The following is a 144,179-nucleotide window of genomic DNA, read 5'->3' on the forward strand; positions in this document are numbered from 1 at the left end:
GTTGATTAGCTGTAACATTGACCCTAATAAGTTGTTTGGTGATGTTCAGGTATACTTATGAACAAGCCTGCTTATGATGTCTGATGACCACCTTTTTTTCAATTCCAAGTCCATAATTTTATTTTTATCTATAGAGATGTCCATCACAATTCCTTAAAATGCTGTCATTTTTATGCAAATCACTTTCCCAATTTTCTTGCTAGAGGAAGTTTACAGATATTTCAGTTACAGATATTATATGCTGTAACTAGTAGTTATTTATTCTTGGATATATTGTCTTTGGATTGAAAAACCCCATAGGTTTTCTCCAAAGTCCAATAGCTAGAGAAAGCGTAGTGATGTGTTGTTAGAAAAACAACATATCATATAACCACTTTGTTTAAGTGTGTGCTGGGAATCTGGGAGCTGTAACGACAAATCAGGCAGAGGAGGTAAATAGACATTTTCTGGGTTAGTGTTCCAATAAATATTTTACATCTTGAGGCAGGCTATTCTTTATAAAAAAGGAGCTGCTATAAAGGCTTTCTGTTTGAATTGTCAGGATCAGACTCCAATTCACTGACTGTGTTTACACATAGTCCAAGGGAGACTATCAGGCCGATCCCTCCTGGGAGAGAAAAGCTCCCTCTCTGGCTGTCTAATTTGTTTAAATATGCCAGTTATTTTTTCAGCAATGTTAAAGCTGGGTAATTCTGCACATATACCAGAGAGGTATCTGGTGAACTTTAGAGCCAGAAATGCCCCCAGGCTTATTTTTATGGAATCAGAGATTCTGCAGGGTGAGATAGCAGCTGGATGGAAGATTCTGAGGTTATTTTGGATTTAGGGAGAAAGTTAAATCACTCTTATGCACTTTCAGTGCATTTTTTATTTGAGCTGGTTGGAATAAAGTTAGGTAAATAGCAACATAATCAGCTGTAAAATTCTTTTGTGCCCTTTAAAAGGAAGTAGAAAATAGCAGATAAATTTAATTTATAAGTAATTACAATGAATTCTTAATTGCCACAGTGCACATTTGCACTCCAGCTGATTTGCTGATGGGGTAATCAGAGACAATCTTCTGACATTTTCTAAGAGCTCTGGGAGATGTGTGGTTGAGCACCCAGCTGACCACCCTGCTGTATTGTGTGAACTGCAGGCTGCCTGCATGGCTTTTGATCCCACATCTCACTGCACCATTTAACTGCCTGCTCAGTTAGATTCGTTGCTGGTGAAGGTAGATGAAATGAAGCTGCTGAGCCATCAACTAGGGAAGCAAGGTAGAAATGTATGTTCCTGCTTCTTATCTCACTACAAGGATATTTCCTTAGTGAAGGGACAGAGAATATCATCATTTGTGAGTTGTTGAAGGATATACTGAGTCACATACATTTGTGCAGAATAAGAACAAGAATCAACTGGTGCACAATACAGAAAGGATGGTAAAAATGTTACCTTTGTCTCTGAAAGGTAAAGGGATATTAGTGCAAAAGGAAGGAATGGAGTCTTCCTGTTAGTGTAGTGGGTCTGAAACTGAAAGATTCAGAAGTGTGAACAGCTTTCCTGCTGTTTTCTAGACAGGGCTGTCAGAAGAAAGAGACTTAGGGAAGAGGATTATCTGACCTGCAGACTCCTGCAGACAAACAGTGAAAGGTGATGATCACACTGAGGTCAAAGGAAGTGAAGGATCATGGTGAGATTTGTTACAACACCTGGGTGCAGACTGTGATAGCTCAGTGACGAGTGGTGCCTTGTGTTATGCACTGTTCTATTGTACAATGGGCTGGAAGTGAGATAAGATGAAGAGTTGACTGATGTGATTGTCCTGAAATCTCAGTCTGTGTGGAAGGAAATACAGAAAATATTCATCTTATCAAGTATTTCTCTTTATTCAAAGTAGACGAGTATGTAATTTAAATTGAACATACAGTTTTTTCTACTTTGCCACTTTTATAGGATGAAAAGAATGGAAACCATAGAGCAGCAGTCAAATGGAAAGTACAGAATAGGACAAGGAGCTAATGGTTTTAAATGAAAAGGGGAGAGGTTGAGATTAGTTATTAGGAAGAAATTCTTTACTGTGAGGGCAGTGAGACACTGGCACATGTTGTCTAGAGAAGCTGTGGATGCCTCGGCCCTGGAAGTGTTCTGATCTAGTGGGTGGCATCCCTGCCTGTGGCAGGGGAGTTGGAACTGGATGATCTTTAAGGTTCTTGCAACCCAAATAATTCTATGATTTCATGAAATATTATGGTTCAGGCTGAAAAGAAGCTTATACAAAATTAAATGAGATGGAATGAGGAAAGAGGAAGAAGGGAAAAGAAAAGCATTGATTTTGAATACATTTTTGGTTGTTTTGTTTTAGGTATATTTGATAGCATCTATTGTCTTTTTAACTTCATTATCTGAAATGAATTTTTGAAAAGACTTGTCCATTTGATAAACAATTTCCAAAACCACTTTCAAATAGCCTTTTCAGAAAAACCTAATTCTGGTTTAATGAAACAAAGTGAAGTTCTGACTCTTGGTTTTCTCACATAAGAGAAAAAAATAAACTCGAGAATAAACATTATTCAAAGCCAGCTGAAAGGCTGTTATTTAGACATAGGTCTAGACCCCTAGCCTCTCTTGCTCTCAAATACTACATTCTAAACCAGAGAAAATGTCTGCTTTCACTGCTGTTATTATTTCAATGATAGACTTCCACAATAAGTTGTTGTAGAAATTTGATTTTTTTAATTACTCATATATCCATTTATCAGATAAGTGCCATTGTAATATAGCATATGTTTTATTTGAAATCCTAATTATGCCATATATTTATGGAAATTCAATTTTCTGTTTTATTAGTCTCTTTCTTCTACATGTACTTAACATATTTCAGAGCACAGCAGGGCTGCATAAAATAAAAGGGCTGGATACTGGTTAATATTGAAGACTATCATTAGTGAAAATGAAATTAATTGTATTATGCATTATGTGCTGTTGGTTTTTATGAAAACACCAGAACAAAACAGCAGGATTTCTTGGGAAGGGGGAAATCATGTAAACCAAACATCAAAAACCTCACCAGGAAGCATTAAACTTCTGAAAACTAGAAAGAAATTAACCATAATTTCTAGCTTGCTGGCAAGGTTGCAACCACAGTCTCTAAAATACTGTCTGCACTTTCAATTCATATCAGTGACTTTGCTTAGCCTTTTTAGTCTATTGCTGGTAAATTCAGGTGATTTTCAGACTAACTTGTTCCATAGAACAGAAATGTTCTTCAAAGCCTGGTCAACTGGCTAGGACTACAAATAATATTTAAACACAATGTCCACACTGTTTGTCATTTAGTTCATTCTGCTTGAGAAATTCTTGGAAATTTTAGAAAACAGTTTTACTCTTCAAATGATATAGAGAAAAAAATCTACCAAAAGTAGATTGCAAAAATCTAACAGAAGATTTCCCTTCCATCTAAATGAACTTTTAAAAATTTCCTTTTTTTTCTTTGTGTGTGTGTAATTTTGTATTGATTACACATATATTGAATCGATCCATGAACTTTTAGTCAGCTAGTTGCTGTCAGCTAATAATCTAGAATGTGCCTAAAATAAACAGAGGTTAGCCAAGCTTGCTGTTAATCCCCAGAACTATCCACAGCCTTTAAAACATGTCCCTGTTGGGTTTGTCAGTGTAAAGGCATTGATTTAGTGGGTTACATTTGTGCAGTGCCAAAAAGAAGTTAATAAAAGGCTTTTTAATGCATCACAAGGTCTTACAGCCTGTTCTAATCTGGAGTATGAAAGCTACATAGGCCATAAACCTTGTCTGAGTATTTACAAAATCAATTCTATTTAGAAAAGTCACCAGAGGAAAAGTTACACCCTCTGAGAATTTCCAAATAGAAGCCAGTCTGAAACTTTTTGTCAAATTTCTCAATTTATGTGAAACCTTCAATGCAAAATTGATACATAACAAACACTAAAATGTGAAAGTTTAAACACTCAGACTGTGTACTATGAGGTATTTAATTCAAATAGATACTAAGAAAATGAAAATACTACATTACTGTAGTAAGCTTTCAGTATTGTTTGCTTGCTTAGCTATTTTCCTCTTTCTTTACAGATGAGAATTCATGCAAACCATAAATGCAGGCTTTGGTTGTGGTTTTTTATATTTTTCCCTCACGTATTTAATTTGGTGATTTATTTTATTAGTTCTTCACCTGCAAATTGCACTGCAGATCAGTATGAAAATGCATATTGATTTGCTTTGTATTCTCTGTTTAAATTTTGCAAAATCTGCTGAAGCTTGTCTACATGGGGAGATTTCTCACTACCCTGGAAGGTAAGGGTCCAGGCTGATTCTTTCTAGCCTGGTTGACTTTTCTGTGGAAGGACAGAGTGTTGCCAGCCAGGACATAATCAGTAGTTCTGTTGTCTGTTTGTACTAATACATACCTAGTGGATGTGTAGCATAGGTACTCATGCAAACTGAGGCACTTCAATATAATTTCAAAGTATGAGTCCTGGAATATACAAAATGGATTTGGTGTACATCCAAAGAGAATTCTTTCCTCTTTACCATAAGGCCATATATCAAATATTTTTTATCCATAGTGTATAACTGGAAATGAAGTTTAATTATATTTATGGACAGTTTGATCCAAACTCTTTGATTTTATGGAGTATTTTGCAATAGTTATACTACAGTAAGTAAACAATATTAGGGTCTTATCCCTACTGGTTAAGTCAGTGTCATTATCTGTAGGAAGTCTAAGTGAAATGTTGATTTCAGCTTACAGCTGATTTGAATAGACAAAAGAAAAACATGTGATAGTACAGAAAAAGTTATACAGGTGATAATGTAGATAGTGGAAGTGAAGCTGAAGTACAGTAAGATAACTGGGAGAAGAGGGTAAAATTTTGAAAGACCTTGAAGCAGTAGTTTGGACCAGCTTGGAAAGCAAGGATTTTGTTGAGACATTTAGAGAAAAAAATTATACACTTTAATGGAATGTGAAGGTAACCAAAAGTTGGTCAAGTGGAATAAAAAGAAATGAGTCGGACCAGAAAAAGACAAAGATTCTGAAGATATCAGTGATGCAGATGGAAAACAGGAATCTGTAGATCAAATCCCTTGACTTGAACCTGTGGAGTGAGCTTGGAGTAAGAGATGCTACCCAGGGTGCATTTCCTAACTTCATGAAATTTAGGACAGCTAGATATACCTGGCACAAGGGCTTAATCTTCATGTGGGGACTCATATTTTAAAGAAATAAAAAAAGAAAAAAAAAAGAAAAAAGAAAAAAGAAAAAAGAAAAAAGAAAAAAGAAAAAAAAAAGAAAGAAAAAAGAAAAAAATGAAAGAAAAAGGGAAAAAAAAGAAAGAAAAAAGAAAAAAAATGAAAGAAAAAAGAGCCTTTTACAGAAACAGTCAAATCACTGACAAAATGTTGTTAGAAAGCTTTAAATCCCAGCTGGTTCAACACAACTATTTGATTTCTTTTTTTCTCAAGCAACTAAGCAGTCATGAGCAAAACAAAACTTCCAAAAGCAAAATGGAAAATATTTCTTTTCTGGAATTAGTGATCACTAAAAGTGTTACATAAAATACTTTTAAAAGTTTTTGAAGATAATTAGGTCTCCGGTGCTTGTGGGAGTGCTTTTCAAACTGTTGTGAGGCTGATCTATCAGTGACTAACACAGAACAGTGGAGGTGGGATGCTGTGCCACACGGTTTCCAGCGATACCACAGCCAAAAAAGGGGAAAAAAGATAAAACCAACAAATCTCATATCTGTGGTGGGGGTTTTGGGGGGCTTTTTATGGGTGTTGTTGTTGGTTTTTTGTTGTCTGTTTATTTTTGTTTGTTTGTTTTCTTTAGGAAAAAAAATATTCAAACTAAATGATGCAATTTCTGTAATATTTGTTTCCCTCTGTTTTCCTTAGATTGAGTTGTTAGGGTCAAGGGACTTTTTTTTTGTGTTTGAGTCACTGTTAGTAGAAACTTAAGAGCTGATTTGAGATGCATGTTTGTATCAGGCTTAAAAATGTGCATTTTTGCATTTGCTATTCTTTCCAATACTTTGCATCATATGGTAACAAACCTTTAAAGATGTGTTAGCAGTGCTATGCACAGCTTAAAAGGATTGGCCAAAACAACCATCCAAAGCATCAGACTTACCTGAAGATAAGTCAGAACTTCTGACTTTGTCTTTTGTAGGTGCTAAAGAAGGTTTAGTTAAGAGATATTTATTACATCCTGATATAACGATTCTTATTTTAAAATTAAAAGGAATACTGTAATGACTCAAGTCTATAAACATGTGCTTAAGTGGTGGCTTTGATTTTCTCATTGTCAGGGAACACATACAGCAGTTGTGCCTAAATGCTTTCTGTAAATTACCAGTCAACTTGCCTAAAGTTGGGATCTGAGTGAAGTAGCTGAGAGATAAATATCCCTTGTAGGTTTTGTAAGGTTCAGAATTAAAACTGTGGTCTGTGTTAAGGGGGCTGTTGGGGCATTTTCAACGTTGTCATGTGAGCAATAGGATAGTGTAACATTACTTCAGTAATGTTAATTCAGCCCATTCTTTGTGATAGACAGTAAGACACTGACTGTTGTGCACAGAAGCATGGACTCCTCAGACATCTTGGATATTTTTCTCTCCATTCCCTACTATTGTAATTTTAATACCTTTTCAGCACCTCCTATCCTATTTTGAATTTTGTTAAGCTTTCTGCTTCACTACTACTTGTAACAGTGAAGTCCAGCATGCAGGACATTTGCTTACTCTGTGAGAATTACTATTTCTGCTGCGAAATGTAGATTTGGTGCTTTCAGTTTCATGCACTGGCTAATGACTCTCACCTTGGCTTTTCAGACTCATCTAGCTTTCTTTGTGTGTGTTCAAAAACTGTGTATGTGGTATTATAACTATCCCACCTACAAAGTTTTCATTGTTTCAGTTGTGTTTCTACTCTGCCTTTGACAACTAACTTGATGTGCATCCTTAATTTGCTTCCTCTAGAGGAAGCCTTTGCAAGAAAGAGGCAAGATTCAGTCCTGAAACACTGCATGTGCTTAGGTGCATTGGATCTATGCTTAGATCAAATAATGCCACAACCATAAAAGGTTGTGGCATTGGCTTGGAAAATGCTGATGGACAAGGACCATTAAACAAGGCAATAGTCACACAAAGGTAATTGTCGCAATACTCCTCTGTTGCATTTCCATGGTTACATAAAGGTGATTTTATAAAAATTCCCATTACAGTGAAACATAATTTAATTTTGAAATTACATCTTCATTTTATTTCAATTCATGAAAATTCAAATGCAGTTTCATTCAGTTTCCTTTTTCTCTCTTTTGTAGATCTGAAAAGCTGACTCACCATTCCTTGTTTCTTGATGTTGACTCTCTTCTCGTGCTCACAGTGATATCATTACACTTGTTCACAGATTTAATAGTACTTTACCAGATGGATTAAAGCAGATGGGCTAGTTTTATCTCTTCTGCTTCCCCCCCCCCCATTCTCTAAATAAGGCTAAATAATGTTCTAGTCCAACCTCTGCAATAAGTGGGAACATCTTCAACTAGATCAGGTTGCTCAAAGCCCATCCAACCTGCCCTCGAATTCCATGCCTGACACCTCTAGTGTGCTATCTTTGGAAGAAGCACAGGGAGCAAGGATTGCACCTGGCAGGCATTTGTCAGAGCTCTTCTTTGAAGCAGCTGTCCCTTTGTGGGTATTGGAAGGTATTGAGAGGAGGCAAAAAGCATACATTCACTGTGATATGTAGTGTTCCACTCCAGGGAGGTTTCAGATCATCTGAAGCTATGATTGGAAAGTCAGTTCTGCTGAGAAGCTTTAACAACTGCACTAGAAAGGCTTGAAATGAAACTGAGCCTACTCAGTCCTTACTGAACAAGGTGTTTACTTTTTAATAAATCAAAAAAACCAAAACACACAAAACCCCACAACAAATCCTTCATTAATTTTTTGGTGTTCTTTTTCCTTTTGGAGAAACTCACAAGGCTTCAAATCTGTCTTAATTTTAAGACTCGGTAGGATGACATTATGAATGAGACTAAGTTATAAATGAAGCCTTATGAAAGTGTACCTATCCATCAAAAATGGAATCATGGCTTTTCTTCATCCTTCCAGTTGCCAATGGTGCATTTAAATTCCATTTTAAAAGTGTGGAATTTTTTTGGCATAAGCAACATGCATAGTCTGTGACTGTTCTTTGAGCTTTTCAAGTGTGGGATGGGTGTTGAATGATGTATCAACACTACCACGAATTCAACTTTCACTGAGCGTTGTAAAACATGCCTATGTGAAACCTGGCCAAATTACATAGCAGATCTCTTAGGAAGACGTGGTACCATCAATATGCATAGTCATAAGATTTTATAGTAATTAAGAGAGAAAAAATGTTATGTTTGTTCAATCATAGACGGAAAGCAGTATGAACAGCATGAAAGATTATCTCATAAAAGCACATGCTGTGACCTAAAATTGTCCATAGATCTAAGGAAAGAGAGAGAGACACTAAAAGCAGGGATTTAATTTTAAGGCAAAAAAATAAATTGAAACCTCATAGTCATTTCAGCCTTTAACAATAAGGACCTCTACAGGATAAGACAACACCTGGTTAAGCTGCAGAAGATGAAGAGTCTACTTCAGAAATAAATGGGATGATAGAGGTTCTGGTTAAGTGGAATTTTAATAACATTGGGAATTTTTATTGCAATTTTACTGCACTATTGCAACCCTGTGTTTTCAAAAAGGTCTCTAGGGATGAAATGAACCCTGATTTCTCTAACATACCAAGTCATTCTATGTCTACCAATATTAAAATACCTAAAACCATGCTATGGGGAAAGCTCTTGTAGTCAGAAGCATTTCAAGAAAAGTTTTCAAGGGTATCCAAAGGTAGAGTTGTGCCTTCACCTGTTTTCTCAAGTACATTTAAAAGCTACTATAACAGCCCTGTGTAAAGCTCCTGCTTCAGATATAGTTATGTGTTGGCAGCTGGATGGAACTTGTACTACAGTTGGACTCTAGTGTTTTTAAAATATTAAAAAATATCTTATCCTTGTCTTCCTGGGATTTTCTTGTATTTTCTTTGTAACTGTCAAATTTATTTGCATTTCATTTTTATCAATTTCTTGCCTTTATTTCCCATGTGCTATGCATTTGAGTTTTGTTTTCTAACAGTTTCCATTTCAGCTCAACAATTATGGAGTTTAAAGTAAAAGGGCTTTCCTTCTCTGGAAAATGTTAAAATATTTTAAAATAATTCCCCTTTATCAGTCACATTTATGTATTCTTATTTTTCCCCTCTGCAGTCTTGTATATGTACACTTCCATGTGTATGAATTTTTAAATTTTAAATTTTAAAAAAAATTTCATTCCCCTTGAGTTGTGTCCTATCCTTCTAAGTTTAAAATTAACCATCTTTTTACTTGTTACTGACCATATTACAAACTGGTTTTCAACTTCCAGATCCAGCAGCAGCTTGTCAACATTTGGACATTGGAGTAATTGTTTAAGAGTAAGTGCTTATTAATGTTGTCATGAACATACACAAAACATATTTACATGACAGCATAAGTAATTTATTAGAAATGCAAAATATATTTAAGAGGGAGAACTAAAGGATCAACTCACCTGTCTACAAATGTTAATAAAATTGCTAATCTGTTTCTTGCTCAGAAAAAGAAAAACAAGTCTGATTGATTTCAACATTTTCATCCCCATAATTTTCAGTGACATAAAACAATTACAGGGAAGCAAAGACTACAACAATCCAAACTTGGTTTAGTGAATATAATTTATCTGTCTACCCACACTAAATTAAACAGTATGGTATGTGGTTCATCTAATTTCTTGTTCCAACACAGACAGCCATCATTGAAGTTAATGGTTTTTATGTTATTTTACAGAGCTCAGTTAAATTAGCAGGAACATTTTAATCAATGCTTGCAGCGAATAGTCTCTTGCCAGTCTCAGGGGGATTACAGCTTGTTTCACACAGAGGGTGTGTCTGGTTATACACATCCATGCACTGATATATGTGGTCGACTGATCTCATAAACACAGACAGACTGGCTGAATTGTACTACATGATCATAGCTGTAATAAGCTTAAGTTAATGTCAACATTACCTTTCTTGCTTATGTGCAGTCTGCAGAATGAAATTACAACTGGAGGATTTAGAAAACCATGCATATTATTGACCTCTGGAAAAATATGGATTGAGCCCTGGTAAAGCTAAGCTTGAAATCACGGCAGCTTCTTTAGGATCTAGAAAAAAATTCTCATGAGGAATGGCTCAGGGAACTGGCGCTGTTTAGTGTGGAGAAGTGAAGGCTCAGGAGGGACCTCATTGCTCTCAGTAGTTGTAACAACCTGAAAAGAGATCATAGTGAGGTGAGGGTCGGTCTCTTCTGCCATGTCTCAAGTGAAAGGATGAGAGGAAATGGCCTCAATTTGTGCCAGGGGAGGTTCAGATTATATATTAGAATAAAAATATTCACAGAAAGAGTCATCAGGTATTGAAATAAGTTGCCCAGGGAGGTGGTTGAGTCACCACCTCTGGAAATGTTCAAGAGGAATCTGGATATGACACTTGGGGATGTGGTTTTGGGATGATTAGGGTGGTGCTAGGTTGACAGCTGGACTAGATGATCTTGAAGGTCTATTCCAACCTTGATGAATCTGTGATTCTGGGATTCTTGCCTTGCTGTACTTCCTCCAGCATGGAAGTGTAGTTCAGTTATCAATTGTACATCAGGAAGCATTTGATGTTTACTTTTTGGTAATTTTTAGGAGGGTTACCTCAACAAAACATCTAATTTTAATGTTCACTTGTTCAGGAGGGGTGTTCTTGTGAGACTTACTGTATTTTCCTATTTGTTTCTTGTCAAAGTTGAAGTAGAAAAGATATAACACCATCTATTACTGAAAATAAAACTGACTTAAGTAAGCTTAAGCACTATATATCTAACAGTATGTGACTCTTTTGGTCTTCTGGAAATAACAGAACTACTATTCGCTATGTATTCCTAGTCTTCTTCAAAAATTGCACAGCCAATCAGAAATGTGATTGCATTAACCATGTCTTAAGTCTATATTTTTACACTAACAACAAATAGAAAAACATTTTTTCATTTTCACATATAATACCCAAGATATCATACCAAGAAGACAGAGACAGGCTCTTCACAGTGGAGCAGTGGGAGCACGAGAGACCACAGGCACAACACGAAACAGGAAAGGTGCTGCTTGGATATACGGAAATACTTTTCCTCATGATGACACTGTTGGTCACTTATGTGGATCTGGTAAAGCATATCCTATTTAGCTCCACCACATGAAGTAAGAACCCATACTCTTAGCCTTACATATATTTACAGACATAAATTTTTTTTCCTCTGTTGTAAAAGGCTTCTAACAATTGAGATTTTCAGTAATTAAAATATGCTAATATTTTTTCCAGTAAAGTTAAACCCTCTATATTCTGTACTGTACCCTTGCATTAAAATGAATTGTGTTAGAGTTGAAGAATAATTCTCTAGATGAAATTGGAAACTAACACAAAAATGCCTTTATTTTGAACTGTTGTTGGGAAAAAAAAAATAGTTCATGCTGTTGATCACATTTTGTATTCACTGCTGTCTTTCTTCATTGTAAAAAGGATTGCTTGGTGTATTTGTATTTTCAGTAATATCTCCTTTGTACAAAAGCATTTCTGTTGGGTGAGATTAGGTGCTCTGAGCAAATAGGCAGAAAAAAGTATTCTGTCCAGGGACTATGAATAATGTCTTGCTCTTTCCTTAATGCATGTCTTGATTTCTGCAGAAACTGAAAGCATTGAGGGCCTAAAGCTATCTATTTGTTCTTCATGTGGGTCTGGATGCTCAGCAATAAAAACTGGTGCAGAGAAAAAAGAGGGTAGAGATCTGGGGTCGTTGCTCAGACAGTAGATGGGACTTTGTCTTCTTGAGAGGGTGACTATCTTTGTAATTTTTTTTTCTTTCTTTTTCCTTTTTGTATTAAGCTGTCTTTATCTCAACGCAGGAGTTTCTCCCCTTTTTTCCTTCCTACTCTGCTCCTTCTCCTGCTGGAGGAAAGGGGGATTAAGCAAGCAGTTGTGTGGGGGTCAACCTGCGACAATGTCTTTTTACATATTTTTTAAATGCTGTCAAGAGACATTGCCAGACTCCAGAAGAAATACCTTTAGCAGAGTTTTATTGAAAAAATGAGTTAAGTGTTAAAATGCTGAAGAAAAGTGCTACAAATTAAGGAATTTTGAAAGTATGACTTCTGATGTATCATTAACTAATCAGAAAAAACCAATGATTAATAACCATGGTAGGATTAGACTATAATCGGATTAATTTTTAAGAAACAGATTCTGAAAAAAATTACTTGGAGTTAGTTACCATCACAGATCAACCACCCACTTTTCTTTGACTTTGTCTTCTCTAATAATGGATAGTATCTAATAACGGATAGTATCACATGTTTTCTTTCTTTCTATAGCACAAAGAAACAAAAGTGTTTTGTCCTACAAAACAAAACACACATCACACCTGATACCTCCAATGACTGAGAAGAAAATAAAGCAATAATCAATAAATTACATACTCTAGACACAGTGTGATTTTAGGCTTAAGTACTGTGAGGTGTTTTCTATGAGATAGACATTTTTCTCTGCCTTTTGCCTTTGGTACTGCTACAGGACTTGCCTAAGGTCTGTAGTGCAAAAGGGTTATTGAAAACTGGATATTCTGTGGGCTGATGCATGGCAGGGGTGGAGTGAGGGTCAGGGAGGGTGAGTAGTACCTTTAGTTCTTGCCTTTACCTGTACTATTCTGTAAGAGAGACTGAACCTTGACTTGATACTTAACAGAAATATTAAAGAGGACTTTTGCAAAACAAAATATTTAGCATGGGTGTCTGCCATACAATATCACACAGTTTTTAGTAACATAGATAGCTATGAGACAAACTAATGTATGCTGATTAATTTTTCATTTTCTAATGTGTCCAGTTTTGGCACCTAAAGCAAGTATTAACAGCAGTTAGCCTGTCTGTGAGCACATTTGGCTTTGATGGGATTGTTGGATGCCAAAGTAGAGAATATATTTCACCCTCAGTGATATCTGGATCTTTGCTTTGCTCATTCCTCTTTTGTTGAATGATTTTTGGATGAGATGAAACATTATGTTTCTTTCTTCTAGAATTTTAAGAAAAGTAGTTCACAGTCAAAAACACCTTAGTAATTCTTTTTATAGTTAAGGCAGATGGAAGAGTCTATGTGTGAACATTTATTTATACTGTTTGAAAGGCATCAAAAAAGGCCCTAATGTATTGCTCTGTACTGATCTTCTAACAAGAATAGAATTTCACTTCTCTGCTGTAAGATCTCTGCTAATTTCTTCTCTTAATAATATCTCCTCTTCCTTAATAATGGTGATAAAGTTTCATTTGAGAAAAAATTAACGAGAGAAGAAGTATTTCAGTGGCATTTCTCTGAATAAATAACATGAATTTTGCATTGTAGTGGCTCAAAATATAGTCTGAATTCTATATTTTGTCAATATTAATATATTCGGGTCACTTGCTGTTGTATTTCATGAAAATTTTTGTTCATTCACACTTTCAGTCTCCCAAGAGATCAACCTATCTCAGCTTGCCAAGTATCTAACACAGCTCCTCAGTGTATTGTGACCTTTCCTACTCCCTCTACTTGAGCAAGGGGAGGATTTGACGAGGAATAAAAGTAAAAGTAATTAATTTCAGAATTTTCTGCAGAATGGGATTTCCTTCTTCTAGTCCCCTACAAACCCAGTCACCATCTCCTCTGTAATTCTCCTTGGTCATGTTCTGAGAGGGTAAATAATTTGATCAAGTTGCATTGCCAGATCTCAAGTGGTGAAAAATATTAGTGGAGAACATTAGCAACCTGAAAACATGTAACTAGGTTCCCAAGTAGAAGAATTGGAGTTGTGTTTCAAACAGGAATCCCCATCCCTGGTACATCCCAGATGGCAAATTGTGCCAAACCTCCAAGTACAGTTAGCATGATAGGTTATTTCTTACAATAAAAGAATAGCTGCTTCCAGCCCTGATCCCTGTTCCTGTTCCACTGTCTTATTAATATATTGTGATCAACTGGAAGGGGAAATTCATGGCTGAAAATTAAACCAGTAGTGAAAAAAGGCTATTTTTAACTGGTCTCTGTTCCTTGTCTATCACGCAGCTCCACAAACAGTTGTAGTGGTGCAACTAAAGCAATGAACTGGAACAATACGTGACGGGGCTGTTCAAAGAAATGTAAGTATAAGCTCATGATTTTTCTTTATTGTGATGAGCTGAGTACAAGTGCTTGTGAGTCTTCTTTCCCTTTCTGAAATTATCCTTTGAGAGCTGTGAACTGTGAATTAATTTTAATGAAACACCAACTCTGAAATTTAAAGATGTTAAAGTTCATACTGCACATTGCTTCATCACTTATCATCCTAGCAGAGGCAGCCAGCTAATAAGATACTCTCATGTTTCTGCATTTCCCTTTCAAATATTTGGAAACCAAATGCACATAAAATGTTCAACAAAATTACCAAAAAATTCTCAGGTTTCTGTTCTCTCACTCCATTGCTTTCCAGACTTCATGGATATATCTGTTACAGAACAATTGAAACTATGACTTTCCTAAATAAATATATATGGTGAAATGGATATTAATGTTGGTTCATGCTGTCTTCACTCCTGACCATATTTTTATGCAAATATTATGGTTTAGTAGATTTTCAGAACTATGTACTTATGACTAACTCTTAATAACATTATCTTCTCTTGGTTAAAGATGTAGTTTTTCATTGATTTAGTCTCCTCAGCTTTTCTGCAACTTTCAGTTTTCCCGCTGTTTGATATGATTATTGAATTATCTTGAGGACTGCATATCTAAAAATAGCAGTGTCAAGGTTTGACATAGCCCCAAAATCCAATTCCCTAGTTCCATCCCCCCTCCCACATCTCAACCCAGTGTGAGATGGGCTTTTCCAGACCAAACACACCAGACTCAAAGTGGGGGAAAGGGAATATATTACAATGACTGTACAAATAAATACCATATCACATTATACACACGATTGCAACTATCTCTACCATGACATATAGTATTTACAGTGGATCAGGTCTCCTCTTCCCTCCAAATAAAAGTCCAGGAGGGAAAGAAGGATAGATCCCTTCCAATCCTTAAGCAGCAGCATCTTCTGAGGCAGCAGTCTGTCTGTCTTCTCCACATGCAGCAGCTGATAGCTGGCTTTCTGCCAGCACTCAACGAGGGAGGTATCAAACTCCCCCAGCCCCATCGCCTCAACCGAGGGGTCTTCCGTGGACTTCGTAACCCCAGACAAGGTCGTATCACCACGTCATATCACGAAGACACAGGGGAGTCTTCGTGACTGTCTGGTATCTCTTGCAGGAGACTCAGCTCCTTCTTGCAGGGCTTCTGTGCCACTGCCTCTCAGGCTGCCACCGCGGCAGCAGTGCAAGGGGGGGAGGAACCAAGGTCAACTCCCCCTGCATTCCATCTGGCCGTCCCGGTCCAGCTCCCGGGACGCTCTGAGCTTCTCAGCTCTCTCTCTCTCCGGTGCTGCATGTCTAAAACTCTTCTCCTAAATAGGAGTCCATGTCCCTCTTCTCCAAGAGGGTCTCCAAGGGAGTTTTGGGGAATCTGGTACAGTCTCTTACCCCAAACTCTGTCTCTCTGCTGCTCTCTTCTTCTCTTCCCTTTCCAGGAGTCTTCTCTCCGGTGCTGCATGTTGTTTCTGCTGCTCCTTCAGTTCAGGTCCTTATCTCTGGCTCTCTGCCACCGTTTCTCTGGTCAGTCCCGGCTGCTGCTCTGCGCCCATGGAGAAGAACATCTCCCGGCATAACTACAGGCACCTAGCCCAGCTTTATGCTGTTCCAGGTCCCTGCAGCCCCCCAGCCAGGGGCTGGGAGGGGGCCAGAGGGCCCGAGGGGCTTAGAGCCCCTTCCTTGTGGCTCACAACATGGCCACCTCTCCTCAACAACCAAAATTACAACTCTTCTCTTCCGGTCTGGTTGTGAGATGTTGACATTTCTGCAGGAGCGCCCATTGGGCAGAACTTCAAAACTTCTAAGGGTTTCCACCCCTTGGGGTCTACCACTTCTCTCAGCCTCTGGGGGAAAACAAGGTCCAAACCACGACAACACTCCACCCCTCGCTCCTGCGAAATTGTCAACATATCACAACAACTTAAAAAAACTCTAATCAACATGCAATCTTCAACAAACTAAAATATAACCAAAATCTCTCTACTACACATCAATATAGCATTATCACAAACTTAACTCTACTCTTAATACTTAACTTACATTACTATAGCCGTACACTTACTCTACAATGGTACAGTCTGTGTTTTGTCTGGAAACCTCTTTCTGTTACAACAAGCATCATGGCTCTTATCTCTTTCCCCTTGATGGTTCGCAACCATCCTCTGCTACCATTTATGTCAAGGTTTGACATAGCCCCAAAATCCAATTCCCTAGTTCCATCCCCCCTCCCACATCTCAACCCAGTGTGAGATGGGCTTTTCCAGACCAAACACACCAGACTCAAAGTGGGGGAAAGGGAATATATTACAATGACTGTACAAATAAATACCATATCACATTATACACAATCTCCTGGCACCAAGCAAAAGATGAATAAATGGTTTCTTTCTGCTCACACTAGCTTGCAGTTCTAAGGTCCTCTCAAGCTCATTTGAAACACTCAGTGGACCTGTTCACCAGACACCAAGAAAGTATGTGAATGCCTCATTAAAATCATGTAGAGTATCTTTTTGTTCTGAAGACGTATTTCTTATTAAATAGTGTAAGAAACCCTCAAATACTTCCACTGTGAAAATTGACTCTACTTGTAAATTGATAAGATAAAGTCTTCTTCTCGGTAGTCTTTTGTAACTTAAAAGAGTCATTCAACTGACTTTCTGCTGTAAAATTTAAATTTAGGTAAATGGCCAGGTTTTTTACTGGACCACAGATTTTGAATTGGGTTTTACTGAGCAATTAGTTTTGAGGGAAAGAGGTCTGATTTGCTCACAAAAAATGTATGTAACCATAAATCTGTGATGATTTGCAAAAGTCCTACATGTTCAGTTTATATCGCAGCCATAGTTGAACAGAGGAACTCTCCTCTGCTTCTTCTGCATTTGTCTCTGCTGTCTGTGCTCCTTTCTGCAAACCATATGTTACTACAGTATATTTCCCTTACTTCTCAAACATATTCTCCAATTTTAAGTGGGGTTTTTTGTTTTGTTTTTAAAGAAGGAGTTTGAAAATGCTGTTTCAGAGCATTTCTTTAATGCTGGAATTTGAAGGAGTATAATTACAGTTTTCAGTTTTGTTTATCTTTAATATTTTTAAATAAATATCTCCAAGTATATAATTTATTAAATCTCTCAAGGAGGTTGGAACAAGAATCTATGCAAATAATTTTAACTAATAATTAAACTAATAAAAGATTTTTTTTAAATTAATTTTCCCTTTTTGTTAATCTTTCTTTGTCTCTATTCAATCTGTTTCCCATATCTATATACATAGGAAGGTAAAATTTTTTTGGTCAACTATTTCTCAGATATTCCCTGTTTTGACATCTCTAAATCAACTTAACTATGACTTCCCATACTAAGAAATTATTTTCCACTGAGTTGAGCTTTATTCACTTTTACTAGTGGCAGGGTGAATTTCTGGAGGGGAGGGAAAACACACTTTTAAATAGATTTTGTACTTAGGTATGACAAAATGAAAATAACTAGTTGTCAAAGTTACAGGACAATTTTTTAATTCCCCTGGTGTGGCTTCTTTTGATATTGAAGGCTAGTTTTAGGTGCTTCCAAACAGGCAGCAATTTGAAAACAGTTAGCTAGGGGCTTTAGGGACTCTATTGGACTGATACCATTAGGAGGGGTTTGATATTCTAGTTGCTCTAGCACCAAAACTATTGCTGTCCCTTCCCAAAAATTTGAGGTGTTTCAGTAACTCAAGGAAATTTTTCAACTTTTACACATTTTGTCAAGTCAAAACTATGGATCTAACCATTTAAAGTGCCTTTTCTTGATATGTGCACATTAAATTTTTTGGGTTTCCATTACCATGGACTCATCTTCTGCAGAAAAGCAGCCTTTTCTCACTGGCACTGTTCCAAGGTGCTGCTGTTTGAATGGAAGGTTATTCAAGTTCACAAACAAATGTTGTTGCTATATCAACCCAACTGATGGCAAAGCCTCACTGCTGAGCAGCTGGCTTAGTACAAATTGTGGTTTTACAAGCTAAACCACAAGCAGCTGTCTTGGTTCAATTAATGGTTTCACAAGAGAATCCACAACTTCTGAAATCTGCATTAATACATTTGCTAAACTATGAGGCAAGTGATTAGAAATGTGTTCAGCTGTAACTCTAAAACTGTAAGTTTTCATTTTATTAGTGCAATTTCTATCCTTATGAAAAATAAGTTGTATTTATGAAATCCAGCTAACACAATACAAGTGTTCTGTAACCAAACTCTCTACTTTCATTGATCTTCATAATCTCTTGACACTGAGATTAAAATTAGAGAATTTTTATATATAATCTGGAGAAAACACTGATTTGCTTTTGTAAAATTCTCTGCTCTTTCATCACCCAGGAAATTATTTGATAAAGTCTCAGGAGGGCATGGGATAGTATTTTTGAATCTCAATTATAGCTGATTTACTTAAACAAATGTAAATGTAGATTTTTTCTAATTATCTTACTTCTTAATTAAATACTGTGCTTTATTACTGCTATGTAACAAAAGAAAGTGTTATTCTTTGATGCAATTCATGTCACATCCTCAGACATTTTTGTACTTAGGAGGGGTTTTTTAGATCATTCAGCATAGTAGCTCTTTAAACTCTTGTTATTACCGATGTAAACATAACAATTGAAACATTTCTTTGAGAACACTGGAGGGCTGGAGATGAAGACTTTTTTTTAACTTGTAATTTTTTTTTTACCTAGAAGGGTTATGCAGGTCATATAGTACTGAAGCAATATTCAATTTCAGATGGCAAATATCACAGAAGCAGCAAAATGGCCATAGGGTAATAGCCTGTTTTGAATGTGAACCAGAAAACAGATTATGAGAAAGTAGAAAGATTAGTATTGTGCCAGCCTTTAAAAAGGAGCAAGGTGGTGGGTATAGGCTGGGCAGCCTCATGTCTTCTTCTGGGACTGTTTTTGAGCAGAACTTCCTGAAAGGCATTTCCCAGTACATGCTGGGCAAGCAGATGATTGGGAACAGCCAGAGGGGCTTTACCAAAGCAGCTGGCCAACATTTTTCCTTCCATGACTGGTTCTGTGAATACAGAAAAAAACAGTTAATTTTTTTAACCTTTCCTTTAGCCAGGCCTTCAACATCTTCTGCCACAGCATACTTAGAGACAAACTGTAGGGAGAGGGTTTGGATAGGTGTACTTTAGGGTCAGTGGAAAATGGACCCAGCCTCAATGCAGGGTCCACAGTTTGCAGCCTGACTGTGGCTAGTGCCGAGCGTTATGCCCAATAATTGATTCTGGAGCAGACAGTGTTTAACATCTCCATTTATGGGGAGATAGTGTTTAACATCCCAAATGGGATACACACTATGCACCCTCAGCAAGCTTGTGAGTGGCACTAAATTGGAGGGAGTGGTCAATATGCTTGCAGAAACAGCTACTTGTCAGAGGGGCTTTGACAGGCATGAGGAACAGGTTTCTTGGGAGAAACCTCTGAAAGTTTAGTAAAGATAAAGGGAAGTCCAAAGCCTGGGACAAAATAATCCCATCCAGCAGCAGAGGTTTTACTCTGTCTGACTGAGGATTAACCATGCAGAAAACAGCCTGGGATGATGGTAGGTAAAAGTTTAGGTGAGGTTGCAGTGTGTCCCTGCAGTGATGATATGGTTGCATTAGCAAGAGTGTATAGAGAAGTCAAGGGAATAGATTATTCCTTTCTATTTACTATTTGCAAGGATATGTCTCACCTACTATATTCTCTCTCTGCTCTGTACCCTTCCACCTCAGTACAATAGAGAGACTGAGAAACCAGAGAAAGTCCAGCATAAAAGTTATAACATGGCCAGGGTGCTGTAGCACACCATGAAGAGACACTGAAGAGGGTGGCTTATTTCAGACTGGACAAGACTAAAGGTGAGGGAGTGTAACTAGTCTTCAGCCATGTTACAGCTGGCTTCAGCTGGAAATACAAGAGTCACTCCAGCTTCTCCATCAAGTGTATAAAATGACAGGCAATACTCACAAGTTGTAGGAGGGGAAATTCTGTCAAATATAAAGAAAAATAAAACATAAAAATGAGAGTGGTTAAGCACTGGAATATGCCGACCAAAGATGTTATGAAATGTCCATCCTTGCAGATATTTAAAAGATGACTGAACAAGGCCCTGAGCTTTCTTATCTAACATTGGAGTTGGTCCTGCAAGTTTGGCTGGGGAGTTGGGAGTGGGCTGGATGCCAGAAATCCCTTCTAACCTAAATTATTCTGTGATTCTAAGCTCAAATTAAGCAGAGAGGATCTCTGTTCTTTCCCAGGAAAGTAATAAATGGCTACATCTAGTCACGCTTTTATAAGGTCAATGAAAGCAATAAATGCCCCTTTAGAACTGTTGAAAATAGATTAAACACTGCCTTTGGCTAACCCAACATTAGAGGTACCACAACCTGATTACCCTTTGCCACTCATTGCACAGTGACACATTTTTGTAGCCATGATTTATCAGATAAATGTATGAATTGGAGAGCTGAAACTTACTGGTTTTAGTGAAACTTCCCTGAACATCTGTGTCATTTCTTGGGCATGCCCTATTGGCACTCCATGTACTATGCTTACAATTATCCTGTAAGGGGTTTGTGTATCTTCTACCTTTTTAAAACTGCAACACAGGCACTATTGTACTGCATTATACTATCATTTATGGATATAGGTGTTCATAAAATGTAATCCTGACCTTATTGAAACCAGTGGTTAATCCCCACTAATTGTATAAGAAATGCATCCTAGTGTTTTATGAAGATTCACTCATACATCAGTTCCAAGAGCCTGATGCAGTTTTGGTGACTATTCTATAATATGAGAACCATTGAATCCTTACTGATAAGAAATAAAGAATTAATTAAAATGGGGAGCTTGCATATGTGTGTAATTTTTTATTTTTTTTCACATGGCTTATAAAATATGCTATATCTATCTAGCCTTTGTTAAAATTGATGGAATCTTTTGGACCTCTAAAAGACTGCTATTATTTTCTTTATCAGTTGGATCAGATTAGTAGACACTATGATAACCTGCAGGTCATTCAGTTTGGACTGTACATTTAGGTTTTAGATTATACTGATTAAATCAACCATTTATAACTCTGTATGTTTTGCCATATCTGTATTATTCCCATTGTATCTAATTTACTATAAAATGAAGAAGTATTTTTAAGAATATAAGATGAATGGCAGGAATTTTCTGGGATACTTTAATGAATAAAGGCTTATTTGGAGGAGCTTTTCTATTAATGTGTGGTTAGAAATAACTGCTGAGGAATAAATTAAAAAAAGACTTCTGTAGGCATGCATGTCTTGCTACTTACAAATGACCTCACAAAGCTTGTATCCTACTCTGCATAGCTATACAATATAATTTGAATTTCAAACCAAAAATTGGCTCTTTCCTCACAAAATTGTCCGTAGCTGGTAATTTTGTATTTCACAATACTGTTACACATTGAAGAAGTTTGTAGAAAGGAAAATAATTAAAGCAAGTTCTTGGCACATTTTTCACCTTAGAATTGAAATTGCAGTGGTTTAAAGCTTGAAACGTATGTGAAATTATAATTTTGTTTCCTAAGCTTGCAGCAGTGCTGCTTGGTCCAGATCCTGTAGCGATTCTGACATTCAAGCACACCTGCCTTTGACAGCAGCAAGGGCAAAGACTGGTAACACAAGAGAAGTGAAACAAACAGGTTTTTCTGCTTAGTCTAAATGTTTACAATCATTGCTATGCTAGCAAATTTCCAGTATTTGTGTTATGTAAATTAGCAAGAAAACCCCAACAGTTTAGGCTAATCTCTTCATAATAGGTCTCCCTTTCACTAGAGAGAATTCTCTCTCAGCTGGAACATCAAAAATGTCTAAAATAAAAATATATGCATCCAACAGAAATATGCATAGATAAAAACAAGAGCAAAATATTTTGACTTTGCATATGATTTCGGTTTTTTTAGATCCCCTGTGAGATAGAAACTTTCAGTTTTCTTTCCATGGAAATGGTGTAGGGAGAAGAGTCTGGAGAGAAACACCCACAATTATTTCCAATACCCAAAATGAAGGAACAAATTATGCTCTTCCCAGTCATTTATTTAACAGTAATAGTTGTAACAGTTTTATAAATCAGACTCTGAAAGTCTCTCTGAAAATTCACGCTTATAGAAAATTCCACTGGAGATAGTATTACTGTATCACACATCAGAAGTCAGAATGCTCTGCTATTTAAGCACAAAACTATAGAAATGAAAGGCTGTATGTCCATGCAATAGCAAGCTTCCTATTCTTTATGCTTTAAAAAATGTGCATAAAAAGTTTCGAGTTTAGCATTATTTTATACATTGTCTATGAAACATTTCTTTTCCTGTATCTATCTTGCTTCTACACCTACAACAACATTATGTCAGGAATGTCTTAATTTGAATCTTTACTAAATGATGGTCTTTACTAAACTAGCTGGATGGTATTTTCATTTCCCAGGAATTCTTCCTGGCCCAGAGCATGACTCTGTTGAACAGTTTTACCTTTTTTAAGTTTGTGATATAAAATTTGGGCAAAAGGCAATTATTCCCAAGCAAAAATCCCTGACGCAAATTATTTGCTCTTCAGCCCGTGACTGTGGCTGTCTGTAGCACTAGAGCAAAATAATTTCAGCCTCAGCTTCCCTTGCAGCATTAGATGTTTCACTATGTCACAAACCAGTAATATGTTCATTCTTCAGGCTGAGACCTTTAATCTAAAATTGAGTTCTAAACTGAAAAGAGTTGTTTTCTTCTGAGGTCCTAGGAAAGCAGCTGAGAAATGAGGATGGACAAACAGCTTAAAGAAATTATTTATTTACTTTGGCTCTACAATAGCAATCCTATTTCTAAAGCAGTGTGCACTTCTTACTACTGCCCGTATTTTGGGACTGATTTTTTCTCATCCTACCTATCTGCCACTTGTAGATGCTGAGGTCCAGCTGACAGTGTCGCAGGGTTGAACAGTCTGGATCTCAAATGAGAGGGCCTGGATACCATGAGGCAGTCTGGATCTCATATCAGAATACTCCAAAGTGTACTGATAAGACCTGGAAAAAGCTTTGTGATCAAATCTCTGGAGTAGGCTCTCTTTTTCAGTGCCAACTATATGTTTGTAAAAAAGATTGTTAACTAATATTGTGCTTTCCAAAAAATACTGTCTCCAGTAGTCAGAAGGCATCATGATTTTTAAATTAAGTTCTGGTAAGCTATCTCATCCATCTAAAATACAGTGTCTTGGGACCCATTCCCAATCTTTTCCATTTTTATTGTGAACATCATATTTCTTTTATCTGCCCTAATACTTTTTTTGTTTGTTTGTTTTTTGCTTTTGTTTTCCTTTGAAACAATACTATGTTGCCAGTCTCTGCCACATGTTGAACTACTGGCTGTCTTTATTTTGCTCCTTCCAAAGATGCCTATAAAAAAGTGTACTTTTATTCCTTTATTATTACATAGGATATATGGTTGATAGCAGGAATAGCAATGGCTCAAAGGCAAGAAAAATTCAGATTAATGCTGTTTCAGACTTCAGAGCTTTGCTGCATGTGAATTCAAAGATAAAGTACGTTTTAATCTAGTTTTCAAAGTCCTTAATGACGAGACTGTCAGTGATGCAAAATTTTGTTTTCTTTACTTAAATTTTTTTTGACCTGATAAAAAATTCAAAATCAGACCTTTTACTGGAGTATACTTTACTTTTATTTGATGCTATTAGGTCTGGCTGTAAGCTGGATGCAGGGAAAATAAAATTGGAAATGACTGGACAGTACCTTACCAGGAGTTGATGTAGACATTGAACATATAACATTCCAGATACTGGATCATTTGTCAGAGATGGACATCTAGTTTTATAATGACCATGAGCCAAAGCACAAGCTCACTTTACCCAGAAGCTGTTCAGAAATAGCCACAGTATAAGAAAAGATCTCTGGCCTTATCAAGCTGTGGTAGCTAGAAACAAAAAGAATTTTTCTTTATTGTCCCTACATTTCCTTTTATTTTTTTTCTGTTATCAACCTCTTCTCTCAAGTCTAATACTAAATGAAAGTGCACTATGAGTCCTGTCCTTCTAGTGCAGTGATCCTTTTGTCATTCTATTGTGCAAGTTTGGCTCTCTGTCACAAAACCAGTAATCCCATTTATTTTTAAATTAAACATGCCACAACTTTCTAAGAAAAGAAATAAAATAGGGGGCATTAACATTTTAAATACTAAACCAGAAAGTTAAGCAAAACTGACAACGTCAAGAATATTCCCTTTTACATGCAAGATATCTAACTCCAGAAATAACATTAGTGGTGTGTCAGTGATCATAACGTAACCTTACTGAATAAGTGTTTCCAGTTATCAGTTATAAAAATCTTGTTTGCAATTACTATCTTTCACTGTCATCTAGTGTCCAAAAATACTTTCTGTAAGTGCTTGGTGATTACATAGAAGAATGAAATACTATTTTTCCCAACTTCATTTAAAAACTTTTAATCAGAAAGTAATTCCTAAAGTTGAATATTCAAGGTTTATTTCTGTCCATATAGTTACTCAACCTTGAAAAAGTCTGTGCCTCTGAACATGCTTAGCTAGCAAGGAAATATGAAATGGAGAGAAAATACAGAGCTTTGAAACCAATACCATTACAGAAGATAGGGAAAGAAACAGTGATTTCAGGTCTCACTTCTGTCAGGGCTTTAAGGGATTTGTGGGCCAGAAGGAAGCACAGTCAAAATATGTCAGTACAACTGAACAGAAGCAAGAAGTAAATACATCTAGGGAAGAAAAACATTAGAAGATACTGCGAAAAAACCCCAAAATAAACAAAACCAACTAAAACTTTAATTGCCAAAACAAGAACATGCATTAAATATATTTCATACTTTCCCATGAATTGTTAATTTTTCCTACATAAAGTAGCAAGAAAGCAGGTTTGAGTCATGTTCACTTAGGGCAATTGTAAGGTGAGCACTGTTTCAGCTTGCACAGTGAAGAACAGAGCCATATTGATGGCTTACATGTTTAAGTCTTACTCTTCATAAACACCCATGTTTATAATTTAATTAGTAATATTGCACTGAGAATATTTGATCATTTTTTCAAGGAAGTATATTATTAATCTTCAGAATGAAAGATTATATTAAATTGCTACATGTACTTGCCACAGACACATGATTAAAGTCAGTTTTCATTTCACAACATTCAAATACTGCACCAGTTATTCTGAGTAAAGCGAAGACTACGCTTATGCATCTGAAAGGACACGGGAGGAAAAATAAATATAAATAACCTGAGATGTTTTTAATCTGTTTAGCCCTGGTGAAATTACCTTCAAGGAACCATTGCACCAGACACTTAAAATGATAAACTTAAGGCAGGGCATTAATATCTGTTCTTAAATGTAAGGTTGGTGCCAAATGTACATTACCTGTTTACTTCATAAATGTTACTCCAAGGGCAAGAGGCAATATAGTGAAGCCAAGTAACCCAAAATTACATAAGGGCAGTTTATTAACATAAAAAAACTATTAATAAAAGGGTAATTTGAAAAAATCTGTAAAAAAATTTCCCTTTCAGAAAAAGCCCCACAAAAATCAAAATACAAAACAACAAACCCCCACCAATTATTCTTTGAAGAATACTGAGAATTGAAGAACAGATAAAAGGATAAATATTGCACTGATATTAAGTTTTAAAAGGAACAGATTCATATTTATCGTCTCATCCTTGCAACATGGTAGCAATATTTTTACAAGTTCATTTGAAGGAAACTGGATTGGTGTCCATACAATTTACGATTAAAAAAATAATAAAACCCTTACAAAAATTTCATTTAAAAATATTTATCTGGAGTTAATGAAAGACTAAACTACACTCGACATTCTTGATTAAGGTAGATAGTGAATTTGAAGAGGTAAGGGAAATAAAGGTTTCAACCTATTTAATATCACTTTTATTATGGTTTTCTTTCTTTATTTACTACATATAAAAATAACCAATTACATTTACCAGTTTTCAATGAGCAAAAGAAAACACACAGTCATCATCTTTCAGTTGGTGGCTTACTGTAATGAGTAGCGATGTCTGATTATTAGTGTTAGAATAAGATGAATAGAAGGTGATTTTTAAGTCCCAGTATGTCCTCAGAGAGGTCTCTATGGCAAATTCAAAGACACTTGGAACCCAGTGAAATATGTGCATTATTTATTTTCCTTTCCATTGTTTCACCTAGTAACTAACAAAATTACAGTAGCTCAAGGTTTTGGAACTATTTTGTCTCATTTTCTGTAAAGAAAACAATTTATTCTATAAACTTGAACTGTCATCTCCTTGCATTAAACTGTGCTGAAAGAAAATCTAATGGCAACTTTGGAACTCTGTAGAAAATACCATACCAGAGATGACTGTCCCATCTAAATTTTTGTTTTAAAAAAACAAACAAAAAGAATTATTGGGTTTTTTTGTTATAGTTATCTTTAATGTTTGAACACAGACACTTTCAATTTGAACAAAACTTGAAAACCATTAAGCAGTTCAAGCACCTTTAATCCTTTGTGAAATTAAGTATACGTATCTATTATAATATCTCAGTATCAATACTTAAACATTTGATGTCATGCTACACTGGACCTTCAAATTTCTACTTGCTGTCTGTTAGAGCATTAGAAATATTCAAGGATATAACTTTTGGAAATACTAAAAGACTTTCAGACAACTTTGTAATCACTTGGTTCTAAAAGAAACAGAACAAAGATAACTAACTTTCTGAAAACCCTCCTAACCTCAAAAAGGATTCTACATACTATATTTTGCATTGAAATTCAGTAGATATTCCTCAAATTGACCTTTAATAAAAAGCGATTGGAAAAATAATTGAAAACCAATTGGAGAGAAAGAAAGAAATTGCATAGGAATTGCATACAGGTTGCTAGACCATTGTGTTGTTTTTAATGTATATATTCTCTTGTCTGCTCTGGGATTGCTATCCTACTTCTAAAATATTTCTAAAAAGATAAAAATAAAAAGGACTATTTTAAAAATATTTCTTAAAAGAAATCCAAAAGGAAGTGTGAAAACTTATGAAACCATAGATCAAGAGTGAATATGGATCCCAGGCATAATCCGCATTTAAAGAATTTAAAAAAGCAATTCCTATCACTAAACCCTGAAAGCTCCAATACTTGCCTTCAGACAGATTAAAAATGTAAAGACTACCAATGACCTCTAGTGTTGTGGCTTTAGTACTGCAAAATACTGTTGCTAGGAATAAACCACAGCATCTGTGCAACAGCCAGGGTTTTATAGCCTGTATTATTCAGTTATTAGCGTAACATAGAAGAAGCTCTTTTAAAGAAGAAAAAAAAGTCTGTTAACTAAAGCTAACAGCACGATAACAGTATAACTAAACCCCCTGCCATTTTCCTTAAAATCTACTTTAAAAAAATAGTGTAATCCTGTTTGGATTGAAAGCACCAGTTTCCGATGTACAAGGTGGAACACTGTATTCTTCTTTGCATCTCTTTCAAGAACTAGGATTAGGTATCAGATGAGATACTACTCTGATTTGCTCATAAGCCCAGGACAGGTAGAATAAGGGGAGCAGGAGATAGTGAATGAAATCCCAACAAGAAGAATAAGTAAGAGTCCTTTATATTTCGTACTATTGCCGGATACATCCTTTGGACAATTTGCAGAGAAAGGACAAAGCAGTGTTGCTTTCTAAGATGATCTTCATGTGAGGCTGTTACTGTCCCCTTCACGAGCAAATGAACCTGTTGCATATTGGCTTTATCAGTCATGAATGTGAACAGAACAAGCCTAGATGCACAGATGCAGTTATAAAATGCCAACATGACAGTACTGGACCTAAATCAATTTTCCATTGAGGCTTGAGAGGAAACGCTACACTTGTTTTTGGTAACACCGCAGAATTCTCAGCCTTACTCTTATAGCTCAGACCTTGCTTTTAGTTTTCCTATGCACTTTTATAAGAAGTGGGATTTTTTTTTTTCTACTACATATTAGAAAAAAAAAGGCCTACAGCTTCAGGGAAATATGAAAAATTGTCATTAGGGACAAATCACCACAGCAGGATGGTTAAAAAAGATCATGTGAAATTTGTTGTGAAATTCTTGTGTGGCTTACCTGAGGATTCAGGGGTACTGCACAAACATAGCTGAACTGGAATCACAAAGTGATCTCCTGAGGTTTTCCAGGGCTTGTTCTGATCACAAGCACTGAAGAGAGTAATGTTTCTGTGTCTAATTCCACTTTTGGATCTTCCTTGCTCTCGCTCCTCACTTTTTTGTTCTTAATATTTCTTTCTTTTTAATTCCTAACAACAATGTTAAACACATTGCTTAGCTATTCTTACAGCTTGGAGTGTTTTTACGTGCTCTTTAGCACTTTGATTTCTTTAAATGCCTTTGTTTTATTGTTACTTCCTGTACCAGTATGGATATGTTTTGTTGTATTTTTTTCAGGGTACACCTGTGAAGTACTCTAGCCAATCTTTATCTGCAATTTGAGATTATTATTTCATAAATTTTGAGAAATGTAATCCCTAATGTAAATAGTTGCTTTAACCATAAAACTTCTTGCCGAAGGTTTGATTCTGCTGGCCGTAAATTGGTTGTAGCCCTGCTGGTGCCATAGCTGCAACAACAAGGAGCTTGGGCTCGGGTAGTCTGTCATGAATTTCCTCTTCACTAGTTTTGCAGCCTTGGCTGAGCCATATGATGTATCATGCAGTTGCTTAAAGCAAGTTCCACATCGCTTCTATGATCTGAAATCCCATGCAGAGCATTAGCAGCGTGTGCCGGTTCTAAGATTAGCTGTCTGCAGTAAAATCACAAAACACCCTGATTAATGCTAGAATACACTTCACAAAAAAATTAAGAGGCACAATGGTCTTAAGGGTGTGTGGGGAAAAAAAAGGCTTTTGAGATGGTAGTCTGGAGAATTTCTGAATTACAGAGAATTGCAGGAAATCCTCGAATTTCTATATGGCTCCGGAGAGCATAATGCAAACCTGAGCTTCAGCAGGCCCAGATTTTAAGAAGTATTTGGGAAAGACTGGGGTTTTCTCCTCTTCTGCACCCTAAGCAAACTTGTAAATTGAGTCAGTGCTTACAGAAATATTAAACAAAATTTTTTATGGCAGTTTCTCCAGCTCCGTCTTTAAAAAATAACCTCATAACTAAGCTGGATAAAAACATCAACAATTTCTTCTGCAGATAAATCTAGATTAACTGATTCTTCAGCTGGTTTTGTTACTATTCAGTGACCACCAATATTTTTTATCTCATATTCAGAACATGTATATTTTTTTAAGTTTAAGGGACATATGTAAAGTTGGCTATTCCTTTTGCCTAATTCTCCAGAGGTGAAAGTAATGAGAAAAATAAATCTGAAAAACACATACAAAGAAACATGTAAATGAAAATTGATTATCTTTCAAAGGATTTAATAAGCAAACAAAATGCCTAGACTCCACAATTTAGAGAGAGCTACTGCTAAGAGCCTGTCCACATTCACCAGTTATATAAAAACACAGTTTGAAATTAAACAACAGCAGCAACAAAACTGATCAGTATTATGTAACAAAGCAGAGGGAAAGAGAAACTGATAGGAGTAATGTGAACTGGAAGCTATGAAACATGGTCCATAGCCAGTCAAGGTAGGGGTCAGTTGCTCTTTTTTTCCCCCAAACTACTAGAACTAAACACAGATTATAACAACCTGCTGAAACTTTTAATGACATGAAAATTGTCTGCTGCTAATTAAGAAAGTTACTAGACAGACACAGAGTTTTGAAGTCCAGGTAACTTGGAATTGTACACTGTGGCCAACTAAAGGTAGTATTATAAAACTGTGAAAATCAGGGAAACTTCAGAAGATTGGAAGTAGTAATGTTAGGGCTACGTTCACAAAGGGCAAATAGATAAAACTGCTTAATTTATAGTCTGATGTGATGTTTATAACATGTTGTTTCTTCATAATGCCAACAGTTCAATTCAGTTAACGCAGATAGAAGGATTAAGAATAGTTAATGTTGCTCAGAAACGTTCAGTGAAAATGGATTCATACCAGTAAATTTTGACTGGGATTATGTGTTTGAGGAAAAAAACATACATACGGTTTACTGAAGTTAATTTCTTCACTGTTAAATAAGGAAAAATTCCAAACTTTATGCACAAATCTGATTTTGTGCCTGCAGTGTAACAAAAAAAAAAAAAAAAAAAAGAAGAAAAAAAAGAAAACTAAAACCTCAATCAGTCTTCACAGGCCACAGGCCACAGGCCTGAAACCATAGGCCACAGGCCAGCCAACATCACAGCAGCCAGCCTGGAAATGTACATCACACAGCACTCTGGAAAGCAGACTTCTCATTACAGTTTTGACATATTTTTCTTTCTTTCCTGTGCTCAAATAATTAGGCAGGTATTGATCTCTATTCCCTCTAACTCGCTTATTTCAGTAGAAGAGAGTAATTTGCAATTAGTAGAGAATTTTATGTGTTAGTTTCTGTTTGGTTGTCCTCCACACATTGGAGTATGAATATACTAAATGCAATAATTACAGAAATGCATTTTAGAAAGTCATTAATTTAAGAGCTTTGGATATTCTTAGCTTCAAAATAGCCTACCACAATCTCTAGATCTCTAAAGAATTCCTTCTGTGCACAGATTTGAACAATCTATACATGCTTCTAAAATGCATAGTAAACATAAATGATACAATCAAACCAGCAGTCATCTGAGCTGCTGTGTTGAAAAGCTCAAGTGAAGAGCAAATTCCAAAGCTGCAAAGCTCTGAAAGAGGATTCCACCAGCACCTACGCCTGATCCCATCAATGAATATAAAAAAGCTCCTACAAGTGAGTAAGGAATGCAAGGACACTCAGAATAGTTTTCTTTTTCTTATCCTGAAAATTATTTAAAATCTAGTTGAAATTAGTCTATGCCAATAGTATCTTTTAAAATAGTATAGCTAGGTACTTAGGAATGTTTGAAAGGTGTAGTCTCTTCTGGACATGCAAAGAATCATCATTTCAGTGTACTTAGTTCATCATTTTGGTTTACTCTGTTAATTGAGTTCAATGACTACTTCTTTGAATTGAGACTCTGAGACATGTAAAAAACCGGAGATGGTCTTGTTTCTATTCCATTCAGAAATAAAACTGAAAGAAAAGGGCAGCACACTATAACTTATCAGAACAAAGGACAAAAAGTTAATTCAATATGTTAATATTCCATTAAGAATTCATCTTTATGTAAGTACAAAGTGAGTTTTACTTATGTGGTTTAAGGCTGTTAGTAGTTTATTTAAATATATTAATAAAATATTTTAAACAAAGAGTTTCTGTATCTTGAATTTCCAATTTGTGCTACTAGAAAGATTGGGAAGGAGAGGGGAATATAGAAAGCCTCCAAATGTCTAAATTATTGACTCAGATTAAATATAACCATACTTTTTTAGCCTTTAAAAAATAGACTGCACATTAAAATCTAAATATAGAAGGAGTGGACATAGTCTAGAAGCATTCAAGTTTGGCTCTCTGGAGTGCCTGATGAGGTACAGTTCCAAGCCAGCTGTTGCGATGCAGGCTGGCCTGTAGCCTGTGGTTTCAGCTGGAGATGCTGAAAATTTGCATCTGGATTCCCATACTGTTCCAGGAGTTACAGTGAGAAACAAGTTCACTGCCAGGGCTAAGGGAGGAGCTGAAGCTGCGCAGGTATGCCTGAACCCCTTAGTTTATAAATTCTGTCTTTATGATTACAGAACCAGGGGAGTGGCTGATGCAAATCATGAAAGAATCAGAGTATGTCATCTGTGAACAGAAAGACCTTTAGATATTCATAATGCTGTTTTGTAAATGGGGACAGTCTATCCTGTTTCATTTCTGTAAAAAGAAAAATACATCAAGTTTCTAGCAATCCAGGCTAAATTATTACTGGTATGATTTCTTCAACTGAAATATCTGCCTATGTAATTAATTTTACTGTTGGCAGGAATTAAACTTAAATTTTAAAATTATGATTGTATATGTGAACAAGGAGACCTATATAGATTAACAAGGAGCTCGTGCACAAAAACAAACAGAAAAGGGAAGCCCACAGAAGGTGGAAGCAAGGACAGGTAACCTGAAGGAATACTGAGACATTGTCCCAACAACCAGAGATCTGGTTAGGACTACTAAAATCCTGATAGAATTAAACCTGGTCAGGGATCTCAAGGACAATAAGAAGAGCTTCTGCAGGTACATCAGTGATAAAAGGAAGACTAGGGAAAATGTGGGTTCTCTCCAGAAGGATACAGGGGAGCTGGTTGCCTGGAATATGGAGCAGGTTGAGGTATTCAATGCCTTTTTTTGCCTCAGTCTTCATTGGCAAGTGCTCTAGCCACACCACCTGAGTTGCAGAAGGCAAAGTCCTGGAAGAATGAAGAATTATCTACTGTAGCAGATCAGGTTTGAAGCCACCTAAAGAACCTGAAGGTGCACAAGTCCATGAGATATGATGAGAGGCATCCACAAATTCTGAGGGAACCAGCACAGGAAGTGACTAAGCTACTTTCCATCATATTTGAGAAGTCATGGCAGCTCAGTGAAGTTCCCACTCACTGGAAAAGGGGAAGCAAATCTCCCATTTTTAAAAAGGGAAAAAAGGAATACAGGGTTATGACTTGCTCGCTAGCAGGTCCCTAACTCCAGCCCTCACTAAAGCTCCAAGAGATAAGAAAGAAGCTTTTTACAATGAGAGTGGTAAAACACTGGAACTGGTTGCCTAGAGAGATGGCGAATGCCCCATCCCTGGAAATGTTCAAGGTCAGATTGGAGGGGGCTCTGGGCAACCTGGTCTAGTCGAAGATGTTCCTACCCATGGCAGGGGGTTAGAACCAGATGGCCTTTAAGGTCCTTTCTAATCCAAACCATTCTATGATTCTATGAACATGACTCAAGCATTTTAATATAAAACCCCCAAAGATGATAGACAGTAAAAAATGGGAATTACTCTTAGTAACACTAAATATACAGAAATACTAATACAGCAATACCTTTCTATAACAACCTTACTGTTGTTCCATGTAGTCTTCACTATATTGCTTGTTTGGCCTTGTTGCATTCAGTATCATCTGCGTGTTGAGAAGGGGTAGGGTGGGAAAGTCCAGTTGGTATAATACACAAATGGGGCTTCTTAAATGAAAATGCACAGTAGGGGACTTTTATAGGATTATTCAGGCTGCCTGTTTTCCCTTGAGAGCTTCTGTCCTTAAACACTTCTGAGGGTATGTCCATTCTGACTTACTTTATCTGAGGTTTAAATGTCCTCTGCATATTTTTGCCCAGGACGAAGAACTGATCTCATGACCTATATGTGAAATTGAAGCTAACTATCCCCTTCCTACAAGAAGCTCTGGCAGTAAACAAGAAAAATCACTTATGAATTCAAAACCTATGTAGTCAGAATTACTGAAACACATTGGGAAGCCACACCATGTTAAAATCACTGGTTAGGAATGATCCATAAAGAGGTCAGAGGGAGTGGCATGCTTTCAAAATGGCATCAGCTGGTCTTGAGTCACTGACCATTCAAAAACAAATTACTGATTGCTTAGGGACCAGTCAGTGCTCTGGGAAAGCAACAAAAGATGAGATAGTACCTGGTGTTTGCTATGGACTGCCAGGCTACATTAAAGGATAATCGAAGTTCTTGAAGTCTCTCTGGAAACATGCAGGACCACTTGTGTTGGAGACTGGTATTTATATGTTGTGTATTCCAGTTCAGAATGGTAATATATACTTTGTGCCTTAAAAAACTTATTGGGTTTTGAAGTAGTTTTTTAGTTGCAGGAAGACTATATTGAAAATGAACGCTTACTGAAGATTACTTTGCAAAATTGACACAAAGCATCAACAGAGAAGGAAAGAACTTGGGTTTAAAACATCAGCCCGATTTAGCAGGGAAATGAATGCAGCTGTTTCCAGTATATAAAAAGGGGGAAAATAAAACCCTAAAAATCCCTGGCAAGACAAAAATCAAGGGAAACTGATGAAGATAGCAATGTGTTCTGGTTTTGACTGGGACAGGGTTAATTTTTGTCTTGATAGCTAGTACAGTGCTGTGGTTTTTTTATTTACTGTGAGAATAAGGCAGATAACGTGCCGATGGTTTAGTCGTTGCTACGTGGTGCTTACTGCAAGTCAAGGATTTTTCAGTTTCCCGTGCTCTGCCAGCAAGCAAGTGCACAAGAAGCCAGGAGGGAGCGGGGCCAGGACAGCTTACCTGAACTGGCCATAGAACATTATTATAAACTGGGAGGGAGTTGAGGCCAGGAGGGGCTGATTGCTGTTCAGTGAAGTGTTGGGCATCAGTCAGCAGGTGGTGAACAACCGTATTAGGCTTCAATTGTCTGTCTCAGGTTTTATTTCTTTCTTTTTTGGGTCTCCCTTTCCATTACTACTACTACTACTATTATTATTATTTTATTATTATTATTTTATTTCAGTTATTAAATAATTTCTATCTCAATGCATGGGTTTTACATCTTTTCCCTGATTCTCCTCCCCATCTCACTGGGGAGGGCGTTTACGTGAGCAAGCAGCTTTGTGTTACTTAGTGGCTGGCTGGGGTTAGACCAAGAAACAACAGTAAGGGAAGCAGAAGTACACAGGGAGAATTTATGGCAAGCAGACATAAAAAAAATAGGAAGATGTGGTTTTTCAAGTACATTTGGAACTAAATAAATACTGACAGCATTGGTTCGTTACTGGCATGGCAGACTACAATTGTACAGAAAAACTGTCACCAGACCTCACTCTGATACTGTGGGACTGTGCCTTGTCCAAGGCAGAGCCCCTGCCTGCCTTGCTGCCATCTTTGGCTTCCAGCTTGCCTTGCCTTGAAGAGCAGCCTGCTCTTTTTGCTCTCTGACTACAGCTGCATAAATATGTAGTTTAGAAGAGACACATTCTTTGGTGTAACAAATTTGTCACCCAAAATTAAAAGCATACAGGAGTTGAAAAACTCCTTCAACCTTCTCATCTGTTTTACAGAATGTGAAAAAAATATACAGATGGATCCTGAACAGTATCTTGAAAGAATAATAACCTACATTTGGTACAGCACTTTGCAAATGTGAAGAATTACCAGTGACCTTGATTAGATGCTTTCTTTTTGTATATCCCGGAGCAAAATAATCTTTATAGAATACAGCTTTTTTACGATAGAAGTACCAGATATAATGTTAAATTTTAGGTTTTGTTCAGACAGGCTTATGAAAAAACCCTGTAATTAGTTGCTTGGCATGAAGTGGCTCTGGATCACTTTGAGAGGAAGCAACATAATGAAATGTTACAAGAACAAGCCAGAACAACCTGCTCTGCTAGCAGCACTTTGCTTACTCCTCAGAACTGAAGTTCCTGCTTCGGTCCAGCCTGAGCTGCCTCTCAAATCAATCAACAGTTGCCCCACACGTGCTGTAAAAAGCAGAACAATGCTTAAGCGCCTGAAGCCTCATTTTATGCAATTGTTGAGAGCCTGAGCAGCAGCGGTGCTTTGCCAGAAAACTACAAAGCCTGTTGGCACTACTGCTTCACTGTTTAAAGAGATGCTGCTGCTACTCTTGCTGGTCTCTCAGCTACTCAAACTTCAAGAGGTCACTCTCAGTAATTTCTCCTCAAGAGAATTTTAATGAGACTTATTGCTGCTTCAGGCTTACTAAAACTCAAAGTTGTTTTTTACCTCTGTTTATAGCATGCATGGCACTTGTTCTATCAGGTTCTAGCTGGATATCATTCCCTTCACAATAAAGATTAGTCCTTCATCACAATCAAAGAATTTATGAAGGAGAAGAACATTTTAGGAGATGCAAAAAGCTGAACTTGACATCTGCAGAACTAAAACAACACAACTTTGACGTAATCAGTTTGACGTATTCATTACAGAAAGATGCCTTGAATTGCTTTGAAACTTGTATTATATTTCCCATTACATTACATCTGTTCATCCAAGTACCGATGTCTTCTCAGCTCCATTCACTCTTGTAGTCTGAAGTGCCACAGGTGTCTTTCAGCATGTGGGTTATTTGGACACGTCTCCTAACAAGCTGAAAAGTTGGGGAGTAGTTGTTTATGGGGTGCCACAAGGTGGCAACTGGGGCTAGAGCAGCCATGTTTACCTTTAAAAGCCCACAAAAGTGGTGTTTTCCAAGAAATACCTGTCTGGACAGGCTGTGAATATTCAACATTGTCTTTCACGAGTCAAACAGGCAGGAAACTCTCCAATGTAGCAGAGGTGGCTACTAAGAGTTTACAGTGAAAATCATAGGCCTGGTTCAGCTTGTGCGAAGTGGTAAACTTACAAGCTGGTGAAGTCAAAGTAAAAATAAAATTAGGTGAAGGGATGTGTGTATGTTTAAACACACCTAAAGTAAACTTTTGTGAGGGGAAGAAAATGCTTTATATAATGGACCTAGCTATTTTACTGAATGCATAGAATCATAGAATGGCCTGGGTTGAAAGGCTTAAAGATCACCTAGTTCCAACGCCCCTGCCGTGGACAGGGACACCTTTCACTAGGCCAGGTTGTTCAAGGCCTCATTCAACCCAGCCCTGAGGGATGGGGCATCCACATTACCTCTGGGGCAGCCTGTTCCAGTTCTCACAGGAAAGATTTTTTTCCTAATATCTAATCTAAACCTACTCTCTTCCAATTTAAACCCATTCACCCTTGTCCTCTCGCTACAAGCTCTTGTAAATAGTCTTGCCCCATTTTTCCTGTAACTTCCCTTCAGGTACTGGAAGGCCACAATTAGGTTACCCTCAAGCCTTCTCTTCTTCAGGCTGAACAAATAAAATTCTCTTAGTATTTCTTCATAGAAGAGATGCTCCCTCCCTCTAATCAATCTGGTGGCCTCCTCTGGACTCGCTCCAACAGGTCAATGTCCTTTCTGTACTGGGGAGCATGACATGCTTGCACTCTCTTTTGCAATCCTCTTCTGATGTGGAGAGTATATTCTATATCTGAATATACTCTGTCTGCAATATTATGCTTTGAATTTCCTATATTCCCTGACCTGCTGTCTATAGTGTATGTTACAGAAGGAGAGGTCATGGTGAGGTAGCAGGGAAGGCACAATCCAGCTGTATGCTGTGCTTGAGGGATCTTGGCTGGAGGATGTCTGTAATGCCAGTGTCGTGACTCCTACCTGCAGTTCCAAGTCAAACAAGCCCCTTGCTTGTATACCCCTCTCCAATTCGCTCTTCTCTAAGTGAAAATGTCCTTGTCTCTAAGAAAAATTCTGCAGGCTGAGCCTCTAAAGAAACTTGTAATAAAAGTGAAACCCAAAAGTGACATATGGGAGGTTCACTTTCATTTTCTTAGACAGGAATAAGAGGGTGCTTCCCACCCTACAGCTCACGGGCTGCTTTGCATCAAAAGCTCTCCAAGCTCCCATGGGGGCCCATCCTCCTCTGCAGGGAGGGAGGAAGCGGAGTCTGACCTGGGAGGTGAGCACATCTGGGGCCACCCTGTCCTGTGGTGAGGGGATAAGTTGAATGTTTTTAAATGCAAACGATGGGCTTTCACCTGCCCATCCCATGCTGGGGTGATTTTTAAGGTGTGAAATCTTAATTTTTCCTAGCAACTGGAAATGCAATCAGCCATTGTCTTAAATGCTGAAATAATAGTCAATGCCTATGGCAGGAAAAAGAACATAGTGACAGAGAGCCCTTGATTCTTTGCTATGAATCCTTCTCCTTTTATTTATATACAGTTTATCCTTTATAGTAGGTCTTCACTTCAGGCCTTTAAAAAACTACTGTGTGCTTGGGGAGCAGACTCATCATTTGGCTGGACTGGCCATGGTAATCTTGCCTTCTTTAAGTGAGAGATGATACAAAGAAGTGTGGTAGAAACTGATATCTGTGTAGTTGGAAGATACATTTCATATCAAGTGTTTGATAAGTTTCTCTGCTAGAAGCTGACATTTTTCTATTAGTTCAGGGTGTAACTAAGTATTGCAAGACATCTAAAAACATCTTTTTTAAATGATTATTTAATTCAAAATGTCAGTGAAGCGCACAGAAGTTATTTCAGTGTCGTTTTTTACAATAAAACTCAAACCACACCAGACAGATTTCTATTCTTTTCTAAACCTCTCTGTAGATTTCCTAAATCTTTGATCTCCTGTGATCTCAGAGTAAAATGAAATAGAATAAACCATGTGCTGTGGTAAGGCTGAGGGCATGACTTCCAAAAGCCAGAGGTATCCTGGGCTGCATCACAAGCAGTGGGGCCAGCAGGTCAAGGGAGGTGATTCTGCCCCTCTGCTCTGCTCTGCTGAGATCCCACTTGGAGTGCTGCATGCATGGGGACCCCAACACAGGAAGGACATTGACCTGTTGGAGTAAGTCCAGAGGTGGGCCACCTAGTCCATCAGAGGCATGAAACACCTCTCTTACGAGGAAAGGCTGAGAGAGTTGGGATTGTTCAGCCCGGAGAAGGCTTTGGGGGGACCTAATTGCGGCCTTCTAGTACCTGAAAGGAAGTTACAGGAAAGATAGGGCAAGACTATTTATAAGAGCATGTAGTGAGACGACAAGGGTGAATGTGTTTAAATTGAAAGACAGTAGGTTTAGATTAGATATTAGGAAGAAATTCTTTACTGTGAGGGTAGTGAGGCACCGAACAGGTTGCCCAGAGAAGCTGTGGGCGTCCTATCCTTGGAAGTATTCAAATGCCAGACTGGATGGAGCTCAGGTCTGGTGGAAAGTGTTCCTGCCCAAGAAGAAGGGCTGGAACTCGATGATCTCCCAGCTCCCTTCCAACCCCCGATCCCGCCCGAGCCCCGCAGCCGCCGCCGCTTCCGCCGCGCGGTGCCTCCCGCGCGCCGCCCCCTCCCGGCAGCCCTCGCGCCGGAAGCGGCTGACGACAACAACAAACAGCGGCGGCGGCCGCGCCAGGCTGGGCTCCTCTGCTCCCGCGGCCCCGGCCCGCCCGCCGGATCCGCCGAACCGCCTCTGCCGCCCCGCCGCCTCTCCCCGCCCGGCCGCGGCTACCGCCGAGGCGCTGCGTGCCCCCGCCGAGCCGCCTGGCCCGGCCGCGCGGCGCGGGGGGGACGCGCCGCCACCGCGGCCGCCGCAGGATGCGCGGCGCTGCCCGCGCCGGACCCTCCGGTGAGTGGGGAGCGCTGCCCCCGAGCTGCGGGCAACCCCCGCCGCCCCGCTCGGCCCCTCCCCGCCGCGGGGGAGGCGGGGACTCCGGTACCGGGAGGGCGGCCTTGGCGAGGGGCGGCGGTCGCGGCTTTGGGCGCGGGGCTGTACCCGCGGGGCGGGCGACAAAGAGCCGGGAGGCGGCGGGGAGGGGGTGCAGAAGGACCGGGATCCCACCGCTGCTGCCGGTGCCGCGGAATGACCCCTGCGCAGCCGGCGGGGGGAGCAGGCACGGGGGGCGGTGACTCCCAGCCGCAGCGCCGGGCAGGCCGGGGTGCTCCTGCCTGCCCAGGGCTCCGCTGCCAGGGCGAGGGATTCGCGGTGAAGTTACTACAAGGAATGACTCAGCCTGGCAGCGCCTCCGTGCTCGCCGGCGGCGGCGGTCGGGCGAGCGCCGGCAGAAGCGATGTGTGTTTACAAACGTTGTTCTTTCTTTCCCTCGGTTGTTTACTTGTTCCTGCTCCCGAGGAAGCATGTGTCGTGTGCTGGATTTTCCCATCGGTTTCTTCTTATTGCTTTCCAGTAGACTTTCAGGCTGTTGTCTTGACCAGTGCTGGCGTTTCTTTCTCACTGACCCCCAAAGTACTGGCTGCCAGTGATCCAGAAGTAGAAATGCTAATATAGGAGCTGGGAGAATTAAATGAGCTGATCTTTGTAATGCTCATGCTTCTTACTTAACGTCAGGTAGAGAGGAAATAAAAAGTCACGTCTGTTCTTGAGATACTCAGAACCAACCCAGAAATGTTAATTTAGACCTCATATGGCCCTGGCTTTCTTCTCTTGTGTCATTTGTTTTTTGTCTGAAGTAATTACATGGTATGTTCTGGTCATGAGCCATTTCTTGTGGTTTGTATTTTAAGCTTTCACCTTTATTTTTTTATGGGAAAGAATGAGAAGGTTAAGCTGTTTGTGTTTTTTTTTCCTTCTGCTCACATAAATGTGTGTCAGAATTAGTTTGTGCCATTGGGTTTATGGAGGAACTTACACTTCTGAAGGTGTGCGTTTGTAAAAGATGGTAATGTATGAGGTATGGTAAAAGATACCTTAGTAATTATAGAGAAATAATGAGGATGGAAAAACATGCTTCTTACAGTTGAAGTTTATATAGCTGAGAAGTACAATGAGGAATACTAGACACTATAAACAGAATCAGAATCATAGAATGGTTTGGGTTGGAAGGGACCTTATAGATTATCCAGCTCTAACTGCCCTGCCATGGGCAGAGAGACACCTTGAGGGAGACCAAGTTGCTCAAAACCCCATCCAACCTGTCCCTGAACACCTCTAGGGATGGGACATCCACAGCTTCTCTGGGCAACCTGTTCTAGTTGTCTCACCACCCTTGCAGTAAGGAATTTCTTCCTAATATCCAGTCTAAACCAATCCTCTTTCAGTTTAAAGCCATTGTGCTCCTTGTCCTGTCCCATACATAGCCTTGTAAAAAGTCCATCTCTATGGAAATACTTCATAATAATAATGAAAATGTGCACTACTACAGTATGTTTAAGTTGTGATCTTGAAGAGTGTTTCATATGTAGTACCTTAAGAAGCTTTTAAAAGATGAAGCACATAAAGAAAGGGCCTTACTGTTATCTAGTGCTCTACTTTTGTGCCAAGAAACAAATATTAACAAGAAAGAAATTAGGTATTTAAACATCATTGAGTTTAAATGAAAGTGCAGGGGATATATTTTACGTATTGTAACTGCTCTCTGGAACTCAAAGTGGTTTTATTATGTTGGGAGTAGTAAAGAAAACAAATTGTTGAAGAACACGGGATAAGGAGCCTTAGCTGCAGCAGTTATAGAGCTAGAAATACAAACAGGATCTTTTGGGATAATAGGTTACTGTAAGATAGACCTAACTGTGCTTTGGGAGTATACTATTGTTGTTTGCTTTGTGCAAGTAGCTGTGTGTTTTGTAGATTGTAGGATAGCGATCTATCTTATGTTTTATTGTATTGTTCTAGACTTGTACTCAGCACAGATTTGGGTTAGTAATCTCTGGGATCATGTTCAATGGGCTGTCTCTCCCCATGTCAGGTTACTATATTTATAATTAGAAGTGTATGCAGCAGACTTATGCTGTGACTGGAGAAGAGGGCAAGGGTTATTTTGAGGTCTTTTGTGGTGTCTGTTTAAAAAACGGTGTGTCCCTGCATGTTGGCTGAACACAGCTAAGGTTACATGGTCTTGCAGAAGTTAAGGTGAAAAACTGAATTTCTAAACTGTTAGTACATTTCTTAAAACTTCAGTTATTCTCATTAATTAGGGGGTTGAGGGTATGTTGGGGATAGGAGAGCAGCACGTGTTGATTTGCTCTTCTTGATAAGAGAGTGGCAGTTACAGTAGTTTTTCTGTGTGTTGTCCTCTAGGGTATGTTGTCATTGGTATGTTCTTAAGTCTTTATTTGGTTTTGAACTTGCAGTTAGTTTCTGTGGAGGACTGGCTCAGAGTGATGTGAGGCTCTTGAGACTTGTATTGCACAGGTTGGGTGCATTCGCATGTTGGGGTAAAGTGAAACAAGTTGAAATGAAAAACTGTAGTGTGTGTACCCAGCTGTCACACGAGTTACTTCAGTCATTTGGATACTACCCAAGCAGTCACGTGTCTCCTGCATATGAAATGTTGCTCAAGAAAGTTGTGCTCCTGATTTTTGGTTCACAGCTCAATGACAATATATGAACAGTTTCTGAAGAGGAGGGGAGAAAAAAGTTAATACCTTACTACTTTCAAGGACCCTATTAATAGTTAGCATGCTGATGCAAAGTTGTTAATCAGTATTATTGAATAGCAAACACTTGATTACGAGATGCCAACTTACATAATAATGTATTATACTGCAGGACCCGATTGAGTGCACCAAACAGGCACTGATACCAAACAGGCAAAAAAGAAAAATATCACTAGTATGTAAATTACTAATCTAATTCCAAGAATTACAGAGTGTCTATTTTATAGCTGATTTGTCAAAGTAATGATTTTGGTGTACAAGTTGAAAGATCCTTACATGAATTCTTTGTTGCAAAAGCCTACAGCATAATTAATGGTGATAAAAAAATTGCTAGCAATTATTTTTGTGAGCTAATTAGCATTCTGTCATTGTGCAAAAGTCACTTGTCTATTTATGAGTTAATTCCTATTGCAGATCCACTCTTTAGTTTTGAATTCAGTTGAAGGAGAGAAGGCGGAAGACATCATAGATGTGTATCAGCTCTTTCTATCCCTATTTGTAAGCAAGCTTGGAAGTGTGTATACTTTGTCTTTTCTAATGGGATTCATGCATAACTAAATTCTTAAGAATACGTAGATAGTATCTTAATATCAATTGTTGGATGTTGTTGATAGAAATATCAAAAAAGATTTATTGACACAAGGTTTTCATTCAGAGTTTGAGATGAGGCTGGTCAGGAGAAACACCAGGGATGTCAGAGCAATTGTTGCTTGTCTTCTATCCATCTCCAGTTGTGTATTTTTTCTTTTGTTGTTCAGGTCTGCAGTCTGTGGTTTCAGCATGGTTCTGAGCTTAAGCTACCAGCAGCAGCTCAGTGTAGCTTTTTATGTCCATCCAAGATGTTGACAGTTTGGTTTGGAAACAGATTTTGCAGCTGGGCCTGCTATCTTTATCGCATCAAGGTGAAACGATTACAATGTGCTATATATAAAGCTCTACTGGTTTGTGCATCTAGAAAATAAGCTGTTGTAGAATCTGGTAGCCTGCTTTCTATGTGAAAAGACTTAAGTGCTGTATGAATTTCTTTTTGACCTGCGTTGATTACCTGCTTATTGAAAGTAAAATGTAAAATTGCTTTGTTGACTAGTCGGGTTCCGAATGTCCTGTGTCTGTCTTGCTGTGTAATGCCATAGGTTCAATAAGAAGAATGACGTGCAAGTATTTGAGAGCAGCTCTGCTTAAGTAATGTTCTAATGAGTCTCTGACTTCAGAACATGCTTTTATTTTTTCCTTAGGAAATAGCTCATGTTTTCTTACCTCCTAAGACTTACTTCTGCAACTGTATTTTTGCTTTTTCAGGAAAGTAGGAAAGTTGTGGTAGTGGTGAAATACTGAGTTCAGTATTTCAGTTGCATTGTCTTTTTATTTAGAGGGATTAGGTGGAACTAGTAACTGTATGATACATCAATCTTCATTATTATTCTTGAAGATGTGTTTGACAGGCCAATATACTGTTTTTATTTCAAACAGATTGAAAACAATATGTATTTTAGAGTTAGAAAGCAGCACTGAAGAACTAATTAAAGGCAAAGTTTTACTTGTATTATTCAAATTCAAAAAATCATACCACTCTTAGCAAAGCTAAAATATTAATTCTGTAAGAGTTGCACTTTGCTGAGATCCAATTTATAAATGTTTGAGGTAGCTGTTTCTAAATTCCGAAATTTTACTTTGATTTAGTGTTCAGTTTTCTTTTGTAACTGACTTATCTGCCATTTTATTTTTTTTTTTTGTAGAACGTGTTCATGCTGCATTCTGTAAAATATGCTCTTCTGTGTGTTGTAGATGTAGCTGCAGCACTTTTTGCTCTATATTGTTTGAATGGTGTTTTTTTCCTGATATAGCAGGGACTCTTAATGTCAGTGGTTTATCTCAAACTTTGAGTTTGTTGATACCAAGTAGCTCTACTGGTATGTCAAAGGTGTGGAAATTTGACCCTTATTTATTGTAGTTGTGCTTAGGATAGACAGTTCTTGCTGACAAAATGGTACTTTTATTCATACAGTTTTCCTTCCATCCTCCAGAGTGTGTATTTTTATTAAATTCAAATGAAGCAGAAATTCTTATGTAAGAGTATATTGTGTAACTGGACTAGAAGCTCTCTTCTAATACATTGTGCTTATGCTATATTGCAAATATTCTACTAGTAAACTCAGCATGAGTTTATATGTCTATTTAAAAATATTCTTTACAAGTACTCATGTTGTCTACTGATTGAAAGAGACTTGATTCTCAGTGAGCGGTTTAAAAATACGGCTGAAAATTCTCAGTTCTATCTGAATGAAGGGGGGGAGGGGTAATGTGTAAACTTTCGTGTATTTTTATGTGAAAGGCTTGGTGGTAAAATACCTATAAATTTAAAAAAACAAATATAATATAACAACAGTTTCACATGCATTTTCACTATGGCTGCATACAGCACAACCAGGGTTCAGTAAAGAGGAGTACAGTTTTACTACCTCAACTGCTGTGAGTTGTGTTTTTTATTGGTTTTCTTGGTTTTTTGTTTTTTTTGCTTTTGTTTTTTTTTTTTAGTGAGGTTGTGTAGTTCTTAAATTGGTAATATTCCATGAAGGGATTTATTAGTGCTGTTTGTTAGCTGTTTTAAACTAGCAAAGACTTATATCCCAGAAAGATAAAGAAGGGCAGATGAAAATTAGGAAACACTTTCTTGAGATAAGAGACAATTCAATATTCTTCAAACACATCCTGCAGCTTTTTTCGTTTCTGAACACATTGCTGTTATCTTCTTTCAAATTGATGCCAGTAGAGATCTGAAGGTGATTTGTAATTATGTGGCATCCAACAAGAATCTAGACTTGATTTCTGAATATGTATTCCTAGGGAGGCTGGGGGTTATATTGGCTCTGCATCTCACTGATAGTCCTGTACTTACCTGTTTCAGATACCACTGAAATAAAAAAGAATGTTGATGAATGGCAGGAAGTTCATAGGTGACATATGAATTATGAGTAACTTAAAAAAATTGAAAAATTTCATCTTTAGATCATGAAATTCAAATGCTAAATTTATAAACATCCATATGGATAAGAAAAATTTGAAACCAGTTTGGAAGTTGCAAATTATTCAAACATTTTTCCAAGATGGTGGTGCATTTCCTTATTACTGGAAAACTTTAATGTTATTTGAAAACATGATTGCATATGAATAGAAATTAATTCAGGAAGAACCTGAGACTGTTATGTAGGCAGTCAGACTAAACCACAATGACTTTTACTTGTCTTACATTTCATTATTTTCAGTCTTTTACTTTCTTTTCTATCTGTAGTGCTTTCATTTCTGTGAAATAAATGCCATTTAATCAGTCTTAATTTCTGTGATTTCATCTTTTAAAGTGAGTCTGGCCAAGATTTTTCTCTTTTCTACATAAAAGAGAAAAAAGCATTATAATGGTATATCTAGAGAGGGGAGGACAGGATGAGTGGCCTCTTAGACTGTATTTTGAGAAACTCTGTCCTGCATTGCATCTCTAATAATTGCCCATTTTTAAGTTATCTTAGCCTGCTCTTTAAGAGGATGCTGGCTTTTTTTTTTTTTTTTTTTTTTTTTTTTTTTTAATAGGTTTCCATTTATAAGCAATCTACCAGTAACTGAGGATGACATGGGCAGTTAGGAGTGTGATGCCTTCTGAAAATTCTTACTTGTCTTCTTGAATGATGGTTCTGATGTTTGGTATCCTCTGTATTCATTGGCCTCTTTCCAGCCTTAGTTGAAGTTTATCAGTTTGTGGAGCTGTGTTGTGAACCAGATCAGGGAATCAATTTGAGCTGTTGGTATCGTGGGGAAGTAAGCTGTTTCTAACTTGTTACAGCAAAGTAATCCAGTTTATTCCAGAGAAGTATAGACAGTTGCACCACTGAAAGTTGATGCAAGGAAAGGAGCAGGAGAACTGGCTGAGGAAGGGGATTCCTAAATCTGGTGCTCTTTTCTATAACCAGTGTTCATGGTCTTGGTTAACCAGAGAGAGCATGTTAGTGGAAGAAGCGCTGGTGCCGACTTGTCTGAATTTGGTGCAAGAAAGAAAGGAATTTTTGTTGTCTGTTTCTTGCAGAATTGTTTCCAAATACTGTAAGTTTTTTACATGCTAATTATTTTAAAGAGTATATGTCTACAGGGAGAACCTTCCCAGCAGTATGAAGTCAGTCAGTAACTTGAATAAACCCACCTGAAGCTCCACTTACCCAAGAGTGCCATTCTTTGCAAAGCAGTTGCATTAATCTCTGTAATTCGAGGGAGGCTTGTATGCTACAAATGCCTTTGAAATGGCAAAATTATACATTAAAAAAAAAATCTGACAAAACCTTCAGTTAACTTTGCAAAAACCAAGGTACAGACAGCTGTGGAAAGACTTGTTTCCATCAATTAAAAACCAAAAAAAAAAAAAAAAAGGAAAGAAAGAAAAAGGATACTACGGGCCGTGGGCTGTTCCCTAGCAATAAGATTGTCAGGAATCCTTGGTTTGTTTTCCGACTTGCACCTGCTAACTGAGGCACAGAAGTTTCACTTCCTATCATGTAAGAGATGTGGGGTTTTGAAAAATGTGGTAAAATTGTGTTTAACTGTTGAAGGAGAAAAACTATCTATTATATGGATTGTGCTTTGGCAACTCCTCAAATCAGTGAAACCTGCAGTGTAAATAGATGCTAACCATCAGATCTCAAGTTTTATAATTATGTACATATGGAATCATGACACAGTGTCTAATAATGTGCTTGTTACCTCATGAATGTGTTTCAGACTCTTGCTTTCCTAGAATTCACAATGTAAGTTTTGTCTGAACTTGTAAGAAGCTGCATTGTTTTGGGCCACACCAGTTTCAAAGCTACACTTAAACACGCACCATGTCTTTTTACTTGCCCAGATGCGGTTGTTTTTGATCTCCTGCTGTTTCAGTGTTGATGTTGTTGAGGATCTATGAAGGCATTGTGGCACCTACGTCGCTGAGGGAGGAGCTTCCATGTAGTTCAGAGTTGCAGGAACAACTCTGAATATGATGGTGATATGTAACTCAAGTATGAAGTTAGTATTATACAAAATGATTCATCTTAAAGGAAGGGGAGGGGGAAAGAAGCCTCTTATACTATGAAATACTGAATTTACTGACTTTCGAAATTCCACTTTAGTGAGTTGGAAATGAGGCGCTTAGGGATGTTTCCTGGTTGCTCTGCAGAATTGCAGCTTATTTCTTGTGTTGAGTGGAAAAGACTTGCTTTACTGACCAGCAGCTGAGTTTGAGAGCTGCTAACAACAAAGTGACTGTTGGAGTTGCTGTAATTAAGTAACCGCCTCTGTGCCTGATGCACATCTCAACACAGTATAAATAGAGCTCCAGATGGCACCTTACAGATGTCAGGGATTGACAGTCTTTCTTTAAGACTACAGTGTGGCTTGAACATGAAGTTTATAGGCTTTGATATAAGGTGGTAATGGGAGATAGGATCTCCACCTGCAATAACATATATCTCTCTGATTAGATGAGGTCTTCCGGTTAAATTTATTTTGGAGGAGTGGAGGATGAAATTATTCTCTGCAGTTGGGTCACGAGGAGCTCTACTATTTATTCATCACATAGCTTAGGATTTTTTTTTTTTTAGTTTTTCTTTCAAGTTTTTAAAATGCCTTTTAAAGCATATTTCCTTTCAACAGTTGGTTATCCAGAAAAAGGTATGCATTTGCATTGTAGTTTAGAAACATAACCATTTCTGTTGCATAAAGCATTACTAAAGAATGTGTGCCCTCACAATGAGGTCATTCTTTCTATTCTTCTGGTGGTGGTAGCAGTAATCTTCTGCAAAATTAAGATATTTCTGGTTAGATGCCTTGGTTGCAGTTTAAAGAAAGCTCCTTGAAGTCTGCTTTTAGAGAGGATCTTACAACTAACATGAGGAAAAGTCTTAATGTCATTAAATTCAGCTTCAATTTCTATTTTTGTTTTCCTTTCATACTAGAATTTATGTGTTATAAAATACTTTGCTTGTGGTGTCTGCAAGTTGAAGCAAGAGAGCATTTTTTGAGAAGGGCACCTGAAAAAAACAAAGGAACTGGAGGTAGAATACAGGTTTATAGAAGAAAACATAATGAATTGTAAGGAACATTCTGCACTGGTCTATTACAGTTGCCTAAGTTGAAGTGAAACAGGAAATCCTGCTCTAAAAGGAGAGGAGAAGAAGGTGAAATCACAGGAGTTGCAGCATCTCAAAGGGAAACCTTAGGATTTGTTATATGGAAATAAAGCACAGTTTCATAGCATGTTACTATGCTCCAAAGTTGACTCTCCATCTCCAGAGGTAATAAAGGTATATTCCCCTTTAGGGGAGATGTTATCCAAGAAGATATTTAGTGAATGAAGAGTAGCACTTGAGTCTTTTTAAGCATGTGACAGACTTGTCAGCCTTTGCCTCAGATGAATTGCCCTTTTGACAGGCAGAAATTCTGTGGTGATGTCCCGTGAGACTCCTGACCCTTGTAATTGAGGATAACACTTATGATTCATATTGGAGACACTCTGTTACCTGTAGTGTAGCCTCAGCTGGTCTGCAGTAAAAGAGAAACTTCTTTATTAGCAGTGTACAGATAACAATCCTACAGAGTTATGTGAATGTCTAATAGCAATGTGGAATTGCAGGCACTGAGCAAACAGTGAGAGTCTTGCCTTGATCAGGTAGTTCTATCTGCTATCAGATTAGAGCCCCTTTCAACCTGGAGATATACATAAGGGGGAAAGAGTTTGGACCTCTTGGTTCTATCTGACCTGGAAGATGAAGCATTTATGATGCTTAATGTACAAATGTGTAGCCATACTTCTCTGGGAACAAAGAGCAAGGTACCTTATATGGTGGGTGAGTTGTTGTTGTAGATGGAATTTTAAACCACTGGGTTTAAAGGAAAGCCACAACTCTGGCATTGTTCGGTTTAAATTCTTTGGAGTTAAAGAAAAAAATATCAGTATCTTCATTTGCTTAAGTTCAGTTTGCAATCCAGTTTATAAAGGAAGTATGGGAAATGAGATGTGAAAAACGTATCTTAACTTGAGAAAGATAATATGGAGGAAACATAGTGACTTTAAAGTGAAGCTGATTAATGTCTCTTTAAACCCAAACAACATAAATGTTGATTTCTATCTTTGTCCTGCCCTGACTGCCGTGTTTCAGTGTCTGAGTTTGTAAAGCTGAAAAGAATTGTACCATGAAGCAATGGAATGGTCAGCATTAGGTAATGGAACAGAGATTCTGCACTTAAGGGCAGAAATGGTTGGTTAATGTAGCCATAGGATTATTTTGTGGAGTATTGTGAAACCTATGATGCCTGTACTGTAATGACAAAAAGGAAGGGTCTGTAAACAGACCTTCATTTCCTTTTACAGATGTAACAATGAGCATATTCTGAACTAAATAAAATACATCTCCATACTTGTAAACAACATGTTGAAAGTATTGATTGACACAGACTTCAAAAGTAGTCAGTTGTTGAAGAGTTTATATCGTATAGGAAAAGATTGCAGTAATTGCATTGCAGTGTAAATACAACATAGAGCAGTGAAATAAATGTCACAACTGACATAATGTATTCATTGCTGGTTTTGGTGTTTTGTTAGCTAATGTAACAAAGTATACGTATTCTGAATTAATTACAGAAGCTGTTTCTACTTTGGGCTATTCTTACTTACATGTCATCTCATTCTTTTTCTTATATTTATATCTACCGTATTTTGTCTGCCCTGGCAGCTGTTACAGAAATTTCAAATGTTCAGCTGTTTTTTTTCATGATGTTACTGATAATTTGTGGCAGTTCCTCATACAAACTTCCATCCCATAACTTGAAGGATCTAGTTTATAGGATAGCATGGATCTAATGCTGCAAATCACACAGTTTAAAAAAATAATCTGGTTGGATTAGTCATTTGTGGTTTTGTCTGATTACATAGTTAGCAGTTCTGTCTTCAGTAGCTGTCAAATTTTGTAATTGTTTGACCTCTATTAAAACGAATTAAAATAATTTGAGCACTATAACACAAAAACTTGAAACTTGTAACACTATGTAGGAGTTTAATGCTAAAAAAATTTTTAAAAAGCCTGAAATTCTCCTAATGGCCTGTTGTGGTAATACAAGAAGAAGAATAATAAAATGCTTGTGGATATATTCTGTTGAAGCTTGATGGTGTTACTTTCACTCCAAGCTTATTTTAAGAACTTATGTTACTGCTGAATAATAATGTTCTGGAATATTGGGAACGAACTTAAAGGCTAATTTGTGATATGTAGCTGACCTTGCTTGCTTGTCTACAGTAACCTGACCTTTGAAGGAAAAGAAACTTAGGCAACTGTGATGAGTTTCATACATTCCTCCCCTCATAACTAATCTGGGACTCTGTTCAGAGTCAGACATATGTTGTCCAGACATCAAGACTAGGGAGAGCTCTCAAAATTCATTTTCTTCCAGTGTTGCAAAAACAGGCATCTGGAGAGAGGCACTTGACATAGCTCCTGCTGAGGGAAGGGAGGACTGCAGCCTGTCTTTGTTGGACATCAGTGAGTCTGTAGGAGAGGCTGCTGTTAAAGACGTGTATTCTCTGAAACCTTTCTTTACACAATTCCTTTCTTCCTGAAAGCATTCACTGAAATTTGTGACAACCTTGGGAGTGGGTGACTTGTGTGTGTTTCTGTGAATTCTACTTTTTTTTCTCTTTTTTTTTTTTTTTTTTTTTTTTTAGGAGTAATCTAATACAAATTTGTCCTGCCTGTGTTAGTGTAGTTCTTTTGCCCCCAGGATTGTTGGCTAAAATGTTGGGTGGAAGAAATACCACTTGTTTTTTGTCTCCTTAATGGTTGCAAAGGAATTACAAGACTAGAGATTTCTGTGTTGTGATCCTAGTTTGCGGCACAGGTGTTTCAGTAGTTTCATGTTACTGTGCATTGTTTTGATCTAAAGCAAATATTCATAAATTCATTTTGCTCAAGTACAACTACTGATTGATGATAGCTAAACTGGAGGAAGACACTTCAATTACCGTTTTTTTTAGTGGTAGTACTTAAACACATTGCTTATTTCCCTTTTATTGTATGTACCTTTCCTTCTGACAAAATGATGTGTGCATTTTTCATAGGAGTAAAGAGGGAGTGGACAGGAGGGAGGAAGATAATGTCTCTGTTCTGTGCCCATGAAATAATTTTTTTCCTTTATCATAAGGTTTGAAATTTGGGACAAAGTGTTTGATTTAACGTTAGTAGCATGAGTTGTATAAAATGGTTTACACCTTCTAATGGTTTTCAGGCTTCAGCAAGCCTATTTTTAGTAATGGATTATCACCCTTTATAGTGCCTGATCATCTTCTCAGAAAGCTTGCTGGGGCATTAACATGATAGAAATAGTGTTTGTTTGCAGTTTGGAGTTTGATTGTGCACTTGCTTTACTGCCCTGAGCTCAACTGCTCATCAACACATTCCTTGCCAAGGGCTCCTTCTCCTTTGACACTGCTACTTAACTGAAGACAGTTAAAATGAACTAGGGTAGCCTAAAAAGATCACTTTTGGTAATCTGGCTCATTCTGGTTGTTGCAGTTTCCACTGTAGTTTAAAAAGCAGTTCTGGGAGAGGAAGCCCCTGGCAAAGATGCCAATGACAAGCAGGTGGGGATGGTTAACATCTTCACTTTGTTTAAAAGAGAAATTAGAATAAATCAAACACATGTTTTGAAAGTAGGCGAGTGGCTTAGCATAATAGGTTACCTTGTTTCAGGTGAGGAAGGTGACACTGATTCCTGAAGGAGTCTGTTGGAGATAGCTGTTCATTCAACATCAGTAGCTTGTATACCTTTTGATGCTGGATTTTCTTAGATAAATTGCATGTGTTATGACTTTTGCTGTTGCTCTCAGCATCATTGTATCAGCATTCTGCACTAGTTCTGAACAATAATTTCAGTTAATGGAAGTGCAAGCAGTTCCTTTTTAATGAGCTAAAATTCTCTCCTGTAAATACTCAAAAGTATCATTAACAGTTACTTTCAACAAAACTCATGGGCAAAAGTGTTCAGGTGTGTAACAGTTCTGGGCAGATTTGTAACTGGATAGCGTTATTAATTAAAAAACAACTACCGTATAATTATCATTCTGGCATTGACATGCACTGATTTCTGGGTTAGATGCAATTATGACCATAAAATCCTGGCATTTTAATAACACCTGTAATTGCATTTTCATATCTTTTCTTTACAGATCTTCTCTGGCTTTGAACAGCCATGCTACTCTGTTGCCAAAAATCAAGTAAAGCGAATGTGTGCAGTTACTCTCCTCTTGATTTTGAAGAAGGTGGTAACTTTGTATAGTGCCTGAAGGTAATTCTTTCTTTGCTTGAAGTTTAAAAAGTTGGAGACTGCTGATGCATGGCAGATGCTGTCATAAATGTTCTTGATCTTGATAATGTTTCTTCTTTCTGTGTTAGTTAGGTTTAGCACTGTGGTATGGAGGGGTAAATGATTAAAATTTCACTTTGTGTATGAGATGAACACATTCTCTCATATTTCACTTCAGCCTGGAAAGTAATGTTTATGTGAAAGCTGGGTACTATACATGCCTTTTACTATGCTTTGATTGAAAAGAGCTTATTTTTTTTTCTGTGTGTCCCATGCTGCTTGCTTGAAACATTGTGTTATTTAATGTTTGTTTCTAATTCTACCTGGATCACAGTCACAAATACATTCTTTGTGAAAAGAAGGTTATGTGCAGGAGACCAATCAATTCTGAAACTTAGTCCAAAGAATTTAGTAATAAATAAATAATTGTTAGCTTGTTCTTGGTGTTCAACAGTTTTTACCTGTCTAATAATTTGGTTTGTAGAATATTCATGTCCCAATACAAAATGGAACTGTTGCCACTTAGTACAGTAGAGTTCAAGTGTAAGGACAACAAAACTCTTTTCAGATTAAATTATTTAGCTGGGGCTTTTTTACCACAGGTGTTTCTGAAATCTTGATGTGAAAATGCATGTTTTAACTAGTTTATGTACTATAATTAATTCTTGAGAAATATGTGGAAAGCCACTCTCTTGTAAAAAAAGCTCTTTTGACTTTCTGAAATAATTATTCTGGTAAAATCTCTCTCCTCTCCTCATTTTAATGGCATATTAGTTTTATCTGTGGTCTGTCAGTTTTTCTGGGTGTAGGCAAAGAGATAAAGGCAAATTCAGATTAAGCTGAGAGTTAAACAGTTAGCTGTGTAGATCTTGTATATGTGTTCAGGGAAAGAGGGGCCACTTACAGTACCTATGTAGCAATTTGATCAAAAAAGTCTTTTTTATAATGATATAAAAATATTACTTAGTGGCTAAAACTTTTACAGCTCAGCTTTTTGTAACTCCTTCCACATAAAAAAAAAAAAATTCAGGTTGTTAGTGACTGCCGTGTTATTCTGCAGCAACTTTGTTAGTGTGGCAGAAATTACTCATAAACTTCCTAGCTCCTGTGGAGGAGAAGAGAAAAAAGGCTCAGAAGTAAGGAGTATTTCAGTGATAAAATCTCAGATCTCAATGTTTTACGAAGCAGGTCAAGGTTTTTCATCTGTCACATACACTGGAAAAACCTGTGCATATAGTTGCTCCTCCAGGTGCCTGTGGGGCACGAGACTGAAAATGCATCCTGTGTGTTGGGCTGCACATTCTTTCTTACGTACTCTATATTTGCCATTGGTGACAAAGAAGGTAGCTACAGATTTAGCTAATGCTGATAACAGAGGAAAATAATTTTTAAAACTATTACTTATTGTGGAGGAATACAAAAAGGAAATCTACCCTATTTTTTTTTTTTTTTTTTTTTTGCCAGTGCTTCAATATGTCTGAATGAAGAAAGTATGGATAGGGATATTAGTGAGCAGACAGACTTTGTAGCTGTAAGTTGAGGAAAATAGATAGCATAGGTCATGCTGCTGTTTGTAAAATCTAGAAAGGATGTCTGGAAATAACTGTATCAGGGCCTTTAACAATATATTTCATAATTGAGACAAGCCAGATAATGATCTGGGATGGAGACTTCTGCAACTGGAAGTTTTTTAAAATTTTTTTTTTTATTTAATTTTTTCGTTCTCAGTATATATTTCCATGTGTTCTTCTAACCATCTGCACATGCAGAGACTTACCTTGCCCATGTTTCTGGTCAGAGGAGCATCTCTATCTTTAGAAATAGATAAAGAAAGGTGGAATGTGAGGGATGATGTATTCACCCACTGTTTATCTGAAAGTATTTTTTCAAAAGCATGTGCGTGTCTTTCATAACTCATGTAAAACTAACACTTGAAATTTTTGTTTCAGTTTCTAAATGATTTTATCAGTGGAAGTTATAAACTTCAGAGACCTAAAGAAATCATCATGAAGCTATATGTATTTTTGGTCAACACTGGAACTACCCTTACGTTTGATACTGAACTTGCTGTGCAAAAGTAAGAGAGTAAATTAATTGTATATTGCTTGGTTTTTTTAAATTAAAAAGCATATATAGTTATATACTAGATTCTTGACAGATGATACTCATTTTTATGAGTAAGATGATACTTATATTTTTATAAGATGATACTTATATTTTTAGTATGTTGATATAGTTTTCTCACAGGTGTTCATGTATTTGAGTGGATTTTGGTTGTGGGTTTTCTTCATTTTTTTGTGATTAGCATTTTCAATGCCTTGCCAGATGATTCTTTGTGTTTGAAATCCCATGAAAGAGTAGAAAGGTTATTTACTTTCTGGAGCAGTGACAGAGACTGACCTACTCTTAGCTGAGTCTGGTAGTATTTTTGCTGCTTTTTGAAAAAGGCTGTCAGAATGACTTCTGGTCTTTTGTGCTCTTTTATTGAATGGTGTTTTTCTTTATGATTCCTCTGTAAGAGTTTTGTTTTTCACTGACTGACATCATAGAAGAAGTTGTGGAGGTTTTTCTTTTTCTCCTGTCAGTATGCTTATCCTGAAGAAAATGTGTGCTCTTTAATGTTTTTAGATTAAATGCTAAAGAATTGGCATGAAGTTTTTTGTGTCATTTTCTGGATGGGTAAAAGTGGGTTCTATCCTGTGTTGTAAGGCTCCAAAATGTTTTACATCATCTTGTATGTAAAACTTGAACCTCCGAATGCCCAATTGCCTGAAGCATTATCGGTGTTATAGGATCACAGTTAAGTCCCAATAAGTCTCCTGTTTGTTTGTTTTTTTTTTTACTGCGTATCAAAAGCATCTTTCAAGTGTGTGCTTTGTGTTGTATCCTTTTTTCATTGTTTTCATGTGCAAGACACACTGTAGGTAGCAAGAACCAAGCTTACCTGCTGTCTTCTTACTCTACCAGTGATGAATGAGTTAGAACAAGTAGTTGTGCTTAAAAGACTTTTACCATGGATTTTGTACTCAAATGCATTGTTTTCTTTCTTCTGAATTCCTGTTTGTAATTTTTGTGACTCAGCAAGTGAATTCGGATTTTGAAAATTGTTTGTGTTGGTGGAAGGGTTCTAAGACTGTATCTACTGATTGTTTTTGTATGCTGTTCTCTAAAACCTGTTGACACACAGGGTGTTATGAGCGTGAAATACTGTTTCAGCCACTCTGGTTCTACCAGGTCATTTGCAGATGTGCCCATACCCCTGTATGGTGTCCTAGTACATTTAGACATTACGTTTCGAAATCATGGTGAGTGAGGTACAGCATCTGAGCTGCCATTCCAGGCTCCTAATAATCCAGTAGGGGCCAACTTTTTGCTGATTTGGATAGTTGTTTGAAAAAGAAGCTTTCCAGCAAGTGAACCAAATGAAATCAGGGACTCTTCAGTTGAACTGTTTAATATCTTATTCTGTATATCTGTACATATGGACTTGGTCTTTCTAGGAAGACTGACTTTCTTGGGTTCTTTGCCTGTTTCCTTGTACATGGGCAGGCCAAGCTATATTCCTAAAGAGCATGGAGATGATAGGTGAATGGTTACTGTAACACAGCTAGCAAGTACAAGCTTGTACTCATGAGAGGTTTGTAATGAGTTTGTGATGTTGTGTTGAATCGTGGTTATTTTAGATAACTGATCTTTATGATCTTTATTTTTCGAGTACCATACAGCCAGTACCATTGTTATGTTTCCTGACAGTTATATCAAAACCATAGATGCTTGTGTTGGTTACTCTCTTCACACTCTGAAGCTTTTTAATATCTTTGCACAGGTACTACCACTGTGTGTTATAATTTGGTTCAGTAACTGTATCAGATTAGTAAATTCTTGTTTATTTTGCTGTTTGCTTGTGTTTTGAAGAAAAAGTCTAGAACAGTCTAAAATAAGCAATAGTATCATAACCTAGAAATCCAGGTATGAGGCTGGTAAACTGAGAACAGGGATGATCTATTGATATACTGTTTCTACATTGAAAGTGTCTGTGATGTTTATACAAATTTGTTGCATATATATGGATTGTTAAATTTTCTGTTACTCTTCAGTGCTATTAAATGCACTTCATGTAAGTAAATCAGTCAATTTATTAGGTGAAACTGTGCTTACATTACACATAATGAAGTGTTGATATTCTTGTCTTGTAGGGTTTTATCAAGTCAGCTCTTGGTTCATGAAGTCTGCCTTAAAAGAACATAATACAACTTTTACAGTTGTTATCCTAAATGCTTGATATGACTTAATCCAGAATTTCAGCATACAAACAGATCTTGGAAAAACATTACCAATGATGCACCAGTAATGCAGAGGCTGTCTTCTTTTAGCTGAGAGCTTATTAGTGGGATATCCAGAATGCAACATGTTGTGACACTTAAAAAACTTAGAAATATGTCATTGTGCAGGATAAAAAGTAGTGCTTGTTTTAAAAATGTTCTGCTTTGACACTGACAAGTCACCTGTGCCTCTTACAGGAGTATGTAAAATTAGAGACACCAATATGCTGATAGTGTCATCTTCTCTTCCCATTTCTTCCAGTGTGGCTGATCTGAAACATGCAATTCAAACAAAGTATAAGATTGCCATTCAGCACCAAGTGCTAGTTGTCAATGGAGGAGAGTGTATGGCACCAGACAGAAGAGTGTGTAGTTACAGTGCTGGAACAGTAAGTGCATACTGCATTCTTAGTCTAGACTGTCATTTATAGGGGAAGAAAAAGATGTTTTACCAAGGAATGTTTAAGTATTTTTCCACAGTGTGCTGTTTACTGGATTTCTTTAATTTGAGGAACAGTTCCTTCTGTATTCACCTTATACATGTAGATTTTAACTTGTTCTTAAGACATGTTACCCACACAGTGGAATAATTGATGATTAAACAGTATGTTGCTTTTACTCAGTCTTTGGTTTCATTTTCTTTTTTTGAGTATAGGACACCAATCCAATTTTTTTATTCAACAAAGAAATGATCCTGTGTGAACGTCCACCAGCTATCCCCAAAACTACGTTTTCAGCAGAGAATGAGATGGAATTGAAAGTAGAAGAATCTCTTATGATGCCTGCAGTGTTTCATACGGTAGCATCACGAACACAACTTGCTGTGGTAAGTAGATTCTTACTGTATTTGCACACCAAAGGAAAATATGTCAGAGGGGAAGCTTGCTGTAAAATATGAAATAGTTTGTTCAAAAGGCAGTAAGAACGGCATGCTAGTGATGATGTATTCTTCAGAGCCTTTATCTCAGAGTATTTCAAGGTAAGTATTGAAATGTGCTTGCTTCTTTAGCATGTTCAGAGCTTCTTTCAAAAGCATAATGTGAGACACCTTTATGGATGAATATGTTTACACCATTTGCAAAATAAAAGCAGTCTGGTTGCTTTGGACGTATGCCTTAATGCCCTGCCTTGTTTTCAGTGTCCTCTGTTTGCCTCAACCTGAAATCAGAAAAGTAACTTTGGAAACATTGTTAACCCAAGTAGAAAATTAGCAGTATAATTTTTAAAAGCACCTTGCCAAGCTTCTGTTTCATGTTATGTGTCTAAACAACTGGTGAGGAATTAATAAAACTAAGCTTCCTTTTGCTAAAATTCAGATTGCCTGTTATTGAGTACTGGCTTTTACTTGCATATATATACTTGCAAACTAGTCAGAATCCCAATTTGATTACTTTTGTGTTATTGTAATTGAGAGAACTCGTTTCCTGCAGCGTGGTCAGTAAGATACCAAGTGTGCCTGCAGTAGGAGCAGCAATTTTTTGGTGTGTTCAAAAAACTGACACAATGCCTTCAGTAGATGGGCTGATTGTGTTTCTTCGTGTTGGGAACTGATCTAATTTCTTTTCAATTTTTACATTTAAATGTATTAAATATATTTAATATCTCTCAAGATTATTTAAGGTTCTGATGGCTGGGAGTGGGAGAATGGTTATATGTAGCACTTTGCACAAAATGAATAGTAATATATGTTTTGGTAATAAAATTTCTTGGTTTCAGTGACAACTTTATTGCAGTCCAAAAGAATATTTAGTGCTTGAAATGGCTAGATTTTAATACCATACAGCTGAATTCAGAGAAAAGTGTTAAGTCTTGCGTATGTACAGAGATTTTGTTTTTTTTCCATTGGTATCCTGATCTGTTGGGAGGGGGAATTTTTACTAAATAATCTGACCTTGACATATTATTTGATTTAAGGCAAGGATTGAGTCCAGTAGACTCCTCCTCTTTCTCCCACCTGTTGACAGTTATTGCTGACTTTGTAAATAGGGCCTTGAGTTACTGAGTATCTGTGAATCACATGACTGTCATACAGGAAAGAGTAGATATCAATGTGAATTCAGCTAAGGAGTGGGAGGTTTTCAATTGTGCTCCTTGAAGAGTGTGAGGATTCTGGGTTTTAGCAGCTGAAATTGAAAGTGGTTTAAAACCTTTTTTTCTTGTGAAGTGCTAAGAGGAGGTTATAAAATAAGCAAAACTGGTAGCTGTTAAATACTAAACATTGATTTGATATGAAAGGGGACTGTGGTAATTAGTATGGTCTTTGTGTTTGTGTTTTACTTAGGGTAATGGAAGTGAAAGGTGGTGGTACTCAGTCTCACATTTCTCATGGTTGATATTTTATCTTCTCCATCCCATCTCCTATTTTCTGGTCTTAAAAATTCTTAATATTGCTTTCAGTTTGATAAAGTTGCTATATAATGATGGAACATACTTAATTACTCTGGAGTAAGCTTTTTTTATTCCAGGGATTTTATTGCTACTTAGACTTGAAAAAGATTGTTGGTGCTGCCTAAGCTTCCCCCTTGATTCTGAAGGTTGCATTAATATGCAGAGCACAAGAGTTTATTGCAGTGTTTGTGCTTTTAAATATGCTATTTAGATCTTTACTGGCTCATTCTGATGGCAGGTTTGTAATATTATATATTTAGCTACAGACTGGAAAGTTTATGTAGAGAGAGTGATCTTGAGTTGATTTGTAAGAGGAAAATAAATCTTTCCATACTCGATGACACTTATTAGTATTATTGAAGGATGGGGTGGAGGGGAAGAATTCAGTATTTAAAGGTCTTTAAACTTGAATCTAAGTAGAATGGAGGTTTTATTTTTAGCCTGCAGATTTACCTTCGGGAAGATTATTATTTGTTCCCCACTTCTGCCAGTTCTTCCCTGCTTGTAAAAGGGCTGCAGTGACAGTAGACTTTTTTTTTGTGAAAAAACTTGGAAATTTATTTAAAGACTAAATAGCAGTAATATTCGTAAATCTGAAATACCTTTACACCCCCAGTTAATTTTGTCCTAGATGTTAAATCTTTTAAAGCCATAGGATGTGTGTTAGGCTGTGAAAATGAATTGGGTACTTCTCTGGGGTGTCAGGGGAATGACAAAACTGTCATGTGTGGTGGAAGATTAGTAAATAGTCTGTTGTGATTTCAGATGTACCAAGGTGTGAAAACTGTATAAAGAAGTATTGCGGTGTTGTGCTGAAGTAGTTATTCGTGATGCCTGCTTGAAGCGTATTGAGCAGTAATTCAGAAGAAACTGAGGGAGGACTGGGAATGTGGTTAGAACATTAATCTTCTTCAAGCTTCACCATAAGCCTCTTGCTTGGGAGGAAGAAGGAACATGGGATATTAATCCTTCTCAAAATCAGTTAAGATCTGGGGAGAGTTAGAAAGGCTCTGAACCTCTGTAGTTGTGTGATTGATGCATCCAAAGCCACAGAGAGCACTGTATGGGAGACTTCCTGCAAAATAGACAGGAAAAGTCTACCATATAATGGTCCAAGCTTTGTCTTTTTATTAATTTTAGAGAAACAGTAACCTACTTTACCAGAAAAGCAGAATGGCAGTACTTGATGATGGAGAGTTTTTTTGCCTGTTGTAATTATTTAGGACATTTTAATTAATTAAATTTGGTAATTAATACTTACTACTAATGCATGTGCTAATACATGATGATAATGTTTGGGAGTAGGAAAATAAGAGTTGCAATCTAGATTATTGCTCGTGATAAAGTTTTACCTATTCTTGTCCACAACAAGAAGCAGTGATGTGTAACTATGTGAAAATGGAGGAGAATATTTGATAGCTACTGGTTTCTATTTAATTTGCTATCTGTTCTGCCCAGAGGATCTATGATTTGACTTTTAAAATCAGACATAAGAAATTGTAAACAGCATATGAAATAGTAAAAATTGCTTTTAAGATGGCTGTTAACGTATTATGGAAGAGTTCTTGGTTATCTCCTGTGCTTCATGCTCTAGGTCTACTGTAGTAATAGACGAACTCATTGTATGAAAGATTATGAATATTTCAGGGAGTGAAGACTTATTCCTCTCTTGTTTCCTCCCTCATTTTAAGCCTGCCTGAAAACTGTTCAGTTTAATTTTGGCATCTGTAATTTGAACTGTTATACCACTTGGCAACTATGCTGTAGAACTGTAGGAAAGGTGGGGGTTTTTTAATTTGTTTTACCTTATTTTAAACCTTACTTGTACTGTGGAGAAGAGTGGACAGATTTTTTTATTCCCTTTTTCTGATCTCTACTTTGTATACACTGGTATATAACCTTAATTTTTTTTCCCCTCATAATAAATGTAACTCTGGATTCTCCTTTAAGAAGTATTTTTACTAGTCCATGCATTTATGGCCTTTCCTTCATTTTTTCGACGTCTAAAACTGGCCATTATTGACTTAAATTATACTTAGGCTTTCTGCATTTTTCTCTCTAATATTTATTACTATTCAGGTATAACCAAAAGTCATCTTAGTTCACAGTTGAGGCCCTGCATTCTTACAGCCTTTTGCGTACGCATTTTTAGATAAGTATATGTAAAAGGAGCTATTTTTTACCCCCAGTTGAAACTAATTTCATTAACTTAGATGTAGCCTTTTTTTTAGATTTCGTAACTCCTAACCAAAAATTATTCCTGTGGGAAACTTATTACCTCGTGTTTGGTTTTCAATGGTACTGTTAGTCATATCAAGATATATCAATTTTCTGTGTTTTCATGATTTTAACATCGGTTGCAGATTTTATTAAGTTCCTGTTCACTACCTATGATCTCATTATGTAGAATTCACAGTATAAAGATTAGGTAGCTTTAAAGAAGCTAAATCTGTTATCCGAACCTGTTCCTTTACCATTTAAACTGAAAATCTTGACATAGGTTTTGTCCTACATGGCGTAATGTGTTTGTTTATGATTTTTTGGCTTTTTAAATCTCTGTTAAAGCAACTTTCTAAGCCTGTTTTCATTTTATATCTCAGTGTTCTGATTTCTCTTGGACTAAAAACTTACTTTTGAGACATCTGTTCCTATGGGGTTCCAGCTTACCTTTTTACAAGGCTCTGGTTTCCCACCTCTCCCAGTTCAGCAGTTCTGGCCTTGAGCTGCAGTATGTGGACAATGAGGTGCACGCAGTGTTTGCAGAAAGTTACATTCACACCAGCTTGGGAGAAGAAAATCTGTTCTCTACAGAGTGTGTTGTGCAGTAAGCTATGTTGTGTCAATCTTGTCTAATCTTGCGGTCTTCTAACACTACTGCTTAAAATAATTTCTGGTAGCTTAGCCTTTAAGAAAGTATTATTTTTTTTTTTTCCTTAGTGATCTAACTGAAGTCCCCTTGTTACTTTTCCCACAAGGATATTGAAAACTTGGACTTTTTGTTAGTGGGTATGTTTCACATTTCATGTGATGCTGTTACTGCCATGATTACTGTCAATTCTTGTCTGGTTCTTTTTTTGAGAAGTGGAAATGAGGATGAGAAACTGTGTGGTCATTTAATTTGGTTGCCTAAAACCATGACTGTAGTCATAGTACCTACATCATTCTTAGTTTAGTTTCAAACACTTCATAATATTTAAGCCAAGAAGTATAGTCATACTTCCTGAAAGCTGTGTATCTATTTAGAGAAACGCTCTTCTACTGGAAAGCTGCTTTGAGACTCTTTGGAAAAGAGTTACTTTAAAATGTTCATGTTCCTTAAAGTAGTGTAGTGTTTGTAACAATTGCATGACCAAAGTAATTTTTTGGCTAAATTACTAGTCTAATGGTCAGACACCATTCTAACTCCTCCAGAGAAGTCCAGATTTCTTTGAAACTTGGATTAGTGATCAGTCTCAATCTTTTAAAGTAATTGAGAAGGTTGGGTTAAAATGGAATAGGTATTAGTTTGTCCTAAGGGATAATGAAAGATCTGCTCTCAAGTGGATCTTTCCAAATGCTGCTCCAGCATTTGTTCTTGTTAACCTTTGTAACCAGAACTTTAGATCATGTTTTTAAAAAATTCACCAGAAAAAGAGTTGGATGGCTTGGAATCAAGGTGGTAGAAGTTAACACTTACCTTGTACCGTGGTTTCATTACCTGACTGTGGTGGTTCTCAGTATGTTTTTCAGTGGTAGATTCTATCATTTGACTTCTCCAAATCTGCTTATAATGTCAGAGTGAAGAACTAGTGAAAACAGTACTGAAGAAAAAGTCATTAAGCTGTGACTTACAGAATAACTTATTCTGTATCATGCTGGTGAAATAAGTACTTTCCAAGTACGAAATAAGTCATGAACTGTGTGGACAAATGCCCAAAAGATGCAGTCACCTGAAAAGATCAATATTAAAGGAGAATGGAATAATCAGCTATCTACTGAAAGGAGACAAATTGCCATGAAATATCAAAGTCTCCCTCACAGTGAAGTTAACAGGTTTTAAAAGCTGAAATCATGAAGTGGTTATTCTGGTAGCTTTCCTGATGGTTTAGTTGGAGGTGTATGCATTAGGGATAATGGTCTTGGTTATTAATTTTGGTAAAAAAGGTAACAGTTCCCTGTTGTGAATGCATTTGTCTGCTGATACAGTGTATGGGTCTGTGGAATTATACTTTCAAGGATCTTTTTTATTGATCTGAGGCTGATTTTTAGGGTGACTGAAACCTGTAAGGAGTCCTTTTTACAGGGTTTCAGGCACATGGCAATAGAGGACTTCGATGACTTGTTTCCTTTTACCACAGGGTTGTAGAGAATGGAAAGAACCCTGCATTTCCTGAGAACTTTTGTTCTTTAGAGGTAAGTCCAAAGACCACTTAAGACAAACAGACCTTGGTCAGATTTTGTTCATTCAGATGAGCAGAATTATGACAGTAGGATGCAAAGACAGTCTTGAAATTGATACAAAACACTCTGAGAGAATTTCTGCTTTAGATTAAACATATTTTGTTACTTCTACTGGTTTTTGGTTGAAACATGGAAAACAGAAGTAATTATGATCAGAAGAATTGCCTGAACTTACATTGCAATTATCAAAGGAAATAATTCAACTAAACACTGTTAAAAAACCCAGCCAAAGATAAAAAGCTTTCTGGTTGCCCTGGGGATTTCTTGACAAATTTGGTAGTGAAGATGTCTTTATTCTTCAACGTAACAGCACGAGGAGATTAGCCTGAGTTTGGCTAGTCTCGTACTGGTGGTGGTGCTTCTCAAGGTCCACATTTCGGTGGTACGGTGAGGCTGTCAGTGTTCTAGGTATGCTGCTGTAACCAAGTAGGATGAACGTAGCCCTACAAGGCAACTGAAGTTAACTTTTGTGCTCTGTGAACCATTGGGTGTCTGCCAAGAACCCTTGAGTGCGTCTGTGAACAGTCAATGACAAAAGCAAGCCTGTTGTTAGTCAGGCTTCGTTTTCTGTGCTGAAGCTGGCAACCTTACTGAGAAGCGTTAAAACATATGTTGGGTTGCAGGCCTTTATTTCTGTGCCTGACATAATTCAGTTTTTAGACTGTATTCATTTAGCAGAGCTGCTTAATTCTTTTCTGCATACAGCCATGCCAGTTATATGAAATAAATTGGTCTTGATCCTTCTAAAGTAGCCTGAGATCTCCACAGAAATGTTGTCTATGGAGATTGTAGGAAGAACAAGCCAAATTACTTGAAACTTTTATTTCAGAAGTGATGGAAAGATGAGAAAGGTACATTTGTGTAGCTAAAAGCTACAACAAATTAAACATTTCTTAAGTACTTTTAAGTTATGTAGATACTCCAAAGGAAGAAAAAAATTTCACTGCTTTGTCTTCTTGCTGCAGAATCTAACATTTTGAAAGAAAGGTTGACTAAAATACATAAAATAGTGGTTTAACATACTGTTCTTATTGCCTGCACTGGTATCTGCTTAGTGTAGTCTAAGACTGAAACAGTTCTGGCAGGTGGACAAATAGTTAATCCATGTGGTTTGAACTTCTTTAGAACCATCTACTTGCAACCTCCTGAATCCAGGGTAATATTCTTTACTGTTTAAATATAATGAGCTCATTTCATGGTATTGCCCAAATAACTACCATCAAAGGCGTCTGCCTATGTTTCTGTGGACTCCTAATTGCATTCAGGTTCATCCATGCAGAGAGAATTCTACTGCTTGCCTCCCACCACCTAGAGAGAATTTCTTTGGCACTTGGGATGCACATATAAAAATAACTTTGGGAGGATTATATTATGGAATGGTGTTGCAATGCCTTGCATATGTGCCCTGAAGCATGTGTCTGTTTAGTTGTACAGTCTGACTGGTAGTCTGTTAGTTTACAGGTAGCTTTGAAAACTTATTATTTGAAAGAAACTTAGCTATGTTTTCAGGCTAATGAATTTTGATCTCAGTGTTAGTTCAGAAAAAAAATTATCTTTGAGAGACGTGTCATGTCTCAATAATTATGTTTGAGATGATTTATGAGCAATATTTATGATTGCTTTCATAAAGGGTTTTTTTGTTTTAATGTCCACATCTCCTGTGTATACATAAAGAAGCTGCAGCTCCTCTAACAGTGATATCTGGTTAAATGCTTAGATTGCATTGGGGTATTTTTATGTAATAGTTCCCTTGGACATGTCTGTTATATGACAGATCCTGATTCTGTTATGAGGCTTCTAAAAAATTAACAAATACTAATTTGCTGCTCTGGGAAATACCGTTGTTTGGTCTCACTTTTCTAGGAGCCAGACTGCTGGGAAACAAGCTTCTGGTTTGGTTACCCAATCTACCACAGGGTAGATTCCTAGATACAGAGTGTCAGTGCTGGTCATCAGTTGTGTAATAAGCAATCTCAATTGTGAGGATTTTTTTTTCCTACTAAAATATATTGACTTGTGACTTCTCTTTTGTGTTTGAAAAGTGTTTTGCTGGGGAAACAACCTTGTTAAAACTAAAATACTAAACTGACAAATTTAAGGTTCTCAGGAGAGCATCAAAAATTATATATAATAAAGCTTCATAGGGCAACACAGTAACTTGTAACTTTTGACTTCCAGTGTGAACACAATAAATGGATCTCACTGAAAAAGCAAACATTGCCCACTAGTTAAGGGTATGTCTCTGGGTGCAAAATTTGGTCGTGTCTACTTGAATGTGTTAAATACTTGAGCTGTGCCATGCTAAGTGAGTTTGTCCAAAGGAAAATAGAACTAACAAAAGCCTCTACCCAGGGCTTTTAAAGAAACATTGGAGTCCAGTCTTTACTTTCCTAGTTAAACTGTGATACTCACTTGAAGGAACTGCATAAAAAGACTTCGTAATCAGTTTTGATTTTGTAGGTGGCTTATGTCGTTTCAGTCTTCAAACTACCATGTGGTTCTGTATATACTCTCACTTCTGGAACTATTGGCGGTAGTTTAAAGGAAGAGAATAGTGTTTATGAATTGAAAGTAAAATGCTTATGTACGTTTCCAGGACATAGATTATAATACAACAGACACATTTAGTTACCTTTTCAGCTTCATATTTTTGGTGCATTTTTTAGTATACCTTAGGATAAAACAGCCTGTTCTTTTGGTTCTTAATATAATTGAGGAAGCAGTAATTCTGCTTTTTTTTTTTATATGCTGTGCAATTTGCCTTTGAGTAACTCACATACAATGTGAATTTAAGAAAATTAAAAAACTGTTCAAGTTGTCAATATTGCATTAGTCAGTTTATGGGCATATAAATTGTGTGGACAAACTAGGTATAGTCTGGAGAAAATGACTTGCAGATTTCAGCACTGTCTGGATACTGTTCCAGTTGTGTTATTGGTTGATTTTCGCCTTAGGAAGTGAGAGTTCGTACAGCAATTAACATAACTGTTCTTCTCAAACAGGAAATCCTTATTCTCACATGCACAGGAAGTGACCAAAATTCAGAAAACAATAAGACAAATACCATCTTTACTAAAAAGTCATAGGAATTTTTAATAACTTCGGATTTCATTGGAGTTGCGTATGTAAATATTTTGTATATTCATTGTTCATCTGCTGATAGTTTAACTATCAGTGATTTGAAGGACAGTGGAATTTTGTCGTGGTGCTTGAGACAAGGTTGGGACTTATAAAAAAGGGAGGGTGTTCACAACTTTCAGGTTTTGTCAGTATTGATTCTGAAACATTTGGATAAAATGCTCTGCAGTTTTGTCGTTTATTTTGGGAAGGTAGATGTTGGTCCCTAAACTTTTTTGGGCATGCATGTGTGCTGCTAACCCCATGTGTTCAGCAGCAAATGTATTCTGAAATATGGAGATGTGTTGGGTTTTTAACACTGCTTTCTCACTGTATTTTGTATAACTTGTTTCTCTATGCATGGTTTTCTTACATTTACAATAGCATGGGAAAGTTGTGTTTAGTCCTAGTTTAGCAATGTGCTCAACCTGCAGGAAGTGGAAAGACTTTTTTTATAGAGTAAGTAGATATTAAACTTAAAATACAGGTGTGCTCAGGAAAATATTTTCAATGTAGTATGTTATTGGTAAAGTTTTAAGCTGAGGGATTTATGACTTTTGTATTACTTTCTCATATTGGTGTTTTAGTAGGCCCTTTGAGGGGAACAGCCTGTGTTCTTAAATTGCTAGACTTAAAATAATTGCTCTTCCTGCTAGTTAAAACTTTAGAATTGATTATAATAATCATTGCTGTTAATGCACTTATAGTAAGATATGGTACTTGCCATATGGAGGTCTCTGTTAAAGTTTCCCATGTGGGCTGGCAAATTCTCGCCTTCTTATGGCTGTAAAATGCCTCTCTGTCATCCAGTACTTTTAACAGAAAAACTTCCACGTTGTTTTCTACACACCAAATTGCAGCATTATGTTTTAGTTTTGTGGATGCTCTGCACTGCTGCTCATCATGTTGCATCTGGTTTATTAATCAGTAAAAGACTTGGATTATTTGCCCTGCTGTTTCCTCATGCATCTCTTCTTGCATTTGTTGCACCTGTGCTTTCGCTAACTGATCCTGCAGTTCATTGTCTTGTTCTGAGTTTCTGCTTGGCCCATTAAAAGTTTTCTCCTTATTGGACCTTGTTTCCAGCTTTTTCTATCACATTTTTAGTACAAGCGTTATTAGTCGTGTGTAATATTTTATATTAGCAGCATTTGATTAATTTTATCAGGTGCTTTTGGAACGGCAACTTTCACCTGCCTGTTTTTGAGTTATTTCTCAGTAAATAGTATATAGTTTTTTGTCATCTAACTAATTTTTTTTATTTAAGAATAAAGGAAGTATTGCTGTTTTTGATGAAGTTTTAAGGTGTACAACTTTTTAGCTATTTAAATTTCACACTTTATGTTAATATCTTTGCTTCAGTGTAATTACCACAATAACATGATTTGCACTTCGCTGATTTTTTTCTTTTTTTTTTCCCCCCCAGGAAATGTATGAGGTTGCCAAGAAGCTTTGCTCCTTTTGTGAAGGTCTTGTACACGATGAACATCTTCAACATCAAGGCTGGGCTGCCATAATGGCCAACTTGGAAGATTGTACATACTCTTACCAAAAGCTGCTTTTCAAGTTTGAAAATGTGTATTCAAGCTATTTGCAGTCCATAGATGATATCAAGTTGAAACTTACACAGTAGGTTTGCTATTAAATTCAGTCTCAATACTTTAAACATAGCTTTTGAGTCTTGTATGTCTGGTGCTAGTTCTGATTAATCAAGCATGTGTTTGTTTGATTATGTGTCATGGAGAACATTCTTTCTGTTCTTTGCTGGCTATTTCTTTAACTGACATTTTTCCATGTATTCATCAGCACAAAAGAACTTGTATTGAATTATATGGAAGATAAGCTCATTAATGAACAGCTGTTTAAGAGCTGGAGTCATTCCAAATGTGCATGAGAAAATGCTAGATAATAAATTTAGACATTAAGATTTTTTAAATGCCCATTTACACTTTTGAATTAATTTTTTTAATACACTTGAGGAGATATTAACAATTACGGTCTGTGTTCAAAGTATGAATCATAACACAAATTTTGAGTGTATATGTATACCTTGGAGGGGGGGGTGTACATATATGTATGTATATGTGTGTATACTTGTGTCCTGCATACTCTGGATGTTACTTGGAGGAAAATCTTCTACATCTTTGTGGCTGTTATAGTATTATGGTATTTATATGAGTGCTTTGCCCGATAGAGTGTGAGTGGATGTTGGATACTTAAAAAAATAAACCATAAATAAGTTTTATCTTTAAAAAATGTTTAGCTTCATAGCTCTTACCAAATATATAGAAACTGTTCAAACTCTGCAAAAGTAGTTGGACAGAGGATACTCAAATCTTTGATAGTAAGCATTGGTATCCATGCAGATTGGAAGTCCCAGTTGTGTGTTTAAAAAAAAAAAAAAAGAAAAGCAAATAGGTATGTCTCAGTTTCAAACTCATTTTTTTTTTCACTTCATTATAAGCTTATTTCCTGGTTTAGAACACTTCATATTCTGCAGCAGAAGAGAGCAAAAACTGTGATTTCTTCCGCTGTCCTTTCTTGATGTTAATACTGAACAGAGTATTTTGAATGAGTAGTTCCAAAGTAATTTTGAAATCTGTTTTGATTCTAAAATAAATAGTATTTTATATTACATCTTAGCTACAGATTTGTAGCTAAGATTTTGTGCCACATTGGCTTCTAGATAATGATGTTTTTTTTCTTTTCATTTTTTAAAAAAAGGTTGGGTTCTGCTGTTTCTATCATGGCCAAGATACCACTGCTGGAGTGCCTAACAAGACATAGTTACAGAGAGTGTTTAGGAAGACTGGATTCTTCAGCTGAGCATGGAGGAACAGAAAGTGACGAAACTGAGGATGGGAAATCTGCTGAATTGGTGCTTTATCCTGATATATCTAAAGTGAACAATAAATCAATGTTAGCATCATTTTGCAAGTCAGTTGAACATTCAGCATTAGAAGGCACAGACCCTGAAAGTGTAAAAGATGATAAGGAATGTGGTCAAAATGCTACTGTCCAGGACAGCGAAACATCAGTAGAATTGAAAGATGATGATCAGCCTTCCTTCAATGTGTCTTTGTTAGACTGGATAAATGTTCAAGACAGACCTAATGATGTTGAATCCCTGGTCAGAAAATGTTTTGATTCTATGAGCAGGGTAAGTTAATTTTTTTAAAATCAAATTGCATTCCATTGAATGTTGCTGCCTATTCCAGATGCAGGTGCTTTTGAAGTGTCTCAACTTTTCGTAACTACTTGTTTCTCAGATAACAGTCTGAATGAAGACCAAAACAGAGACTAGGTATGGATGAGAGTGGGGAAATTGTTTTAAGAGTTCATGTGTTAAGAATTTGAGCTTTAGGAAGATGTATAATTTCACAATGGATGCTTGTGACCTTGCTTGTTTCCAACAGGAATGGCTATTTGAGAAAGTCAATAGCTTCTTGTAACATTTAAGCAAAGTGACTTCTATTCTTTCTTTGCCTTTTTCATAGAAATTACATTTATAATAAAACTAAAGATTTTCCTTGACCAAAGTTAATGTTCTTTGTGTTTAAAATGCTGAAGCCTTTATTAAAATATAGAACAAATTCATGTGGTTAATTATGATAAATTTATATACTATATCTATGAATTCTGTATTAGCTGATACAGATGTGCTCAGAAGAGCCCAGTCAGTCTGGGAAGTGTCAGTTTGTATTTCTGCTGCTGGTAGAATAAAACATTCTCACTTTACTTTTGAGATTATTATTTTAATCAGTGAGCATTATAATATTTTAAAATTCTTTTGCCTATAGTTTTCCTTCTCTCTTTGCTTTCACCGTAGCTGATATTTCTTACATTGTCTAGCCTTGTTTGCATATGTATAACATCATACTGTTGCAACTCAATATACCTTGAACAAAGAAAACAATTTCTATTGTCTTTGACACTTCATTTCCTCTGTAAGGTAGGACTGAAAAACTGATTGTTATTTCTAAAACCCATCTGTTGTAGGGAACATTATGATGTGGTCAGTTCTGTGCTGATTTTTTAAATTCTATCTTAAAAGTAATAATATTAATAATATGAAAGGCTGTTTAAGATTTTAAGCTGTCTGAATTTTAGTAGTGCAGAAAAGGCTAAGAAAAAAATTTGACGTTACAAGTTTTTTTTCTTTAGCAAAAACAATAATTGATTTTGTGTGTAAAAGACTTCCTATTTGCTAAAGTCTGAGACAGTCCTCTGTCCTGTTTGTTCAGTAATGCTGCCAGGTGCTTTCTACTAATTTAGGGCAAGAGTAACAAAACCCACTAGTTTGGTTGCGAGACAATAAATTCAATTTCTACGTAATATTAACAGGACACAAATGTAGTGTCACTTAAAAATCAGTATTTTAGGAGTCAGACATTAAAAAATTGCTTCCAAATTAATTAGAGTGATCCTAAAGACAGAAAAATGCAAAAAATACTTTGGTTAAATACTTACTCCAGCTTTTTTAATCAGTTTATAGTCTTATCTGACATACATCACATGTTTTAGAGAGGCTGTCTTTTCTGTCCTTGTCTTACTTAAAACTAGACAGAAATGCTTTAATTTAACTATCATAACTGTTTTTTAATTTAAACTGATTCGTTTTTAGGGGAAAAATGTGATTGAACTGCAAAAATTAAGTTTCTTTTTGTATTCTTGGCATGAGCAGAATTAGCAGGTAGGGAAAATGCTTCAGTCAGAGTATTCTGGCCAGAGTATTCTGTGATTGATCAATTCTGATCCATTTGGGTTCACAAAAAAACCCCCAGAGCTTTGAAGTAATGTGTTCCTGGTTTTCCTTAGGAAAACATTAATTTACTTGTTATGATTAGCAGCACAGACTAAGGATTGAATCTTTGATTACCATTGATGTGGAATTAGTTGAAAAAAAGAAGCGGCCTGCAGCTGAAAAGGAAAAGAAAATACTAAACATCTTGTGGCATAATTGTTCTTTTAATGCTCATTTCAGATGGCACTTTAACACAGTAAGCTAGAAGAAAATGGCACTAATTTTTTTTGATTGTTTTGCCTGCCTTCTCTCCATTACCTTTCCTTCTTGGAAATATGAACCATACAAATGGTTTGTGATTGCAATTCTTGTTGAAAAACTGAATTCAGGTAAGATTTTCATGAAAGTGGAGGGCATCAGAGTAAGGGCTTTATACCTTCGGTACTGGTAGTCTTGACGTAACTGGTGTGTTGCACGGAGTGCTGCTAGTTATCTGATGGTTCTAGGCCCTAGGTGCTTCTGCAAAATGACACTTCTAATTACAGAAACCTAGGCTGCAGTAAAAGCAGTGGGTAAGTAGGAGCTGACCAGATGTTTCTGTTAAGTGCTGTTGTAGCCGCTTAAATAAAAGGCTAGAAAAGGAAGATACTTGGAAAAGATGAGGAGAGCAGTATTGTCTACCTGTGAATGTAGAGCTGAATGCTGGAGATGCAATTATGTCAAAGATGGGATGAAAAGAATGGATGGAGAAAATAAATTATGGAGTGGAATGAGAGGAATAGGCATTCCTGTATTGCTATAAAAAGACATAAAACACAGGTAGAATATGGATGTAAAAAGAATAAAAAAACCCACTTTGTTCTTTTGTATTGTTCTTTTGTATTTTGTCTGTTAACAAACTGTTCTCGATGCTGCAGCGGATTAATTCAGGATGTTGAAGAGGAGTAATCCTGAATAGGGTGGCAATGAAGATGATCCTATAAAATCAGTCTGGTTTTAATACCAGACTTTCGTTATTGGTTCTTGAAGATGGACAATTCACTTGAGAAAGTTCAAGATTTATAAGACATCACATATTAATAATTAACCTTTGTTGTTTTCAGAGAATTTGGATGTATTTTGTCACATTAATAACAGCATTAATTATTTATTCTGAGAAGTTATGTGCTAATTACTGTGTTTTGGTACTTACCCCTGAAGTCTTTCGATTTGAAGAAAATGGAAGACCTTTTCTTTATAATTGCTCCTTAATTTGTAAGTGGCATAAATCCTGCACGTGATGAAAGAAGCCACTGCTGCGACACATAGTATGACCTCATGAATAGCTTTCTTTTTCACAAGATTCTCATATAAGAGATGGCATACCCATTTTGGATAAATTTGGGCAAGTTTGTTCATTTTCTGGTAACACCTAATGATTCTGATTATGTTCCTAACTAATATACTCCAGGTTTAGACTAAACTCTGTCCTTCATAAGATGTTGCAATTACCTCCATTGTTTTTGGAACTCTTAATTTAATTCACTACTCCTATGATGAAACTTGAAGAGTCACCCTTAATATCTGTGGACATTTGCAGCCTCCTGATGTTTCAGATACTTATTTTTTTTCTGGATGATGGCCTGTGAAGGAATATGATGACATAATTTTTAAAATGTGTTTCTATTAGGAAAAAAATTAGCTAGAATTAGCTACAAAAAAAAAATTAGCTACAAATACATTATTCCTCCATGACATGTTTTCCTGTTGCTTAGAACTGATCTGCTTGTCTGAGTAGTCAATTAAAACATTAATTTAGTGGGAAAAGATTGGCAATTCTTGCAGCTTTTTCCCATCACTCTCCCTTCTGCACTTTCCATTGAGTTACATTCAGGATTTGTTTTGATTGTAGCTGTATGGACTCTCTTCCAGGGCAGACTGTGTCCATTAGCTTTAAACTGCTTCTTCCCCCTGCACCTTGCTTTTTCCCCTCAACTAGTGTCCCTTCGCCTTATGAGGATCCTGGTTTCTATGATGACCTGGTTGGAATACTTGAAAGATGTTCATGCTGTGATATAGAATCTACAGACTCATTTACTTAGAATTCTGAAACAGATGGCAGATGTAGTCACAGATTAGATTTAAAAAAAAAAAAAAGGAAAGAAAAATATTGAGATTAAAAAATCTCATTTAACTAAATTATATCACCTTTCAGTGTGTCAACTGCTAATAAGCTTTTTTTTTTTTTTTTAGCTTGATCCAAGGATCATCCAGCCCTTTCTGGCAGAATGTCGCCAAACTATCGCCAAACTAGATAATCAGAACATGAAGGCTATTAAAGGTCTTGAGGATAGACTCTATGCATTAGACCAGATGATAGCAAGCTGCAGCAGACTGGTGAATGAACAAAAAGAACTTGCTCAGGTAATACACCTTTTTGTGTGCAATGTTGGAAGATGGTAGATTTTTGTGTATACTGTTAAAGTTACAGTGAAACAATTGCATGTTTTAATGCAAGATAGTTTTCAGCATATCACACTGCAGTTGCTCCAAAAGATACTGTATTCATAAAAATTTGGCATGTAATTATTGGCAGTTTTTGCATCCTGTGGTCATGTTTTCACGTGGTTTAGCGGTAGAAAATCATAACTTTAGGAGGAGATAGGGAAAGAGTTAAGTAGAAATACTTTAATATTTTGAAGGTCAATGCTGAGTCCTTGATAACTTGTAACTCAGTGATACAGGATCAGGAAAGAGGAAGTGGGCTCAGTGGTTGATCATCAGTCTTGTAGTGAGGAGAGTAGTGTGTCTTCACTAGACAGTGTCATTTTAAGTGATAAGAAATTTGATTAAAGGCTATTCTAAATGTAAAACATATAACTCCTGTTTTTAAAAAGGACTACAATGTCATATGAAAGTTGCTATATTAAATACAGTTCCTGTGAAGAGCTTCAATCAGCTCTATGATTAAGGTTGTCCTTTAATGCCTTGTTTGCAGCTGGAAGTATATAAAAATCTGTATATAGCCATTACCTGCTGATGTTCAGATTTTCATCATGAAGAAAGGCATGAGTTTCTTTTTTCTGCTTGCACATTGGTAAATTATTAGTAGGAATAAATGAATAATCTTACCTCCCTATCTTGGAGAGAGTTAGAGAAGAGAGCTGGGCTGACAGTTGTGTAGGATCCAGGCTTCCTGCTGCCTCTTTGGTCTGGTGCATAAAGGTGGGTGCTACCAGTACTTCTGGCAGCATTGTTTAAAAGCAGAGCCTGTCTTCAGATAAGTTCAGTGAGTAAGTTTTAGAAGCAAGTTTGTCTTGAGTGTATTTATTTTGTAGGCCAGTGCTAAATGCAAGGTAATTTAGCATGATGGCTAAGCTAGTCTTCCATCCCTATAGCTGGTTGCCCCATGCAGTGAGTGGTGGTTTTCGCTATTTTCCCTCTTCCCTTGGATGAAGAGCCTACCTCAAGTCTACCAGTCCCAGTTTTGAGTGAGATTCCTAACAGTCAGTTGGAAAGGAAAGTTATTTCATCACCTTGTTTAAATGCTACTGTAAATTTAGAACTTGTATCTTTTCAAGACTTGTCAGGGACTTTAACTTTCAAATCTTCATCTTTGCCTTTTCTGTTTTACAAATTGTCTATTCCTTTCTGTATGATATAACGGTTTTTAAGAAAAGTCTACTAGAATGTAATGGTGTGTTTGGGGTTTTATTGGGTTTTTTTAAAGCTTCGATTAATTAAATGTTCATGGTTAAACAAGTAATTAAGTGTACTGTGAGAAGCTTTTATGAATTGATTTTTATATTTGAGCCTTAGTAAGTATTTTCATACCAGCTTCAGTAGTTGTTTGGGAAAAAAAATTAGATACTTTTAAGATTCTAGAGTTGGTATCATGTTACGCATTAAAATGATAGTCTGAATGGAAATTGAAGAAGATTGGCAAAGTGCAGGGGCTTAATTATATTTAAAAATACAGATGAGGACTTGTCTATTTAATTTAAAGATAGTGCTCGCAATTTGTGTTATAACATATATATATATATTTGGTGCTATATGAAAACACTTATAGTTTTTTCTTTAACCTCACACCTTCCAGCAGTGAACTGTTCCTGTTCATAAAGAAATAATGTGGAGGCACTTTATTAGAACAAAGATAAGGAACATCTCAGTGTTAATCTCATTGGCAGTATTTGGTTTGGAATCTGTAGGCTCATTTTCCCCTGGCCAGGAAAAGCTGTTGTTCTATCCAGAATTTGAGTTGACTTTCTATGCCAATCTCAGTTTCATTATTAAAATTCAAACCAAACTTGTCCCACGGAACAAATTCATTTGCTGCTCGATGACCTCATTGCGTAGTTAATTTCCTTGTTCCTGGACCTGCCTTAGGAGTTTTTTTGATTTCCATTAGGCTGTTCAATTAACTGACCATTAAACAGCCAGTTCAATAGTACATTTAATAGGAAAAGCTGCCTTGATAAATTTAAAAACTGGTTTTCTCTGTGGATGCTGGGATTTGTAACATGAGCGTATAGAGCGGCGGTCAGCAGGTGGCATTATGTGATAAGAATATGCCTCTCGAAAATTTGGAGCCTCTCTAATCTTTCAGTGTGATTCTGCCCAAGAGCTTATCCTTTCCAACATTGCCTCGTGTTTGATTTCGTATTTTTTTAGATTTCCTTATTAGCTAGTGTAGCTTTTTAAAACATTTTATTGCATCTAAATACATTTCTGTTGGTTAGGTTCATAGAAGTGTAACTCTTCTATTAGCTCTTTGAAACTGTCAAACTGTTTGAAGGATGGCCTTGATTCTGGTTCTGTACTTTTATTTTCCTCTGCTTCTTGTTACGTCAAAGAAAACCTTAGATTTATATGTTTATAGTGTTTCAGGGTCTTCTTAGCTGCTTATTACACCACTGATGCCTTCCCTGTTGATTGTCTGAACTTCAGTCTAAAATGCTTTTAAATATTCTATGATTGTTGCTTCTTTGATTTGGAAATAGTCATTGGGAAAAATCCATAAAGACATTATCATACTTATTTTTCAAGACCCTTCTTAGTTTGACTGTGAGCTGCATGTCATAAATCCTGTGACCTGATCAGGGCTAGAAAGGCAAGATCTTATGAGAACAATTGATTATCTACATATTGGATTTCTCCACAATTTATTGGTGTTCCCCTAACCCTTCTACTTTCCCTCAGTTTATTGCAGATTTTCTTAATTGTCATTTTTCAAGTATGCTGAGATTTTTCTCTCTGATTTGTGTGCTAGGGTAATTTTATTTTAAATTTTACTTTAAAGATGAGTCCACAGATACAGAAATCTCAAAAATACTCAACTTCATGAATAATCTTTTGAAACTGCAAGTAAAGCTGAAAAAGATTTTCTAGCTCACTGCATCCAGTTTTATGTAACTTCAAACTCTGTGCCATGTGATTCATTTAAAAAGCTTACTGAGCTGCTGTTTAAAAGCAATTATTTTCTTGACTACTCTAATCCTGATGTAAAGTTATATAGAATCTGATTGTCCTAATGTTTATAAACATCTGTTAATCTCAGATTTGAAAGTGTTCTTGGCTAGTTCAAGTCTTTGTAACATGCCCATACTGCCTTTCATTTAGGTGCTTGAAAATTCCCTAGCTATTATCGCAGCATGTTTCTTCAGTGTCTCTGTCTTACTTGAGTAAACAACCCAACGTCTTTTGTTGGGGCTCTCTTCTTCTTCATCAATAACAGTTTTCCCCACCTTTTCTGATATTGATTCGCTTGGTTCAGATAATACATACAGTTAAAATGTTTCCGGCCAGTATTTGTTTTCCAGAGGGTCTTTGCTCATTCAGTACAGAAGTTGCTCAGAGTTCAGTAAATGGTTGATTCTTCAGTATTCTCTTGCATCTTTGGTGGGCATCTTCCTTTTCATTATACTGAATGACTTGTTTGATACTTACTTTGATTTCTGTACTGCTCTCACGAGGCTATAAATATTTATTGCAGGCTTTGTAAATGTGTTTTATAGCATCTTAAGCCTAGGCATGATGATGATGATTAGGACAAGATTGTTTTTATTCAATATCAAATCAGTAATGACTGGTTTCATTTTTCGGCAGTTTTTCATATAACTCTATGGTTTTCTGTTCTCATCAACTTCAGCTTCAGAAAGAAACACTTAAAACTATTGCCTGGTTTTGAATTCTTTATTAAGGAAAAAGACTTAATAAACAAGTTTGTAGAACTACAAATACAGTGACCATTGTGATGTTCAAGTAACATGTCAGAAACAAGATATGAATGCGGACAACAGCAAGGCTAAAATTGGTGGTATTGGGTGGTATTTGCTTGCCTAAAAAACCACACTGTTTCCAGGAATATTTTTATCTTGTCTGTTGAATGAGATGAAGTATACAATGGCCTAGCACAGTAGTTATGCCAGCAGTCTCCGTGTTTCTTCTGTATGTGCACATCTGTTATCATCTATAATCAGCCATCTAAGACATGTTTATCAACAGCAGGCCATCTTCCCTGTTTTGCCTCCCACCTTTTTAGGGTTTACCTGTAACCATCCACAATGGGTGATTCTTTGCCATGCCCACCTCCTGCATGTGAATAAAATGTCTAACTGATCTTGGCTCTCGAGAAGAATTAGTGTAGTGTGAATTTCTTTATTCAAAAAATGTATATTCTTTAACCCACAGTAGTACTGAACATGCTTTAAGTTGGTATTAAGTCTTGCATATGCCAGAAGTTAACAACAAGATTGTTTGCAGGAATTAGGATGATGGTTTATCCCCTCTATCCTGGCAGCTACTCTTCTGCAGTATTAATTTTTGCGACCTTTCTCTGGTGTTGGTTAGTTGTGTAAAGTTCTACTAGGGTTGTGTTGGTAACTGTTTGGGAGTGAAGTATCAGATTAGGTTGATTTGGACTGGACTATAGAATGGAAAGAAAGCAACTTTGAAACTTGATTTCTCCATGTATCTTTTTGTTATACTCCTCAATGGTTACAGTAGGTTTATTAAACTCCTTGCATTTCTAGAGGAGATGTATCATTTCCATGCTTTTTGATCGTCACAAAACTTGTGTAACAAATGTCTCTCTTCCTCTAGGGATTTTTGGCTAATCAGAAGAGAGCTGAGAACTTGAAAGATCCTTCTGTGCTGCCTGATTTGTGTTTGAGTCATGCAAATCAACTGATGATTATGTTAACTAATCACAGAAAACTGTTAGATATTAAACAGAAATGTACCACTGCCAAACAAGAGCTTGCAAATAATTTGCAAGTCAGACTGAAGTAAGTTACAACTTTGCAAATTTTATTGCTTCAGGTTGCAGCAAGGCTGTTTAAGGAATGTGTGTCTTAAGGAAATCATTACTATGAGAAAGAGTGAATGCCTTGTAGCTTCTCTGTTAGTTTGTGTTCCTAATTGCTTAACATTGACTTGTTTGTATTTGTTTCACTTTTGCTTTGACTTCTCTCAATAAAAGCAATTTCTTTTTTTTTTTAACTTGTGGTATATGCCTCCACCGTATGTATTCTCTAGTGGCAAAGTTGTTGTAATGTTTCTCCTCGAGCCCACCAGTTGATCACCTTTTCAGTAGTTACACGGTGATTTAGTTATGTTGGTGGCTGTGCTTGAAATTAATCTATTGATTGTATCATGGATAATTGAAGTTGTGGTTACAAAGTGCAAGAATTTGTATGTTAAAGGGGCTGTTTCTTTGTGTGGACTTCCCAAACAGAGTTTTGTTCTTAATTCTTTGACAATATTCCTACTCTTATTATCTTTTGCGGATGCTTTTCAATAAATATTGATAAGATTTATAAACTAAAAGTAGTCTTTTTTTTTTTTTTTACTGAGTAGGTATCAGCTTTTTTAATTCTACTGGCGAAAGTTACATTATTGTTGGTCCTAAGGTCATTTATGCTAAGATCATTTCTTGCCAAAACAATAGCTCTACTCAAATGATGGTAAATGTTCACTTTTTGAACGCTGATGTGGATGACTTACTGTAAGAAATTAACAGGCACCTGCAAGGTGACTACTGAATTCTGAGTAGCTTGGTACTTTCAGATAGTCTGTTATTGTCCCATGTGAAATGATGCCATTGTTCATTTCATCCATACGTTGCTAACCTAATTTAAATGAAAAAAAAAATTACTGTGTTACAGTCTTCTAAAGTGTAACCTACTTTTGTAGGTGGTGTTGTTTTGTAATGCTTCATGCTGACCAAGATGGAGAGAAACTACAAGCATTGCTTCGTCTTGTAACAGAACTCCTAGAAAGGGTCAAAGTTGTAGAGGCTCTCAGTACTGTTCCTCAGATGTACTGTCTAGCTGTTGTTGAGGTTGTGAGGAGAAAAATGTTCATAAAACACTACAGGGAGGTAAGTAAATAAAATTCTGAGACCAAACCTTTGTGTCAGTGTATAAATTGACAACTAACTACATATTTTTTCCCTTTCACAGTGGGCAGGTGCTTTAATAAAAGATGGGAAACACCTATATGAAGCTGAAAAGGCAAAAAGGGAATCTTTTGGTAAACTGTTCAGTAAGTACTTTCTCTTATGTGAAATCAGAATTGTGTTGAAGTATAACTTTTTTAGTTAAAATACTTTCATTATATTTTAATTTCAATACCTGTATAATTTTCGTAAACTTAAATAGGAAGTTCATGCAGTGTGTCAGGTGTTCCTACTGTGAACAAAATGTTTTTCTATTAATCAAACCAGAGAACTGTTTCATATAATTATCCAAAATACTGTGAGAGTTGTGATTAGTTTAATGTCTGTAAAAGATAAGATTTCTACCTACTAAATTTTAATGCAGTTTTTGTTTAAATGTTCCCTGTGTGCTTTATTGTTCTTCTAAACAACACTTTTAAAACTATTACTGGATATTTGGGTGTTGCTATGACTTCCTCTGGACTACTTAAGAAAAACCCAAGAACTAAGACCCATATCTAAAGACCTTAATCAGAAGTTTAAAGAAAACTTAGAAATGAAGTTGCTGGTATAAAAGTATTCTTATTATTCCTTCTGCAAAGTCTGCAACTTGTGTTCTGAATTGGCAGCTAGAATAAGAAATTTTTGGAAAGAACATTAGCAAGGTCAGAGTGAAGGTTTGGAAAAGAAGTTGAGGATTTTGTATGGGTGAGCATTAAGCAAAAGGAGGCTTCCATGAAGTGAGAAGTTCTACCTGAATGGTGAGGTTTTGCCTGAAGTTCTGTGGTCGTTCACAATTTTATGTTGTCAACAAATGACATAGTTAGCTTTCAAATGTAGTTCAGCTGTAAAACTGAAGTAACTTAACTGTTTTCTGTTGAGACATTGTTTGTATGTTGCATTTCTTTCTTTAAATAACTTTTTTCTCTCTTCCTTCCCCAGGGAAGTCTTTTCTAAGGAATCGTTTGTTTAGAGGACTTGACTCCTGGCCTCCATCCTTTTGTGTATGTACTCGTATCTTTGGGTTTGTTTAATTTCTATATACAGCAGTTTCAGGAATTAAAAACCTAAGCTTAATTCATTCAAGCTATGTCCTTGTCACATTGCTGTGACACAAATGAAAAGGCTGGGAGGTAGTGGCCTATATTAACACTGGTTTTGTAACTCACAGTGTAGTGGGAAAAGAAATGTCAACTTAATACTCCTGTTTGTTAAGGAGTCTGTGATATTGAACAACAAATTGCTGTTAATGGTCAGAAAAAAAGAAGCCAGGAGGAATAATTTGATCATCTAATCGTCTTGTGAATAATAGAACCATAAAATTAATCGGATGGTAAAAGCAAGTAAAAGGTCTCCCTGTTTCCTGATAATCACTGAATAAGTGGAAAAGCATTTTTGTCTCTTAATTGGCTGATAACATGAAGAGGTGAAAAGTATATCTGTAATTAAGCATTGGCTGCTGACTTTGATTTTGTACAGCTTGGTTAATTGAAGTAAGCTAACTCCCTGATTCTAATGTTGCCATCTCACTTTGCCTTTTTAACATTTTAGCTTCTCCTTTCCAGCTTTTTTTTTTTTTTTAAAGATACTTGGAAAATAGGAATGCTACTCATTTCAGTGTTTCAAATACTGGACTGAGTTAATATTTTACTGTCTGTTCAGCAGCATAATAAATAAAGCTTCAATGCCATCTCTTATCCCTTAACTTTTAAACTCATCCATAATATTTATGAAGCTTGGAAATAGGGAGGAAGTTGGACTAGATGCTTGTAGATGGATAGAAGTAGTGGATACAAATGTGAAGGTGTTTTTTGGTTGGTTGGTTGGTTGGTTTTTTTTGTGTGTGTTTTTGGTTTTTTTTTAGGGGGATGGGACATGGTTTCTTAAAAAAAGAAATTTTTGAGAGAGATCAGTTTAACATCTTTTCTGTGTTATTTATTAAGCTCTTCTTAATCCTTCCTTGGTAATCTTGATTTTTACCTTTACAACAATGTGTAAATTAATTTCTTCTTTACAGACACGAAAACCTCGCAGATTTGACAGTGAGCTTCCAGATATCTCATTGAGTGACTTGCAGTTTTTACAGTCTCTTTGTCCTTCAGAAGTACAACCATTACTCAGGTAAAGCACCTTTTTAAACTTTGTGTGTTACAGAAGTAGCTTCCCCTGGTGGTCCCACCTTCTTCAGCTTTCCAACCCCAAATTCATTTTCCATAAAGAACAGACAAGGATATTTTCTGAACTGATACCATTCTTAACCAATGGTCTTCACTGATACATATCTACGTACTTCATGTACTCAAGCTCTGATTTGAACACGTGTATTCTGTATCGAGATGTAAAGCATGATGGGTGTTCTTTTGAGCTGCCTCATGGTTTAAAAAAAAATGTTGTCAGTTTCAAACTGAAATAAACTCATAACTTTGTGTTGTCAGATCAGAATTAGATTAGATTTTTTTTATTTTGCTTTTGCTTTTTGTTATGTGCTATTCCAGAGGAAATAAAATTAATGTCTTTAGCTCAGCATGAGTTCATAGGGATCTCTTATATTCAATTACTGTTTTTTCTCTAACACACTGATTTTACTAAAAAGTGTATTCTCCAAGTGCCTCTGCTGTCTATGGAAATCCATAATTTTGAGTAGTAGCTTTGTTTCTGTGTTTCTTACTTCCCAGCAGTGAGGCGGACATGCATATGTAGACAGGGAAGCTACTGTTTTGTCTCACAAGAAACGTGACAGGTTTAGTTTCTTATCTAGAACTTGGAGATGTCTTTCTGGAAAAGATGACTGTTAGAGTGAGCTTTCAAACTTGCATGTGTTAAACCTGGAGCAGTCAAGATGGAGAAATGCCAACCAAGATAATGGGCAAGAAATGGGCAGTAGCAAGTTCTCTGTAAGGCTCTGTCCAAGAGGAGATCTATCAGTATGACTACATTTGGATGTTTCATGTTTCACCATCCTTCATTAGACGAGGTCTGCAGAGACTTGCTGAGATTTATTTTTTTTTTTTCCCCTGCCCCAAGGCCACAATCCCACAAAGATGGGATTACATTTGCAAAGGTAAATGCAAGAGGCAGATGCTTCACTGCCATCTGTCAGTTACCTATCATGTTCACCAACAGTGTCAGTCCAATACCTGTTACTGGTGCTTAACACAGGTGTGGATTTAACTGCTTTTTTTCACCTATATTTTGTGCTGGCATTCTTTTGGATTCAGTATCTTTGTGGTATTGTTGTTGGAGTTTAGAATGAGTGTAGTGGACTTGGTCTGCTTGACAGTGGATTTGCGCTACGTCATGCTATAGTTCATGCTCCCTTTTAATTTTTCTTATTCTGCTCTTAGTCTTGTTCCTCATTGATTCTGCAGGGGGGAAAAGGTGCAAGCCGAAGTATCTTATTGCTAATGTTTGCCTGATTTTTTGATTTGTGTGAATTTTACAAGCTTTCTGGGAAGTTTGTACTGAGTTGAGGGCAAATTTTGCCTTGCTATTGTCCAAAAACCAATCCTTAACTAAGCTGTTTTAGTTGGTCTGAATTGTAGTGACATAGTTTTCCACTTGATGGCAATAGAGGTGGGATTATGTCATGTTCCTCCTGGTTTTTTGGCTTAGTGTTGCATTTAGTGAAAATATAGATAATAGAGGTGAGCTTGCAACTCAAGTGCAAAGCTGTCACACGCTTTGGGTAGACACTGAGCTTCAGAAGAAACTTGAGTAGTACATTCTTTGGTATATTCGTTTAACATGTAAAGAGCAAGCAACAGGCGAACTGAGACCCAGCACAAAATCCTTTTCTATCAGACTGAACCCCTGAGCTGCATAATTAAAATGATTTTTCAATTTACTTACAGTGCCTCAGTCTTCTGAAATTATATGCTTGAGCAGTTATTGAAATCTTAATTTTTCAAAAATACACTAGGTGCCACTTGCCTTATATATTGAGCAGAGAATGCAAAATACATTGAGGTGTAATTTTGCAACACTTGCAATGTGATCATGACACATCAATCAGTCTTTTAATTCGGGTTACCTATCATGAAAATGAAATAGTAGAGAATTAATTGCTACTTCAAAGGAAGAGCTGTGTTGAAGAGAATCCAACTGGAGAGAAGAATAGAGTCATTTGCAAACATAAGTGCTTCAATTACAGATCTAATCACTACCAATTCTCTTCTGTTACTGTTATTGTAACTCTAGGTCCTACTGGCAAATGTTTCCTGTGGGAGAAAAGACTGACATGTTACTTGCCCGTTGTGTTTATTGTTATCTACTCCTTAAAAGCTCTCAAGGTTTTAATTTCAAGCGCAAATACCGGGTAGTCTTACTAGATTTTCCATGTAAAATAGATGAAATAAATCAAGTACGAACCTTATACAGAGGGAAGTTTAGTGTTGTTGAAATATACACTTTAATATATTTGAATATTAAACTAACTGTGTGGGGAAAAAAAGTAATCCTGTACTATTTTTAAGGGTTCCCATACTGTGTGACTTCGAATCTCTTCACCAGCATGTACGTGCTCTACATAACCTGGTAAAGGCAGCACAGAGTTCGGATGAAATGTCACAAACGATTACAGACCTGCTGAATGAACAAAAGGTATTTTTTCTTTCCTTTACCAATAAAAAAGAGAATATTATATTCAAAATAGTAGAGTATTTTCATGATATTGTTTTATAAAACACTTCAGAAAGCAACTTTGTTTTTCCTGATGTAAAGATTAGTTGGTCTCATTACTGCATAAGTTTCCTTTCTAATCATGAACTAGTAAACATTCCAAAAATTTTGAGCTCTTCAAACGTGTAAAGCGAGTATCTAGAGAATAGTCAAAAGATATTCAATAGCTTCTAAACATTTAATAGATGCTTCTATTCCGCAGAAGTTGTAGAATTACACTGTTAATATTTTTTTCTGCCACTTTCAGATCTTCTGACGAAGGCAGAATGTCTGCATTCTGCCTTCGTCACTTCAGTTTGTATTCAATGAAGCTGTTGCTTCTCTAGATTTCTGCATTGCTTCTTAGGTCCTTTTGGCACAAGCAGTTAAGGAGATTTTAAGGCCTTGGTTGGCTGTTGTGCAGCTTTCTTCTTTGAGTACAGAAGGAACAGATGGCAAAAAGATCTTCTCCTAGTTTTTCTGCCTGTCAAGCGGATATCTTCCCCTAGAAACTGTGTTTCTGCCAATCACTTTTACTTCTGTGCGTTCAGCCTCTAACTTTCGTCATACATCAAACAGAGTCCTTTTAGCTTCTGACTGCAGCCTGTCTCAGTGAAGCTCTGGGGGAATTCAGCAATGCTTAAGATTTTTTGTGAAGATGACTACTTCAAGTTTGGAGTTTTTTCTGTAGAAAATCAGTGTCAGTTTGGGGTACTGCTATCATTTATGGTGTAAATTCTTGTATGCACTTGACTGACTAGAAGCATCTTCTGTAACTGCTAGGGCTGTGGACATGTTTAATTTTGAATAGCAATTTCCTGCTTAAACCAGGTGACACGAAGTCCTCTATCTTTTTATTTCTCTCCGACTTGAAAGACTTCCAATAAATCTCCTGTTCATTTATGTAAAATATGAAATCTGGGCTGCTCTTTGTTCTATAACATAGAAAAGGTGTGTCACCTAAGTAATTTTTTTAGCTATTTTCTCTCTTTATGAAGATTGTTTTTCAAATGAACAACCAATTAAGAACAAGAATATTAGGGCCTTAACGCTGTTAGCCACTGAAATGCCTGGAAGTGGTGTAAATTCTGTGATATCTTGAAGTTTTCTGAACATGCCCTTTCAACAGACCTTTGTCTGAAATACAGAAGTTCACTCTCAACATGGTCTATCTTGAAATTTATCTTGTATGAAACCAAGATAATAACAGGTGTTCTAGTAAATTAATTTTTCACTAAGGCTTGCAGTGTCAGAAGAGTGAGAAATTTAAGATTTAATTTGAAATATACATAGTAACAGTAGAAAAATAAACAGGAAATGTGCCTGACTTCTTGAAGTCTTTGTGGTTTGCCCTTCTTGGTTCAGACTTGCCTATCTTGAGAAATTTTTGTCAGTATCTGGCTGCACAAAAAAGATGTTTGTCAAATCAGGAGAATATTCTTCGCACTCTTCTCTTTTGCTGTACTTTGACCACTTTGGATTCCTGGCTGACGCAGAAATGTCAAGTGTTTAGACAGATTTGGATAATTGTCTCTTTCCTTAAATTGCATTGCACAGTTAGAACTGGGCCATTCATGATGTCATCTTGAAAATGCCCATGTCTGTGTGTAATTTCAGTGATTCATTTGAACGCTTTTTGGAATCGAAGCAAATAGATTTGTCGGAGACTTTTTTTGTTCTCAAAGACAGTGCTCTTGTTACTACATGATGAAAGTCTTTCTCTGGCATTGCTTTTCCCACAGATAATCTAGAAGTGTTTTTTAAATTATGCTACTTTTGCCTATTTTTTTTTTTTGTATAGAATTACTGAAATAATTTTTAAAATATTCCTTTTTTATCCCTAGTATTTATAGGAATTTAGAGTAAGTAATTAGAAGGATGAATAAACATTTAATGATTGTCCCGAAGATGCCTACAACTTCATGCAGCCACACATTCTGTTGGTGAACTGATATATTGTCCCAATTTGGTGCAGAGTTGACAACAAACTGTGTTGAGTGTTGCCCATACAGCAAATTATTGCTCTTGCACTTTCCCGAGGAGACACATTTGACCCCATCCTCCCTTTCCATGCTAGTGGCACCAGAAGCCTGGTTCTTTAAATTGGATTGGGATAGTTCTCCTGAATTGTTGGTAGTGCAGAAGTCTTTCCAGGTCAAATGGGAGCTCATCCTACTGCATCAACCACAGCAACTGCTCTTTTAGTAGTTGCTTTAGGCAGGAGAGAAAAGTTGTGACTGTAGACAAGTGAGCAAAGAGCAAGTCAGAGGAGATCCACTACCTTACTAGGGGTGTTAAGAGTATTTCTTTCTAAGTGTCCCCATACCTCTCTCTTACTGTTTCAGCTTCCGGGTTCGTAGAACGTGATGATGTGCTTCTCTATCTGATTTCTTATTTTAGTATTACATCAGGGTAGTTAAAGAATATGGTTGTGGATATTTGTTTAATTTGTTACTACTTTGAAATCTGTTTTTCTCTTTAATGGTTTCTGCTCATTCTTTGTAATTTAATAGTCTCACATCAAAGATGTGGCTGTGCCCTCTTGTTTCCATAATACAGGAAAGTTTAAGCAGATCAGCGATTGGGTTAAAAGGTGTCCAGGAGAAAGTTAAGGTACTGGTAGGAGTTGGGTAAGATGATTAAGGTGTCTGCTCCATGGTTAGTAAGTGATTAACATATACAATCCTTTGCTGTTAAAAGTTTCTCTTGTAAGAGCAGCTGGCTTTTCAAATCAGATTATGAATCTACCATTTCTTCTAGTTGAGTTCTAAATTCAAACACTGTTTGTAATCTCTCTAAGAGTTGCCCCATTATCTGAGTATGTTTATTGTAGTAACATAACTAGAACAAGGCATATAATCCAACAATACCTGGGAACTGTGAAATTAATTCTGCGTTTCTGTCTCTGCTTTCTATCTTTTTCTTGTTCACTCTTGACTCTACTTCGTCACCACAGAAATTAGTGTATGACACATGCATACGTTGCTGCCTGTAGATTGTAAAACAGACTAGAAGGCAGGCACAGGCTTCTTAGAGAAGAAGCGATAGTAAAAAAGCTCTTCATATAGTTTCAGCTACTGAAAATGTGAGGTTTAACTCTTTACTAGGCATTAATCTGGTACTCTCACTAGACGCTCAGCTCACAGCAGCCACCGCTGAGGTGTGTTAATACATTACAACCCCAGGTCATGAGGAAACCAAGTTCATTAGTGTTGCTTCACAGAGTGACAATTATTTTTTTGTTTTTCTTCATGCTATATTCTTTACCTTTTAGTATGATTCTGCAGGATTGCTAAAAGTAGATACCATCTTTCCTTTGCATGTGGCTTTCTGTTGGGCTTTCCCATATTCAAAGTCTTTGAAGTGCTTTTTTTTTAGTATGTGCTTATTGACATCTGTTATGCTAGCTTTTCTTACTGTTAGAGCTCTGGTTTATCATTGGTAAATGTTTGTCACTTAAAGTGTGCTTTGAATACAGGCATGTGCTTTGAATACAGGCCTGGATCCTTCAACATTTATTTTTCTGTTTTCTTAGAGAAACAGCAAGCTGAAATTAAACACAAGGGAAATACTTCAAAAATACTTAAACCTGGCCTAATAGTAACACTAAAAAGGAGCATTTTCCTTTAATTTTTCATCTCATGTCCTCTTCATTTTTGATAAATAAAGACAATATTTTATATGTTATGACAAGTTTTTTTTATAGTGGGTTTTCATTACTGAATTTCAAAATCATTGTGTGATTTACTTTCATAAAGATGCAAAGGCTAATGGAGTGAGGCTTAAATGCTAAATAGATGAGCTTTGGAGCTGGAAATAGATTATTCTTAAATCAGAGTTGAGAATTGTTAATCACACTACATCTCCATTAAGAGAACATTTGCACAGTACAGAGGAGGATTGGGTCCCTTTTTAGATAACAACCACTTGTAAAAGATTGAGAAAACAAAAATTGGATATTTATACACCAGCAGTTCAATGTCTGTCACTTCTGGGGTTTTATGGAGTTCTGTTGCTGACCATTTGTTGCCAAGCTCTCCTAACTGTTGCCAGTCAAGTTGCTGAATTTAGTGGATGGCAAAAGTTTATTCAATAAAAACTATCATGAAAAGATTCATCTTCAAACATGCAGTTTAGAGCAGCGTATGCACTGGAACTTGAGATCTTGCTTTATAATTCGTATAGTATTGAACAAGAACTGATGATAATGAGGTCTAAAATGTTACCTAATCACAATTAATTGAAAAAAATTGATTTGAAGGAGAGTTTTTAGCCTTTTAAGAATCAAAGCACTGGAACTGAATTACTTGGGGACAGTCCCATGAAGGTGGAGAAGCTTTAACTAATCTTTTTTTGGTTTACAAGGTGGTGTTGCTCATGAATTATTATGCGTGTTTATTCTAACCGTTAGCTTTTCAGCTGAATATTGAAAGATCTGGTGCTACAGAATCAGGTTTGGTGGTATCCAGGGTCTAGAGGCAAAATGACAAAAATTGGCATCTATGGGAGTGCATGAAGGGGGAAAAAAATCCACTCTGGCTGTGATGTCTTGCATTCTGAAAGGTCAGAATGTTGCTTTTAATTAGAATGTGCTCTTCATTATGTACTAGTTCTACACTCTCACGTGCAGAACAATTCATACATGTTTTTAATATGTTAGTAGACAGCATTTTTGTTTATAGTAAAACTTTTTGTAAGCCTTAGTTGGGTATGTTAATAATGACTGGGTCACAATGCTTTTTTTAATAACAGGATTTGCAATAACAAAATAAAAATATTTTAGTAACAAAATTATTAGGAAAACTGAGTTCAATAGGCTGTTAGAAAACAAAGCCTATTTCTGACTGATTACTTCATTTTGTTGTCATCCAAAATTATGTTTCAGTCCTTTCCACAGTTGGATGTGATCTATGCAAGACTTTTGGCTAGATGAACATTTAATATTTATGTGTTTACAAATTAGGCTTTTTTGAAACGTAATAAAAAATCTTTCTGAATTTCTGCAGTTTTTTGCTTAAGTTTTAGTAGTACATATTTTGGACTCTTAAAAATAATAAGGCTTAATTTTTTGTTTTTAAAGTTCTTGTTTTGCTTGGTAATTTTTAATCAATTTTTAATATTAACAGTTTTGCTTATCACTTTGTTGAGTGTTGAATTCGTATTTTATAATTTGCAGGCCTCCAATAGCCAAGCTTCGCCACAATCTGCTACCACACCAAGGATGGAAAGTACAACAGGAACCGCAATTGCTACCTCTTCAAGAACTCCTCCATCACTCAGTCTTCAGGGTCCCCTGTGTCCTTCTGTGTGTCCCCCAGCTCCATTAGAAGAATTGTCTCCAGACAGCATTGATGCTCATACATTTGATTTTGAAACTATTGCCCATCCACACTTGGAGCAAGCTCTTAAGCAAGGATCCTTAGACTTGGATTCATTAGCAGAAAGTCCAGAATCTGACTTTATGTCAGCAGTAAATGAATTTGTAATAGAGGAAAATCCGGTATCTCCTAATGTAATAAGTGACCCACAAAGTCCAGAAATGATGGTGGAATCTCTTTATTCTTCAGTTATCAATGCAATAGACAGTAGACGTATGCAAGATACAAGTTCTTGTGTAAAGGATGTTTCAGTAGAAAATGCTTCTCTCAATGTTTGTGTGGAGAAGTGTAGGGTTATTGCCCAAGACTCCAAGGTACATTTAAGAGGCATAAAAGAAGATCTTTGCCACTTTAGAACACTTGTACAAAGAGAACAGTGTGACTTTTCTAATTCTTTAAAATGCACTTCCTTAGAAATAGTAAATACAATTGAGAAGGTAAAACTTTCTCTTGAAAAAACACTAAATGATAAGCATCAAAATGAATTACAGTCTTTGAAAAGTGAATATGAAACTAAAATTAATAAATTATTGGAGGATGGTGAAGAAAATAAAAAGAAGATTAAAAAATTAAAAGGTGACTTATTAGGCCTTGAGGAAGTTCTTCAGAATAAGAATGATGAATTTGCAATGGTAAAAAATGAAAAAGAAGCTGTAGTTTGCCTCCAGAATGAAAAAGACCAGAAATTACTTGAATTAGAATGCCAAATGGAGACACAAAATTCTGAAATTAAGGAACTGAGGCAGTCACGTGAAATAGTACTCGAAGACTTGAAAAAGCTTCATGTTGAAAACAATGAAAAACTACAACTCCTGAGGGCAGAACTCGAGAGTTTAGAGCAAAGCCATTTAAAAGAACTGGAAAGCAACCTACAAGCCAGGCATTTACAGGAATTTGAAAAGGTGCTAGCTGAGCACAAGGACTGTTTGGATAAATTAAAAAAAGAGAACCAGCATAGACTTGAACAAATGCAGGAATCTCATGAAGTAGTTATGCAGGAAAAACAACAACAAGTAGAAGAGTTGCAACTCAAGGTTTCAGATCTGTCTGATTTGAGGTGCAAATTAGAAGTTGAACTTGCCCTGAAAGAGGCAGAAACTGATGAAATGAAGCTTCTTTTGGAAGAAAGCAGAAACCAGCAACAAGAGACCTTAAGATCTCAGATTGATAAGGAAACAGAAAGCTTAAAAAAGGAGATAGATAAATTAAACAATAAAATACAAATTAGCAGTGATGAATATCAAGTGGGCTTATCAGAACTAAGGACTCTGATGACAATTGAGAAAGATCAGTGCATTTCTGAGCTAGTAGATAGATATGAAGAAGAATCAAATTTGCTTAGAACTGAATTAAATAAAGTAACACTTCTTCATAAAAAAACTGCTGAGGCAGAAAAAAGACTTTCAGAGCAAATAACAGAACTACAGAGTAAGTTAGAGTTGGAAATGAGTGCCCTAGAAAAGGAAAAAACAGAAAAATTGTCTCTCTGTGAGCAGCAGGAAAAATATGAAGCAATTATCCATAAACTAAAAGAAGAGAAAGAACTGTTAGTATCTAACCAAGAACAAGACAGGCAGTTGCTCATTCAGAAGCTCACTTGTGAAAAAGAAGATGCAGTACAAACTGCTTGTAAAGAGTTTGAATTACAGAGGGAAGCTGCTGAAAAAGGGCTTTTGGAAAAAATACAACAACTTGAGATGCAAGTAAATCAGAGGTACTGTAATAATTAAGTTACTGTGCTTTCCTAGTATTTTAAAGTAATCAATATGGTATATTCATGATGCACTATGCAGTAAGTAAAATTTCTATGTAATAGTGTTTATCTGGATTGCTTTCTCTATTCACATTTCAAGTTACTTCCATTTTATAGGTAATGGTGTTCACATGTCTGTAGTTAATCTCAAAGATTATAAAATATTTTATACAATATTATTTCCAGACAGCAATGAAGGTTTTTTATTTTGGTCTTGTAACGCTACGTTGAAGAAGTGTTTCTACAATAGCAGGTTACTTGAAATTCTGATTTTTTGTGTTCTCAGCTCTCCTTTCCCATCCTTTGCCCTGCTGCTTTCCCATCCTTTGCACTGTAGCAGCATGCAGTGGTTTAGGTTTTAGGTTAGGCTGGTAAATTTCTTTTACTGGCTGACTATACACCAGTTTGGTGATAATGGTGTCATGGAAAATTGTGTTGGAATTTATATAAGATTGGCTGAGAACTGTCCCATGACCACCTGGACTTCCATTGACTTTTGCTACTCCATTTATGTATTTCAGGGTCTTCAGTTTGAGCTTCATAATGAAGCACAAATGTGCAACATAATCTTTAAGAACATCGTAATGTCACTGGTTTTCTTTGTTAATTTCTGCAGAGATTTTTCATTTTTAAAAGAAAAATACGTTTTCCCCTTGCAAAGCATGTGTAGAATTATTCTTTCTGACTTCTTGTATCTTATCTACTTATTGGCTTGTAATGCCTCTCAGCAGACTAGATTATGTTGTTATGGAATGGAAATAGTAGAATTTTTCAATGTGACTAATGCTTAGCAATAGTATTTTATTTTGAAATGCTAGAATTTGTCATTTATGTTTTTGTAGTGTAAATGAATGCCGCAGATAGATCTTATTTGTAAAATACCTAAATAGAGAACTTTTTCGTAGGTATTAGGATATACCAAGTATGTGAAATGAGAAAAGATCAATACAATGGACAGAATGGGCATAAAAGCCAGAATAATACTGCAAAACATGAGTACAGACTTAAGTTAACTTTTAACTTCCAAATATCGATGGAATGTTAAAAAAATAAAGCAGAGAGGAAGTTATGCAGAGGGTCCAACATGCACACAATTCACTTACACCCATTGCAAGGGAAATGGGAGTATCTGCTTCACTTGAGCTATCTGCTACCTCAGGATTTTCATATGCAAACATATCCATCATTAAATGATGTTGTGTTAGTGTCTGTTTTATGTCAATGTATGAAAAAATGCATCAAGGTAATATCACATTCTTTGAATTAAGATTAGAATATAATGAAACTTAAGAACAGCCCTTCTTTTACTTGAAGGAAATATTCTCTCAATGAATATGATGAAATGAGAAGAAGAATGATAAATTTTATCTTCTTTTCCTTTTCTGTGTATTAATGCACTGTACAAATTTGAAAAACTTGACTCAACAGGAAAAAGATGTAGCTGTGTCATCAGACTTTTTAAATCCACCTACACTTAAATTTGAACTTCTGAGCACAGCTGTGTATCTTCTTATCCAAACTGGATAAAACAGATAATAACTTATTTCAAGGAAATATTATCTACTTCAGTCTGAAGAAGTGCTGTTAGTTTGTTTATAACTTCTGTCAAGTAATTTGATTTTTTGTGTGACACTGAAATATTTATTGCCTCTTAGGGCTCCTTTTTATGCCTTTATTCTGCTGTTAGTTTTTTTCTCTAGGAATCAAGACATTCTATGTTTTATCTCCAGAGTTCATGTTTATTGAGTGAATCTGTGTTAATATTTCCAAGTCACTGTTTAGTTGTTTGATTTTTGAGTTCCTAAGACCCCTAGCTATGTCAGTTACTCAAGTTGACTTGTTATCCTCAGTCATTGTTAAGCAGTTAACTTGTAATGGTAGAAACCAACTTTTATTTGGCACATGCCTATATGTTTGCGAGATAAACATTCTTTTCTGCAAGAGTAATGTTAGATTATCCATTCAGAAGGCACAGACAAAGAGATGGATTGTTAAGTTTGACTGGAGTATGCACTGGTGTCAGGAGTTTAGTTTTTGAACTCTCATGCAAACTAAAAAAAATATTGGAGGCGACAAGGAAATGTTTGTGATCGTGCGTTACCAATGTATGAAAATTAACGTGGTTTGGTGTGTCTGAAAATCAAGTGGTTTTGATTAGGAAAGATAATAAAACTGCAAGGCATTTGTAACTCTCCTATTTACCTTATGTAGTACTAGCCAACTGAAAATGACAATTTCTCTAATGACTTTTGTTATTAAGCAGTTTGCTGATCAGTTAAAAGATTTATAATATTACAAAGGGTATTAAAGATAAAATAGGAATCTTGACTGCTTTGAAAAAGGAATTACTTTTTTGGTATTTTCCAGCCTTGGTATTGTCTATCCACTTCTGTCACTTCTGCAGTAGTGAAGCTTCTTCAGAGAACACATGCTCTTTCTCTCTTAGCTAGGCTTCATTTAGAAATAAATTGGAATTTATTCAGGCACAAAAATGTTTTTTCTGTGGGTCAAAAAAAGATTTACTTGGTTTTTTCATGATTTACTTTGTTCTCTGCTTATTTTACTTCTGATTTCTGGAATATCAAAGGTTGTTTTGCCACTCTAAGAACTTCAGTTCTTAGTTGGCTTTCAGAGCTCTTTTATTTACAGCTTCTTAAGGGCTTTTTGAGTGCTTAGCTGCTGCATAATAGTTTGTATCTTCAGTATATGCCCATGTAACAGAACAGTGGCAGCATTGTTAAATACGTCCTCTTTCATCTTAGAGTAGTACAGTGTTTACTTGCAAAGAAACCCCAATGTGAAGATATGTGCTTTTGGTATCTTGCAAACAATAAAAAAGTTAGGCATTGTCACTAATGCTGTAATTGTCAAGACCTTTGCAGATTAAATCTGTAAACCTAAAGCCTGATACAGTGATGAGCTGTAAAAACTAGTAATGTGGGAGCATTCTTTGAAGAACAAGAATATCTTTTACCTGGCTGTCATTTGTAGTCAGTAGTCCAGGCAGCCTGTTTGAGAGGCAAATGATTCCTGCTTTGGTTTAGTGCAGTTTAAAGATTTGGGTTTAAATATGATTGTGGTGTAGAAGAATAATAGAAATTTAAAATAATACAAGTTTTCATAAATGTTGCCCAACAAAGGGATTTCTCTATTCTGAAATTCTTCAGTGGTGGTTCTTGATAACTCAAGCCAAAACAGAGAAGAGCATAGTTAATGTTTTTGCCTCAGTGATGGAAAATACTTGGCCTATGTAACATTGTCTGTTTCAGAAACTATTTAAGATCATTATCCTTCCTGCCTCCATAACTGTTGACGCTTTTGTCCCTTTATGATTACTGCTGTCCTCCAGATTTTGCAATCCAGAGTTTTGAGTTTGGTCTCTGGATTCATAAGCATCAGATTTACTGCTTAATTGTTTTAATTATATGAGAGTTTTGAAGGTGTTGTATTTTGATATACTAAGAATCTTCATGAAGTTGATTGGTTTTTGTTCTTTTTACCACTTTCCACACCTTCTGTTATGTTTAGAAAAGTGTAAACGAAAGCCTTCCCCCTCAACAAAACTTCAGTTAGCCAGTGTAGTACACTAAACAAACAGAATGCCCAAGAGTAAGAATTGGTGAGATGCTCATGACTAAAAGGTAAAATTGAATAGTAGTGACATAATTGTAATACGGTATTTATTAAATATTTCAGAAATAATGTCTCACAATGAACTTCTGACTTTCTGTGTGTTTGCTTATTTCATGTGCTCTGGGACTCAGTATATGCTGCAAATTTAAAGCCCAAACATTTTCTTTTAAGTCCTCCTGCTGAATCATCTGCTGAATCAACTTTAGTTGCTGAACTTCAAGAGAAGCTTCAGGAAGAAAAAATGAAGTTCTTGGAGCAACTTGAAGAACAAGAGAAAAGAAAGAATGAAGAAATGCAGAACATCAGAACATCACTCACTGCAGAACAGCAGGTAAAGTTGATTCTTTTTTTTCATTACTTTTGCTCCCATGACAGTTATGTGTTCTTTTGCTGTTTTGAAGTTGGAGTAGGGTTTTCTCTTCAGCTATATAACACTTCCACATTCTGAAAGTTTGCACCAAAATATGATGTGTTAATGGAATCCAACACTTATACATTTAAAAAAAACCAAACAAAAAACCCAAAAACACCCCCCCCCAAAAAAAACCCAAAACCAAACAAAAGCCCCAAACAATCCACAAACCCAAAAATAAAAAAAAACTGACAAAGAAACTGGGCTATCCAGATTCAATTTTTGTGGCTTCTTTTACTTGAAATTTTTATTCATTCATCTCTTTAACTGCAGAAAGATACCAGTTACTACAAAATTTTGGACAACACTATATATTTGAAATACTAATTGATTTGGAATGTTGCTTACTGGCTTTTAAACCTTGTTTGCCTGGACAGGTGGTGTTTTAGGTTTAAAGCTAACACTGTATTTTACATAATGAACTTAGAAACACTACGTACTCCACACCTTGATACAAAATCATACTGCACTAGATTAATATTTTATATCTGTATCCACACATCTTCCTTTCAAAACATCTTGAGTTCTTAAATTAAATCTCTGTTAGCAACAGCTATTATCTACAGCTTTGTTGCGTTTAAACACCGAGAGAGGATTTTCTGTTTTAAGCACCTCTACGTACTCTAGCTATGGTGGGATCAAATAAGGACAAAGAGACAGGGTAGTGATCAGCCAGCTTGGTGAATGCTATGAATCACTTGGTGCATAGAACACAAAATTGCAGACAGCTATAAAGAAGGAATATTATTGAAATTCTTGGACTGCAAGCATTAATACTGAGGTGAGCCTTACATAGTAAATCTGACAGGAATTTTTTCCTGTCAGAAACAACAATACCTTAAACCCAGAAAAGTGGTGTATCAGTCAGTGCTAACAGTTAACCACACTGGCTCTGCTGATTATTGAATATTTTGAGTATTTAACCCCACCTTTGTCTTTTTTGTCATTATTTGTTTCCTCTGTGAAATTTTCTTCAAGGTGTTACTTATGTTTGTAGTCTGATAGTTTTATTATGCAGACATATGCCAAAGGCTGCTGTGCACTATGTAAAGTGTGTAGCCTGCCAAATATTTTCCATTTTAAGACTGACAGTTGGTATGGATAGGTCAAGACAATCTTAAAATTCACTGAAAAAGTGAAATTAATTTAAAATATCATTTTGATAGGTGGTGTTGGTAGTTTTTGTCTCTCTTCAGCAGCACAGTAAAAGGGGTGAGGGTGTAATGATCAGTAGGAAGATGGAATAAACAGAAAGAGTTGTTGGATTGAGACTGACGGCTATGCTGGCCTTGTTTTTTATGTTCAGTTATTCAAGCTATTAACCAGGATTCCTGTATCTCTTTTGCATTAATTAATTGTTCCCTGAGCAATTAATGCATGACTTGAAATGTATTGTTTAGATTACAGTATATTAATATTTTTCTTTGTTATTGTATGTAACATATCCTGATTCATTTCAGCTTTGTCTTAATAATTTTAATCTTTAAAGTAACTGTTTTACATACAAAACATACAGCTATTTTACATTAACTGAAATATAAAGTATTATAATTGAAGAAGAAAACAAAAACTTGCAAATTATTTTTTGTAATGATTTCTTTATTGTACTATTTGTGTGTACTGGGTCTGGGGGAATGAGAGACTTAAAAATAAAATAAATTTTAAAAAACTGTTACGGAGAAACATCAAAATGTTGCAGGCATTGTATCTCTTCACCAAAGCAATAAATAAACAAGTTTTGATTCCTTTTTTTAATTATAATTTAGAAAACTGAAATGCATGCTGTCTTTTGTACTTTTTTGTTCCAGTGATGTATTTTGCATTATATTTATACAGTACATTTCTTATTTCAGTAATAATTCCTTTCTGTTTTCAGACCAACTTTAACACTGTTCTGGCAAGAGAGAAAATGAAAAAAGAAAATATAATTAATGATCTTAGTGACAAATTAAAAGTGCTCACACAACAGCAAGAAAAAGATAAGGGTAAGCAAAGTTCTTTGGAAGTATTTGTCTTCTCTAATAGGACTATTCTATTCGCTGCATGTTGGTTTTGATCCTTAGTGCTTACTGTTATTAAAAGCATTTCTGTTTATTTTGTCATAGATTTGATTGAAACACTTTCTGAAGACCGAGCTCGCTTGCTTGAAGAGAAGAAGAAGCTTGAAGAAGAAGTTAATAAACTGAGAAGTAGTAATTTTTCTCCATCAACCTACTCGGCAGCAGCATCAGAAGCTTGTGGAGCCTGTGCAGCTGATGTTCCCACTGACACAGACAGATTGGTTTCTGACTTTGGGGCTGAAGGGAGAATGGACTCCACAATGGAAACCAGTATGATGGCTGTGCAGTAAGTATGGGGCATTGTAGTAGAAATATACAAAGCATGCACCCGTTCTAGAAGCGTACGCTGTTGGCTGTTGTGGAGTACAAATGGGCATGTTTAACACTCTTTCCACCTTTCCTCCTAAAATTATTCTTTTAAATGTACATGAACATACAATTGTGGTGTCACAATCATCAGAAATGTGTGAGTTTGATGACTTATAAGTATACAACTTAAAGCCGAAACTTGGCCTCACAGTCATGAGATGAAAAAATAGATTTAAGTATTCCAAGTGTAAGTTAAACAGAAGAAGAACTGTGATAGTGAATGAGTTGGGTGGCTACATGTTACGGACATACCTTTTGAACAGTGTCTCACTTTCATGCCTCTAGCTTTCTGAACAATCCCAGACTTCTCCTCCATACCTTTTACAGAAGCAATGAACCTGACTGAGGTTTTTGCCAGAGGAACAAAAGCAGAGTTGTCAGATACACTTCCATTCACTTAATCAATGTCCATCACGACGTATGCTGCCCTAACCCAGAATTGCATACCCAGAGAACTAAATAGCTTTGTGGAAGTGAGGATGAAAACAGTTGTTGCTTACCAAACCAAGCTTGCTCTGATAATAAAATAAGGAAGTACCCTGTCATTAGAAGGAGAGATGTTTCTTACAGTAATCATTCCAGTCTTGAACTCTCAAAACAGATTTACAAAAAAGAATAATTGTAAAGGTAAGCTTGTGAACAAAAAAATTATGACTAAGTGTATTAAAAGTCAGGTAATATACAGAAATTAATACAGATATATGTTGACTACTTCCTATTACATGAGAGCTAAACAGCCTTTTAGCTGAAATGAGGTAATGGTTCAATTATAATTTGCTGCAAGTTCTACTTGGTAGTTTGCTTGACATATTTCATCCCAAAACTTCTATTTTCTTTTACCAAGCAAATCAGTTTGGACTATAAAATGCATTGCTTCTTCCCTATTAAACTGCTTTTAAAATACCTTTTAATTGTTTTAGGAATTGCTCTCTATATTCTTCAGAAATTTCTTATTGCAATGTGAGTATTGTCTTATCATGACCCAGTGTTCAGTTTATGAGACAGATAAATGGAAACAATTAGCAAGTTCACATTAGTGTCTCTAGGAAAGGGTCCCAGGGCACTCTAAACTACTTCCCAATAGCCTTTAAACTACAGACTAGGAAAATATGAAATCACAGAGCTGAACTGCACTATCAGGAGTTAACTGTCAAAGCATTTGGAGCTGTATCTTTCATCCTGGTGGTTTGAAGATATTGTGAAATACCAAGAAATGTCCCTATCTAACTTGATAGACTAATGAATGAGTGAAAGTTCACTGGCTTGTTGCAACAAAGAAGCTCCTTGGTTTAAAGAAAAGAAAAAAAATCCCCAAAAACATGCCAGAGATGTCAATACTGATTCTTAAGGTATCTTTCTGGGCCGTTCCATCTGTGCTAGCAAATATTATGGCACACTTCACTGAGTGAAGATAGTGGGGGGTGTGTGGAAAAGATATTTTTGATCATGAAAAAAAATTTCATTTTTAACCTATCCATTTTCTTTCTCTTTTAGTGAAAATGTCCATATGTCTGAAGAAAAGCAGAGGATAATGTTGTTAGAAAGAGTAAGTAGATTGTTTGGGAGGTGAAGTATTACAACTAATTACTTATAAATATGTGCGTGAAGGTGTGCTGTCATCAGTTATATGATCTGATGCAAGACAGTGTCTGCAAGGATTATAAATATAATTTCAGGACATGTTTTTTCATTGTACTCTTTTTGGATCAGTGTAATTCACTGAAGTAATTCAAGAGAAGCATTAGTACATTATTCTTGTCCTGGCTTTGTTTTGTTTGTTTATGTAGGCTTCAGTGTGAATGACTCAGATATAATATTTCTTCTTAGAAGTGACAGGTGACATTGATCCAGAGAATTTCTGCAGTAAAAAAGAAGTTGTGATTACTTTTTCAAAATAAGACATACAAAGCAGCTGGACAGGAATTAGAATTGATTTACTGCTTTCTCATGGAAATGAATAATTTCTCTTAGGCTGTATTCTGGGGAAAAGATAAGATTGACCCCTAGTCGTTACACTACAATATTTCAGATTCTAGGAAATTTTAACTGTCCAGTCATGTCTAACTCCATCTCAGTTGCCTTTTTAAAGTTGACTGTAAAAAAACAAAACAACAGTATCCTTAGCTTTCAGCTTTCTAGGATCATTTGGACTAAAATCTCTGACCAGACAGAGAAAAGTAGTGTTTTCTGTTGATGCATTGTGGCACTCTATGATGCAAGTGCCTGGATGTTACTGGCAGAAGTGCTTACCTGATTTATTCTGTCATCTGATTATAAAGGATTTGTCATGGGTGGAAGCTTTAATGTAGAAATATATTACATTTCTTTTGCTGTTCTATCAGTGACTTGTTTTTCTAACTAAAAGGAAAATATGAGTATGGAGGTAAATACAGCTTAGTAGTGGGTTTTGTAGCACTGGATAATTGATAGACTTCAATTTTTTTTTTTACACGTCTTTATTCAAAATATATTTTGATAATTGTTTTAGAATTGAAAGCTGTAGTATTGTATAAGTAGTCGGGCTCTAGTCATATAAAAACTTTTTTTAAATGTTTGTACTGTATAAAGTGTACTAGTTAGCTCATCAGATGAGATTTTCTTTCAGACTTTGCAGTTGAAAGAAGAGGAAAATAAGAGATTAAATCAAAGATTGGTAAGTATTTGTGGAAGGCATGTTTTAAGTCTCGTGAAAAAATGAAAGCTAAAAAATGTTAAGTCTGCTAAAATCTAAAAATGTGTATTTATTAATTTCAAAAATGTTTTCAATGTTAAGGCAAGAGGTAAGTAACCTGATAACCTTTCAAAAGTACCTCATCTTAGCAGTCTCATCGTGGAAAAGATTCACAGGATGGGAATTATCAGGACTGGAGAGAAACAGAGTTTTTCCAGAAAAAACGTAGAACATTCAGGCTTGGGGTGAAGGCTCTGGGGTGCAGGCTCTGCAGAGCCAATTTCCATGGCTCTGTTTTTCAGCAACAGTAGATTGACGGCCAGTTTACAAGAATTACATTAAGCCTAATTAAGAGTGTTAGCAATAACATAGAGATGGTTTTGGGAAAACTGCACTTGTCACTTTTGTAAGGTGTGAAACTTTTAATTCTACCTATTTTCCCACTGGAAATGCAAACAGCCATTGTCTTAAATGCTTAAATAATAGTCAATGCCTATGGCAGGAAAAAGAATATGGTAACAAAGCACCCTTGATTCCTGGGCTATGAATCCTTCTTTTATTTATCCTTGCTAGCAGGTCTCAACTTTAAGTCTTTAAGAAATTACTGTGTGTGGGAAACAAGACACATGGTTTGGTTGGACTGGCCATGATGATCTCGCCTTCTTTAAGTGGCCGGTGATATGTAGAAGTGTGATAGAAACTGATATCTGTGTAATTGGAAGTTACATTTCATAGCAGAAGTGTTTGATAAGCTTCTCCAGTAGAAGTCAGCATATTCTGTGAAAAATGTCGAATTTGAAGAGACCCACAAGGATCATTGAGTCCAACTCTTGTCCCTGCACAGGACCATGTGCCCAAGAGTATCATCCAAATGCTTCTTGAAATCTGTCAGGCTTGGTGCTGTGACCATTTCCCTAGGCAGCCTGTTCTAGCACCCAACCACCCTTCTGGATGAATAACCTTTTTCTAATATCCAACGTAAACTTCCCCTGACACTTCAGGCCATTCCCTCTGTTTCTGTCACTGGTCACCACAGAGAAGAGATCAGTGCCTGCCCCTCCTCTTCCTCTCACAAGGGGATTGTAGACTGCAATGAGGTCTCCCCTCAGTCTCCTCTTCTCCAGGGTGAACAGACCAAGTGACCTCAACTGCTCCTCATACAGCTTCCCCTCAAGGCCCTTCACCATCTTCATTGCCCTCCTTTGGACACTCTGTGACAGCTTAATGTCCTTCTTATACTGCGGCGCCCAAAACTGCACACAATATTCAAGGTGAGGCTGCACCAGTGCAAAGCAGAGTGGGGCAATTACTTCCCTCGACTGGCTGGCGATGCTGTTCCTGATGCCCCCCAAGGACATGGTTGGCCCTCCTGACTGCTGGGACACTGCTGACTCATATTCAACTTGCCATCAACCAGGAACCCCAGGACCCTTTCCACAGTGCTGCTTTCCAGCATCTCATTCCGCAGTCTGTACATGCATCCAAGGTTGCCCAACCCAGGTGCAGAATCCGGGACTTCCCTTTGTTGAACTTTGTATGGTTGGTGATTGCCCAGTCCTCTGATTTGTTGAGGTCTTTCTGCAGGGCCTACCTGCCTTTGAAGGAGTCAACAGCTCGTCCCAGTTTTGTGTCATCTGCAAATTTGCTTAGTATCCCTTCCAGTCATTTATGAAGATGTCGAAGAGCCCAGGGCCTAAGATGGAGCCCTGTGGAACCCCACCAGTGACAGGTCTCCAGTCTGATGTTACCCCATTCACTGTCACCCTCTGTGCTCGACCTGTGAGCCGTATGCTCACCCACCACCATGATGTGTTTTTCTATGTGTGTGCTGGACAAAATGTCCAGAAGGGTACTGTGAGAGGCAATATTGAGAGCTTTACTGAAATTCAAGAAGATTACATCAGCTGGCTTCCCTTGATCAACTGGGTAGATTACCTTGTCATAAAAAGAAATCAGGCTTGATAAGTAGGATTTTCCTCTCATGAAGCCATGCTGGCTGTCACCAGTGACTGTGTTGTCTTTCAGGTGTTTTTCAGTACTTCCCAGAATAATCTTTTCCATGACTTTACCAGGCACTGAAGTGAGACTGACAGGCCTGTAGTTTCCAGGGTCCTCCTTCTTGAAAATCGGGACGATGTTCACCAGCTTCTGGGACCTCTCCAGAATCCCAAGACCGCTCAAAAATCATTGAGAGAGGTTGTCCGTTGACATCAGTAGCTCTTTGAGGATTCTGGGATGAATGCCATCAGGCCTCATAGATTTGTAGGGATCCAGCTGGAGCAGCAGATTCAGCACAATTTCAGGGTTGACTGAGAGCTGATCATTCTCGTAGGGCACTGAGACCCCCTTGGTCTGTCATCTGTGTTGAAGACAGAGACAAAGTGTGTTAAACACCTCTGCCATGTCTCTCTCCCTGTTTATGAGTTGACCACCCCCACCCTTTAACTGGCCAATTATTATATTCCAATACTGCCTATTGCCATTAAGGTATTTGAAAAAGCTCTTTATTGTCCCCCGTATTTCTGTCCAGCTTCAACTCCAGCTGAGCTTTGGCCACACAAATTTTCTCCTTATGGCAACAAGCAGCATCTCTGAATTCTTCCTGTGTCACTTGACCTTGCTTCCACTGGGCATACACCTTCCTTTTTTGCCTTATTTCCAAGAGAAGATCCCTGCTCAGCCAAGCTGGCCTTCTGCCTCGCGTGCTTGACTTCCACCATTTGGGAGTGGCATGCTCCTGTGCCCTTAGGAGGTGATGTTTGAAAAGTGACCAGCACTGATGGACCTCAGCACCTGAAAAAACATTTTCCTGGGGGACCTTACTTACTAATTCCCTGAGCTGCCTGAAGTCTGCTCTCCTCATGTCCAGAGCTGAGGTTTTCCTGGCACTTTTCCTCCTGTCAACAGAGATTTTAAACTTGATTGCTTTGTGGTCGCTGTGGCCAAGATGGCCACCAATCTCCACTTCACTCACGACATCCACTGTGTTGACAAGCTCAAGGAGAGCATCCTTTCAAGTCAGCTACCTTAGGACCTGTTATATTTGTTCAGGGTGTGAGAAAGTATTGCAAGACATCTAAAAGCATCTTTTTTAAAGAATTTTTTTATTCCAATTGTTAATGAAGTGCACAAAAGTTATTTCAGTGCAGTTTTTTACGATGAAACTCAAAACACACTGGACATATTTTTAAACCTCTGTGGATTTCCTAAATTTTTGATCCCTTTTCATCTCAGAGTAAAGTAAAATTGAAGAAAATGCAGTGTACAAGACAATAGAAGATTGTTTCTGTTGTTATGGTTAATACCAAGCCACGTAGGAGAAATTGGCAGTTTATTGATCCCTAAAAAATTCAAATTTTATTTTTAACTGGGCATAGGAAATTAATACCTTTTCAATTCTTTACTTATAACCTGGTTTTTTATAGATAAATTTATTTTTATTTTTGGTTTCATCCTTTTTCCCTCTCTTCCCCAATGCACTTATAAAACTGAAATATACATCAACACAAATATCATTGTTTATTTCTATTGAGCTTCTTCAGATATGCAACTTAGAAGGGGATTTGCTCAATAAAGAAAATCTTTGAGGGTCACTATATTTTGCAGAAGAACTTGTGGGTTACCTCTGCAAGGAATAAAAAATAAAAAGGACCTTATTTTAGTACTAGGAGTGTTATTACAGGATTTTTTTATTTTATATGAATTACTGAGAAAGGGAACCTTTTTTTTCTGTGTAAAGGCCATAAGAACTGTATTCATAAAAACATTCTTTACTAAGTTTTAATGGAATTATTCTCATTTCTTCTGTTTCCCTTAAAATTAGAAATTAAGGAAAATACAGAAATCAGGCTAGTTTGCATTTTAATTTAACACTTATTCTAGTTTTTAAAATAGCAAGAAAATCTCTGATCTTAGTATCTGAAAAGAACTCTCAGACACTTTTGTGAACAATCAAGGCAAATTTGACAACGTTCATGCTAGCTGCAACTTTTTCAAGAAAGAGAAGTACAATGTGAATATGACAAATGTAGCCTCTAACAAACAAAAAACAACTCTGAAGTTGGATCCTCTGAAGAAATCTGCTGAAAGCATCATCAGAATTTGAGAGCTTTTTGTATTGTACTGCATTCAATTTGGACTCATTCTTTGAAGAAATGTAGAAACTGAATTGTGAAAAGGCTTCAAGCTCATGTGAAGACAGACTGGTGCTGCCTCTGGGGAAGGCAGAGGGCAAGATTGACAATAGGAAATATGGTGTAGGGAGCAATATTTGAGTTACAGCTGAAAAATCATGTGCTAAACTTCAAGTATGAGCAATCTAGATCTGAATAGCTTGTATAAATAATCCAGGAAGTAGGAATGAATGGAAAATCTGCAGGACCTCTAGTCAGAGTTTCTCCGGAGCAATTATAAATTGTCTTTTGTAAGGAAGTTACCCGAGGGTAATGAAATGGATACATTTACGTCAGAGCAACTTCTCTAGCTACTTGCCTGCATGTGGGCCAGGTATTCCTTCCTAGATAGAAAGTAGTGTTACCCACTTTCATTTCTCATTATCATAGTTACTGTAGAAAGTTTGCGTACAGTTATATTTATTTTTAGGTCTAGTTTGTCCTATTGAAGTTAGTCCATGTGCCATTAATTTAAATGAACTTAATTATAGGAGAATTCTTATGTTCAAAACCTCATATAACTGAGCCTTCGTTTGGTCTTAGTTGATTTGACTCCAGTTTTATTCCAGGGAGTGCTGATCTGTCTTATTACAATAAACTTCAGATTTTGTGACAGTTCTTAGAAAAATTGAGAAAACATATTGAGTTCAACATCTAGAGTTTAATTGTAACAAATGTGTTTAACCTTCAGTGTTCTACCATCAGCCTTTTCTAGTGCCAGTGGCTTCTGTGTTACATGCACAGCTGTATCATAGATCTTGTGTATGCTCAGAATAAATCTTCACTGGCACTGATCTGGAAAGCCCTTCTTAGTTTTAAATAATGAGGGAGAAGTCAGTTATGCAAGAAATTTCATAATCAAATGTAGATCTTAAAAAAAAAAGGCGCAATAATGAAACCCTAAAACAAATCACAAACAACCAAACCCACTACAGAACAGGATGACAAAAGTATGCTGTTTTTTGAATGAATATAAAGTCTGCAAGACTAGACACTGTTTGAAATCAAAAATTATCTTACCATATTCTTACCTGTAATGTACATTTCATCATAGCTTGTCAATACTTTATAGCTTTTCTCTTTTTTTTATAGATGTCCCAAAGCATGTCATCAGTATCCTCAAGACATTCTGAAAAAATAGCAATTAGAGAGTAAGTACATGTTAATTTTCTTATCAACAGGTGGATATGCTTTCAATAAAATAAGTGTATAGTCAAAGAATATCACAATTCTTCTGTTCTTGCTCTGTGGTGAAAAGATATATAGATCTTCTCTATATTTCAGCCATCAGCTATTGAAGCATCCCAGTTGAGCGTAAATCAAATTTTAGAAAATGAATTTGTAAACAAAAAAACAGCCTTTCTCAATTCTGTATGTCAGTGACTTTCTCGAATTCTGTAGCGTTCTTTACATGGGTTATATCAATAATACTTCATGGGATATCTAGAAATCCTCCCTGAGTTTTCCTTTAGATTTCTCGTTGTTTATCTGTAACCTTGAAGTCATGCAAAGAGAAAGTAGAAAGAAATCTGTTCACCTTTGAATATGCATAGTGCTGTATTATATTACGAGAGGAGTTTTAACTTCCTGAAGTCTTCAAAACTCTTGGCTTGTCCTGACAGAATGAAATTAAATCAACTCAAACATTTTTGTTAGGTATTGTCAATCTGTTAGCAGCTGCATGTAGAATTGTTGCTGGAAAAAGAAATATTCTTGCAAAAATATGAAAGCTGCAGACAACTTCTCATTATCAGACTTATAAATTACTTGAGTAATATAAGAAATCTTTTTGGTAAGAAAACGAGCACAGATTATTCCATTCACGTTTTCTGAATTGCACCAGTTTGCATTTTTATTGTAACAAGATCAGTGTGTGAAGGATTGGTTTTTCCCTTGAGGATCTGAATATTCTGGCGACTCTCTTGGTAGTCATTTGGGAGGAAACATGGTGAAAGAAGTTGTCTTTCCAATAGAGATGTCTTTAAGTCAATATAGCCAGTCTTCATAATAAGTCCAGACAGAAAAGCGTGGAATATTGTTTATTTAATCAAAAAGTGAACTTTAAAGAAGATGAGCTAAATTTCCTAGATTTACTCATTTGTCTCTGACTATGTGTCTGTAGACTCCTTTGATGAAGAAGAGTTTTCTGCTTTCTTTGCCGCTTCCTCCCCCATCCCCAGAAGAGCAATAATATTTATTCTTAGAGCCCCCCTCATGATCTAATGCCTAATTTGTAGCTATTTTAGAATTCATTTCGTTAATGGCTAAATAATTTACTTGCAACACATTTGCACTGTGGAAAAGAAGTTTGGAGACAAAAAAAGTTCTTTGAATTATTTTACTGAAACTTGGCATGAGAACTTGGTGGCTTCTTATGTTACCCTAGTGTCAGGAAGAAGCAGATTTTTAAAACTTTTTATGTAAAGTCACCACAGTGTTTATTTTGCTTTTAATCCTTTGATTAAAAATGGGCACTTCATTCCTTCTTTGTCTTGTGTGCTTAAAATTTTAAGATTGAAAGGTACATAAATATTTTGCTGTATTTTTCTATGTTCTAATTAGCTTCAGTTTAAAACATCAAAAGAATGTTTGTAAACACTGCTATAGCGATGGTTACCTTAATTTTGGGTGAATAGAAATAATGCAAAATTAAAACTTTATTTTTTTGTTAGGCATTTCTGATTATTTTTCTTAAAACAAAACTGACAGTTCTTTTGAAAAAAAATAATTTGAGCTGATTGGTGTAGTACATTTCAAAAACACTTTTCAAAAGGTAGCCTGGTTTTGTTGACTTGAAAATGTAAAATGTATATATGTTGGTGTAGCAAATAGAAACATCTGTTCTACTCTTCAACTAAGTCTCAGTCTGTGCAATACATGGGGAAAAATGTAATTAAGTGTAATTAATGTAGTTTTAAGCTTCTATGTTTTTTTTTTATTTAAGTTCTGTGATTTTATTTTTTTTCCCCAGTTTTCAGGTTGGCGACTTGGTTCTCATTATCTTGGACGAAAGGCATGACAACTATGTGTTGTTCACTGTTAGTCCAACCTTGTATTTCTTGCACTCAGAGTCCCTTGCTGCACTGGATCTCAAACCAGGTGAGTGTGGTAAGTGTCAGATTTCTTCCAATTACTAACTCCTACAAATAACACTCTTCCCTTTCTAATGCTTAGTAAGTGATTTTATAAATATATATGTCATAAATATGAGAAGCATGTAATACAGGTAGTTGTCAGCTATCTTTGTAGCTTTTGCTATTTGTTCTAATGCGAAATATTTTTCAGGACAGAACATTTTTAATCAAAAATTTATATAAATGTTAATATCTTGGAAAAATAGGGAAAAGTATCTGCATCTTCAAAGAAGCTGTAAAAAAAAAAAGGGGGGGGGGAGAAAATGCCATTTTTGTACACACAGAGAGTATGTTAACATTCCCATCAGGTTACTTCAACTACTTAGTAGCATGAATAATAAATAACAAAATGTAGACAACAGTATATGGGGATTTGCAAGCAATATTTTTGCTGGTTGTTTTTCCACCAAATTCAAATGGTATTTAGCAAGGCTAATAAGTTTTCATAGAACACTTTCTGTATGGTTTTTTTGATGTTGATGGCACATTTGCTTTTTTTTTCTCCCTTAATCTTCAAGGGGTCTTTTTGGCTGTTTTTGGCAACTGTGTAAACATAGCTAAATCAAAATCTTTTTAAATGAGGAAAAATAGCAATGCTTTGCACTAAACTATGAGCTACATGAAATAGAATCATGTAAATGTCTTTAAACTGTCATGTGTAGTACTTTTTGCAAACCCACCTGTGGTCCCAACTTTTCGGAAATGTCTAAGAATACGCATTAAAAGAAAATTTAGTATTCATTCTAAAGTGAAAGTTTCTACATGTTTTTGCATCTCACAAGCTGTCAAATTATTTTCAATGAGCAGACTCACAATAGATTTCAGTTATGATGAAAGATGATAGATCTTAAATAATTGTGTAGTCTCCAGAAGACCGCCAGTCCGTATCTGAATTCTGAGTCTGATGAAGGATGTGTGTGCCATGTGTCATCTGTGAAGCATAAGGGGAGAATGCCTGTCTTAGTTACAGATGTAATATGTTCTGAACTATGGCATTAGTAGTGCATACATAGCTATGTGAAATATGGTAGATTTTCATGCTGTTGGTTTATGTATATAATGTAAAAGCCATGTCAGTTGGTGTGTTACTGTGAGTACATAATTCACTGTCCTGTTTTCAAATGGACTTAGCTTGCTCCATTCCTTACCACTTGCTAACTAGTTAGTCTCAGATTTGAAGAAACCGCACATAAAAAAACCAGGGAACACTTACCTTTTGCTTGAGGAGCACATTTGTCTGTGTCTCGGTGCTTCAGGAAACTGTGTCTTCTTGATTCTATTCCTCCATCAGGGAAGTGGGGAAAAATGAAGTCCAGAACACCAGCTGTATTTGTGATAGGTTAAAATTGATATGGGTCTAGGTAATGCAAATTATTGTTTTAAGGGCTGCCAAAATGTTGCATCTAAACCTGACCTTCTGTATTAACAGGCATATCAAATTGTTAATTCTGTATAGATCTGCCTAAACTATTAAATGTCAGGGATCTAGGCTATCATAGGATGTGTCTGCTTACATTACGATGGCTTAAAATGTTATGACAACACTGAAATTGGTTAAGGAAGGACCACATGGTTTCAGTGTTGTCCCTTTGGGATATGGAAATTTCCATCTGCAGATGTAGGGAAAAGAACCCTGCATCTCTCTCACTATCTCTGTTAGATCAATGAAGCCTGTCAGCCCAGCAAATTCTAATTAAAAAAAGGGTTTTTGTAATTTAAATATTAGCTGTTGAGCGTTCAGTCCATGTGTGAGTTCTTTGCACTGATTGTAGGTAGGAGTGTGGAGTAGAACAGAATCTACTCGGCTACTAATTGCCAGTTTAACTTGAAGGCTAATAAAATTTCAAAGTGTGGTTCTCGAGTGAGTCATGTCCTAGTCACTACATACAGTATCTCATAAATAGTCACACTTAGGAAAGCATTGATTTGATTATTATGTATAGGGTATGTGATTTTTTTCCTTCTATTTATTTTGATATTTTCTTTATGCTGTGGTTAGTGATAGTTAGAAAAGAGCAAAGCTAGTAAAATGGATGTAATTTCTTGGAATACAAGACACATAGTTTTACTTACTGTTAAAGAAATAGATATAAGCTGGAAGTTTATTTATGCCCACTGTTGCTCTTTTAATCTGTCACTTTATTATTGAGGTTTTTCACTCTTCTTTCTGAACAGTATCAGGTACTCTCAGAAGACTGCAACCAAAACTGACAGACTTGTAGGGCTTTGAAACTATTATTTATGAGTAACTAATTTCCATCACTAATATAGAAAAATAATCAAATGTTTCAGTAAAAGTAATAATAATAGCTGAGTATATAAGAATTTGTCCTTTGAAATATTTCAAGAAATTTCTGCCTTCAGTCAGACTAAAAGGTCAAACTTGGTTAGTGAGAATAATTCTGATTCATTAGTGAGTTTCAGTTTTGATTTGCTATTGTCTTCTCTAATATTAGTTTTTAAAACAAAATTTGAACTGAAAAATCAAGTTTTCATTTGAAAATGCCAGTAAGCTGTCTTGATATCTGAACTTAATGTTTGTTCCTTTATTAAAAAAATTGAATTTTTTAAGAATTTCTGCTTTTAATGAAAATGGAATGTAATATCCTGTTACCTGTAGTTGCTTATCTAAAGTAATAAATATATTTTCTCTTTAGCATCAGGTGCATCTCGGAGACCTTGGGTGCTAGGAAAAGTGATGGAAAAGGAATATTGCCAGGCGAAAAAGGTAAGGAAATAGTAATGGAAAATCATATGCAATTAATAGAGAAGAAAATCAGTTTAAATATTTGTAACAATTGTGACAAGTACTTTCTGCATAACAAGTTAGATGAAAATTGCCCTAAGTTCTGCTATTCCTGTTCTTCTGTGTCAGTGAATAGCAAGAGAAGGGGAATTAGAAAAGGGTTCAGTGAACAGTGGATTAGGTATTTGCATCCACACTGCCCAAACCTTGCCAGACTCAAAAGGGTCTAGTAAACGCTGAGAGGTGGGAATCAGTTTCTGCTTAAAAATTTGAAAATCAGAGGAATAATCCCACATGAGTTTCTAATTTGTTGTTTCATTTTTTTTTCTTGTAGGCACAAAACAGATTTAAAGTTCCTTTGGGTACAAAATTCTACAGAGTGAAAGCAGTACCATGGAACAAGAAAGTATAACACAACAAAATTTTAGTTCCTTCTGTCTCCATTCTTTTTTTGACTTGTCCTTCAGTGCTTTCATTCATCGCTTCAAATACCAGGCCATCTTTTTATACTGAGGTCATGAGACAAGATACGTCATTGATGTACTGCTCTTACTTTTTAACAGGTGACATTTTAGAAACAAGAAATTCATCAAAAACTCTGGCCCTAACTGCTTTGATTTTTTTTTTTTTTTTACCCAGATAACTTTAAGAGTGTGGACCAAATGAGTTCATTTTCTCGAAGGGCAACCACCTGAAACATGGTTTGTTAGCCATGTTAATTGCCTGTTAAATATACATTAGCTTATATTTAGATGTTAAATGTTAGTTACCATTATTACCAGCATATGTCCTTTTGTGAAATCATTATCAAAGTACTTGCACTCTTTAACAGATTCTTTATATGTGTAAAATTCATCAACTATTTAAAGAGGAGTGTTCATTGCATGCAGATAATCATATAATTTTTCTTCAACATGAGTTTGCCTCAGTAGATGAATAAAAATAACTACTGCAGCTTGTTTCATTACATGAAAATGCTCTTTAATGTTAAAAAAACCCTTGTAATTTGATAGACTGATTTTGAAAATCAGTCACAGTTAGATCTGCAATCTTCAAAAGCACTTTCAATGGATTGATCACACAGATTCTGAAGGGAAGACACCTGTGCCGTTTGTTGAAAGTGAAGCACTTGTTCTTCTCAACAAAACAGAAATCTTGTATTAATCTATTTAGAAAAATCATATTGATGAAATTGTATTTCATGGTTGAGTTTCAGGAAAAAACTCATTGTACATTAACCATACAAGAGTCATTTAAGTAACAAATTATTGTAATTGTAAAAGACATGTAGAATTTTAAAACAATAAAGATTTGAAACCATATGTGTTTGAAGTATTTGTGTGCCTTTAAATATTAGCTCTAATATTTATTTCATGTTAATCTGTTGCAGCTTCTCTGTGATTTCTCCAGCAGTTTCATTACGTAGAAATACCCAAATTTTCTGTGAGAGGTCATAATTTTCAACAACATTTCGGAATTGCAAGAATTACCTTGTAGTGATAAAAAGGAATTTAAGTAGACAGAAATTTTAATTTTGTCAGCATATTAAGTGAATAAAGGACATTTTAAAAATAGTTTTACTAGATACCTTTTTTAAATGTCTTATTTATTTTTAATAACAGCATAAAAGGGTGTACTATAAATGTGTAGTCAATGGAAAGTGGAATTATGGGTTCAACTATGAGCTCATGCCTAGGAATTAATCCACAGAGTTAATCAACTTTTGATTTATCTTCAGAAGGTGTGGGGTGGAAGAAAAGAGATAAGCGAGAGAAAAGAGATAAATATCTGCTTCTGGCCATGTGTTGCATATAATATTTCTTCAGACTAACCAGTCCACTTGAATACCCAGAAACTTCTGTATATGCTTTATTTAAAATTTTGTTCCATAACAATTTTAAGTTCAGATTTTTATGAAATGCATGGGCTTGTAATTGTATCATATCTTTGATTAAATAAATCTGAGACATTTGATCTCTGGAAAAGAGAATGTCATTTCATCAAGTAGCGTTCCTCTCTGATTGTTAAATGTAGTAATTTATGTACTGACTTCTTAAAATTAGTTCTCAGAAATGCACCTTATCCTTCAAGAAATAGTTTTACCATAGTTGAGTACTGCCCAGCGTCAAATACATAAATATAGATCTACAGGACAGGTTTAAAGCATAAAAAAAAACCCAACCACCAAATGAAACCAACAACCCATGTTGCAATGGGTTTTTTAATCACTGAATTTTTGACCTAAATGGGAATTCAGTTCTGTCTGCAACTGGTGTAGTCTTGTTCCTATAGTCAGCTGAGTCACAAATGGTTTAAGAAGTTGTACACACACTCATTCCTTTTAATATGCCAAGTGTTTGGAAGCCTCTATCTTTTAACCTGTTGTTAAAACTTTCCCAGCCTCATAATCTCTACTGCTGCGAATATTATTTGTTCTTCAGTGATTGTCTCCTGGAAACCATCAGGCTTTGCTAAGAGGCACAGAATCCTTCCATTTCTGGGAGGACAGTTATTCCTTGTGTAGCAGTAATGAATCTGTGCGGCACTGGGTAACCTGGCACTATAATGTAAGCCCCCACTCTTTTGTTATTGAATAGTCTACTTCAAAGATAAGTGAAATGACCTGTAGGATTTTCTTCATGGAGGAAAGGATGTGTTGTTTGTCAGGTTCTTCCAAGTTGGATAAAACTGCTAATTTGATGATGGTCCTACATGACAGAGTACCTACACACTGCAGTTTCTTTAGGGCGTACAAAAATAAATGTTTTTCTGATAATCTAATGTCATTAAGCACTAAGGCCTGTGTGTGTGTCTTGCTGCTCCGTGTTGATGACATACCGTCAAGTTCATTTGTTGCAGGCTCTGGAGATGGTGACCTGAGTGCCAAAGAGAGGTGAGTACAGAACTCCATGCTGAGAATTAAAAGTCAGAAATTCTTTTGTCTTTGTTTAAAAAATCTAAACTTTCTAGTCTCAGTTTATTGTTACTAGGTTAAAAAAATATATATTTAAGCTTATGGACAGTAGCAGTGATGATTTGTGGTGCTATGAAAATGAGCTTGATTTCTAGTTTAAGATAGACAAAGGCATGCCTGACATTTATATAACTCAGAAACACATGAACAATATATGAAAGTGAACTTGTGAAGCACCTAAATAAATTGATTAAAATAAAGTGCTGTAATGCAAACTATGGGGGAAGAAAAAGTCCTTCCCTGCTGATATCTGCCACTTAAAAGAACACCAGGATGTATCTGTTATTGTTACATGACATCATATTTTTAAAATATAAATAAACAGCAATGGCTTTGGTTTTTCAGAATATTTGTCATGTGTTTCATTTTATAATCTTTATGTATATTCAAAATGGAAATTCTGTCAAACAAACTCCTAACATATTCAGTAATGATTCTGAACAGTCATTGAGAAAAATGTAGTTTACATATTTTTTGTATGTCACAGCCTTACTAGTTCTTGAAACTATGTTTGTTATGCACCACCTATGTAGTTCATCTTGCTCCATAATAAAACTTTGCGTATAGCTATATGATTTGGATGAGGGCCATGTTCAGAAGGGGTAGGGCAGAAGTTGGGGGGTAAGTTTTTGATGATCTCAGATTTCCCTAATTCTTTTGTGGAACTGCATGTTGGAAATCTAGCGATTACTAAAAAAGCCTCTTGTGCTACTGCTAATACATGTTTAGTCCATAAGTTTGGCTTTAGACAAAGGCAGCTAATTTTTTTAATTGCTAAAAGGAAAGTGAATGGTAGAGAAAGTTGATAGAAAGCAAATGTTGTCCTGCAGACTCAACACAAAAAGGAATTTTTTCCAACGTTTTTGGAAGGCTGTATCCATTTGAATATTCTGAGAAGCATATCAGTTTTTGCACTGCTCTGCAGTAGGTCTCGGGGTCAGGAACTTTTGCTGTGTAGAATTTAATTTTGTTTCATTTGAGTCTTAAGGTGGTCTATGAGTAGGACCAGTTTACACTGAAGTATACCCTTTTCTCTAAATATACTTGTTGTTACACATGTTGCATAGTACGACTGGGAAGTCTGCCCTCTGCAAAATTATTATGTGCCTTTTTGCAGTGCTAGTTTTCTTTGTGATCTAATATTGCATCCTTTCTTGTTTTATGGAGTTTTAGCTAGAAGCCAGATTGGCTGTAAGCAGTTATGGCAAAAATTGATTAGTACTTTGTAGTGCTTTTTCATTCCTATAATTTTTTCATTAATAAATTCTAATGCAGGGAATTACTTCTTAGTGCCAAATGAATAATTCTAGAAACGGAGAAGAACTATATTGCCTCTATTGCCTTTTCAAGCTACATTTGCCTTTTAAACTTTGGTGAGCTATCTCAGTGCTGTATTTTAAGGTCACTGATGTCTTCAGCTCACTTTACAAGCCATTTTGCACTCCTAAAGCAGCAATGATAAATGATGAAAGATAAACACTTACTTCCTTTAGCACTCACTGTATTAACACTCAGTCATATTAACAACATCCACATAAAATACTGAGGAGCATGGGAAAGTCTAGTCCCCAAATACCGGCTAAGAACTGAGTTCAGTGTTGATGCACTCAAGCAGCATCAGACTTGAAAAACAGTTGAGGTTGGAAGCGACCCTCCAAGGTTGTCTTGTCCAACTCCCTGCTCAGACTGAATTGCTATGACAGGTCTTCAGTTTACAGCTAACTTTGCAAACATTCAATTTGGTCCTTTGTTTTGAAGCCTCATTTGAAACTGATAGTGTAATTTGAGTAATTTCTAAGTTCTCCCCTCAAAATCTATCTTAGGTAAATGCTAGCTTTTAACATGCTGTAAAATGTTTTTTATTTAATTGTAAATGCAAGAAATGTGGCAGCTACCAAGTAGTTATTTCTACAGCTGCTCCCAGCAAACACACCAGACTGTTTTTCTGTATATTAGATGATTATTCTGTATAAGAAGAAACTGATGCATGGGAAGTTTCACCTGAATTTGAGGAAGAACTTTTTTACTCTGCAGGTGATTGTGCACTGGAACAGGTTGCCCAGAGAGGTTGTGGAGTCTCCCTCACTGGAGATATTCAAGAACCATCTGGACACAATCCTGTGCTGTGTGCTTTAGGATGATCCTGCTTAAGAAGAGAGGTTGGACCAGTTGACCCACTGTGGTCCCTTCCAACCTGACTGATTCTGTGATTCTGTTTCATAGTTCTAACTGAATTTTTCAAGTACCGTGAATTTATGGTATTTCACTGTACTTATGAATAGTTGCTCCATATTTTTGGCTCAATTCTCTGAAATCAGTTGTGGGTGGCAACCTTATTTTCCTTTCCCAAAGTTTTGCTTTTTGGACTTAAATTTGCTCTTTACCTGTTTGTGTTGGGACTTTCTTAATAGGTGATTTTTTTTTTTTTTGCTGTATCTTACTTTTTAGGCAAGATTACTGAGTAAGGAGAAGGTTTTTTCTGTGGTGGGATGAGCATTTCTAGTATCTTCTGTCTCAAATCTCTGCATGAGACCTGTTCTGAACACGTGGAAGTGTGCTTGTGGACACACCTTTAGCAAATGCTGATACTTGCAATCAAAGCTGCTATATTTTGGTCCTGTTTACATGTGCTGGGAGTATTAGAGGTGCAGAAAAAATTATAAAGTAAGTAATGGCTCATTTTTATTCTTTGAGGATTAAGTACAAAGATAAGACCTATGTATAACCAAAAAAATTGTTGTGTTGGAGTTTAACACTTACGAGCTTACACATTCTATAGTCATTATCAAGGACATTATGTTTATGTATTAATTATCAAGGAAGAACAAAGAAACATAGTCTAAAGATCCTGGATACTTAGGGAGTAGCCGTCAGTTTTAAGAACCAGTGCACCTCTCTGGGTCTGTATTACTTAAGCAGTTGAAATGTTGGCACTTAATGTCTAATATAATCAAAGTAATGAGGAGACAGCTGAGCTATGCCTCTTGTGGGGTTCTGGTCAGCATTGACTACCATGTCTCTTGTGAATGGTGGGGTGTATTTTTAGCACAACGACTGAAATAGTAGAAAAAGTTTATGATGAATACTGAACTTAGCAAAGTAGATGATAATTTTGTAGAAAATTGATAACTTTCTAAACTTCTGAAGAGAGCTTTATTTTGTGTAACTGTACAACAGAAAAAAGGTATTTTAGTTTCAGTTGAGATCAACAGCCTGAAGTCAACTGCTTTTAAAAGACTGTAAGGGAATTGCCCTTTTTTGGTATATAATAAGCTTTCTTGAATTAGACTGTAATATTTTTTCAGAGATTGTGTCTTTAAAAACATTTAATCAACAAAACAGCTAAGCAGTAAAATATCCTCTTTTAATTTTAGACCTTGTAATACTCATCATATTTCTATTCCTTGTGTTTGTAGCTCTTACGGATAAGTGAATTCCTGTAAACACAATTTGCCACAGATATGATGCATGCAGTTAAATATGCCTTTGTTGACCATCTAACACTACATTATAGAGTTTGAAAAAAATTTCCAGATTAACAGTAAAGTGTAAGTACATGTAAGTGTTGTTCCTGATTTGTGGCTAGTCCAGAATATGAGATCTTTTGAACCCATGTACAGGATAGAACAAACAGTAATGGTTTTAAACTAAAAAAGAGTAGATTTAAACTAGATATAAAGAATAAATTTTTTATGATGAAGGTGGTAGAACACTGGGACAGGTTGCCCAGAGAGGGGGTGGATGCCCCATCCCTGGAAGCATTCAGGGTTAGATTGGATGGGGCTCTGAGCAACCTGACTGGGTTGATGTCCCTTCTTATTGCAGGGGAGTTGGACTAGATGGCCTTTGAAAGGTCCCTTCCAACCCAAAATGTTCCATAATTCTATGTATGATTACTGTGTGTGCATGTGTGTGTATACTGTGATGGCATATGCTTCAATTTTTGCAATGCTTAAGTTTTTAAGCACTGAAAAATTGAGAAATGTCAGCTTATGACTGCTTGTCAGACTTGAATTTCATATGCCTGAGGATGCACTTTTCAATTAGCTAATTAGGTGCTCTTTTGCTCAGCTTGTGTTTCCACATCTGTTCTCAGTTATGCATTAAAACCTTGCCCTGAACATATGATTATATTCTTGTCCTTTTTATGATGACAGTTTCCGAGCAGAACACTTGCTATGTGCCTCTTTACGTAAGACATGAGTGTCTCCAGATAATTCACTTATTTTTGGTCCCTGACAACCAGGGTGACCAATTTGAGATACTAGGACTGATGTTTCAGAGCGTAGCAGTTTATATCTTCAAATACTGTGCTCTCACCGTTTGTGCTCTCTCCGTTATATAAGTGAGAAAGTGGTGTGTGCAAAGGCATGTGACACCTGAAATAAAAATTACAGCCTTGCATCTGTGTCCTGATTGACACTTGTGGTTCTCAGGTACCCCTGGGAACTGCATGTTGGTAATCTGCATGAGTAAGTTCTTACTCCGTAAAACAGTTTCCCATATTAATACAACACATGCAGTTATACTGTGCTTGTGTATCAAATCCCATACCCTTCTGAAGTTTTTGTTGTGGGATGTAACACGCAAACAAAAAAATCAATTTTTTTACCATGGTTTATCTGAAATACATTAATTTTCAGTGGATTTTCGTAGGTTTTGATTTCTATCTGCAGGGATCTTTTGCATTTTTCAGCTTTGTATTAGACTTTCATAATGTAAGTATTTAAAAAAAAAAAAAAAAGAAATCAATCTTAGTGCTTTTCCATCTGCCAAATTACTTTTTGCTAATCTACAAGTGCCATCTTGAACTTTCAGACTTTCTGTTCATACAGTCACCCAGCAATCATCTTAAGAAATTTTTGTTAAACCGGTACTGCACAGGAAGCTTAGGATGAGCCATGGTTCTTGTATGGTACCTTTGGACTGGCTACAATAATCTTTCTTCTTCTGCCTTTTTAGTCTCACTTTTCCCAGCTCTTCGGTGAGTTCAGAAAGAGGAGCTTACTGCTGACAACTGAAGTGCATTCCCTGTATGGTTAAATGAAGCAAATGCGTTTGTCTCATTGTAGATGAATAATATTTTCCATGACACGTACATAATTTTAACCTATTCACTGGTGACAAAAAAAAAAGTGCACAAGCTTTAATGCCCTGGTGATGGAGCTGGTTGGTTAGTCTTAAGAGAAAGTTCTTTTTTGGAAAATCTCAACTCTTAGGAACTTGAAACGTCCCATAGAAGTACATCTAACTACTATGGGTAGACATGCCACAGCGTAGTCTGGCATGAAGGGGGTCATCTGCTGTTAAGGGAAGACTCCTCACTGTCTAACTACTAGGCCATTTATTAAACAGAATATTCCGTCAGTGTTCTCTGTGAACTCTATGAATAAATAGCTTTCTCCAAGTACCAGTGTTTGGGGTTTTATTTGGGGTTTTTTGTTTGTTTTTTCCCTCTTTAACTGCAAGATAAAACTGCAACACCTTATATGCAATGGGATAGCTGTTTAGTAGGCATCAGTAGTGCCAGTCTCCTTCATACAAAACATTCTTATAACCAAGTATTTTCACAGATACGTTAAAAAACTGAGAAAGAGGAGAGGTTAAAATTATTTTGTTTTCTGGATTTATTTAAAAAAGTGTATTTTAAACTTTTCTACAAACTTATTTTTTGTGTTCCTTTACCCATCAGAAAATTATGTATTTATTGATTTTGTGTTTCTTGAACAATTGAAATCTGTTGTCTTGGATATTTTGTTTTCAACAACAGGCTACATATTCTGCAGAAACATCTTGGGAAGTCATTGAATCTCAATCTAGCTTAGGTAATTCTGCACTAATTCCACTGTCAATCAGATTTCGAGACAAAAATCAACATTTTAGAGATGGTGTTGTCTGTTATTCTCTCCTTGCTTCCTATAACAGCTATAGAAGATGAAATCGTAAACCTGTTCAGGTGTTCAGTGCATAATTTGATTTTTTTTTTTCTAACTTCATAGAAATTTTTGTTCAAGCATCCTCAACAATGATAAAGAGAACCAAAATTATACTACTAAGCATTATTTTTATTGTAAGGAAAAGAAATCTGTAAAGTATGTCCTGTACTTTTAAACATAAAGTAATCTAAGAAGGAAGTTTAATGATGAGGTCGTTCATTCATTTCCCAGTAGATGTTCTTGGAAACCTGGTTTAAAAGATGGCATGAGAAAAATAACAAGCCCCTTATGTTTTACACTTCTTTTTTGCTGAACTTTACACAATGTGAGAAGAGTATTCTTAAGAGTTGATAATAACCATCTTCATTGGTAACCTTTTGCTTTCTACTTGTCACAGAATTTACACCACCTTTCGTAAATACTCTTCACCTGCCTTTCATGTTTTCAGTGGCTCTGAATTTATTACATTTGTTTAATTATTTCTCTAGGTCAGTGAGGGATCATAATTATTTTTGTCCATAGGGGATTTCTGTGGAAGCTGAATTGCTTTGCTACAGGCTGGATGTTATTTTCCTTTATGGCTATACCTTCTCATCTTCGGTAACTACGGAGCAAAGGAAAGAGCGGATGTTGGAGTATGTGTTAAGGAGCAGTGGACCTCAGTGAGAGCAGAGCTCTGGCTCTGGCACTGGCCTGTGCTCGTACTCGTGATGCAGGGTCACAGGCAGGTTTTTAGGATGTTGCTTTGCCTTGGGTCATTTCTTGCATTGTGTTTTCCCTAAATGTAGGTGTGAGGAAGAGGAGGTAAGTGTAGGGGTTGAAGCATCTGTGTCAGAAACTTCCTGTGATTCTTCTTAACATAAAACCCAAGAATTGGTACCCAGACAGTCCAAAACATTCTAGCACTGCTTTTAGCTCCTTAGCCAGGAGAACAAAAAATAATTTTTGAAACTGTTCTTAAAGTTTAACACTTCAGCTGAGTGCTGAGTGTGTCCTCTGAGGGATCAGTGGTGAAGCAGTTCTGCACGTTGCTCTCAAAGAAACTAAACCCAAGACACTGTTTGAATCTCACCCCCTTTTCTACAAAGCGTGATGCTGCAAGTGGTAGGGATTCCTGAGCCCCCTCAAAAATTCAGTCTACTGCTCTGCCAGCTCTGACACTTCCCTATCACAAATATTCAGAGTGCCAGTGACTTGCAGTTGTGGCATTTATATATCTTTAATACACTTGCAGAAAGTACAGTCTCCACATTTTTAGCTTCTTAAAATAGATAAGTATTTTCTACTGGACGACGTCTGTCACTGTTGCATAACCTTCTTTGAGTTCTTTCCGAGAGAATATTTTTGTTAAGTCTGTGAACACAATTATTAGATAAATGATAGAGCAATAGTAGCACTTCCATTTCTGCACGCTTAGTTATTCCTTTTTAAACAAGCATGTGATTATCATATGAAGGTCAAAGGAGTTGATTTAGTAGTTGTTTTCATTTAAAACCTTTTTAGATGTGGGGGGAAAAAAAAGAAATTCCAATGCAGGGGAGGTCTATTATTACATTTTTGAGTACATAAAATGAATCGTGGTAAGTTACTATTTTAAATGTGCCTCAAGAATCTGTGAGTCTTTTTATAGCACAAAATCTGTGGGTTACTTCAATGAAAAGGAAAAAAGCATGCTATTATTCTCATGCATTTTTTGACATAAGTAATGTTTAAATCTATTTTTAAAATGTAGAATTAGGTGCTTTCTTATTTTAAAACTGGAGTTAAATAAGGTTCTCCTTTATTGAACTTCATCCAATTATGTATGCAGGGTAGTTAAACAGTTATTTTGTGGGTTTGAGGCAGTTTTTTGGCTGTTTTTGTGATCAGTAAAAGTAGACAATAAATGTAGTAACCTCTAAAATGGAATTTCTTGCTTTCTTCCTTCTGTGTTTCCTCTTTGTGACTAATACAGTATACCTGAGCTCTGCTTCTAACATATGTTTCTATATAGATTATTTAGCATGAAAACAGCAACATAGTATTGCTGTTGGATAGCTATGTAATGTTTTGAATGTGCTTAATGTAAAGCTGGTAATTCCTTGGTTGTCTGTTTCTATCTGACTTGAGATTAGTCCTTTCATTACACTGACTTCCTCTAGGCCTGCTTTTAAAAGTTGCATGTGTTGAAGATGGACATCAAAAAAGAGTAATTTCCTGCAAGGCATTAGTTTAGCCTCTGTTTTGTCTCTTTCCCTAAATTCTAATTTTGATATGTGAGTGACCATATATTCTATTTAAAAATTTATATATATATAAAGAATTATAAGGGAAGCATGGGGCTATACAGGCTACAGTTCTCCTTTGGAAGAAGCAAAATCCACAAATTTTTGAATTTTGGAACAAATCAATAAGGGAGAACTACAGATAATAGATAAAGTAACTTGCTGGGTATTATACTAGAGGATACTTTCTTAAGGATAAGTAACTTTACTTTACTATACTGTAGTTCCACTTTGTGATAGCCATTGTTCATAATTCCACTGACTTCTCTGTGTTCCACTTGGTAGGTGGAAATAAGGGTCTCGATTGAGTTGCTTCTCCAGGTCCCTGTTTCATATAAAGTAAGCCTTACAGTCTGCATCTGCTCAGCATATTTTTCCTATTCTCCAATTTTTTTTTTCCACTTTCTTAGCCTTTGTTCTTTTCCTTGTCTCCCAGTTTCTCATCTCTGTTATTTGATTCTGTGTGAGAATATATAGATTTTTTGCCTTGTATCATTTGCTACCCCAAAGTCCTGAACTGTGAAAGAAGAGTAGCAGCAGTGCCCTGCTAGGCAGCTAAGGCTCATCTGTTGGTTTGCTTCTGACCTGAAGACTTCACACTTTGAGTGCATTTTTGATGGCCGTTTCAGGGAGGAAATGGCTGCTTGCGTTTCAGGAAGATATTAAAACTATGAAGAAGGAAGAAAAAAAATTGCTGTTTTCAGGGTAAAGGTGAAAATTGATTTTTTCTGGTATTAGCTGCTTGGAAGAGTGGCAGTACTCATAAGAAATATCACAGTGGAAATGATGCTGCTCAGATTTGAAGTGGACATCAGCAATGTGATACAGATCCTAGAATAATCCTGACAGTTCACAGATTAGATATTTTTGTGACAGAAATGGTTTTCAAGATTGAAGGGAGAAGGAAATTTTTGTTTATTTTGCCATGGCCAAAAGGAGAACTGGGAGAAGGTGACTGGGTACTACCAGGAGGAGAGAGGCCAGTGGTATCTGGGACCCTGGGGAAGGGTAGCAGGACTCTGGAGACCTCATAATGTCTGCAGAGTGGTGTCTTCTGGGGTGTGTTTCCACAAGGATGCAAAGATGCCGTCCTGGTAGCATCAGCCAGGTACGCAGTTGTAGCACGGCTCAGTCTACTGATTTTTGTTTGTGCTGAAGATTTTGGATGTGTTCTAACAGCTCCCATGTGCTTCACCAAATGTTCTGATGGGTTCTGGTTTTCCCAGTATCTCTGGTTTTCTAGCATGGAGAAAGGTTCCCATAATCCTCACTGTTCATAAGTATATGGAATAGTTAGTAAAGGCATCTGATTCTGCACAGGACTGTATCTCCAGAGCAGAATGATATTCCCTCATACATTAAAATAATACATGAAAGTCTCTGACCAACTCAGAGATTTGAGAAGGACTTTCCAAATACAGGTTTGGCTAGAGATCCCGAAGAAATGCTCATGCTAAAAATAAAGGCCAAGACAAGCAAGACAGCCCAAGCTGGTGGCTTGGCGAAGATCAAAATTATCCTGACTGGTTTGTGGGGAAAAAGTACACTTTTACCCTTATTTCTTGTACCATTATCCCTGTTTAGGCTTCACTGTAATGTTACCTAGTACAGACACCTACTACAGAGAAACACCTCAGTGACTTCAGATGAAGCATAGATGATAGTCTAATGTTTGTAATGAGTCACAGTTTGAGCATTAAATGCTTGGCTTTGCAGGGAAGTTCAGGCCTAGATACGTGATTCCAGATGCTCACTTTCTTCATCCCAAAGCAATGGGGGGAAGATGATGTCCAAAGCCTTCAAAGATCTAAGAATCTGCACTCTCAACATTTTTTACCTTTTTCTGATTTGTTTAAAAGGAAACCCAGAACAACTATGTTAGAAACCTACCCATCTGAAGTTCATCTGACACTGCGGTTCATGTGACACTGAAGTGTCAAAACATACAATGGTTAAAAATTAATAAGTAAATCAATCCTTGGTTCTTTAGGATGCCAGCAGCTGACACTGGCAGTAGCATGATGTATGCAGAGGGAAAGGTGGTGCTTTCTGATAACAGTGTTTATGAATAAGATACCTTCATTTTCTTATGAGATTATCTTCAGAGACGGGCAAATAGAGGATTAAGTGACTTCAAAACATGCAAGAAGGTGAATTAAAATTGCCAGGTCTTCTGTCCTGCTGGAGGAAAGCATCTCTCTTGCTTTGAGGCCCAGTGATGCCAAATGAAATGAATGCAGTGTCTCCTGATGGCAGAGCAGTGCTATTTAAAGGACAAGTCCAGGCAACACAAAAACATCACCTATAAACTGAATTTAGAGGACTGATCCTAACATTCAGAGTTTTAAATGTTTTTTGTAAATTTTTAGGAGGCATAGTTTAATTTTCTTTTTTTTTTTTTTTTTTTGCCAGTAGTAGGAATATGTGAGTTTGTACAATGGTTTCTTTACTACAGAATGGGATAGAGTTTTTTTCTGAGGGAAAGTAGTGTCAACTGGCTGGGCATCTGTGAGGAAAGTGGATATTTTTTGATACTTTGTAGCTCTGAATATCACAACCACAATAGTGGGAAATTCCCATGAAGTTATGAAACCAATAAAAAAACCTGCTATTGCTTTGAAATACTTTTTCCAAATTAGAAAAAAGTCATCTATGACAGGAAATATGAACCAAAAGACAACGGATTTTGCCTTTATTTTTTTTTCTTTCATTATTCATGAAAAGCCTTATCTTTAGTAAGAATGGTTTCTATTAGTGTCTTGCTGAGATGAACCTTTGACTCCTCTAACGTCTGCAGTGCCACAGACAGGGTAGTCTGTTAACTGATATGGAGTGTTCTGCAAGAATTCAAACAGTCCTAGATATTAAACACACCATGGGAGATGTTGCAAGATCATGCAGCTTGGTCAGAAAATTGGTGTAGCAGCCTTTCTCCAACATCTTTAAAATAATAAAAGGAACAACAAACATCTCTAAGGAAATAGATATGCCAAAATAAAAATACACTTTGTGAGAAAGGCTACCTTTTTGAATTTTATTAAAGCTTTCTATCTGTTTTACCTAATTTAATGTTCAAGTTTTCAAAAAAATTTTTTTAAAAAATTCTTAGTTAAAATTCTTTTTCACAGATTTGTGCTAAATGTGCTCTTAAAAATCGTCCTGCACATCTGATACTTGAGGAAAGATATTGAAAAGAGGAGTAAAAAAAAGGGAGGGGGAAAAAGCTGATGCTAATTTACCTTGGGAAAAATAAGTCGTTGTAAAAAACTTTTGGCATTGTGCTGCGACACTAAGCAAGTGAACATTCATTATAATAAGCTTAAACATCTAGAGCACTATAAAGGGCCAGCTCCCAAAACAGTTGTCTTCCACTACAAGCTAATTAGATGAGGTGCCTTAAAAAAAAAAAACACCCATTGAGCTGTGAACATTAGCTAGCAAGTATGTTCTTAAAGTAATTTCTGTGGTGAGAAAGTGTCTCAATTGTGGTTAAATACGAATTCCTTTTAGGTAATTCAATGAATGTCCTTATATTAGGAAGTAAATAACTAGTTTGTCTTTAGACTGGTCTATTTCTACAGTGCTTCTACAGGGAAGGTGCAGCATGAGCAATTCTTCCATGTGCCAAGAAAGTTAGGGGTAAGTTCTATTGCTGCTGTTGTAATGAGTGTTTTCATATTTTTTTTTTAAATTTTTAATTTTACAGTGTTTAAGTCAGGAAACTGATTAGATCACTTAATTTTGTCTTAGTTTGGCAGTCTATAGGCCATTATGTTTTTTTCTCCTTTAGGACAGAATTGAACACAAGCTGCCTACATAAAAAATAAAAACATGAGTCTGTCTTCCACAAGGACACTTGGTCTCAGTGTCAAGACTCCCACTAATTCCTAGCTATTTGTTACAGTGATTAATCCTACTTTCTAAAAATAAGAACGAAAACAAACAAAAAGAAAAAGGAGCCTGACTTCTAAATGTTATGCACATGACTTAGTTTCCAGCTCGTGTTTTCATTTTGCTAGTTGCTGTCCCAGGGTACTTTAGAGAGGGCCCGGGGGGGGGGGGGGGGTGTGTTGCACTCAAAAATGGTTGAGTGACCTGTGTCTGCTGTACTATGGGAAGCAAGAAAGCATCTTCCCTTCCTGAAGATCCTCATGTCTTATTCCGCTTTTTTGACTGACTTACGTAGATTGGTCTCTAAAAGTGTGTAAGAAGTTTGTGGTTTGGGTTTTTAATTTTTAGTTTGTTGTTGATTTTATTTTTTCTGTATGTAGGGGATCTAAGGTGCCTTCATAAAAATCTACCAGCCAGACCGACTGCCCTAACCAGATGCACCTCCAAGGGCAAAGACTTCCCATCTCTCAGGAGGGAACACGTGGTCCAGTTTCTGTGTCTGCTGTGTGTATCTGTGCATGTGCTACTTGGTGTTTGTCCAGTGTCCAGGTCTGTGACTAGAAATCCCAAAGCAGATGGCCAATCCTAAAGGTGGATATGAAACTATCTTTAGTGGCAGATTTGCACTGGATAAGTGCTCTGTTGCCAGGGGAAAAAATGGCTGAAGGTGCTCTCATTGTGTTGGATGTGTAGACATCATACTGAAGGATTTATTTAGAAATATTAGAAAATTTTTAAAATTAGTTGCTATTATATTCAAAGGCAGTAACCAGAACTGGTGTGTTGAGTGAGTTAAATACTGACAAAAAGTGACTTTAAGTGTCAATGCAGAGACAGGTGATTGGCAAAACTCCGAGGAGATGATTCCCTCCAAGCCTTGTTAGATGTGATGGCAAAATGATTTATCAGTCTCTTCATACTGACCTTGTTGCAATGTGATGGGCATGATACGTTGGGTTTATTGTTTGGATTTGGGGTTGTCTTCCCCCAACCATGTTTGAAGCTACTTTTTTTAGCCTTTTGATTTTTCTCTAATCTGGTTAAGTAAAATGATTAGCTAAGCATTTTGACGGTATAGGTAATATCAAGATTCCTTGACAGCCGATGAATGGCAAAACTTCCTACACCTTAGTATTTGGACCATAGTGGAACATGATGCCAATGCTGGGAAGGAGCAGTTAAGCAGTAGGTAGTGTACTCCTCCTCTGCAAGCATCTTGTCAGCTGCTGTAGCTGCCAGGTGTGGAGAGATCTGCAAACAGGTTACGTCTCCTGTGACACTCACACTGTGGGAGGTGGAAAACATCCAGCACAGCCTGAGAGACACGAAGGAATCATGAAAGGTAATAAATATGCTTTCTTTTTTTTTTTAAAAAGGTAAATTCTTAGATATTAATCCATCCAGAGAATTTGTCACAGCCCTATTTAACTAGATATAAACTTCCTTTTTTCCTAAACATCACAGACGTTATGGAATTTGCAGCTTAAACAGCTGAGGGGAGCACAGCTGAGGTATTTGAGGAACTGCATTGCATAGACAAGTAGGGTCATAACTTATTAAAACATTTGCAAAACACATTCCAGTGAGATGAAGTTAAACAGCTAGAGCATCTTCCCACATAAGAAAGGCATCAGGGAGCAGAACAAGTAATCAGGGAAATAGGCTGCCCAGACACATTCTTTGGATAGTTGAACCCACTTTTGATAACTCTGAGCTCACTATCATTGGCTTGTAGGGCAAATTCAATTGGTATTACAGTAAATGATGCTGTAGCTTATGTAAGAATTTTTTTCTTCCCTCATCCCACTGTATTTCTAAGCTCTATGTGATTGTAGGCTGCCTTGAATGCATGTGTTTTGGTCAGAAATAGAGTAGTGTGCAACATAATCTTCCTGAAAATCCTGCATATAAATAGTACAGGTGGAAAAGATGTCCTCTAGTTCAACAGCAACTTGAAAACTGGTCTGGCTGTCCTAGTACAGTGATGTTATATTGGCAATAGTAAGCAGTAGTAGAGCCAAGGATTTAAAGTTAGTGCACAGAGCTCCTAGGCAGCTTCTCTGTGCCCCATCCAACATGCAGTTAGTGCAGCTGCACGGTCATGACTCTCTCCCCTTCCATCCCTCTTAGCCCTTACATTTTGAGGGGCTAGAGTACTGGGGAGTATATCCTCCAGAGAAGAGGCAAATTATATGGGAAGCTTCCCTCCATCACTTCCTAGGAGAACTACAGATACATGCAGTGAAAGTGCCTGCCCTGCACCTTTAATAGCAAATGTAGTGTTCATAGTGATGTAGAAATATGTCCTGTCAATGAAGACGAGAGTGAGAAGTTCCCTCTGCAGTCTCAGAGGTCTTTGGTGAACTGGAAACACAAATCCCTTCAGAAAGCTGCAGACACTGTTCTGAGGGCAATAAGCATATTAGAGAGATTTTGTTTATTTGTCTTGTGTCACAAAGTTGTTCTGAATATTAAACAGTCACCATCATATGCAGGACATATCCTATAGCAATGTACAGAAGATCATCTGATGTGCTAACTGGAAAATTCAAGTGCATCATCACTTGAAGGCTTCTTTGAAAATGCTTGCACACAAGAATGAGTAAAATCTGCAAATAAATTGATGAATACTGTAACTGAAAGTGAACAAAAGTGGAGATCCTAGTTGTCATTGGCCAGTTCCTTAAGACATGCAGATTTAGCATTAGTTACTCTTAAATCAACATTCCCTTCTGCAAGGCTGGGTGCTGATAAACGTCACATGCTGTTGTATTAAGTGTAAAAAATTGATTGTTTTTCTGGCTCTAAGGCTAATTGCTATTAGCCCAAATGAGCTATCGAGGTGATATGATAAAGGCCCTGTTGAATATTTATACAGAATTAAATTAAATACGCATGTACCAGTTGCTCTACAAAGAACGTAAGGGAAAATATGACTAATACATAAGAACAAAGATTAGTTTACTTGTCGGTTCATGATCATGATATAGATGGAATTTCCTTCCATAAAAACAGCATGACAAAGAGTTCATGAATATTTTCATCAGTAGCTAATGTTTCCATTCCCAGAGGAGAGCTCTAGGCCCACAAACAAGAAAGGCTGCTGTATTTAAGATTCAAGGGAATGTCATCACAAAATGTAAATTGTCTCAAGAAACTTTCAGCTTTGATAGTTTTATCTCATGAGAGGCAAGTGCATCCCAGCTGTGAAGTGCTTCATAATCCAGACCCTTATTTATAAACGTTTGGCTAATATAGCATTTTGTTATTTCTGAAATCTGTGCTGGGTTCCACTGAAAGCAATGAGGGTATGTAAGTAGAGGGCAGTATTGTAGTTTCCATTTTGTTATTTTCAGGTTGAAAGGTGCAGCTTTTACACTGCTACAAGTGTAAGGATGTATTTTCAGAGGAGGGCATAATGAGTTTATATGCATTTACTGTCTGACATGTAGGGTCTTTTCAGAGATGTAATAGATTCAATTATAGATTAGTAAGTAACATTTAGGTGTATCATATATATGTTTCGGATATGGCTATGTCATAAAAATAATTCTCTCCTAGAATAACAATAGTACTCATAAGTAAATATGAATTAGTTAATTACAATCTGACTTTGAGGCCTTGTGTAAATTGTTTAAGCATTGAGCTGATTTAAAATAGCAATATCAAGTATTTGGAGCTAGATTACCCTCTGTTAAGGTATAATTTTGATAATTCTTGTGTACTTTTTTCAGACCTTTTATCCCTTCTTCTTGAAACTGGGAGGGATAGGCAAATAAAATTGGAAGGAATTTTACCCAAATATGGGTAATAAAAAAGCAGTGCTGCAGCAGATCTGCAGAAACTAACACATAGGAGAAAGTAGCCCTAATAGTAAATAAAGGAGAATGGTGAGGATAAAGTTGGAACAATATTCTTAAAAGTGGATACTTGGCGGAATGAGTTAGAGATGACACAGGTGGGGGGAATACTTTTACAAAATGGCTGGCAGTCTTCAAAATGTGATAGTGAGAAAATCATCAAGTTTCTATAAAGGGAAAACATCCATAATGATCAAGAAATATTTTTATTTTCAATTGAGTGCTGTGACATCTTTTCCACAGAAGGAGTACAGAAATTCAGGAAGTTCTTATTATAGCTGTTGAGCAAACCCAAATGGGCAAACACTTTTTTTCAAGTGCATGCAAGTTCTGATGGCAAACAGCAAAGTTGTAAGAAAATTAGATAATTGAGTTATTGGATCACAGACATTTACTTCTAAGAGCACTTTACTATATTTCTATTGTTTATATTATTTTAACATCTCTAAGAGACAGCTGGCCTGTGTCTGTAGACCATGTTATTGCATAGTCTGTTATTGTTCTGTTTTACATGCAGTGTGGTCCCAGAAGCAGCCAGGATGTATCTGGAGTGGGATAGAGAGTGATGTCTTTCGATGCCCGCAAGCATACCAGAGAAGGCAAGCAGTCTCTGGGCTCCCTTACTGATGCTCTGTGCTCGGGGTACATGTGGGGGCAGACCCTGCACCATGTTACAGAGTGAACCCATGGTGCAGTGCATTGTGACATGGGCAGTTGTGCCCTTGATGCCCACTGACATTGTGCCTAGTTTTCCATGATTCCCAGAAGTTCAGCATCCTGTGCTACTGAATATCAGGAAACACTGCCTGGCAGTCACTAGAAGAAATACTGTATCTCTTCAAGTAATAAATTTGTCAGTATTTTGTCCTCAAGAGCTGTTATATAAAGGACCATTGAGGGAATATTTGCATAAAGAGCAGTTTATTCTACTCTTCTGTAGAACTTGAGAGCAGTTCCACATAATATTACGTGAATAGTCAAGGCTACACAACAAAAAAAGTCTCCAGTTTATTGGAGGAAAAACAAAAAGAAAGTGAGAAGGAGAAATGGGATGATTGTTGCAGAAGGAAGATATGTGAAAGGGAAGATACACACATAAAGCAGCAAAAGAAGTGCAGTGGTCTGCTAAGGATTTCTCTGTCAACACAGAATTCAGGAAATTTAATGGGCTATCTGCCTGTTCTCCTGATGTGCCTTATAGGAGTGCAAACTTTGGCTTGTTTAGGGAATAGCCAGGCAAAAATCATCTGAGGAGCTGCTATGATGCCCAGGAAAGCAATTGATTTTCAAAGAAAATAGCCTGGAAGCTCAGGAGTAAGTGATCCAATTTTAAAGGAATATGGGTAATCCTGGCAAAGGGCCTATTTGGACAAGGAAAGAGCTTTTGATGAATAAAAATGGAGAAGAGGAACACATAAAAAGGGGAAAAAATGACAGGCTGCAGAGGTGTAGTTTGAAGGCATTGGTTGGACATGCAAATATGAAATCATGAAGGCCAAAGTCCAGCAGGAGCTTAGAGTAGTTAGGATCATACAAAAAGGCATTTTACAAGTTTCTCACAGAGAAGCTCAGGGAAAACTGGGGCTTTGGGATAATGGTGGGAGACAACTGAGGGAAGGAGGATGCAGAAAAGACTAAGTACACAACCTTCTTTTTTCTACCCTCCCCACACTTCACAGGAAAACCATCTCTATCATGGTTTGTGAAGCAGAAGGAGAGCCACTACTGAAAGCAACAGAGTATGGAAAGTGGGTGGGAAAAGTTAAATAGAGGAATAGGGTTGCTTTACGCTGCCTTGCCCCTGTTTCCTGGCAAAATCATGGATTATGTGCTTCCCCTGATAACGCAGAGAATACCCTCAACAGATTCGTGGATGACACCGAATTAGGGTGGACCTTGAAATAACAGACTTGGGCCAAAAAATCCCCAAAAGAGTTTCAGCAGGGACATTTGCAAAACTCTGTTCCCCCAGAGGTCTGACTTCATGCATTGTCTGTGGCCTGACGACACAAGTAGCAGCTCTAATAAAAAAGAACTAAGTGTTACAGCAGACATGAGGATGAACATGAATCAACAGTGGTCTCTCATCATCAGTAAGACAAAACTTATCCTGAGCTGCCTTGGAAGAAGTATGACCAGCAGGACGGTATTATTCCTGCTGAAGCTGCTGTAGTGTATCCTCCTCTGGGTCCCCTGCTTCAAAAAAAAGGGTCTAGTGGAGAGATACCAAGATAGTCAGAGGGAGCAGACTTGTGGAGAGAGGCTAAGGGTGCCAATGGACCATGCCAGGGAAGGGTTGTTGATGGCAGCATATGTCTACTGAAAAGCAGAATAAGGGGGGACGTTGTGGCAGCCTCAGATTACTTGAAGAGAAGTTACAAGCACAGTAGAGAAGGATTTTTTTGGATAGTGGAAGACAGCAAAGCAAGGGACAATTCACTTCTTGGGACATTTGGAGTGACCTTTCTTGTCTGGGAAGGTGGTGCAGCACTAGAGTATGTTGCAGTACTTGAGCAGGTTGCCAGGAAGACTTGGGGTTGGTGCTCTTGGAGCCTTTCAGAACTCTGCTGGATAAGGCCTGCTCTAGTGCTGGAGATGGACCACTAATCAGGGGGTTGGACTGGATGGCCTCCAGAAGTGGCTTCCAACCAGCACTTCTATGATTCTGTGAGTTTGATGCGGATTTATACCTTTTATATGTAAGGCTATATATATACATACAGCAGCTATACTTTCCACAGTTAAAACTAAAGGAAGAAAAGTTAAAAGCAAAAGCCAAGAGAAGACTGTAATCCTCCTGATTCAAAACATGTCAGCCAGTAATAGAGGAGATATTTGATTCTCATAGAAATAGAGATGCATTTGCTTCCTTGGACATGTTACATATCAGTTGCATGTTTCTAAATGTGGGAGGGAAACTGCTGGCCTCTAGAGACCACTGTTCTACTGACTGAGTAGCAATCTTTATGTTAAATTCTAACATGGTCATGTCACTTCAGCAGAACTTAGGAACTCTATGGAGCCACATAATTTTAAAGGTATACTGCAAGCACATATAGGGCACACCTGTGGTTTCATTGAAGAAATGGATTAATTTAAAATGGTACTAAAATCTCAGGAAGGGAAACACTCATTTAACATATGAAAATAACTTAGCAGTCATGAGGGGAAATGACAGTTGTGAGCAGAATGATAATCTTTGAGCACTTGTGGCTGGGTTGTGAGATGTCAGATGAAATCTATTTTCTCTGTCTCAGTTTGGAGGTATTTTGTTTCTAAATGGTTCACTATGTTAGTGAGCAACAAGGCCCAAAACCAGAACACAAGAGAATAGAGCAGAATCACAACAATGCCATTAGTATGCATTAATGCATCCTGCATTACTATCTTGTTCAAAATCAAATAGTTCTATTGGATTTAATTACATGCAATTAATAGCCACTTGAGGGCTAAAGCCTTATTTTTTTCTGTATGAGAAAGATGCCACCTTTTGCCCTCTTGAGCAGCAAGAATGATCTAGGTCCATTGCAGTTTGGTTTGCTTTTTATCCCTGGGCACATGCACTGGAAACACACTTTATTTGCAGCATTTATATTTTTGAAGTATCTCATGAGAAAAAGCAGAAACTAGCTGTAAATGCTTTTTCTGCACTTCATAGTCTAAACATAAAGACTGTTGTCTTCGTTGAGCAACAACATCTGTTACTCTGGAAAAACAGATGTGTGAAGTATACTAGCAGTCAGGAAATATCAAAAAGGTGAAGATAAAGCTTCAGCAGCTCCACAGGCAGCAAGGAATTTGGAGGAGAAGACAGATGCAATATGTGCTTGTGAACAAGGCATGCAAAAGAGGAAAAAAGATATTGTGTGAATTGTTTAATTTGCAAAGATAAAGGAAAGTTCTATAAATAAAAGTACAATATTGTGAGTGCTTGCTTATACTTTTGCTTTCTTTAATCACATTCCTTATTTCTAGCAGAGTTGATGACTTAGAGGTTTCCCAAGAATCCTTTCATACTTCTGGGTGCTGATTTACACTGAATCTCAAGGGTTTGCTGTCAAGGGGATGTTGGATTAGTTGAACATAGCTGGGTATAACTCTTGGCCACGTTATAAAAATTCATGAGATGAAAGTCTGGCTGCAGGAGATCAAATAGAAGGTTTTTATTTGATATCAGGACTTTCCCTGCCTTTTCATTTTTTTTCACAGCTTGATCAGAAAAGAGGAAAACAAAGGAAAATGTACTGGTACACTGGCTGTTTTTTAGTGTCATTAGAATTAAGAACTCCAAGTCCTTGTAATCTTGTGATGCCTTTTTTAAAAAAAACACCTTGAACCACAGAATTTAATGCTCTATGTATAGTTGTAAACTAGAAAATTAGCTTGACTAAATGTTTTAATTTCAGAATATTAGTAGATAGAAATTTATTTATTGAAAGAATTAAAAAATTATTATGTTTGTAAGTGTATGAAGTGATGCTGACTCATAGTACTGGAATGCTTGGAAAAGCTAGTCTTGGATCTCACCAGGTTTCTCAAACCCTGATGTATTTCAAAACAACCTTCTTGATGCTGCAAAAGTTGGCTAGATGTCTTTACCCTTTCTATCCAAGTCTAGCATTAAAAAATCAGAGTTCAGAAACAATAGATAGATTAAATAGATAATTGTAGTTCAGTCAGCACATTCAAATTCCTAAAAGTTTTGATCTGTTCTCTGTTTTCCCCGAATATTTGCTTCTCTGCAGTATTAAAAATTATGAAAACTGGGAGATATTTTGATAGTATTTCTTGCTTGGGGGAAGAATTCTTTTCCTGACCCTTATGTGATGCACTGGTTCTTTTTGTGTCTTTGAGGGAGCATTTTAGTCTCAAGATTGCAAGCTAAGACAAATGCTGACAATTGTTGTTCTGCTTCTGGGCACCCTGAAGGGGGTTAGCAGAAAAACTAAAAGTAGAATTGAGCTGGCATATAGGATATACCATCTTGGATTAGGTCCAACCCCCACCTAATCCCATACCATGTCAGCAGCAATGATTAGTGTCATATACATCAGATGAAAATGGGATTATATGGCCCTTGCTTATGCAGAGACATTTGAAATTGGCTTAAATCCTGAAAGCTGTAGTTTAATGTCTCTTGCACTGAATCAGTTGTAATGATTTATGATACTATGGATGTTTGGTCACCCACAGGAGGGACCACTCACTCCTCAAACTTTGCTGATTTCTTGACCTTCACAGCTTTTCATGGCAGTATGTTATGAATACTTGAATTGCACTTGGGATGAAAAAAGCTTTGAAAGTCTACTTTGTCCTGTATTAACAGTGAAGGAGCAGAGAAATTTCTTGACTACATACTCTGGAGCACTGGTTATTTCTACGATAGTTATTTTGTATGCTGTTATCACAGCACCAAGGTTTCCTCTTGTTTTCAGGCTACCTTTTGTAATCTTACTTCATATGATCAAGGGCTTTTCTTTTTTTTCATGTGTGATCATTTTCAGGGCATCTCTTAGACTATCTGTGTTTGTCCATGTCTGACACTGATGCTCGGGATTGCCTATGGTGGGAGGAACGTGTTAAGCAAGGAACACTGCTAGTGGAAATTCAGAGGACCTTGAAAGGCACAGTAAAGGCTTTTTGGCTAAGAAAGAGCAGCAAAGAAATTCTTGAAGACAGAGAGATAGGAGAGTTGTGAGGCAATTTCATTGTTAACAGAAGCAGTGACAAGAACTCAGAGAAAGGATGTCTCTGCTGCTGGGAGGGGCAGAGCAAGCAGAAGAGTTTGCAGGCACCCAATCTGGGATGAAAGGTCTGAGAAGAAACTATTATAAAGTATGATGCTAAAATAAATTTCAGATACTTTACTCCTCCTATAACTGCTTCCAATTTTGTAATGAAAAATCTCTCCCTTGGTTTTCCAACAGTCAATAAAGTCTACAAATAGTGCAATGTTTTACATTATCAACATAGTGTTAGATGACTACAGATCACCAACTACAGTAAAAAAAACAAAACCACCCATTCTAAAACTATTGCGTGAACTTTATTGACAGAATTTTTAAATATGGTCTTGAGAGGATGCAATCTCCTCCCATTTATTTGTAACCATCTAAATTAGGACATGGTAAGTGGCTTCTTTATTCTGAGGAACAGTGGTGTTTCAGGGAGCTCTTGCATGTTGGTTGTTGGGTTTATCTATGTTGAATAAGTTGTGTAAAAGAGGGTTTTTTAATCTGCTTCCAAACACAGGCAGCAGTTGACTGAAACCATGAAGGTACCATGACTGTCTGGGAGAGTAAACAGAGCAATCTTGTTTTACTGGGCTTCATAAACTGGAAAGGTCTTGAACTACTGCGGCTGTCGCAGGATTAAGAATTTCTGACTATGGATACTCGCCTGGTAAGTACAGAGCAATATGCCTGCCTATACCCTGTAACACAGAACAAAACATTTTCTCTGAGTGAGCCCAAACTTTTAGACTAAAAAAAAAAAAACAAACAAAAATCAAAGTAACTGTAATTGTATGAGATCTGAAATACAACCTACACTGCTGTTTGATTAAGTGTTTAATGTCCTTCTTTAGCTGGTTTCCTGTTTACTTGCTGTGTTACAGCATCTTCTGTGGGATTGTTAAACCTCTTACATAAATGCAGTTCACATCTGATGCTTAAGCTTTATGATTTATGAATGGACTGGTGAAAGAGCAAGTAGGCAATGTATTACCTTCTGGGCACTGCAGGTGGTGTTTCAGGAGCTTGTGGTTTTGTTTCTTGAGTTTCAGTAGTGATTTCAAGACTTCTTTATATTTATACAGAGACTAGAACTGAATCTCTATTAGTTCAAAACATTGAAATGTTTTTCAGCTTTAATAGCAGCAGACAGATCAGGTTAAAACTCAGCTACATGTTCTGAATTGAATAAAAATCACTTTTCTAGTTTCGATAGACTTTTTGGTGCTGTTGAAACCACCCCTCTCCTAACCACCTTTAACTGTTCTTCTTAGGGAATTCAAATATTTATTGACACTGTGAACAAAAATTGCTACAATTACACTGGGAGGGGGGAATTCTTCAAAAATATTGGTTGTTTTTATGTACAAGTAAGAAAAACATTAAAACAGCAACTTATGATTTAGAGAAAAAAAGCAGTAAAGTGTGAATAACTAAAGGAGGTTTAGTAAGAGTGATTCTCACTGACCATTGTGCTCTTGTACTTGATTGAAAAGACATCCTTTCCTAGGCAATCCTTTGGTATATAAATTATTTTATGTGTCTTATAAATCAAAATAAACTAGGTAATTTTCTGCCATGGTCTTGGTTGGTAACTGAAGCAGTTGCATACTTTAACTTAGTGGCTGAACTGACTAAACTGACAAGTAAAAAAATAAGAGCTTCCTTTTACATTGGAGACATTTAATGATTTATCATAAGGGTGTTCTAAAATTTATGTTTCTTTGAAGATATTTAAAATATTAAGAGAAGAGAAATATACAAAATCCTTCACTTTTTTGCAATAGGAAAAAATGTCCCTTTCCACATATTAGAAGCAATCAGGAAACAGAGGGGATTTTAATTGCTGTCCTTACTGTTATTTGGCTTGGTGCTGCAGAAATCTATTTACTGTATGTACGTGTACTATTGTTCTAAAACTATTGTTTTCAATTCAATATTCAAATATTCTTTGACAAGCAAAGAATTTTTTGGTGAAACTTCTTTTTTGACCTTTTTATCAAGAAATTAGATTCACACAGTTTTTAATGTAAATTTTGTCACCTTTTTGATGGGTATGTTGAATGACAAGTCAGTTTTGAAATGAGAGACTGCAAAATTTCAAAGGTATTTGGAGACTACCTTCTGCCTTAATTACAAAATGGTAATTATTACCTGACCTGACTGCTCTAAGATCCACAAAAAATTGTTCACCTTTTTTCTTATATTTACTATTGTGGATAGGTCAGGATGTAGCCAAATGTCTGAACTTCTCCATTTTTTTCAAATCAACCCAGTTTCTTCCAAAAAGACTCCATAGTCCACACTGCTCCCTGTTTTCAATGTAAAAATATTCTTTAGTCCAGCTGAGAAAATGACAAAAAAGGGACTTTTGAATTCTGGAACCTGCTATCTAGTTAGAGAGAAGGTATAACAGGGAAGAGTTTTGTGGGCTTCCTTCACATGATCTTCAGCTCTTGGCCTCAAGGGATTGAAGGGATCCATTTCCTCTTAGACATGTCCATCCTCTATGCCAAAAATTATGTCACTATTCTGTCTTTTCACTTGAAAAATTAACTGATTACAAATTTCCCACACTGTTATGGTTTTTTGGCCATTACAAATATAGGCTGGACTTAACTCTGTTAGGATATATTCCTCATATACTAGTTTACAACTGATAATGCCCTTTGCAAAAGGCTTGTTCACAACTCTTCCTGATGGCACCACTTTAAAGGCATTTTTTCTTTAAGTTTTAACTTCATATCATAGAAGTTTTAAAATTTATACTATGCCCTGTTCCTGAAGGCCCCATTAAGCTGAAGCATTTGGTGATTGTAGAGGGCACGAGAACCTCCAGTGCAGGCAGCAGGACTGTTTTCAGGGGATTTTGTACTTTGAAGGCTTGAGTAGTTTGCTGGCACTAATGCACATTAATGTGTCTGACTTTAAAGACTTTACAGTTTCATTTGACTGATGAAGTAGTGAAAGTTTAGAGTTCCTAAATTTGTTTGCTCTCCTCTCAATTCCTTGCCCCCAAAATGTTTTCTTACACCAGAATGGCTAGCTGTAAACTTACCAAGCAGTTGCTCTGAGTTTCTCCTGCTTTGTATTTTGTAAGGCAGCAAGTACTTCCCTCCTGAAGTCAATTGCTGCTGGACTATTCTTGTCACACTACCCCAATTAACAGCATTGCAAAAAGAAGCAATTCTTTTATTGCAAAAGACATGATTCCTAGAGTTGGTGAGGGATACTGGTTTGGTTGCTCACTGATCCAGACTGCTCATTCAAGGTAAATTAACGCTTGATTTTTTAAAGTTTAGCTATCTTTTATTGGCTTTTTACTCCATACTCATACTGTGGTAAAAATATACAGAGCAAGAGGTTTTGAGAATGATAAATCCTTCAGAAAACTTATCTTCCTGAACACGTCTATTAGAAAACCAAAAACCCAAATGAAACTATCAGTAGTTCTCTATCCATAAGACTAATCATGGTACCAGATCAGAAAGATCAAATGATGGTGTTTTATTTTCCTTTTGTTGTTGCAAAAAAGTGGAGTAGAATGGGGTGTTATCTTCTCTATCTACCCTTAGAAGCATTTTGGTTGATCTGAAGCCTTGTACTGAAGAGGCATGGGTCCAGTTGAATAATCCAAAAGAAACTGGTTGGGTATCTAGCTGTGGTTGACTTCTGCTTTCTTTTGGAGCTCTCCTAGGAGGATGTCTTTGTATTGTTCCTCTCAGTGGAGCTAGGAGGAGCTGCTGGGATAGTTTTTAGAATAGGACTAGCTCACTTTGTTTGATTGATGAAAGGAAGCATTTAGTATTGTTGTCCTGATATGAAAACAGAAGAAGATAAAAATTGGAAAACAAAAGACAGTTTGACCTAGCTATGAGAAATAACTTGAATTTCTATAAATTATGAGTCTGCAAAGGTTCCGTGATGTCTGAGATCAGAAAATATGTATTTAAATATTTCTGATCATCTGTTTTATGAACAGAAACACACAGAAAAATGCATAGTTGCAATTTATTAAAAAAATAATCAAAAAACCAGAGCCATCAGATCATTAAGAAATTGTTTGCCAAGAGTAGTTAGTGGTAATGAGTTTTAAAGTCAGTCATAAAATCCTTTACACTGCATTTGGTTCCTGGAAGATGTGGGCTCATCCTGAATTATATGCAATTTTCCAGTGGGTTTGTGACTGCAATCACGGGGGAAAAAAAAGGAAAAGGCTATCTCTCTGGATAGTGCTTCCTATGTATTCACAGTAGTTAACTAATCCTCATGTGATGATGGTAGTCTTTTCAATTTACAGTAATTTAAAGCAGGGAAAAGAAGTTTCAGGTAATAACTTAGTGACAGAGCCTTTGGCTTTTGTGTCACTCTGCTGCCAACATAAGTAGAAATTAAAATGGCAGTGATATGACAGCATACTGATCCAACTGACAAATCAATAGGGTATGTATATATAAATCCAGGTAGAACCCATGCACCCCAGTGATAAAAGAAAAAAAACTTAATAGAAGATGAAACAATCTATAGTATATCAATAAATTAATATCTATTCCTTGGAGACCAGTTTTTTAATGCTAGGCAAAGGTGAGATGTTTTATCTTCCTAATATGTGTGTTTGATTGTTTATTTATTTGTTTTTGGTTTCGGTGTGGGGTTTATTTGTTTGCTTTTTGTTATTTGTTTTTTCTTCTATTTCCTGAGTAGGAAGGATTCCCTGGGGCTGGACCCAAGTAAATGGCATGGAGTTGTGTTAGGGGAGGTTTAGGTTGGATATTAGAAAAAGGTTCTTCACTCAGAGGGTGGTTGGGCACTGGAACAGACTCCCCAGGGAAGTGGTCGTAGCACAAAACCCACCAGAGTTCAAGTGTTTGGACAATGCTTTCAGGCACATGGTGTGATTTGTGGGGCTGTCCTATGCAGGGCCAGGAGCTGAATTTTGATGACCCCTGTGGGTCCCTTCTGACCCACAGATATTCTATGATTCTACGATATTTTGTTTCTGCTGCTGCTAATATTGCAGTCTTTACAACTACTAGGATGTCATCCTGTAGTGGCTTCTTTAGCCATAGTGTTAGAAAGCCCTGCATTACAGAAAGCCCAGATCTGTCTGCTAATACTGAATTCTTCTGAAGTTAAAATGATAACCTAATCTCCTGCAGCACAGTAAACTTCAGCTTAGTACTTGCTCCTGAGAAGAAGCCTCCCTGGTATATGGGGCACCTGAGGTCAGGCATTAGGGTGGAGTGCTCAAAAATTAATAGATCATGTAGTTAAATTGCTATTAAGGTGAAATTACCTAGCTTATAATAATACTGCCTGGGATGCAATGGTTTTTGGAGATTCAGGCCTAGGAAAAACTGCCTTTTCCACTAACTTTGATCCACGTGTGTTTTGTTACATTTATTTTGGTAACTTTTCATCAGGCTAGGGATTACTTTTAAATCAAAGTGATATGTTTTCAACAGTGAAAACACATTTTGACCTATTTTGCTATCAGTTTCTTTCCAACACAGTGTTTTGCATACTAGTTTGCACTGTGCTGAACTCTGTTTTCCTTTCTGTTCATCTGTTGGTCTTTACTACAGAAAGAATGAGACCATTTCCAAGAGGATGCTCTTTAGACATGTTACCTGCAGATCTGGATAAAACTGCTTTCTGAGAAGGAAAATAGACCAAAAAGTCAGTACTTGTATAGTCAGCTAGGTAATCAGGAAGTCTGCTTTTCTGTTAAAATATTTTCTTATCTGAATGGAAAAAAAGTTAATAAGAAACAGAAATAAAAAAAATGTAGATGTATGCATCATGATAAAATTTAGTTGATCTTTGCAAAATAAGAATTTGAAAAATATAAGTATTTTACTTTAAAAATATAGGTATTCTAGGACTGTTAAATCTGTGAAAAAAACTTGATTTATTTTAAAGATTATACTTTTTTTAATCAGTACCAGAACCAAAATGTTACTTTGATATGATCAAGATTTTGCATATTAAGACTCTAGAATAATAAAAAAATCAATTAGGCCTGTCATGAGCAAAGTATCACTTTTTTTGTGATTTCAGTGAAGTGGCTGACAGTTAATGTCTGGCATGGTACTTTATTAGACTACTTTTTCAAAGGTGGATTTATAGGTGAGCCTAACTGAGACTTTGGGTACTGAAAATTTAAGAGAGACCTGGTCTGTGGCTTAGTCTGGGGACATCAGGTGAGCAAATCTATACAGACATGAATATGTCAGCTGTAACAAATGCTTTGAAATTACATGCTTAGAGTCACAGTAGCTAAACAGAGTTGGCCTAAACCTCTCCGAGCTTTGCCCTCATCTCTCAAGGACAACAGAAACACTGTTCAACAAATGAACTGCCACTTTCTTCTGGGAAGAATGGCACAAGCAAATTAAGGTATTGTAAACAAAACTGGGTTTATATGTTTGGCATCTGTGCTAATATTTTGAAAAAAGGGTTTTTATTTAATTTCAGCTGCTTATGTTATTTGATTCTCTCTGGAGTGTTTAGCTGATATCTTTATGTTGCTGAATTTATGTTGCTGAAATCATCACAATGAGTCATTAAAATAATTAAAATGAGTCAATAATATGAGTCATCAAGTGAGAGAGTTACACCTGCAACCAATTCCTGTCCCTATGTTATGCAATTAAATTTATGATGATGAGCTTAAAACTTCTGCCTGTCATGTTGAAGTGTTTCTTAACAGCTCATACTGCTATTAGAGTTATAATATTTAGTACTGCTGAATGAATCTTTGTGATTGAATTAAATTGTTAGTCACAGAAAATAGAATCTGCCACAAAGAAATGGAACTTCATTGCTCAAAAAGAAGTATTTTCTCGAAAAAGTTTTCATAAGCCTATGCTTGGGCAGAAATTATTGGGATATCAGGGTTAACCTTCAAAACTAGAATATATTGCAGAGATATACCCTGTTTTTTAGATTTGAGTTTATTTACACCTTCATTCTTGCACTGGTAAACTTTTTTATATATGTGAATTAAAATGGTTTGATTTTTGGAGGGAAGGAAATTATAATAGAGAATTATATATTGTATATATTTATATTTTATAAATTAAGCACTTGAGCTTTCTAAGGTATCTGTACACGACAGGTATCTGTACAGTGCCTGCTGTATCTGTTTCTCCCTCTTATATAGTTTGTGCCTTATTGATTTAAAGAGAAAAGTGCAAGTAGTATCCTTATTTATTAGGTATTAGGTATTGTTTGCCAAATACTGATGACTAGAAGTGTCAGAACTTCTAGTGATCAAAGATCATTCATTTAAAGAGAAGTTTAAGAAGGTCTGTATATGGTTGGGTTTATCTTCTGACCGTAAGATGCAATATTTAAAGCCCAAAATTTGCAAACTTGTGTATGTGAATACTGACTTCAATTCTTTTTCTCTTTCCAGATTCTTTCCAGATTTTGCTTGATTTCAGGGAGCTAAGCATAACTTTTGCTGTCCACCTTTACAAAACCATCCATGAAAAGTTTGGCCCTAGGTATTGGCATCAGGTTTTGGGCAGGTTAGACTAGAAGAGAAAATTTTACTTGTTTGACCACTCTCTTTTTTATTATTCTAGGAGTTTCTTTCCAACTTTTCCCTGTTAGTACTCTGAGCTACAATCTTAGCTCTGAGCTACTCTTACAATCAAGCTTGTAAGAAAACAGATTCCCAATTCTTAGTTGATTAAGAAAAGAAGTAGAATATTTTTCAGAAAGCGCCAATAATAACAAATCCATAATTCAATAGCAGATTAACAATTCAATATAACCCCCTGAGGTTGAGAATATATCGAAATAAACTGATGAATCTCATTAAAAATGTAATAATGTCATTGGCATATTATCAATCTTTATTCCGTTTTTAAATCATAGATATTTTTCCCCTTTAATTTCTGGACTGGTGTGTCAGGCTGACAGGGCAAATGAGCAACATGCTGAAGGTGAAGATGCCAGTTGTAACAGGTATCTGTACAGATAGTATCAAAGGGCTCAGGGACATTAGTGGCTTAACCTCTTACTGTAATACATAGAGGTTTTTTGCATGGTTGGCAAGCAGTGTAAGATGGTGGAAAGTTGCAACTTTCTCCTGCCTGCCCAAGGCTTTTTCTTGAATGGGCTTAAGAAGTTCAGTGAGGAATTAAGGAGTTTTAGCTTTCTTACCAGTTATCCAACAGAAATTTATGTCATGCAACACAATGCCTTTTCTTGACAGATTACACAAGTCTGTTCTATGAGTTTATTTCATAATCTGTCAGGTCACAGAGAGGTACCAATGGGAACTGCCTTTTCTTCTGTGCTAAGCTTCTATTTTAAAAATGATTTACAATTCCTAGACAGAAAATCAGAGCAATAGAGCTATAAAATTTATTATTGTGATCATATCCCCTTTCTCTGTGGACTTCTGAGTATTTAGTAAAAGAGAGAAAAT

General features: G+C 36.5%; 1 protein-coding gene across 3 annotated transcripts; it reads left to right on the top strand.

Moving 5' to 3' along the window:
- The first annotated feature begins 39,415 nt into the window (after positions 1 to 39,415).
- On the top strand, positions 39,416 to 112,401 carry RB1CC1 (RB1 inducible coiled-coil 1). 3 transcript variants are annotated; one of them, XM_064653251.1, is made up of 24 exons: positions 39,416 to 39,529; positions 52,529 to 52,647; positions 54,615 to 54,742; positions 57,250 to 57,376; positions 57,643 to 57,813; positions 68,359 to 68,561; positions 69,657 to 70,092; positions 73,909 to 74,079; positions 78,760 to 78,944; positions 79,852 to 80,038; positions 80,121 to 80,202; positions 81,038 to 81,099; positions 82,113 to 82,216; positions 84,568 to 84,694; positions 89,928 to 91,843; positions 95,687 to 95,846; positions 97,804 to 97,912; positions 98,033 to 98,273; positions 99,851 to 99,902; positions 100,962 to 101,009; positions 106,292 to 106,350; positions 108,171 to 108,298; positions 110,991 to 111,061; positions 111,414 to 112,401. In XM_064653251.1, the coding sequence occupies exons 3-24, from the start codon at positions 54,672 to 54,674 to the stop codon at positions 111,489 to 111,491; spliced, it is 4,788 nt and encodes a 1,595-aa protein (XP_064509321.1). In that variant the 5' UTR covers positions 39,416 to 39,529; positions 52,529 to 52,647; positions 54,615 to 54,671; the 3' UTR covers positions 111,492 to 112,401. The 3 variants fall into 3 exon arrangements, with proteins under 3 accessions (XP_064509321.1, XP_064509314.1, XP_064509331.1); XM_064653244.1 differs by having other exon boundaries at positions 108,171 to 108,307; positions 111,414 to 112,069; XM_064653261.1 differs by lacking the exons at positions 39,416 to 39,529; positions 52,529 to 52,647; positions 54,615 to 54,742 and adding an exon at positions 63,713 to 63,767 and having other exon boundaries at positions 57,251 to 57,376; positions 108,171 to 108,307; positions 111,414 to 112,069.
- Positions 112,402 to 144,179: the final 31,778 nt, after the last annotated feature.

This window comes from Pseudopipra pipra, chromosome 1 (genome assembly GCF_036250125.1).
Source record: "Pseudopipra pipra isolate bDixPip1 chromosome 1, bDixPip1.hap1, whole genome shotgun sequence".
Lineage (NCBI taxonomy): Eukaryota > Metazoa > Chordata > Aves > Passeriformes > Pipridae > Pseudopipra > Pseudopipra pipra.

Excerpts from the sequence above, each read along its gene's own strand:
- RB1CC1 (XM_064653244.1), top strand. The coding sequence starts at position 54,672 with ATGAAGCTATATGTATTTTTGGTCAACACTGGAACTACCCTTACGTTT. Across the intron at positions 57,377-57,642 it reads GTAGTTACAGTGCTGGAACA|GACACCAATCCAATTTTTTT; the intron begins GTAAGTGCATAC and ends TTTTGAGTATAG. Across the intron at positions 68,562-69,656 it reads ATCAAGTTGAAACTTACACA|GTTGGGTTCTGCTGTTTCTA; the intron begins GTAGGTTTGCTA and ends TTTTAAAAAAAG.